Source organism: Haliotis rubra, unplaced genomic scaffold (genome assembly GCF_003918875.1).
Source record: "Haliotis rubra isolate DU_JTF1 unplaced genomic scaffold, ASM391887v1 Scf48, whole genome shotgun sequence".
Classification (NCBI taxonomy): Eukaryota; Metazoa; Mollusca; class Gastropoda; order Lepetellida; family Haliotidae; genus Haliotis; species Haliotis rubra.
In genome coordinates, this window is record NW_025767168.1 from 1,941,407 (window position 1) to 2,085,585 (window position 144,179).

At 39.4% G+C, this 144,179-nt stretch overlaps 5 protein-coding genes across 6 annotated transcripts; 2 read left to right on the plus strand and 3 right to left on the minus strand.

Annotated features, from left to right (window-relative positions):
* Positions 1–9,852: 9,852 nt before the first annotated feature.
* On the minus strand, positions 9,853–35,959 carry LOC124290974 (glycosylated lysosomal membrane protein B-like). Its single transcript, XM_046727834.1, has 7 exons — positions 35,865–35,959; positions 33,120–33,413; positions 31,135–31,365; positions 30,007–30,228; positions 29,373–29,656; positions 19,259–19,446; positions 9,853–10,699 (listed from the first exon to the last, which is right to left on the minus strand). Exons 1-7 carry the CDS (start codon positions 35,943–35,945, stop codon positions 10,644–10,646), a joined length of 1,356 nt encoding a protein of 451 aa, XP_046583790.1. The 5' UTR covers positions 35,946–35,959; the 3' UTR covers positions 9,853–10,643.
* A 3,402-nt stretch (positions 35,960–39,361) lies between these two features.
* On the plus strand, positions 39,362–45,179 carry LOC124291038 (NADH dehydrogenase [ubiquinone] 1 alpha subcomplex subunit 13-like). The gene is made up of 4 exons (XM_046727937.1): positions 39,362–39,516; positions 41,260–41,338; positions 42,396–42,467; positions 44,789–45,179. Exons 1-4 carry the CDS (start codon positions 39,426–39,428, stop codon positions 44,991–44,993), a joined length of 447 nt encoding a protein of 148 aa, XP_046583893.1. The 5' UTR covers positions 39,362–39,425; the 3' UTR covers positions 44,994–45,179.
* Positions 45,180–49,113: 3,934 nt separating this feature from the next.
* On the minus strand, positions 49,114–57,526 carry LOC124291021. Of its 2 annotated transcripts, none has more exons than XM_046727924.1 (8): positions 57,361–57,526; positions 56,360–56,926; positions 55,311–55,417; positions 54,049–54,280; positions 53,455–53,573; positions 52,251–52,449; positions 50,321–50,409; positions 49,114–49,921 (listed from the first exon to the last, which is right to left on the minus strand). In XM_046727924.1, the coding sequence occupies exons 2-8, from the start codon at positions 56,922–56,924 to the stop codon at positions 49,760–49,762; spliced, it is 1,473 nt and encodes a 490-aa protein (XP_046583880.1). In that variant the 5' UTR covers positions 56,925–56,926; positions 57,361–57,526; the 3' UTR covers positions 49,114–49,759. The 2 variants fall into 2 exon arrangements, with proteins under 2 accessions (XP_046583880.1, XP_046583881.1); XM_046727925.1 differs by having other exon boundaries at positions 56,360–56,929.
* A 52-nt stretch (positions 57,527–57,578) lies between these two features.
* LOC124291022 (vesicle transport protein USE1-like) lies at positions 57,579–63,491 on the plus strand. Its single transcript, XM_046727926.1, is given in 7 exon segments — positions 57,579–57,706; positions 58,030–58,079; positions 58,300–58,378; positions 58,796–58,943; positions 59,950–59,982; positions 59,985–60,124; positions 61,694–63,491. Coding segments are annotated over 7 exon segments (729 nt in total). The 5' UTR covers positions 57,579–57,607; the 3' UTR covers positions 61,874–63,491.
* Positions 63,492–104,950: 41,459 nt separating this feature from the next.
* On the minus strand, positions 104,951–110,818 carry LOC124290990 (protein Wnt-4-like; the record flags this gene model as incomplete). The annotated part of the gene is made up of 3 exons (XM_046727852.1): positions 104,951–106,557; positions 107,508–107,776; positions 110,542–110,818. Coding segments are annotated over 3 exons (1,008 nt in total), but the record flags the coding sequence as incomplete, so codon positions are not given.
* Between the last annotated feature and the right edge of the window lie 33,361 nt (positions 110,819–144,179).

Consider the following 144,179-nt stretch of genomic DNA (forward strand, 5'->3'; position numbering starts at 1 on the left):
AAACCAAATAACATTCTGTTGCAAATTATAATGACTTTATCATAAGTATAATTGTCTGATCATTCTGATAGAAACTTTATGTGATTATTAGTTCATAATTTGGCATGGCCGCTGGGCATATGGCCTCACCTAAGAACGACATGCACAGTGAGTCATAGAACATCGCTTCCAACTTAAAGAGTGTTGGGATTAATTATCAGAAACATGACTGGTTACATTGAATTATTAGTTTGCCAGGCAATGTTTGTTTTCCAGATGCAAAGTCTCTTGCTTGTCATCACAAAGCACAAGGGGTTTCCTATTAATACGTTTCTGTTTGCCAAAATGTGTTGTCTGGCTGTGCGTGAAAATTGCAACATACAAAAATAGACATATGACACGATGCATGGTCATCTAATCCAATATCATTCTTCATAGGGGCGTTATAGAAGCCTTGGGTTTAAAGCGTTCGCCTGTCAAAGACACGTGTTCAACTCCCTACATGGGTACAATGTGTGAAGCATATTTATGGTGCCCTGCCGTGATATAGCTGGAATTATGCTAAAAACCACACGAATCTACTCGTTAAGCAATGAACTGTCAATACATTTTCATCAGGATTCCCTAACTGAAAACGGCAAAACGGCCACAATAGGTGATCCTACGATTCCGATTGTGTCATGTGTTTATGAAATCACTATCCTGAGACAGTAGCTCAGTAGGAACGTTTGGGATTTGTTTTATCTTGCTTTGCATTTCATCGTAAACCATTTACAATGGTTATCAGTGCGTATTCTTAAAAAAGAAGACGATAGTGCGAGGCAATTATATGGTACAGATGTCAGCTATAGACAAATTATCGACGAATTTATCTGCCCGATCGGAAGGCACAAGTCAAATATTCATTGATAATCTAATGATATTATCTGCTTGATGTTTCCTATGTGTCTCCCTTGCAAGTGCATCTGTGGAAAGGTTAAAGAGCAAGAACAATGAGGCGAACAGGCTGATGCAATGCGTGTAGAAATCTGTCGGTACCAATATGTCGATGAATACGGAGTAAGTTCAATGAGTTTATAGCTTGTCACGGCGTTGAGCACTGACGAACTGGTGACATGCCCTGCGCAGTTCTAAAGCACAACATCGACCAATATTCTTCAGCATCCCATCATGAGTGATGTCTGCTGCAGTGTCTGTGTAGCACCGTGTCCTTGATGCCTGTAGAAATATGCTGCTTGGTTTAGTGTTTGGTTCTTTGGTAGCGTGAAAGCATGGACGATATATTACTTATGCATATAAACTGTTTCCGCCACCACAGTTACTAAGCTAGGGTGGGTTTTCGGCCACTGTTCAATGAGGATCATATGCTGTTACGTTGCTGAACGTGAAATGATTGTTTCAGTTTCCCGATTGTCTGTAGATACCAAGCGTCAATGCCAGAGAACTACTAGACTCGATCATGCGACGACACCGCATGTATAATAAAGAAATTATCTTATCTTATCTTATCTGCTAATATTCTCTAAGACGTACTCACGATCATGGCAGGTTGTTGTGTGTTGTGTACGAAAACCACATTACAATTACGTGGTAATGACAGGTGTCATCATGGGGCTTAGATAACATCTTTGTTTTTTTGCTTCAGTAATATGTGACGTTTACCTGTCAGTTATAGCAAGTTGATACTACTTCCTAAGCAGTTCCAAGGAAGTTGGTTACATTTAAAGAGTCGTTTCATATATCTTTGGTTGTCATTGTCATGCCTGTGTTCGTGGGAACGTCTAAATCCTTTAAGCTTTGAAATGCCCTCGTGCTCTCTCAGAACCATCCTGTAGTTGCGATAAGGATTAGTCCATTTTGGCTTATCTCCAAATTTAATCTGCCTCGACTTGCTAAAACAGAAATATTATTCCAAGGAGCGTCTAACCAATTGAAATAACTTATACATGTATTAAGCATACTAGTGATGTGTACCAATTCCCCATTTTTGTATTCAATTAAATAATAATCTCAAAACGAATAATTGTACAATTCCAAGCAAGTGCTTCAATGAAGATAATTTGCAATTTTTCATTTCCAGCAAACACACATTCTCACCTGACCGTTTTGTTGACCTTGTAAACACAGACGGACGCATTATCAGACCAGCTCTGCCGACCAGCGCCAAACATGGATCTACAGCACAAGCCACTTTACCTGAAACTAACTTTCCGCTCTGTGTTGACAAATAGGTTCCAAAATCAATCACTTATTTTCACCAGTCTGAATTCTCAATAGCGTCGGGCCAGTTGACCCAACAATTATTTACAGTTCTGTGATTTTGCATCGGCTAAAATTAGTCGTAAATTGCCATGATGAAGGATGACTAGTTGTGTGTCTTTGAAGTTCTGTGCCTGTCATAAATGCTTTGAATAGTCTTTATCATCGATCGTTCTTCAACGGTAAACATTCCGACGAGTGAGCTTAGAAACGCAGTCACACTTTCCTTCAAGTCGTTATACCATTTCTGTATCGTCTGCCAAATTCAATTTACTGCCAATCTTTGAACAACATCTTTTGATGATATTTCGTCCCACATAACGGGAGGATTCACCGTTTGTGAGAGTTATATTCAGACATGTCTCACTTAACATTAATAACCCCTTTAGTAGTTGTACAAGAGACCTTCGGATACATTGAATATAAGATATATAAGGATTATGTCATACACTTTTTAATCTATTCAAATGTTGTCATTTCTGCTTGCAGTGGCTACGATTGTTATATTCCTTATAATAATTTAACAGACGACACAATCTGAAAGAACATGGCTAACATGGCATCCTCTACACAAAGTCAATGACACCAGGAGTGGGCTTCACGCATTAATCCTGTATTTATAATCGAAACCGGAATGTGTGTGTTATGAGCCAAAACTTTAATCACAAGGCCATCAACTGCATCTATAATTAAGAACAATACAGCAAATAACGTTTTCAAACGTCACCATGTTTACAAGGGGTTCAATCCAGTTGTTACTATCCACTGGGTCCGCAAAATCCCACCAACGAAAAGGTAGGGGACACCAAGAACGTGCTCCATACATTATGCACATGTTTGGAATCGAACCCAGGCCATTTGGGCGTACACTGTAACCAGTGTAATAAATGCATGAACGACGACAGCGCCATATCCTTCTGTGCAAATTCACATTACATTCCCTAGAACGCCACGAAATATCACTTGGCAACACATATCAACACGGTCCTCTTGAACATTTACTCAGATTGTCATAAAGAATTCAAACATGCAAAGCTACGTCAAAGAGCTTCAACACTGAGCTGCCCTGCTCCAGAATCTTCTTTCATGTTCTAATTGGTGATTCGTTGCGAAGTAGAAGCTTATTAGTTTTCTACGATGATTCTCGTAACGAGTTAATGTGACCTCTGCCGAACATGTATGCCACATGAAGGACACATGATATTACATGAAGGACACAATCAAGGTGAGGTGAGGTGAAACTGGGTTTAACATCGTGCTTGAGAATATTTCGCTCATATGACGACGTGCATGCGTGCATGTGGATGTGCGGCTACTTGTACTAGCCCAGACGGAAGCTGGTTTTATAGTGCTAGACCACTGAGATACCATGCCGCAGTGAAACATGAATACCCCACTCAGACACATTATACTGACTCCGAGCCCACCAATCCTTGATGTACCCATTAATGACGAGCGCCAGGCAGGGACCAACAAGTACCATATTTTAACGTCTTTTGGTATGACGCGGTCGGGGATCGAACCCGCGACCTTCCAGGCGGACGCTCTAACCACTACACCACGGAGGAGGTCCCACACAATTAAGACACACATGGAACACAGGGAACATGTGACAGTCAACCATATAACCGCTCTTAATGTCACACGACGTGAGCTCGTCCACAAAACAGGGAAGTAAAACGCTTGTGATATGAAGAATGCCTGGGGTTGTTCGTGGAGCCTAGTACTCGTCTGTAGGTCTTTGATTGTCATCAAGTATAGCTTCCTAGTATGGCAGAAAGCATTAACTCACTTTGTTGATTTCGAGTTTCGCTATATCTTTTCGGTATTGTTTAGAATAAGAATTCAACTTGCATGAGCATCGGGAGCAAATCTGATTTGCTTAAACATTCACTTTACAGTAAATAGATAAATTCGTCGTTTTGTTGATTTCAGAATGTTCTTTGTTTGTGAAACTCACTCACACACGCACACGCTCCACCTTTTTCTCATCATATGTTTCCCTCACATAGTTTAATATGTTTTAAAGGTCATTATTGTTGAAGGCACAGACAAATTATTCTATTTCAATTGAGAGCAAACACGTGAAACCATCCTTTGAAAATTACATCCATCACATTAAACTATTGTAATCACATGAATTGAAACATTATGTGGGCATTGGATTAGTGTGTATCTTTCACCGATACACCCCTAGGATATTTGAACACACCAGCTTGGACTCGATACATGAATGCAAAAAAGAAACCACAAATTCATCGTCATTGTAATCTGATGATTCAAAGATGTTTCATAGAGTTACAGCAACAAAAACCTCGAATGCATCTTTTCATACGAGTTCTAGCATTAAAGAGTCAATGTTCGTTTCTGTGAATTATATGGGCCTGCATTAGTATTTGTTAGTTTTTTCTTGTTGGACCAGCAAAAATAACACTTGTCTATTAGAATCGGGCAGGAGTTGTTTGATATCGAATTAAGAGGACCAAAGAGGCGTCCGGAAGCCTTCCCTTGAACGTCCAGATTCATTGAATGATATCATTGGAGTCATCTTGATTTCTGGGATATGTTTTGAAGTCTGATGACTGTTTGTTGATCCTGGTCTGTTTGATGATCAACTGGGTGAAATATTACTGCTGTGTCTGCTCAACGCTTCATTACGCTTGAAGGAAGGATTGTACAATGATACTGTTCCTCTGTCATTTGTCATTACATAGTTCACTGATCAATTCCAGAAATGTTTTACATGGGTTTTCTAGGTGTGTAAATATTGACTTCCTCCTTGTGTTCTTTCATTTTCCTTTCAACACTAATTTGCATTATTCTTGATATTAATCTTGAAATGTTCGTTGCATAGAGTGCACTTTTCTGAAGCGCGAATTGTGAAAGACTCTTTTATCTAATGGAGTGTGAGAAACTAAGGAAACGGCTTTGATCTCCACAGTTTAGTTGTCAACTTTGCCAGTGTAGTTTGATGTAATACACGTGGCAATGGTCATTACTAACAGTTCATATTTTTTAGTTTAGTTTCCAAAAGAGTCCTGACTCATGCGAAAACAATACACACGATCATTGGCGATTCCCTAAATTTGACGTCTGGCTGGAATGTGTCGATATGTTGAGGTTGGTACAACATGTGGTCGCCGAGACTACCGAGTGTTTCTGATCGTCTGGGTAGTAACTTGAACTCCGACGGCTTGGCGCAAGTGAACATCGATTTCATTGGCTCGATTTTCCAAGCCTGGTTTCTGGTTAAAAGATCCGGGATTTGTGTTATTAACCTAGGGTTCTCTGTGTGGGCTGAACATTTTACTTCTGCAAAAACCTGTTTCAAAGTTTGCAAATCGGTGAGATAATTTGAACATGTTGGATAGCCCTCGCTGGGTTCAACCAGGTTGAAGCAAGGCAATAGTTCGGAAGTGTTTATCATGCTCTAGACGACATATTCCCAATCTGATAACAAATACTGCATTAAAGCAAGAGTAGAGGACTTGCGTGTTATCGTAGATAATTAAGTGTCCTTCAAGTGTCAAAATCAACAATAACCACATACCCACGTGTACGGAGGAACGCCATGGTCCACGAGCAGTGTTTCAGTTGTGTTGGGACACTGCGGTTTGGTTCTGAAACCGTTCCATCTATTCAGCCATTTCTCAAGGCTGATCTTCCTTCTGACGACCGATTACAACATTCATAGTTCATGATCCCTTACTTTATGTGGAGAGTATATCATTCCTGCACCATCCATACGTACTCTCCGCAGACTGCTTTATCGATCTCAGAAGACAGCATTTTATATTCTATAGACGTCGAGTGAGAAGTTCAAAGGCGACACTTCAGAGCTGAGTAGTCCGTATCAAGTGTCCCCAAATGATATAAAGCCATATAAAAGATATTATCTGCAGTCGCCAAACAATAAAGACAGAGTAAATATAATTTATCGATCACATTTAAGGCAATTATGAGAAGCACCAACGGGGAATATATATCAGAGATGACAATGTGCAACCGTTTAACGCCCCGCGACACCAAATATATACAGCCTTTTCATTAAATCTTCTCCGCCATGTGATATTGTGTAAAGTAACACTAACAGGAAAGGGCAATCAATTCTATTGAAGCATTTGAAAGAACGACGTGTACTGTATATTTAGTAGAATCATACAAAGCACATTGGCTTTTTAGCACAGCTCAAGTTGAAGGAAAGTGTTGGATTATAAAACACCAAAATTATGGCGATTCCACGATATTCACAAACATCATCTCTTTACTCGACAGATATAATCAAAAGAAGAATATAATATTACAAAATGACTCAGGTAATTACCGTTGCATTTGTACAAGAACACAACTTATTTGGCGATAGAAAATGAAACATAACCTAAACAAGGAGCCGTTCATTTCAGCCATCTATCGTTACAATTCCATGATTAGGGATAAGTTATACTTTTGTCAAATATTCATCGTCTCCTTTAAGGTTAGAAGAAGACTTCCCGAAGAGATTGTTGCAGATAATGGGTCATATTAAGTAGACATATGTAAAACAACCATGAATTGGTCTATTTTACTGTCTAGACTGTCATTCATATTTCAACACACATCGTCTTGTAAGATAATGTGAACCAATAGGTGATATGAATGTATGCGTTTGAGACAGAGCGAGACAGAGTCGGAGAGAGAGAGAGAGAGAGAGAGAGAGAGAGAGAGAGAGAGAGAGAGAGAGAATCCACCCTCAGAAATAACCATGGCGACCAGGTACAAGTGATTGATAAAATGAGCTACATGTCACCAAGCCTAACCAACTGATCCATTTAGTCTTCTCATTAAAGGCAGACAAAGGTGACTAGAGGCCATTTTTAACCCGGCATTCCCGTGGGTAAGCTGACATTTTAGCTCCATGTTAGGTAGTACGTATGAATTGATGCCGAACACTAGAAGTCACTCACCCGGTTGAGACAGTGGAAACATTGGTAAATCTTAAGTTATGATCAAAGAATGTTATCTCACCAACGGAACACGTTTCTATACCCGATCTGACCATTCTCTTCCCTGGTAACCCTTCCCAAACTGGCATATGTGTTTACTGCTGGCAACCGTCAGTTGTTACCTGACAAAGGTAACATTGGTGTTCTGAACACACATTCTGACGTTATTATTTATTATTACTATTAGATATTTATATAGCGCACATATCCATGCACTAGTGCATGCTCAAGGCGCTGGTATTTTGTCCCTCGAACATTGGATGTCAATCTCAACGGCACATCTTATTAGTAATCTCAGCTCCCTGGGGAACCTACAACTCTTGCCACACGGCGCACCGAGTTATTGCGGCTTTCCCATCCTTACGAGGTTCCCATTCACAGCTGGGTGGACTGGGACACATAGTCACAGTACTTTTGTCCATGTTTACTGCACGTTGCTGCACCCGGCTAGGTGTTTGCACGTATTCATGTGGCCACCATCTGGTCATATACCAACGGATTCGTGGGTTCTTTTAAGTGCACAGGGTTGTGTACTGTACACTAGGGGTTGTGACAACACTGAAAGAGTCTGCACACAAAGTTGACCCCAAGGTTTTACACCCGGTCACAGGTGGGCTCGATCCCTGCACCTCATGCTCGCTTGATCACTAGCCTGGCGCCTTAGCCAGCTAGCCCACAACGCCCCCACGTGTCACGTTATGTTCGGGGCAACATAAAAATCCAGCATCAACGCCATCGTTGAATTACAAATTTCAGCTATCTTAATCTTGTGATAAGAACGTTGGAAGGGACTATCTATAACATGTCACTTCCATACACTGTATCACATACCGCCACTGATCAAGTCACGGTACCGTGCCTGTTGAACTCTAATGCTAATACCCGGATTGGTGCAATCTACTTGATCTTGAACCCACAGGGAACAGCTCAAAGGATACCCATACAAAAGTGAAACACTTCCCATGTTAAAGGTTAAGGGAAAGTGGTTGAAAACGAGAACCAGTGTATTCTAAAACAAAAGTACTTGCAGAATGGTTTTACGTGGTGGGAAAATCCAGATTCGTTGCATCTAACAAGACGTGCTTGGTTTTGTGATGGATATTGAGTACCATTCGCCCCCACTCTGTACATTCCGTGACATACTGCTGAAACTTTCAGCGTGAAACGAGTGATGACGAATGGGAAATAACATGTGGCAATGTCTGATCCAATACGGCAGTTGCGCACAATCTGATGTCCTTAATCTATTCGCATTCAATATACTTTGCCATCTGACAAAAATCGGCCAATTAGAGTCCAAGTTGATTACAATCTTGAAGTTTGGCTTGGTGCCGATAAGGGAAATGAAAAGATTCTCTCGTGAATAAAACATTCAGATAATATCGTATTACAACGAGAATGTGTCAATTTAATCGACAAAACACAGATTTGAATTTACAAGCCTTCTTTCCGATGTGTTAATACACATCTAGATTATCAAATTTCAATTCTGTTAGTTTGTTGGTTTGTCACTCAACGCAGCCCAAAATATATTACGGTTGTCTCCTAATCAGTGGTATGATGACATGCCTTAACTACTCGAACCCGTTTGAATGGATGGATGGATGGGTGGACCCACCATGTCCATCTGCTAAGGCCACCACGCATGTACCAGCTAACACAGAGGTTCCAAGATGCAGATCAGAAAAATACATGCATTTTCATATTTTGACATTATGCATACTTGTCCCTGCTAGTTAAGGAATTTCTTTATCCCAAAACCTGGTGAAGCTTGATTGCGTGTATTGTAAGAATACTGCACTTAATTTCTCCTTTTCCTCAGTTGTCTTGAGTTTCTATTCATAATACATGATGAGTAAAGATCAAAAGGGCATGTCATTGTGACACCATGAAGTAGAGTAGATGAAGTCAGCGTACACATTGTATTCCCATTCTAAGATTTCTGATCAGATGGTATGAACTCTAGATGTTCCCCTTGCTGATAAGATGAACGATAGCATCGTTTGTACACGAGTTCACGATAAGCCCGTTTCCCAATGAGACTGGGGAATCACTGCTTCGCTGTCGGGGCGAACAACCTTAAAAGATTTCATTCGTCCCTCATCAAGTCTATCCAGCACTGGCACCCAACAATCTTTAGCTTCACTGAACATATTCAGAAGATTGAACTATCCTAGAAGGCAAGAGGAATGCAAATCAACATTGGAGATGCCCCACCACCCAGTAAGGCTGGTTATAATGAGACAGGAAACAGACTTGAGCTCCTGAAGAAGCAGGCTAAGGACTGGCCAGACGAATGCCCACCAGTACGTGGATACTGTTGATGCTGAAGAAATGAAAACTGTAGACCTATGAACTTGTTTTACGTTTTGTTAAATACATATAAATACATATCGTACATGTAGTTGGGCTTAAAGGTACTTATATGTTGTCTTTTCACCAAAACTGGAAGATACCACTCATTTGACCACAGGAACACGTAGAAAGTCGTGCACTCAGCAGTAATAAATGTTGTTTGAGTGTATCTGTGTGGACAGAACAGTTCACGGTCACAGGGCATCCAGCAGCAGCTAATGGTCACCAGCAGGCCTCTGAGGGACTGAACATATTTGTATACTCCATAGAAGTTTCATAGGTTTCTCTGTTTATTTACAAATGTGTAGACTACAAAGAATATTTTACAATCACAGCTGATTTTGCATAAAAAGGTTGAAAATCACTCTGACATAATCCACACATATATTGTATCGTAAAACGAATGTTACCTGCATGCCATGACAGCAGGCTATGCTACAATAATTGTTGACATTTCGATGAGTGATATGGTAATTCAGCCTAGATTATTTCCAGCAGTCAGTTCACCTGGGTATATTATACATTTCTCTTTGTTATACGAAGTATCTCAGAATATACACTACAGCTCCCAGACAAATATTTGAAAGTCGTGCTATACAATAATTCATGTTAAAAACTTAACACGGTAATTTAGCTAACATAATGATCAAACTGATATTGCAAATCACATAAAATCAAATATGAATTTGAGGGAAGTCAATATATTAATATGGTATTCGGAAAAACAAAAATACTACGTAAACACATCATTTCCCCTGAGACTAACTTCATGTACAATGTATTGAAGTAAACCGTATTCCCGGACATAACAATTTATAATTATAGCACATATACACATTATACCTGCATTATATACACGTTTAACGGACTAAATTATTATTGCACGTGCAACATATACACATAATACCTGCTTTACATATATTTTCCCGAACTAAATAAATATTGCACATGCACACATATACACATAATACCAGCATTATGTACATGAAATGAAAGACCAGATTCGAACCCTTGGAATGGAGACTACTGGCGGTGGTGTTAGTGTCAGTTGTTGGAACCAGTAGTATCTCACGTTGTATCCCCGCCTAGTAGTAGCTCGTCTGCTTCTATGTAGCCACGCCATTCTGAAGAACAGATGGAAATTCTATGTAACTACAGAGACACATGTAAACACAATTTGTTGACACCAGAGCATAACCAGCCATGATGTTTACAAGGATCAGATTCATAAGGAAGTAAAAGTTGTTGACACCAGAGCATAACCAGCCATGATGTTTACAAGGATCAGATTCATAAGGAAGTAAAAGTTGTTGACACCAGAGCATAACCAGCCATGATGTTTACAAGGATCAGATTCATAAGGAAGTAAAAGTTGTTGACACCAGAGCATAACCAGCCATGATGTTTACAAGGATCAGATTCATAAGGAAGTAAAAGTTGTTGACACCAGAGCATAACCAGCCATGATGTTTACAAGGATCAGATTCATAAGGAAGTAAAAGTTGTTGACACCAGAGCATAACCAGCCATGATGTTTACAAGGATCAGATTCATAAGGAAGTAAAAGGAAGCATTACAGCGTGATAACACCAGGTGTTGACTGAGGAAACGGAAGTGTGGATATAACACCAGGTGTTGACTGAGGAAACGTGTGTGGATATGAAATCGGTATGGCCCAATGGGAACGCCAAGGTATTGATGTAAACATTGTCATGTTCAAACAAGTCATGTGTGTTGTTTATTTTTGTTACATTTGCTTATTTTGACTTGACTACTTATCACATGATCAAATACATAATTTTGGCCAAACTGATGGAAAGGGGAAACGGTTGCACAGTATTTTCCACATATGAAAAAATCAGCTTCGCTCAAATATTCAATTAGACAAATACTTTTAAAAAAATCAAATTTAGCATTATAAACCCATTTCAGCTTTACCTATGCATCTAGTGGTGTTACTACTCGACATATAGTTGTTGAAATGAACAAAGTGCACGTTCACATATATGCATCTGCTAACTTTGAAAATGATATTTAATTAATTCCCTCATTTCATGCTTATCACTGGGTCATACTGTGCTCTTATCGCAACCTTGCCAAATGTTTCCACAAAACTTTGACGAGTTGGTTGAGGAGAGACCAGTTTTGCAAAACCAGTGGGTCATACTGCGAATATTTAATAGTCGATTTAGAACTGAGGACTGTTGTCCATTGTTTCGTGATTTATCACGAAGCACACAGTCCTCACAAACTTAATATGGGCGACTTAGCCCTTTCAGTAATCAGAAGAAATACACTTGACCATTAGTACGGTTCCGATAAACGCCACATTGGTCATTTGATCTGCTTTTTGGTCGCCGGTTCATATCTTAAAGGTCATAATCCGCAGACAGAAAGAGGACGTTTTCAACCTACACTGTTGATACAAGTAATGTCCGCAATGGCCATTCCAAATATAAATACAGATTAATCCTGTGCGAGACTTGTATCGTCTAGGCGGTATCCTATAACATTGTTTGTGTCATCGACACGGTTGTTCAAAAGGTCACATTGAAATGATGGGAAACATGAAATGCTGGGACAGGGTTTTACATGACGCGTGATTCTTGCGTATTTGACGCAACAATTTTGTAAAAGACTCTCAAAATATTATCATACGAGTCAAGCTTGAGGCAAGTTTTATGAGTGACACCCAGAATTCAGTTCAATAAAATTGATTTGATAAGCAAACAATGATAGTTTTCATGAGGTCTTCATTAATTTAGATATTTCTTTCCATTCATGTTTATAACTGTATTCTACAGTGAATAAATCACAAGCATGATTATCTGTTCACTTTACTGGATTTTGTTATGTCTGATTTGAACTGTGAAAAATAAACTATTTATTAACTTCCGGTAACATTTAAATGGCAATACAACACAAAACAACAAAATCTCTGCAAAACTCTTGCTTTTTGATATACACAAATAAATATTACACTAAAAATGTCATGACTCCCAAACATTGAAAATGACTCCCCAAAATAAATAGTGTGAGTCACCATGACTCTTTTTTTTCAAAGTCTGTGTAAAACCCTGTGGTAGCTCACAAACTCCAGCATTTGATTTTAAAGAATACGTAGACGTCCTTATCTGTGCCATTGGCGTGTGGAACTCTTGAAATTACATGTGAATCTTCGGAATCGGATCCTTCTACAACTGTTGTGGACTTTTTGTATGCAAGTGGTTGGTATGGCGTTTTGTTACCGATACATTTAGTTGTTACTTATTATTTAATACGTCTTGTGCTGATTCTAGAGCCTGAAAACGAACTGTGCATTCTTCAAGGTGCCCTGAAATCGCAGTCTCATAAACGCTGATCGCGCACACCATCAAATTTGCGGAACAATAATTCATTTGGTAATCTGTGCTTAACACAGTTTCTGTCAAACGCTAATCCCACTACATAGCATAATGTTTTTGGAGCATTCATAAACAGCTATCAGTGCCGAGATATACAATAATCTATGTGCTGTTATATGAAGCTGGATAAGGCATTGAGGCTGATCAATGAGGGCTTCAGTATCCTTGCAATACATGACCGTCACATAAAACACTGCATGGCCTGGACACATCATGATCTCGGTGTAACATTTATGCCTCCTGTCAAGCAATATCTGAAAAGGAATATGGGCAAACTCCCAGTATCAGGGACGACGAGAGGATGAAGTTTGTTTGTTGTTTAACGCCGCACTCAGCAATATTCCAGCTATATGGCGGCGGTCTGTAAATAATCGAGTCTGAATCTTGTGATCAGCAGCATTAGCAGCTATCAATTGGGATACGATGACGTGTCACCCGAGTCAGAGAGCCTGACTACCCGACCCCGTTAGTCGACAAGGATGGATTGCTGAAGACCACTTCTAACCCGGATCTTCAACGGTATGAGCAGGTAAAAAGTGGTGTATATGTGCTAAAGGAGCTACAGGTGGATGGGTACATGAGATGGGTGAGGTGAGGTGAAACTGGGTTGAACGTCGTGCTTGAGAATATTTCGCTCATATGACGACGTGCATGCATGTGTATGTGTAGGTGCGGCTGCTTGTACTAGCCCAGACTGAAGCTGGTTTTATAGTGCTAGCTCACGGAGATACCATGCCGCAGTGAAGCATGAATACCCCACTCAGACACAGTATACTGACTCCGAGCCGACCAGTCCTTGTTGTACCCATTAATGCCGAGCGCCAGGCAGGGACCAACAAGTACCATATTTTAACGTCTTTTGGTATGACACGGTCGGGGATCGAACATGAGATGGGTGGTAAGAGGATGGGCATATAAGAGTAAGCAGACAGGGTTGCTTCGTAACAGTGGGAAATTTAGGTCAACGTATTGAAACACGTGCTGGTTGGTACATATTGCCTAATTAGGGCTTGATCTGTATAGGATCTCTATCAGATGAGATGACAGACAAACCCCAGTTGGATCAATGATGAACTGCCCAGCGTAAGACGTCATACAACTGCTATCAGGAAAATCAAATCCAGATAGCATAATTATATTATCTCTCTCACCAATATTTTTGGTCAAATGTATGATGGTATCAAAGATGTTCATTTGAAGTGTACGGCTGTTCTGAAAAAAATGTTTTACCACAAATACTACTTTCTTTTGAAACAGAAAATGTTTGTTTCATTGGATTTCATTAATAAGTTCTGATTTATTATTTATTATTTAAGAACCAATTTTTCCCTTCAGTAAAGCATGGTAAACATGGTTCTGGGCTGCAGCTACTGGCTATTGTAACAAATACGACCTGGTCTTGAGCCTCCCAAAATGTTCTCAACATTACGCCTACCTTAGATCTATATATTAGAGTATGGAAATACAGAACAGTTATTCAGAGAAGGAAGTACAATGTGACACAGTTTGCAGATATGAACCACTGAGGTGAAATCTGATAGCATGATGTGTGACAAACCAAGAATAATAATAGCCGAGTTGGGATGCAAACGAAAATAACGAGAAACAGCTAAAGGTTCAACTACACAGCAAATACCAGGCCTGCTACCGCATTTGTCTTATTCAACATCAATAATAACAATCAGTGAAAATAACAAGTGTCCACCATACAGATATTATTATTATTATTATACGAAATTTATATAGCGCACATATCCAGGCAACTAGTGCTTGCTCAAGGCGCTGGTATTTTTTTCCCTCGAACATTGGATGTCAATCTCAACGGCACATTGTGTTGTCAATCTCAACTCCCTGGAGAGTATGCAACTCCTGCAGCCACTAGGCGCACCGAGTTATTGTGGCTTTCTCATCCTAACGAGGTACCCATTCACAGCTGGGTGGACTGGGACACATAGTCACAGTACTTTGTCCAAGTTTACTGCACGTTGCTGTACCCACAACTAGGTGTTTGCACGTATTCATGTGGCCACATCTGGTCATATACCAACGGATTCGTGTTCTTTTAAGTGCACAGGGCTGTGTACTGTACACTAGGGGTTGTGACAACACTGAAAGAGTCTGCACGCAAAGTTGACTCCAAGGTTTTTACACCCGGTCACAGGTGGGCTCGATCCCGATACCTCAACCTCGCTGGATGATGCCTTAGCCAGCTAGCCCACCGCGCCCCACAACATATAGAGATATGTTCACAGTACAGGAATACCTCAGGATATCACTGTTTGCTTCATGGTGATACATGCAGGGACTGCCGAGGAATGGAGAAAACGATGATAGATTAATAACCTTTAGGGTCATGTTTTTACTCATATCTGAATTGTACAGATTTGCGGTAATCACGTACAAAAGTACTCCACCTGTATGAATCCTAAGGGTGCAGATAATCTGTTAAAAGGTTAACGTGTGTCAAAGGTTGTAGCTGGTTCAAAATATAACACCTAAAAACTGAACATGTTAATATGCATACTGCCTACCGTGTATTAGATTTCATATTGATACATTCAGAAATTGCAGTCATGGGCAGGAATAATATTTTCAATATGGCCACCCTGGCAGCCATGTTTAAATGTCACAATACTTAGTGACACCATGTAATGTTTTCAGACCTAAGTGAGAGAGTTAATTCATTTGGTGTGAATAAATGTAACAAAACCTTTCCCTGATCACAAGAAGCCTGTCACTGTCATCTGCATGACTCAAGTGGTATCATGAATATGAATTTATGACTTGCTATCAAATAGTGATGAAACTTGGTGAGGAACAGGTCAAAATAGGGAATCACATATGCATCAAATATGAAAATGCCATAAAAGAACAAAACTCATAAAAGACTTTCCTATGCCCTTTCACATTGCAACTCTGACAAAACAGCTTCTCGCATTGCAACCTTGACAAAACAGCTTCTCAGCAGGAGCCACTGATGCTCTTTGAGATTTGTAATACTGCTCTAAATAGTTTTTGAGTTAGGTCATGACCTGTAAGCTTGTGGGAGGTCTGTGATGTGATGTTCAGAACTTTTGTGAACCCTGAACACAGGTATTGAGACTGCTGACAAGCCAAGAAACATAATCAGGTAGAAAATTCAAACCTGTGATTATAGGTTTCTGGTACTGGTAAGGGACAGAACTCTGTGCAACAAACTGTCTCATAGTGAGATGACTGGGCGACACATGGTGCCCACAATATAAAAGAAGGTGGACAAACAACAGATGTTCAGACAAACTGAAAATGTGATTGATAGATTTTCGGAATGACCTCCAAACTAAACCATGGATACACTTGTTAAAGACTAACATCCAGTGACTATTATTTCAAGAATAGTTATTGAAATCCTTCTGGGTAACTGAGCCTTACATTTTATTGAGAAATATCCATATTACATGTCACATGCCAGGAACAGCCTACCTTGACATTTGTCCTCATCCAATGCGCTTGAATGACACCATAAACAAAAGACAAAATAAGGAAAATACTTTATTTGGTCATTGACAAATCAAAGATCAGAGGTGAGTAAAATATTTCCAACATCATGGAGATCAATTTGAAACCCTATCATCCCTAAACATTTCTAAACACACACAAAACTATATATACAGAATACGAAAACTGGTAAAAATATGTAAGCATTACACTATACAGCTGTACATATTTACATGGTAAAAGGGTAAAAATGAGTATTTGAAGGACTTTTCTTTTCAGATTTTAACTCCTGTATATTTCAATAACACTGAATGATTTTGACAAAAGTTGGTTCAAATAAGCATAAAAGAACATAATGTTTTCATACGGTAAAATCTAATAAATAAAAGCTTTATGTTTGTCTTTGGGAGCTTGAGCTTGTAAGTTTATGATAAAAGGCTTTGAAACTGTTTCAAACTTGGAAAGTTGTCATCGTTTGGGATATTTACAAGAGGCTATTTTATCTGAGAAATTATTTAAATAAGAAACTGGAGCAAACCATAGCTTAATACAGTACAAAAAAAAACTAGTGACATGTGCAAGGTACAGACTGAAATCATCCTTGCAACGTAGGGCTACAAGACAGGCAAAGATACTCTGATACACTACCACATCATGCCACCTAACGTGGAAAGGAAGCACAATGTGACAGAGGCCATAGATTAACAACTTATTCTGACACCCTCTTTAGAACCCATGATGCAGCACTGCAGGAAGCAGGCCTGCGACCACATGGCCACAGTCTACCATATTACACGTAATCATGCAGTAGCAATATTCCATAATTATTATTGCAGGGCAGACTGGGTCTTCTGTGTGTCAAACAAGTGCTTTGACTACTAGGCCAAGCTGCTGGCCCAAACGAAAGTTAGAAGACTACTTACTATGATGTGCCAAAGGGTGGAAATAACTTTAAAATTGCTAGTGTACTCCGGTACAGTGGCACATGTAAAATCACTTGCCCTGATCAGTTTTCCACTATACCGGACGTTTTCTTGTTGATTTTTTAAATAAACAACATTATTAACATTGGAAAGTCAATTGGACACCGGTACAGCATGATATACAAATTTGCTTGCCCGACAGAAAAAAACACTGGACTCGGACGTCGGGCAATGGGTTATTTCCACCCCTGTGTGCATATTCTCAGAAATAAGTCCAACACTTTGACAACGCTGATCTAGTGCCAATACCTGGAAGGCGCAGTGTCACATCTGCTTTTCAGAAAGACATGTCTTTGTGATGATTGAATTGACTTCAACAGTATTACAGCCATGTAGGTATGTAAACATGAGGTAAAATATCATCCCTGAACCAATGGTCAATAGTATGAGCAACACTGAGGTAAGCAGAATCAGGATACCAATCATCCTTTTTACCATACACTCCACATTGCAACCTATTTTGAAACTATAAAGTCACATATACAAGCTTATCATGATTATTCTCTGGTGTTTTCTTAACTGCCTTAAAACACATATACAAATAGCAACTTTACATATTTAACGCCCCCATAATTATGATCCTACATTTCATAGGAATTGGAACAATATTTACAAAAAGAAGTTTATCCTGGAACATGATGAATAACACTAGTTTGTTCTGGAAATAACAAAATATATGCATCAATCAAATTAAAAAACAAATTATTTATGAAACATTTTTGTTTGTGAAAATGACTGATGAAAGCATATGTACAACTAATTTTAACCATGGATACAATCTAAACATGATAACTTTGAGGTATACACAAAGTCATGGAGCATGTTGTCACCTCACAGACATTTCTCACAGCAAAGGACTTTATCCTTGGACAGAAAGTCCCCAATGTCTATTACTGAGATAGTACTTCAAGGGAGGTAACTGCAGTGAACAAATGTATTAGATGAAGTGTAATAAAAGTAGCATCAAATAACTAGAGGACAACTCGCTGAAAACATTTATAAATATTGTCCAGATACCCTTGAGAAAACAATATTGCATGCAGCTTTACAAGTAGAAACACTGGGACAGTATATTCCTCTAATACTCTAATAATCACCAGTTCATGAAATGTAAATTACTGGAAAAGAAAATTCTTGTACAAATGTATTTGATTACATTTAATCATGGACATTCTAAGTCCTGATTTCAAGGAGCAAAATGTGCTTTAAGTGACATCAACATGATATATTCCAAATAGTGTCATTTTAACCAAAAATGATGATTTTCAAAAATATAATGGTATATAACAGTACCCAACCTCACTAAGAATGATATTGAACATATATGTCAATATACACGCATCATAATTTAACATGCATCAACATCTATCAATGAATTAACATATAAAATGACATTTTACATATGTCAATAGCACAACTGGGAAAATATATTATTCTATCAGTATGGATTATCAGGGACTTATTTAGGATATCAAATTTCAATGAAGGGCACGGTGGAACTGAATTTTATGCAATATCCATTTTTCATTTTTCCAGTTTTCAAACACAGGGAACCCTATCGCAATTGAACAACCAGTAACTGTATTGCATCAAGGCAAGTTAACATCCTACCACTGCCTCCCTCACCACTGCCTCCCTAACCACTCCCTCACTACCATTGCCTCTCCTACCACTGCCTCTGTAGCACAGCCTGACCAGCTCTGTCATACAATAAAGTGAAGCCTTGTGGCTGATGGTACAATAGTCTTGGAGATGTCCGTGTAGGGTGAACAGGGTTGACTCGTGCTTGGTGCTGGTGGCAGAGAAATTAAGAATTAACCTGTGGGTAGCTGGCGGAGACGTCTTGTAGCTGGCGATAGTTCTTCTTGCGCTGTTTTCTGATGCACATAAAGAGGCCACCAAACATGATGATGATGACCGGGATGCCAAGTCCAGCTGAGAATGACCCCAATGACCAGCAGGGAGACTTTGTCCATGGGTGGGTTGCCATAGCCTACTGAGGCTGTCCTGGAGATACAACAGGAACGCTATTACAACAGGTAGATCAGTACAACAGGCACATACATACAACAGATCCATCCACACAACAGCTACATCAGTACAACAGGCACTTCCATACAACAGGCACATCAGTACAACAGCTACATCAGTACAACAGGCACAGTCATACAACAGCTACTTCAGTACAACAGGAACAGTCATACAACAGACACATCTATACAACAGGCACATCAGTACAACAGGCACAGTCATACAACAGGCACATCAGTACAACAGCTACATCAAAACAAACTTCAGATCATATCCCTCATGGATAATTAAAATAACACCATTTTATGAGAGACTGACTGACTGAGTTTGGTTTTACGGCTTTTAGCAACATTCCAGCAACATCCACAACAGGGGATACAGAAATGGGCAACAACAGGCACATCCATGTGGGGACAACAACAGCTACATCCATACAACAGCTACAGCGCTACAACCACTAGGCTACCCCAATCCATCTTTATGAGAGCAGCAGCACAATAACAACAGCTACATCAGATACATCCATACAACAGGCACATCCATACAACAGCTACATCCATACAACAGCTACATCCATACAACAGGCACAGTCATACAACAGGCACATCCATACAACAGGCACATCCATACAAGAGCTACATCAGTACAACAGCTAAATCCATACAACAGGTACATCCATACACCAGGCACATCTATACAACAGCTACATCAGTACAACAGGTACATCAGTACAACAGGCACAAACATACAACAGGCACATCCATACAGCAGCTACATCAGTACAACAGCTACATCAGGACAACAGCTACATCCATACAACAGGCACATCCATACAACAGCTACATCAGTACAACAGGCACATCTATACAACAGGCACATCCATACAACAGGCACATCAGTACAACAGCTACATCAGTACAACAGCTACATCCATACAACAGGCACATCCACACAACAGCTACATCAGTACAACAGGCATATCTATACAACAGGCACATCCATACAACAGGCACAGTCACACAACAGGTATATCCATACAACAGGGACATCCATACAATAGGGACATCCATACAACAGGTACATCCATACAACAGGCACATCAGTACAACAGTTACATCAGTACAACAGGCTCATCAGTACAACAGGCACATCCATACAGCAGCTACATCAGTACAACAGTCTCATCAGTACAACAGGCGCATTCATACAACAGGTACATCAGTACAACAGGCACATCTATACAACAGGCACATCTATACAACAGGCACATCCATACGACAGGCACAGTCATACAACAGGTACATCCATACAACAGGGACATCCATACAACAGGGACATCCATACAACAGGCACATCCATACAACAGGCACAGTCATACAACAGGTACATCCATACAACAGGTACATCCATACAACAGGAATACAACACCAATACAGCTACATCAGTACAACAGGCAAATCTATACAACAGGCACATCCATACAACAGGCACAGTCATACAACAGGTACATCCATACAACAGGTACATTCATACAACAGGCACATCCATACAACAGCTACATCAAAACAAACTTCAGATCATATCCCTCATGGATAATTAAAATAACACCATTTTATGAGAGTGCAGCACAATAACTATTCAGTATTCAAATTTGCATGCCAGTAATTTGACATTGTGCATTTTCTGAACGATGCTAAATTATGTAATTTTTATGATAAAATAGATGTTTTATACTTATCCTGACTCGTGCTTACTGCTTATCTCCCTTCTACTTTCGACGGTTAAGTAGAAACTTGAATCCTTTTCAATTCCCTGACGCGATCATAAAATCACTCACCCAGAGTAGTCTCCCTTTTTCCGCCAAATCGGTCCCACGTGACCTGAGTCTAGATTTCGTCACTCTCTCCCGAAATTAAGCCCACATTAGGTCTTTCAGTGAAGCCCGTAATGCTGAGAGGGGACGGTTGGGAGGGCTTTAGATCATGAGTCAGGATAAGCATAAAATATCAATTTTATCATAAAAATTACATATTAATCCTTATCCTGACTCGTGCTGATTGCTTATCGAATCCGACGGAATATCTAGCGGGTCAGCCACCTGCGGGATTCACTGTGGCTGTCAGTCAAAACAGTCTGATCGCACACACCCTGGGAACTCTTCTTGCGGCCTTATAGTTGTCTACCGGTAATTGACATATCTGGGGGACCACCTTCCCTTAACTCATTAAAAGAAGTAAAGCTTATAGATTTTGTGGATTTTAGATAATCTAGTAATCTACAACGTCTAGTTATCTTAGAACGATCAATATGTTAAGGCAAGGACAGTTACCGAAACTGGAATCGCAACCCTTAAGTTAAGTAAGGACCATTACTTAACCAGGTTTGTATCACTGATGTGCTGTCTTATCTAGTAAGACAGGGGAACATGGACTCTCTGCTGGTGGCAATGGGCCAGTTGCCTAGAGTCAAGGAGTCAGCGTGATCAGAGTTTCTCAATGTCTGGCTGGAATCGTGAGCTGTTGAGCCACTATAAGTGGACCGAACTGGTGAATGCCTGATACATCCTCTGTAACAATGTCTTGTAGATAGTGGTTAGCAAATACCGCAGCCTTCCATGATGGGTGATAATGAGCAATTCCCATGTAGTGCGAGAGTCGACGCTAATGCTCTAACTTTGTGTGGGTTAGATGCTCTAGGTGGAGCTAGTCCTGCTGCTTTGCAGGCTCGTAAAATGACTACTCTGATCCAGAATGAGATTGTGGTTCACGAAACTTCAATAGTCGTAGCGGGTGATAACGGAATGAAGAGACGTTTGAACTTTCTCGTTCTTGTGGCAGTCTGTTGTACAGCACAACCAGAAATTATTGAGAATTTAAAGATTGTAATTATTTTTTTTTCACTCATTATTCACGTATTAAATGTGAATATTAGCAGAACATAACTCCAGATTCAAAGACAGGTGAACAGTTAGTATTTTGTCAAGTCACCATGGGCAGCAATGCAGGCTTCAATGCGGCGCGGCATACTACTGATCAAAGAAGTTTGAAAGTCGTGGTCCATGCTGTCCCAATATCGGACCACCTCTTCTTTCATTTCAGCAATATTTGTCAGATTTTTCTTATTGACACTTTCCTTCATAAGTCCCCAAACATTTTCTATTGGATTTAGGTCAGGGCTATAGCTTGGCCAATCTAATAATGTCATATTTTCGGTCCGAAACCAGGCCTGTGAATGCTTTGAACACGTGAGCACATGGAAGTAAATGTCCCTCGAGAATATCTGTGTACCGCTCACTGTTCATATTCCCTTCAAATACACAGAGGGGCGTTGCCCCTACCACAGGTATGCCACCCCACACGTTAAATTTCAGACTGTACTTTGGGCGCTGATACAAAGGTTTTTCAGTTTGTTTGGTCCAGAATTTCAGTGTATTAGGAAACAGCCACACACAACTTTCATCTGAGAAAATCACATTGTCCCAGTTAAAATTTCTATGCTGTAAGCACCACTTCAACCTTCGCTCCTTTTGTTCAGGTTTCATGATCGGTGATGGAATTCCTCGACTTTTCTGCCAACCCATTGCATGCAGCTCAGTTCTAATTGTCTCCTTACAGACAGCCACAGTCCCTCTATCAATCATATCCAGCCTTAAGTTTTCTAAACTCCTTCGTTTCTTTTTAGAAACAAGAATACCAAGCCGCCTCCTGTCACCGACAGTCAATTTTCTGGGCCTACCTGCGCCTCCCTGCTGCTCAATGCCATATCCATTTGCAATATTTTTCAAAACACAATAAACAGTGGACAAAGGGATGCCTGTTCTACTTGAAATCACTTTAGCTGATCTGATGTCCATGTCATAATACTCTAAAATCAACTTCCTCTTCTCTAAATCATCCATACTGAGAAACACTGAAAATGTCGTCTGCTAGCAAGTAAACAAAGGGGGATAACTCTTCACAAACTAATGAAAAAGGATTAACGGAGTTGTCTCTCTTGAATGAAACCAAGCACTTGATAGCTGGTCAAGGTTGTTTATACTAGAAATCCAATTAAACATATTCCTAAAATTCTCAAGAATTTCTAGTCATACTATAAGTAGATTTTTAAAGCTCTAACTGGGCATAGGGACAAGTCCTCTGTGTCTCGATGTCCGAGGACTGATGACAAGGCTGGTACGTGAAATTGACGATCTGGTTGACCAGGTAGTTGATTCTTAGCTATAAAGTCCCATCTTAGTCCCGGGTGGACTGCAGCATGTTCTCCTGTGTGGAATTTCGTTCATCCAAAGTCGAGAGCATGTATTTCAGACCTTGCTGCTGTAGCTAAGGCTAGGAGAAACATCGTTTCTTGAGTTAGTAGCTCAAAAGTTGTGTCTCTTAGAGATTCATAATCATCGCTAGTGAGGTGTTGCATCACTATATTGAGGTCTCATGCTAGGGCTCTAAATTTTTGCTGTTGATCCTCCAGTTTAAATGATCTCAGTAGTGCGACGAGTTCAGGAATTTCATTGAGAAAAGTGAGCTGATCGCCGCCAGATATGTTGAAAGTGTAGATCCTTTTAAGTGTCTAGGTGGTCTCAGATGGCACAGATATTCTGCTACTTGAGGATGTGTAGCTTTCACAGCTGTGAATCCTTTACGTGTAGCAAACTGATCACAGTTTTTCCATTTATCATCATAGAGGTTTCGAGTTGAACGTCTCAAGGCCAGTGTGACTGCCTTCGCAGCTCTAGTAGAATATCCTCTTTTCCTCAGATAGTGCGTAATACGATTCATGTGTGTAGCCGCAGTCCTGTTGAGTTGCTGTGAGGTAGTTTTGTTTGAGGATGGATCAGTAAGTTTGGCCAATCTGGTAGGCTCAGCGTCGGTTCTCCTATGAGTTGTATGAGTTCAGGAAACCCTGTTCTCGCTGGCCAGTAGGCCGCGACCAAAATCAGTCGTAGGTCTTTGGTCTGGGCAATCTTGCGTAACACCTGAGGTAGTAGTATCGGTGGCGGAAATGTGTAAGCATTTAGTCCTTCCCATGATATGGCTAGAGCCTAGTGCCCACACTTGAGGGTCTGGCACTGGTGAGATGAACATTGCAATTTGATGATTGAATCATGTCGCAAATAAATCTATGAGAGGACGACCTTGCTCCCTCGATATCAGTTGGAATGCTTCCTTATGCAACATCCAATCCATAGGAGATGGCCGAACTGGTCTGGACAAGTCATCTGCTAAGACGTTTTTCGCTCCTGGAATGTGACAAGTTCTATCCATAAGTTGAGATTGTCCACTAGGTTGAATAGTTGAAACGTCAGTTGTAATAGAGGCGCTGATCTTGTTGAACCATGTAGGCTTATGTAAAACACTACTGTCAAGTTGTCTGTGTGCCCAGTGTTGAATTGCCTCGATCACTGCCTTGAATTGCTAATTTATGTGCAGACTCCTTTCATTTGGTGACCAAAGTCCTGATGCGACCTCGTCATTGAAATGTGCTCCCCATCCTTGCAGGGATGCATTGACTAAGAGATGTAGACTTTACACCAGCTCTTGCAAGTAAGACCCGTCGCAAACGTTCGACTTGTTTGTCCACCAGGGTAGAAATTCCTTCAGATGTTGAGGAATGGGTATCGCCTGTAGGCTTTCTAGATGGGGTGTTAGGAAGCATTGAATTGGATGTAATTGCAACCTTCCCCTGCGAGTCAGGGACTGTGCTGACGTGTGGAAGCCCAACAGTTTCTGCCAGTCTCTTATCAGTAGAGGTCCGTTCAAAGCACTGTGTAGACAAGTTTGTATGTTTATCCACCATTCCTCTGGAACTACTATGCGATTCTTTGTGGTGAGGAACTTGATTCCGAGGAATTGAAGTTCATGTGATTGTTGTAGTTCCTATTTCATCAGATTGACCAACCATCCCAGTTGTGTTAGTAATCGGACAGTAAAGTCTAGCTGATGTCTGAGCTGTTCTTCTAGTTGATACACCTGAATGCCGTCGTTTAGGTAGAAGGCGCTGCGAAACCCTCTCTGATGTAAAAACGCCAGTATGGGTTTTGTCACACGTGTAGTAAATAGCCAGGGGGCCAAGGAAATTCCAAAGCGGAGTACCCTCCACTGGTAATGTTTTCCTTGGTATAGGAATCGTAGATATTTCCTCGAATCCGAATGTATGGGGATGTGCAGATAGGTGTCTTGAAGATCTATGCTGGCTAGATAATTGTTGGGTCTTATTAGATGTCTCAACTGTAGTAGATGGAGCATCTTGAATTTGTCTGGTTTTAGTAGATAGTCTAGGTTGAAGCGCTTCATGTTGCAAATGAGGCGGAACTTCTCCTTGGAGTTCTTTTTGGGTACTGGGAAAATTGGAGAATAAAAGCCTGGTGTGAGCTTGCCAGTAGTGATTCTATGGCTTCCATCAGTTTGTTGCGTTCGGGGTAACGAGTTGGTGTCGCCTTGAGCTGAATCTCATAGCCTTTCGCGTAACACCTGTAGAACATAGTCATCTTGTAGAATTCTCCAGCTTTCCCAGTAGTAACCTAGACGTCCCCCCAATGTTGAAGGTTACACCGGAACGACTGGGGCAGGGACAACCCAATCGGTCCGAACCAGCTTTCCCAGTAGTAACCTAGACGCCCCCCAATGTTGAAGGTTCCACCGGAACGACTGGGGCAGGGACGACCCAATCGGTCCGAACCTGATTTTCACTGATGCGAGGCGCGGAGCTTCCTGATGAGCAGCCTCTCCCAGAGCATTCTCTTCAGTTGTCGTATAAATTACGAATAGTGCTACATTTTCCTCCTCGAAAGCCTGAAGCTTTCTTATCCTTGGCCTTTTGTATGCCTGGGAATTTCGTTCGAGCGAAATTCTCCCCGATATGACGATTGCCGATTCATATTGTTCATCGTCTGCATGGATATGATCATTCTTTTGCGTAACGAGTGTAATATAATCCTCTCGGTCTCTGTTTTCGGGTTCTGGAAGTTGTTGATTAGAGCTTCATTGATAGCTCTAGATCTAGCTAACCTGAAGAACATACGCCTAGTAGTGGTATCTAGGTTCGCCAACTTCCTATCCTCTGCTTTGTAGACTTAGAGTCGCTGATGATATGAAAATCGTCATCAATCTCTGGCACTCTGAAGAATGGTTCCATACTATGTAGTGGAAATTTCCTTGCATTAAATGCCGGTGTATGTTGACCTTGATGTCTAGTAGCATTCCTTTATAGGTGGGATCGTCAGCGTGTCTAAATCCTCGTCCACTATACGATATGTTTCAGCCGAGTTCAAGTGTTGAGTTGGTGAAGATATCTGTATGCCATCCGCTACCCAAGACAATACTTCAGAGTCTGGGTATATATTTGAATCATCTGGTTTGTCGACGCTCGTATCTCAAGCTGGTGCTTCCTCATGGACAGAATCAGTGACAGATGCCATAAGTAATTGACTGTTGACTCTCCGCTGAACATTGTCGAATAGCTAAGACTACTTGACGTGTAATTTGGTTCGTCGAATTCGAGGGATTTGCAATGTATTTCACTGACGACTACGATGAGATGAAGAGCTTGGTTGTTGAGAGTTCGCAAACTCTTAAGAAGACATTAATTTTCTTTCAGTCTGTAACGCCACAGCAGACAGGTTTGCGGATCCTTTCGCGAAATGTGTGTATACAGCAGTGGAAACAAGTAGTTTGTGGTGAAGTGTGCTGATTGTCAGAAGAAGGGTTCTCGGACCCTGACGTCATAGACGACGATCTGCGGTGAGACAAATGTTTCCTTTTAGATGACGACGTCTTCGAGGAATGCTTCTGCGAACTGGGGTTCGCGCATTCTACAGGGGTACTAGTAGGGCTGGGACGATACACTATGTCACGATACGATACATATCACGATATTTTACCTGCGATACGATACGTATCACGATACATACACCTTGAAAGAATGACACGGTATCAAGATTAAAAATGATTTATTTCAAGGTATTTGTGTTTAACAATAACACTATTGTAATCAATATACAAGTAACTCCATCATACTTGCGTATTTTTCTCTTAATAAGTACTGTAACATGTTTAAGATAATACTTTTTTGAAAAAAAGTTGTGTATCGTTTTGTATCGATACACCAGTCCACGATACGATAGCTGTATCAAACTTAAATGTATCGCGATGCATCGATGCATCGGTGAATCGTCCCAGCCCCAGGTACTAGTAGACGTATTCTGGGACGTCGTCAAGATGATCTGCTGTTCTAGAACCGGTGGTAATCTGTCAAAATACGACAAGGCATTCTCGAACGATGTAGGAGTATGCAATGATCTCTGATCTAGTAGACGGTGTAGATGACATAGATCTCGCAGATGATGACTTTTTAGACAATCTAGACACTCTTTTTTTTTTCGCCAAACGTTGTAGTTCAGTCTCTTCCTTATGAGGTGACTTCCTCTTAGAAGTAGATTGTGTGGCTGTCTCTGTAAGAGCGACCGAGACAAGAGGGGATTTCTCCATAGTGCACTGTGACATCTCACTCTCCGTTGCCTGAGAATCACCCCACACAGCCCCTGCCTTGCTGATACGTTTTTGTATATCTGAGACCTTGCATAAACGTGCTAGCAAACATTTATTAAACAAATCTGTTCATAAATGATCACAATATTTACAACGTGCTATAAATGAGCACGAATGAAGACAACAAGAGGGGCAAACAGGGTGAGGATCAGCTGCAGATTAAATCTGCCCTGTTGACATGCCACCATTGGCAAAACCCACCTGCAGCACAGTGTAAATACACAGAATTTAGTGGAAATTTACATGGTATAATACATAGTGACAGGGGTGGAAATAACCCATTGTTCGACGTTCGAGTCCAGTGTTGTATTGTCGGGCAAGCTAATTTGTATATCACGTTGTACTGGTGTCCAGCTGACTTTGCAATGTTAATTATGTTGTATATTTAAAAGATCAACAAGAAAATCAGTCGGTATAGTGGAAAAATTATCAGGGCAAGTGATTTTACTTGTGCCACTGTACCAGAGTACACTAGCAATTTTAAAGTTATTTCCACCCTTGAGTGATGAATCTAAAATGTATCTAAATACAATTCACGGCCACTAATTTAATTTATAAGGCTATATAAGGCACTATATATGTGCCGCAAAGAGGACCCATAAGTCCGCCCGACCTTCAGCTAGGGCGATGAAGGAGAGAGTGATGAGAGCTAGACTCAGGTCACATGGGACGAATTTGGTGGGAAAAGGGAGGCTACTCTGGGCGAGTGATTTTAAGATTGCTTCAGGGAATTGAAAAGGATTCAAGTTTCCACTTAACCATCGAAAGGAGAAGGGAGATAAGCAATAAGCATGAGTCAGGATGAGTGAAATCATTGATACAATGGTCATTTGTGATGGGTCTGTGGGTTACTACTGCATACTACCTATACATAGCGTGACCTGTCAAAATATAGGTTCTCCCATTCCTGTGGATTATAGTCAATGACAGCATTGCAAACTCTATCAGGCCCATGAGCTTCTATTGACACTCTAAAACCATAAACTTTCGACACATACATAGTTGAATTTGACCCAAGCGTGAAAATTTATCAACTAATTACAATCAGGAATGTAACGCATCATAAATTAGGCAAGCTAAATACGTGGAATACATTTGATCTCAAAAGTTTGATACCAGTTAGCTCGAATAGGAATGTCACCCATGATTGTGTGAAATCACAAATTCAGGCAAATAATAGGTGAGAATGTATGGATGTCTTTATGATGAGGAACACAATGAAGGAGTAAGAATATACTCTGAAACATCATGTTCCTCATTATATAGAAGTTGACATCCATAAACTCTCACTTACCATGTGTTTCCCTTCAAGATATCATTTGAAGACTTCATAACTTGTGGCTCCTGTATACCACTTACCATGACGTGTAGTTAGTCTTGGTGTAACAGCCATCCTTAGACAGTCCAAATGATATATTGGTGGTAATGGCGTTCATGGAATCCGTAAACAAGGCATCGCTAAAGTAAGCATAGGCCAAACTGGTCTTGAGCAAAGAGGTGACATTCTTGGTGTCCCCCAGCTCATAGTTCTTCACACTGGTGGCCACGGAACGGGATCGAGGAGAGTCCTGGTAACTGACCGGCTTCCATTGAACAAACACTCCATCAACTGGGTCTTTAGGTCTGGCCATCAAATTGGTAATCTGAAATTGATATAAAGATATACATATGTTTGGCTTTTCCTGTCAAATAACAAGTCCATATAATTGGAATAAATACAATACTTTCATGAGTTACACAAGTATGTGTGAGATGTGTGTGTGAACGTGTGAGACGTGGGTGTGTGATGTGTGACGTGTGTGTGAAGTGTGTCTGTGAGATGTGCAAGATTTGTGAGATGTGGGTGTGTGATGTGGGTGAGATGCCACTCAACTAAAGCATGTTAATTTATAAAGATTATGCTGAGACGAAACTCTTTGAGTCTACCCTTCACCAAAGACTACCTTCCCCCAGCTTTGACAGTGGAACTGAATAATGCTGAAGCCTCACTTACTCTGAATATACCTGGCGTGTACTCATCATCAATAGACTTGGTCTCTGCAATAGACATGTCTTCCTTGTGACTGTCACTGATGACTGCAAGCTCTACTGCAAACCTGGACATGGAGAAGGCCGGCTTGAAGTTGTCAAGGGTGAAGTCAAACTGAGTACCGTTTTCGTTGTACTGAAGATGTGGCAGGTGTGTTTCACGGGATTGGTCAGCATATACCCGGAACTAAGAGGGAAAGGATTTATAAGAAAAAATCATAGCCACATCCACAAAATATTACCTTAAATACAATTTTTTGCTAAGCTACAAAATTAATAAATAAAACCATGAATAATAAATGTTTTATTTTGCAAAATAGCATCAATACAGTTTCAAATATTATATTAAAAAATACATCTCAATTTTGTACCCCCATATTTCTTAATGACACCATATTGCCAGAATGATGTCAAAATAGCCTAACTGTTTTGTGACACTGAAAGGAATAAGCAATGCTACAACAAAACAATGTTTAACTACAGACTTACTCAATGCCCCAGTGTCAGTTAGCGTCAAGTGTCAACACAGTGATAATGTGTTCAAATGTAAGTGTAACTATGTAAGGATCCCTTTCCTAACCCACATATAAATCAAAGTGTTAGGGACAACTTCTTAGACCCCTGGACCCCCATACGTGTTATGGGTCGTAGGATAGGCCCACATGACCACTGTGGTGTGAATATCACTATTACCAGTAGACATCCTGAGAGGGGTGAGGTGACTGATTATTGTTCTGTTTACAGATTGATGGACATGATAAACAGCACAACTGAAATTCATATTTAAATGCCACGTCCGTTTGTGGTACCCATCTTTCATGAAGACCCAGAATTGGAGTCACCCAGCACATGAACTACATGAGTTATCTCCCTTGCGATGCATCATCTTTTTGCAAGGTGTCAGAGCTAATATCGTTTAATCTAAAGGGCAACTTTGCCAAAATGATTATTTATTGGTTGTTTATGTGAGGTATAATATGCTGTATATCTTAGTTCTTGTGTTGGTTGTTCATGATACCTGCATTAAAGATTTATGGCATTATTTGTGTATTGTGATATGTGCTTGGAGTGACAGAGGTTTGAGGAAACTCACAGTAAAGGACAGCGATGGAGTGTAGTTGCGTGGAGCATCTTGACCCAACATGTTATCGGTTGAGTTGGTCCACCTAGTTGAATTAAAAACAAAAGCATTTTCCTCTCCACTGACTGCTGACGCTTCCATCCATTCAAATTCATTGAAGTCTCTCACAACCCGCTCCGTACTGTTCCACATCGGGTAGGAGCTGAGACTTGCGGCATCGGACGTGTCATTGTACTCGTGCAGCTGTAGAAATTAGGAACAGTAAACATGTCTGTCACATAGCTGTGAAAACAGTGAAAATAATGAGTAGCTCACCCGAATATGTAGTCAAAGGTTTAAAATGTCAAAAATGCCATCTAAGTAACCTTGCGGTCAAGAGTCATTACTGAAATCGGGCCGGTGGGATAGCTTAGTGGTTAAAGTGTTGGCTCATCACGCCGAAGACCCCGGTTCTATTACCCACTAGTGTTGGGAATTGGTTGGAATCTCACAATTGATGATTGCTTTATTACCAACAGACAATCATCGAAATAAATTGGTTAGCGTCATTTTTCAGATTTTCTTATCCAGGTTGTTACTGCAGAAAAGTATAACATGTTGCAACTTGCTACATTAAAGTGATGACTAATATATCATGAACATAAACTTCCTGGAGTCTTAGAGAAATATTCAGTCATGACTTTCCAGTTAGTGAAGTGAGTTTTCTAAGAAATAAACATGTTTTCAGGCCCTGACAACTTCTAAGATATGTTCCATTGTCAAGTATTTCAAAGACTAAAACAGTAGTTCCAAAATCGTTTATGTTTTTATGAGAAAATGTGATCGATTGCTTGGTCGTTTGGTCACTGCGACCAATCTTCGATTATTTCAATTAATCGGAACACCATTATTACCCACATGGGCACATTTTGTGAAGCCCATTTCTGGTGTCCCCCATCGTGACATTGCTGGAATATTGCTAAAAGCGGCATCAAACTAAACTCACTCACTTACTCAACATTCAAATATATTCTTATTTAGGACTGAAAACTAGCACAGTCATGGAACATGGCAGAAAAAAAAATCAAAAGTTTTGTCCTCACTCTGGTGATTTCAGATGCTAATATTTTACAGAGCCATATATCAGCTGATATATACATTTGAAAGTTAAGAAAGAAATTGAAGTTAAGAGCATGAGTTCACCACCACTACAACCTCAACACATGTTACATTTTGTTTTATTTTAAATAAACACAAGGCAGAATAGAGGCCTAAAATAGGTTTACGAACATTACTGTCATGACAGTTATGTTGAAAATCTGATTCACTCCTCTTGACTGACTGACTGACTGACTGAGTTTGGTTTTACGCCGCTTTTAGCAATATTCCAGCAACATCACGGCGGGGGACACCAGAAATGGGCTTCACACATTGTACCCATGTGGGGATTCGAACCCGGGTCTTCGGCGTGACGAGCCAACGCTTTAACCACTAGGCTACCCCACCGCCCCACTCCTCTTGAACCATATTTAGTGATAGAAATCGTGCTTAGAGGTGTGCAAAACCTGCTAACTTGTGTTAAATTCATACTGTTGAACCAAATACCTATCAAATAAAGAATTTTAAATGGTATTTTGCCACTTCTCTGAATATCTTGTGACACCTATTGTTAAACATTTTGATACCTTGGATGCTATGGGATACACTCTTTTATCATATTACTATTATGACTGTAGGACTATTATTGTTTCCATAATATTTAAAAAAATTAATTAACACAATCAAAATCTTCATTAAGTCCAACAGATTTCCACTTTTCTAAAAGTCTCAATGGCTTAGTAGGTTAGATTGCTGATGATCAAATGGTGATGAGGTGCCACACTCTGGTAGTGTGGGTTTGAATGCCAGATGGGACTAAATCAAAACAATTCCTGAACATCTTGTGATGTTCCTGATAGGAAGGTTGACAACTCTGAACTAGAAACTGTTTAAATATTTATTTCTTCAGTTGATCTTACCTTTGTAAAAACCACAGCATAGCTGTAGACAACTTTACTGGAATCACTGACTGAAATAGAGTCATTATTAAATTCCTCTTCAGTCATAAGTTTTTCCCAGTTAACACTCAGTTGACTATTTGCATCTCCTCGTGTGTGAATCACAAGCATTGTTGGAATGTGTATCGTGCTGATAGCATAATGCACGACATCACTTTTTTCTTGTGCTCGAACGTACACAAGATTGGCAAAACTGCCATTGTAGCCAGTCTGGCATTCTGGGACATCACAGTTGTAGTTAATTTTAGTGGTAACCTGCAACAGAAAACACAATCATTACACAATAACTACATTCTTCTATTGAATTACGAGACAGTGTATTTTAAGTTATACTGCGGTGTTTTAACTTTATCATTTAGCGTGGACCTTGTCTGAACTGTTATACTGATTTTAAGGGGAGACTTAGTTTTAACCCTCATTTTAACATTGTATTCCGTACACCATGGGCCTGAAAGACCCAGTCATACCATACTTCTGGGAAGTGAAATTTCTAGTGTTCTTTATATAATATAGCGTCATGCACTCGCGCTTTGGCAACATAATCATGGAGCGTCTTAAACAAAAGGTTGTGTCCAAAGGGTATTAAACAATGACTACATTCTTTTATTGAGTTACGAGACAATGAGCGAGTTGGGCTGACCACTGCACTGGGGTGTATTTTTAGTTACACTGCTGTTTTAACTTAATCATTTAGTGTGGACCCTGATGATGACTTGATGACTTGTTTAAAGGAATTGGTGCTCTAGTATCAATCACTGGAGTGACTGGTTGAGACGTGACAATTTACAGGCTGAAGGAAAACCAAGTTCTATGGATAGTCAACTTGGTTTTCCTTCATCTATACAACTTCTAAAATGCCTCTCAAAGAAATTTACAGGCTGCTGTCCTATAGCTGAAAATTTATGGGTGCTCTGTAAAACAGTAAACTAAACTAAAACTGACTGACTGACTGAGTTTAGTTTTACGCCGCTTTTAGCAATATTCCAGCAATATCACGGCGGGGGACACCAGAAATGGGCTTAACACATTGTGCCCATGTGGGGAATCGAACCCGGGTCTTCGGCGTGACGAGCCAAACGCTTTAACCACTAGGCTACCCCACCGCCCCTACTAAACTAAAAAGTGACGATTTTGGTTCACCCCCAAAACCATCAGACATACATGTAACATACACTTGGATCGAGGCAAATTATGTGGCTACAACCTCTAAGCTACCCACTCATCCCTGAAAATAAACAGGGAGAGACAAGACACCTAGGCTGCTCACACATTGGAAAATTTGGAAAGATCTCTCCCATCACTTTGTAATCAGATGTCTTTATCATTAACATGGCTAAGTACTAGCAACGGTTTTACACTTATCTGCATAAACCATATTCGGTGATTCAATACTTTGTGTTAACATAGCATTAAGTTTCAGAAAAAAGTACAACAGTGCAGATTTTGGAAAACAAAAAAACTGCCCCCTCTAAAGCACTGCTGGTTGCTGTCTTTGATCTTGAATCCTTCGTCAAAGTTAACTGATGGTGAAATATAGTACATTGTATATGTATTTAGAGGTAAGTGACTACATTCAAAATGGAATAATGCCAAAATGGAAAATACAATTTGGCTATACTGACATTACAGGTGAGGTCAAAAGGAACGAGTGAATTATCTGTAATGTTTGTTACTAGACAGGAAGCTGATTGACAACATCATACAATGTAATTGCTGTTAGACTCAGACTTGCAGCGTGCAAATAGGTGCCATTATTCCCTAATTCCAGAATGAGGCTCCTTGTTATTGGTCATGTGACCATAGACACATAAGCTAACAATACTATGTATTAAGATCATTACAATATCAATATATTCATATATTTTTCACTGAAAGTGACATAACTTCACGTATCCACAACGACATGAACATGCATGGCGCCCCCAACTGGCCCAGACTTCCATTCTTGCAGTAAGGGGTAAAATCTGATACTTAGTTATGTTATGTCATATTTAAGATCATCTTTGTTTTCAATGTGATATTTCACTGGTAGTGGTATTCTTTGACTTGAACTGTTATATTTTAAACTGTTGTGTAGTCGGTTTTGGCGCTGGTCCATTTTCACTGGCACTCTACCTATACAATGTACAGCAACCCAAACCTGAAACTATTAGCAGATTAGCATGTAGACCACTAGACAACCAGTGGACTACATGGATTCACCAATTGCCTTCAGTGTTTATACCTGTTAAAGAAGAGGTATTTCACTGCAACACGGTTGTCTAGCTCTGCGAGTGCGTATAAGCTCCGCTCACTGGTGTTTCATCTCTACAAGCTATGTCATTGCATAAGCCCAACTATGTTGAGAGTTTCCAGTAGTTGTATACCGGCGGATGAGCAATTTTTTGCAATATAAAGAGAGAAAAGAACCCATCATGCTAAAGAAGATGTACAATCATGATGATCTCGTTTAGAGAACAGTCTACACTTACAAGAATGTATTTTACTACTGTTAAAAGATGGCGATGGAGTAAGAGCATTCACGATATATATACGACAACGAATGGTTCAAAGTGTATACGATCAGCTGATAGTGAATGACAACGGTTCACTGTGACAGATACTGGCCTCAGGGCAATTTCTCCCACCAAAAGAATAGCATCTCACTTATCAGCGCAATTTCACGCTATAGTCAAATGCAATCATGGTAATACGAAAATGTCTTACCGTCCGTTTACAACTGGCGGTAGCAATAAGGACAAGCAAACAAGTTGCCACTAACGCCATGGCTTCCCTGTGTGCCGCCATATTGCTCAAGTCACATGATCACATGACTAATGTAGTCACATGATAAGGAACTCCCACAATACAGTCGTTTCTCACATGTTTCAGATCATGTGCAAAAGTCTACTGCGAAGACCAAATCCAACGATTGACGAGGTCACAGGTTCGGGACTAGACTAAGGCTTAGTCTCTGAATATATATAATTTTGATAGTAACAAAAAAGCCCATTTATATTGAAAAGGAGCCCAAGGGAGCCCAGAGATTCAGAACCTGAACCTGAGGAAATCTAGACTTGCTTTATTTACGTTTTTAGCACTGCAGAGAGGGCTTGGCAGTAGGGAAATTAATGTGGTTCAGGGACTGTGAGACAGACTAATTCGGGACTGACGCCAAACATTCATACGGAACAGATAATCTATAATTCAAAATTTGGCGTAAATTATTCTACATATTACTCGTTAGCGATTTTAGAGAGAAAAAATCGCAGGGATTGTTAACCCTACGGATTCATATTGGGGAAGTCGATTATTCAGATAGCGTCAGTTTGTGACGTCATATAATGGGTGGCATCATAAGTAAGGATGGGGGGTATATGGACGAACAGATTAGTGTACCCGTATACAAGTTATTAGACTGTGTGGTTGAGGGACATTTATACAAGACCAGGGAGAATCTGACAAGATTCTATGAGGAAGGTTTTACTCCACAATTACTGAAGCAGCGTGACATTATATATGGCCTCACGTGACCAATCAGCATTTAGCATCGATTAGTATGCACGTGCAAATATCGGAAAGTTATTAAACACCACAGTTCAAGTGATATTTCTTTATTGCTAACGTCTGTGTATGATAGAGAATCTAACTCGACTAGCTGTTTTACTGGTTCAAACAGTTTAAAAGTTACTACACATATTACAATTTGTCGAAAATATTTTGGCATTTATCAACTAATCATGAAATATTAACTTTTGAAAACACAAGGATTAATGTTCCATACATGTGTACTTTTCAGTTGCAAGAGATTCACATTATCAAGGTCTGGAAGATCTGTTTACCCGAGTTGTATCATCGTAAGATGCTTGAAAGAGGCTGGTCTGTAACATAAATTGTAAATATATTTGAGTATAACAGCGTAGCATACACATGCAACCAGATCTAGACTGTATAACTAATTACTTGTTCACAAAATTTGGTGTGAGGGTTTTATCAGCAAGTTTTATCAAGGGTGTTGAAGGACACAAACGTTATTTTAACTTTGGGTGACACGTACTTCATATATTCCGCCAGTAGCTAAAGTGGAGAACAGGACAATTCATACACACTGAGATTCGAACACATACTTTTTCTTCTTTTTTTCGCAGACTCAAATGTTGATGAAACCCTGAAGAAGTTGGTAGGGTCGTCCTGTATCCGCTAAAGTGATGACTCCTGGGCTATATATCACAGGAAGCTTAGGGTCGTCCTGTATCCGCTAAAGTGATGACTCCTGGGCTATATATCACAGGAAGCTTAGGGTCGTCCTGTATCCGCTAAAGTGATGACTCCTGGGCTATATATCACAGGAAGCTTAGGGTCGTCCTGTATCCGCTAAAGTGATGACTCCTGGGCTATATATCACAGGAAGCTTAGGTTCGTCCTGTATCCGCTAAAGTGATGTCTCCTGGGCTATATGTCACAGGAAGCTTAGGGTTGTCCCCATGGTCCCCGGCGAGGTTGATGTCAGACTTTAACCCGTGTTTTAAACAGTTGCAAATGATGTTATTATGTGTAAATATGCACGACAATTTGCTGTGAAAATATGACCAGAGACCACATAATAAGTATAGGCGGATCCAGGTGTGTCACAGTGTGTGCGTGTGTGCGTGCAGGGAAGCGCACCCTCCCACTTCCTTTGTCCTGAAAGTTTATTAATTGACCATTGAAACACTCGTGAAAACGGGTAAAAATTAAGTGCACAACCTCCACCCCTTTCTGTAAAAGCTGTATCCGACCCTGTAATAGTTGTGTTATATAGCCCCTGATATGACGTAGTATTTAGGATGCGCATGCCTATGTACAAGCTTGGTTTCGTCGACACATATGACTGAAGTAACACTTGTGGTGCGACGTTAAATATTAACTCTCCCACCCATCCAAATCACTCCTGTAACCGTTTCTGTTTGGCAATATCCGGTGTCTTCGTTGCGTTGTAGTTGAGCTATACTGAATTAAGTGGCAGAGAGCTGAGTGATGTCATTTGATTGTCACGTCATGGTAATGCCATCCATGAGTCGTTATCACGCCAGAACTGGTGGATTGTGTCTCGTTAACTGGGGAACTCCCTTCATTTTTATTCAGGGAAGAGCTTTAACCCAACGTACCTGGTTTGTTGTTACAGCAATGTCATATGAGACGACATACGAAATAATTGTAACATGAGAAGAAACACACTGAGTTTCAAGACAAAGGTGGTTGGCTTTAGATGTTTACGTTCTCTTCATCGTTGTTCAAATGAGACATATATGAGAAATAACATTCACCATTCCATTCAAGAACCCGTAATATATAATAAAAAATCCTTGAAGTAATTGATCGTCCAGTTGTGAAAATGTTTTTATTGTTTACAGATCGTTTCTCACAAATATTTTTTAATCTTTGGATTATAAGCTAACACGTGTTGATTACTTCAACCAGGGAAAATCTACAGTCTTCTATTCTCCCTGCTTCAACTGTACTTATTTAACTATTATTAATTATTCTGAAATGACAACGCAATTGTTGATATCGACATTTTGACCGACAGTAATGACTTTCTGGATTAACTTAGTAAAGATACATGTGTCAGATAACAGACCTGTATAAGGTGAGTGAGTGAGTTTAGTTTTACGACGCACTCGGCAATGTTCCAGCTGTATGGCGGCGGTCTGTAAATAATCGAATCTGGACCAGACATCCTGTGTAAGGAGCTAAGACAATAGACCTGTCATTTATGACTGACTGATATTAACTGCTGCACGTTCTGGAACATTATTGATAACTATATTTATGTGCGTGAAAGATCGTTTTACTCTTTTCACTGGGTTGATCTAATCCTTTTCATCGGTTTGAGCGGTTTTGGCTTGCGAAATGCACAGCTACAATTTACAACTTCTTTGAGTGGCATTTTAGAAGTTGGGAAGTACAATAAAGAACAAACTTTATGGATAACAACTTCTTTTTATTCGTGAGTGCGACGTTTCGATACACATGGCCATGAAAGAATTATTAGATTGTTAGTCTATCATTCTAGTTGGAACTAAATTAAGAAAGTGTTTTTTCTTAGGCTGAAAGAAATAGAGTTACAAATAACCCGAAACAAATAATTGTTTTCATTTTGAGTTATTTAATGAAAATATCAGTTATCAATATTACTCTAAAGCAGCGCATGCGTCCAACTTTATTCTTTGATGTTAGGAGTTTCGAGAGACCAAAAGAGTTGTCTCCCCTAGCTGCAGCGCTGCCTGGCGGCTTCTAAACACTAAGATGCCGAGTGGACATGCCCAAGATATGCCCCCTCAAGGGGGCTACAGCAACATAGAATGGGCAAAGAAGTTCCCAAAAAGCCGATTTAGTGGTAGGCAACGACGTACAGCTGTATGCCACACGGTTTTTATTTTTATGCTGTCATTTATTGCATCGATAAACAAGTCGTCAATATGTCCTATTGCCCTTGGATTTTGGAAGTTTTGTTTGGTTCAGATTGGAGAAAAGATGGACTCATTCTGTGTCATTTTTGTATTGCATCGTAATTAGGGTGCATGTGTGAAACTGTGGCATGATTTCTGTATGACTGAGTTAAACAGATAAGATCATTGGAGACAAAGATTACAGTGACGATGAGTGAGTGAAAAGAAATTTGCAACGGCGAACTTGCTCCTGAATAGGAATAGCTACTGGAGACGGATGTTTGTAGGTTGTGAATGTTGATGTTAAGAACTAAGCAACAACATGCAAAATAGTAGTAAGGCATATAATTATAAGTCTGTTGCAATCAGATGAAAATCAAGATATATGCTACTCTACGCTATTGTTTCAGTAGGAGATACATTATCCTAATGTGTTTCTCAGGAATTCAAAGGCATGTAAACTGTACTTTATTCAACAATAAAGCACACTTTGTCACTTTTGTTATAATGCTCAAACACCATGTCACTGTTCATCCGTGTTGTAATATATCCATGGTAATATTGTTCTGTCATTATTTTCAATCATTATAGTGTGTCCACATAAGTTACTGATTGGTGAATTCAGAGGCCATATAATAGATATGGTCTCTGGTGAATTATACTAGTAATTGAGTTTTATTCCATGGGAATAACCATAGCTAGATGCTGGCAACCACCTCTCATGCACTTATTCAAACCATGGTATCCAGGCCACACTGGTCACAGTCCGTGTGGATATTGCTGCCCTGACCTCGGAATTATGATTGCACAATCCTTTCATAAAGTTCCACAGATACTCCTTTTGCTTAGTGTAGGGATTTTAGTGACTTTCTGCAAAGACACAATGCCATTTGGAAAGTGTGTGCTGACGATTAGGTGCCTGACTCTGAGGGTGTGGGGTCGAGTCCCGGATGCAACTGAACCCAACAAAAGTACTAGAATCTGTACTTTACTGAGAAAGTGTAATCCCAAATATAGCACATGTTACATTTCTGCAGTCAAACCAAATGACTGCTGTTTATTTTCCTCAGGCATGTTAGCCATGCACCAGGGTGCCATTGTGCAAAGCAACCTTAGTACTAAGACAGTAGTAAGTCTATGTTATGGTAGGGGAATTATGATCACCTTAACAGTAGGATCATGCTGTACTACAGCAACCAGGCCATTAGTTCTTATCGGTATCAATATCATGTTGTGTAACCAAGATGGTCAGCAGTCTGTTTCATGGCTCGCATTTCCTGCAGTCTTCTAAATAAGTGATGGGAGATATAGTTGGACAGAAAACACCTGAATAAATAAAACCAATAGAAGTGAAAATCGGCTATGTTGTCTTAGTTCAGCCCCACAGTGCACTGGTGGAAAGTTTCGAGTCATGTTATTAAACTGAAGCAAATTAATGTAAAAACTTCAGCTTAAATCATACGTATTGCTGATTATGGATGATGAGACACTGAACAATTAATACATAATACATCCATTAATCTAAGTTTGGAAAGTGATAAAGTTTGCTCAACCCCTATGTGTAACAAATTAAAATTATACTTTTCCCTGTTAACTATTAAAAAATAAAACAATCATTGGCTTAGAAATATTCTGAATCCTATACTGTTTATTGACCATTACACTTACTATGAAATGATGTATGATTCCAGGTTACACACAGTTTGGTATGTTCATTGGATTTACAGCAGCAGCGTGGATAGCATTTTACTTTCAGCGAAGAAGAAAGGAGTAAGTGTCTCTTTGTTGTCATTGTACTTTATACAAGGCTGATTTCAGAATTCATTTTTACTTTTAAAAATGTATAGTTACAGATAACCAGGGGGCAGTTGTCCAGGGGGCAGTTAGCCTGATACCAGTTACACCATGTTTATTTCATGTATATACTGTAAGGTAGCTTCTTTGGTTACTTGTCACAAAAATACATGAGAATGCCAACCTCTTCCCAGTTGGACCAGCATAAACTGGAACACAAATGCATTTTCTATTTAAGATTTAGCAAAAGCTTGAATGATTTGAATTTCTCAATCATGTCAAGAGTTTAATGTGTTGTAAGCAGTATTTAAAGAATCTGGGATTTATGTAGACCTGCTGTAAAGCTGATTATTGGCCCCAAGCCTTTTTCAAATGTCAAATACTAATAATTCCTATTTTAGAACTAAAAGTTTCGCAGCTATGACTAATCACTGATTGTTTGCCTTTGTAGAGGCAACTTGTATTTCACTGAAAACAAGATCAGTGAGTTATTAGGGCTTTATCGCTTTGTTTATATTGTTGTGTTAAATGCAATCTCAAAACACCCCTAAATTTAATAAAATATGAACTGTTATAAAATCACTATTTTGAAGTAATTGACTTTTGGTCCAAATTTCCCTACCAGGAGCACTTAGATAAGGATACTAAATAAATCCTTTCAAGATGTGCACAAATTCTGGATCGCTTTGAAAATATGAACAAAATGAATTAATGAATATAGTTTTATGAAAATGAAAGCTTTGAATGTTAACAAGGGACGTGTCTTGACTGCTGCCCAGAGCTTAGCAGATTTCTGCACTAGAAGCAATAACCAGCTCACACAACTTACTTATTATTCTGTCAACAAATTGTCCATCATCCACAAACATTCTACATTTTTTTCCTAGTGTTTTTTGATGCCTGAATAACAATAGTATTGTTCTCAATTGGCATGATTAGATTACAAGTATGAGTGATATTCACTGACAATACTCATCACTACAGTTGATTCATGTAACAATGTTACCCATTCATGTGTTGTATTTTATTACAGACAGCTTTCACTTGAAATGAGAGAAGCACGGCTAGCCATTGTACCCCTCCTGCTAGCAGAACAGCAAAGACTGTAAGTACTTGTTGTATTGTGATCTTACTGACCAAGACTGTTTCCTGTATCAGTGTTTGTTAAAGTTTAACAAGAAGACAAAGTCATCAATATCCCCCGCAATGGCAAAATACTCTTCAGGAATATGTCTACGAGTTATGATTATGTCATATGTTTTGGTTTATGTCAACTTGTTGCCATGGAAACGCCAAAAATGTTTTATTCAGAATTCCAAAACTACCAAACGGCACCAGTACACCACCAGATCTATCTATGTACCAAGTTTGGTGAAGAAATATTTAACGGTTTTAGAGTTCTGCTCCGGAAAAGACACATGTGCCCGGACGGACGGACGCACGGATGGAGTCCATTTTAATACCCCCCACAAAACGTGCTGCGGGGGATAACAAGGGATGGTGGGGTAGCCTAGTGCTTAAAGCAATCACTGGTCACATAGAAGGCCTGAGTTCGATTCCCCTGCCGTGATGTTGTTGGATTACTGCTAAACGTGGCATATCACTCACTTACTCACTATAGTGTTATAATTCAAACAAATTGTTTTTAAGATGGATTTTGCTGAAAAATATTTTTGATTTTTAAGAAAATGATAAAAATAATTTAGTGCAGACATTTGTTTAAACAGTGCTAAAAGTCAGATGTCTGTAAAAATATGCAATATAATATTTCCTCCCTTGGGTCCAGTCTATTGGTTTGTCTTAAACTAATGAGTGAACATTCTTTTGGACTTAATTCTGTTTAAAACTCTGTTTTTCCAATTTGCAATACACCAGCAATACTTGTCTCAAGATAATGTTCTTTTTATTAGTCACAGCACTAAAGTTCATGTACATGTATTTGGTTTTGTCCTACTTTTACATGTTTAAGGTGCCATGCTATGATATACACAGAAATGTACATTAAACTCACTGCTATCATTTGTAAGTAAGTTATAATTGCAGATATCTTGACTTCAGTCATTTGCAAGAAATAGTCCATTCCAATAGTTTTGATAAATGTATCATATGTGCCCAATATGGGTATTCCTTGGGACCTCTTGGAGTTACAATTTGTTTTCAGAATAGTTTCCAGTACTTCTGGCTTGTTGTTAGTGACCTTATGCCAATATGCTGCTACAATGTGGACTGTTTATTGGCTGTTATGACAGTTATACTCAGACTGATGAATTGTTTCTATTGCTCAGTTAGCATATGATCATGATGATAAGATATTACCTAAGTAACTCTCACCATGTTGAAATACGTACAGTCGATCTAAAAAAGCTCAAGTAAATCAACTTAAAAATCTACCATGAAATTGAAAATGCTTGATTCTGATTGGTTGAAAAGGTTTTTTTTTTTACATACTTAAAGCACTATTAAATATGTTCAGACTTAAAGCACTTGGTTCCAAATTGGAGAAAGAGGTATGGGACTACATCAAATTTCAAAACACAGTAGGTTTGTCTCCTAAGTGCTAACTGTAGGAAGTTTGATTATCTAATGCTATTGCTAAACAATTTTAGGTCTTACACTTAAGATGTTGAAGTTTGTCGTACTTGACTATTTGGTGCCAACAACCTGGCTCATCTCTGAAATAGTAATATGAAAATAAATGCTGATATTGTCTGCTCTCTACTTTATTACTTCCAGTACAATTACACTAAAACAGTGATAGACATGGACACTACTCTGTTACTGTTAGTCAGAGACGAGTAATAAACTAGACAGACTGTTTGTTTTATTCCCAAATCAAATTATTCCACATATCCACTAGTCTGAATGAGCTGGATTTGACCAATAGAGTCTGTCTCTGTTACACATACTGGCCAGGTTGAAAAATTGCTTATGATAATGTTTCATTGGACTGATGCCCCAGAGTCATCCCTAGTGTCTTCTGTTAAGCTGAAAATATGAGGCACATACCCTCTCACCTAACAATGCTGAAATCATATGGTTCACTTTAATGAGTAATAATGATCTACAGTCCAATACCATTCTGTTCAGTATAAATCTAAATGATATTATCAGAACCTAATGTGAAAACTTCTCACTAGCAAAGGCTATTAAACTGTGCTCAGGACAAGTGTCAGTCAGATTATGGTAGTCCTCATTGACTAGTAGTTGTACACAGTTAGAACTGACAGAAAACATTAGCATTGTAAAACAATATAATCTCATTCAGCAGAACCAGCAACACTAGTAATCTGAACAGGTCAGAATCACGCATGCACGCACGCACGCACCTATGCACACACTTTCTGAGGCTGATGTGAGGTACATGTATTATACACTGGGTAGTTGAGTAAGTTCCTGCTCTGAATAATATGTCCCAAACTGTTCCAGGTACCTAATGCAATTGCGAGCTAACCGAGATGAGGAGAATGAGCTGATGAAGGATGTACCCAACTGGAAGACAGGCACTCTGTGGGGGGAGCCAGTGTACCACAACATCGCAAACCGATTCATTATGCCATCCTCAGAGGAGTTCTTTGCTCATTGCTCCTACAGACAAAAGTATTTAGCTGTCAATGAGAAGTTCAAGCATTGATGAGTGACTTTAGGATTTTGATATTCTTGAAATGAAAAACTGCATTGTTCTGTGCTGCATTATGAGAAACAAGTGCTTCGTTTAAAGCAGAGGTGCACATTTTGTTATCATCTGTGAGATGTTTCGATGTTTGGAACTTTGTGCACTTGTGAGAAATAGCGTGTTTGAATAAACCCTGTAGATAAATCAGTCTTTTGTTGTATATAAATTGAGTTGGAAAAGGTTTTTGCTAAATTCACAGGTTTCAAATATATTTCTTCAAGCCAAGGGCAACATGTGGTAATGGATGGCGGTCACCTCATGTGAAGTCATGATGGACTGAGGTATTTCCCATGCAGGTTTATATGTTTTACTGATTTGAGTGTGTGGCCTACTTTTCAGACTGTAGATATTAATGGGATTTGCTCAACCTTTGAAGTATAGATGAATAACCTTCTCCATGTGATCAAGTTTTATTCATGTAAAAATATTCAACTTGCCTGTTGATATTTGGCCATTAGAGTTATCCCCAACAGGATTGTTTTGAAAAGTTGACACAAAAACGAAAGAAGTATTTTGATTGATAATATTACATTCTGCAAAATGTAAAATGTATATATATATAGAGCAAGTAAGTCTTACAAGTTAAGAATTTTATCAAAACATTCCAAAAATGTATCTGCTCCATGAGGTGACTAACAAGATCTTGCAGTTAGGTTTGCTAACTTTGTCGAGTAGAGTACAGCATCTGAGTAGAGTAGACTGGTGCTCATGTTATCAATCACTGGATTGTCAGGTCCTGACTCTTTTATTATAAGATCACTGTCATATAACTTTAAGCAGTGATAAACAAGAAAAGAAACAAATAAAATTAATATACATCTCATACTGATGAGCATTTCTGGTATTTATGATTATTAAAGGCACTATATCACACCACACCACACTTTACTAAAAATAAATAATGCCTTTCTCTCAATAATACTAACAATCAGCCTTCTGGGAAGGTACCATGTAATTTATTCGTAAAAAAATTATGTCTTAAGATTACAATATTAAATTAAAAAGTTAGAATGAATTAATGCAACGTTGCATTAAATGGACTCTCGCACCCTCTATCGGCTGAACATTATTTCAAGCCAACCCCAAATAGTTATGTTCCTTGGAGCACTCTTTACGAATATCATACACACTACTTGTGATTGAAACCAGTTCGGCAAACGCTGACAACACCGCGTGCGACAATTTTCGTTGTAATGAGCAATTGTTTACATATCATATATGGCAAGTGTTCTCTGTTTGGAAGCTGTTCGCCTCAAAGTTTCAATTATTGATTACAGGCATCGAAAATGTGTGACATTGTGCCTTTAAGATCAACTTTCTATCACTATAGTGACACCACAGGAAATGTTCCTTCCTGACAGTTTTTGAGTTTGGAGAATTAAAAACAAATGCTCATATTGCAGAGAAATATCTTTATTTGCAACTGATAAATATTTTCCAAACACAACACGCTGTAAAAATATTCGGTCATCAGTACTTCAGTGTAAAATGAATAATGTAAAGGTGTAATACTGACATGTATAGAGACACTTTATATATAAATGATATAACTTACCTTGATCACATTCTCATATAACTGACTAGAAAATATTACTGGCATCATCATAACATGTAAATTAAAGACTAAATTCTTGTAGGCTTATTCTTAAATTATTATAATTTTGGTAAGAGCTTTGTGACAGAACAGATGTTGCTGGTTTTTAGCAATAATTAATTATTGTTCTGCATAAGTCATGGCAATTAAAGCACTTGTGACCATCACAACATATTAGCTGCATTGGCGTAATATATGTTCAAGGATTTAGTTCCACATCGTATGAAACAGTCCCACGAAGACGTAATCCATTTAAAATATTATAAATTTATTCTGTCTGAAGAATAAAACATATTGCAGAATTTATTCAATGAACCAATACAGTTAAGGTTGACAAGATAGAAAAGGAATTGCAACCAGGGATAAAAAAATTACAGTCAGTATTATAATTATAAAGACAACAATATTTTTTATATTTTCAGCATCTGTCAGTATCATGTCCTTCAAATATGATTTATCTGATTTAAATTTGATGAAATTCTTTTCAACAGAAAAATATATATAGATCCTTAGTTTAAGGCCTTTCAAAAAATTACTTTCTTGAGTGGAAATGTGACTTGGTTTTGCCAACTTTACCTCGAAATGGAGCAAAATCTGAAACTGCTTCCCTCGTGGATTCTAAACCACTCATTCTGACTGCTATATTTCTCATGAACATATACATTAAGAAGAGAAATAAATGAACCCATCCCAGGTGGAAGGCAATGAAGAAGCCCTGTTGTGTATTTGTTCAAAATGTCAACTAATTTCTTTTACATGATGGGGCTAAGTTTAGTCACATGATATCAGGAGATTATTAACATGGTATTGACATTATATTGAATAATGTAGCAATTCACTTTCTCAGTGTTTTACTAATACACAAATTCTCTCCAGGAACATTAACCTGTATGCAGATTACCAATACAGTATGAGAGACACAACAGAGAAATGGTCGATAGGCAAAATCTGATAGTTCAAATACACATGAATTTAAACTGAAAAACATTCATCACAACACACGCTGAGATGTTTACATCAAATATAAAATGTAAATACAGTCTTTCTAAATATATATAAATATATCTTGAGCAAATCGCACAGCAGCAAAAACACCAGAACACTTAAAGTTTAAATACTGGTTGGTTGAGCAAACTTGGATATAAAAATAACATGTACCGGTATACTAATATTAGAAAATAATGGAATTTTGCAGCTTATTCTTATTGTATGAGAACACTCCAGAACAATTCTGATTGGTTGAATAACACATGGAATTGTGACAATTATTTTCATTGGATGTTAACATACTGCATGGACATGTTCTGTAAGGAAACTGTTTGACAAACAAACTAACTATTCCAAATACTAAGTAACATTCTGTGAGCAAACATTAAACAGAAAAGGGAAACATGCTTAATAAGAACTTCTCTGGGAACCTGGAAAGTAAGAAAAACATATCTGGTAAAACCTATAGACACGAATACTGATATATAAATGATACATCAAAGAGCTGATATCCCATCTGGTCTAAAGTAAAGGGGAAATGGTAGATGAGCTAAAAGTCATGAATATGTATGTCAACAAGCAGTCCATGGAAGAGCTTAGGTAGACAATATTGCTTGGTCAGGAAAGCACAGCTAAATATTTGACTATGGATGTTGAGCACTTGGGCATGCAGGGAGATGCCTTTGATACAGTGTTACAAAGAAATAATGTCTTGTAGGCAGCTAAGTTGATATACTTTGTATTTAGTGAGACTTTAATTACAGCTGGAAGTGTCATGGATTACTGTAGGTATTTAACCTTTAATAACTGATAGTAAAAGTTTGAGAATGAATGAGGATTATGACTTGTTTGTACATCTGGACACGCTACCCATGTTGGGTCTTTTTGATCCATGTCAAAGTTGGCCTTTTCATGCACAACGAAAACTATCAGAAAACTGTGCATAAAAAGCCACCATAACAGTCCAGATATATATATTTCCAAGGAAGACAAGTTTCCTTTCCATTGCTTTTGAAACAAAACATTTGGTGTCATTACTTGACATCTCACCACAGAAATCATTACATAAATTTGGTTTACTGTCACCCTTGAGGAGTGTTTGGATCTTTGACAATACATCTATTAAAGATTGGAAATGTCATCAAGGAAGCCAAGTATATATACTACTCACACTTTGCTAATGATCACAAATATTCCCAACTTTTCTTAAAGATAGATTTATAATTTGAAATTGTATCCATTTAAAACTAGATAAATAATGATATGGTAACCCCTCTTTAGGCAGACAGCCACTTTAATCTAACCTTATGCACTTGATATGTGAGAACCATAAAAATGGTTTTTATGGCACCAATTAACCATTTTGCAAATCATGGAACGAGTCATTGACAAGTACACAACACCTGTGAATAGCAGGTATGGGATCCACAAGATGCAGTGATATACTGAAACCTAGGATTCATGCTTACCGGTACAATAAGCTTAGATATTTAAACGAAATTATACCCCACATCATAGTTTTCCGTTGAATCAATGGTTTGATCCTTAGCTAAGTGTGAATAGTATATTTCTGTACACACAATGTTCTCGGTATATACTACTCACCAGAAGGTAAACAACTGATTCTTTCATATTATAATTTGTCATGACAGGCACTGTCACTCTCTGATGTTTGTTTGCAGTATAATAATATGGTAAAGGATGTATACTTTAACTTTCTCAGACTATCAGGAAAGTATTAATGTGGGCATACACTTTGAAATAAGAATAATTTCTTCAATGTTATGACCAAATCGTTTTTACCATGTAGAATGCATATACAATAAACTGACAGATATAATGAACTGATTATTTTGGTCCCAACCACTTTGCCGATTTGCGCATTATGAACTACACTTAAAGCGAACTAACATTAGTGGTCCCTTTGTGGTCATTATATACGTAGTTTACTCTACTGTACTGTTAGTATTTTAAATTTATATTTTATAGATTTATCAACAAACATTCGTCTTGACTTCAAACATGATTGGAAATCAATGCACTGTACAATGTGGGCACAAAAAGAAGCATATGTGTACTTCACTTAATGATATTTCTAAATGAATTTCAACTAAGTTAGTGGCTGGAAGCAGTATCTCAAACATTAGCTGACATCTGCATGGTGCCAAGGGGGGACGGAACTCTTCTGTAGTCTCCCTGAGTCATAGGTGTACTTCTCTGATGTCTTTGGTGTGAAAAGGTCACCATGAGTTGTGTGGAAAAACATGGTTTCTCTCAGTGGAGGGAAGATGTGAGACTTCCTCAACTGTTGTTAAAAAATACAAAAGTAATTATGCATTTTTGAGACATTGCAAATTGCTTTCAAACAAAACTTGCTGTTATGTCCATATGTCTGAAACGAGTTCTTTTTACGATGTATAATGCATGGACCATGTCTGACATGATGACAAAATTGGAAATGGTGGTTCAGAAGCCTTAAATATTCACCTAAAGTCAGCTAGCATGTGATTACTAAATAGTGCTGAGAACAGGTGAAAGTCCAATGGTGTTTGTCCACATTGACTTTTGGTATCTGAAGCCACAATTCTGAACCAGTTCTGGGACTAGAGACATGAGGTTTACCAGGCCTGTTGACCCATCTCCAAAAAACAAAATTCTGAGGTGTTGGTTTGCTTCGATTATGATTAACCCCAGGAAGACTTACATTGTCAAGAGCCTCTTCCTTTGGCACTGTCTTGCCTTGCTTGGGGTCCTGGTAGTCACTCACAGTTGTCGGCTCAGGTTCCCAGCTGCCTGTTGAGACAAAACATCAAATTGTCATTCATATCACTAATGTTATTAAGGGGGCAGTGGGGTAGCCTAGTGGTTAAAGCATTCGCTTGTCATGCCTGGGTTAGATTCCCCACATGGGTACAATGTGTGAAGCCCATTTCTGGTGTCCCCCGTCGTGATATTGCTGGAATATTGCTAAAAGCGACGTAAAACTCACTCACTCCGCTCCACTCCACCCACTCAATCGCTCCGCTCCACTCCACTCACTCAATCACTCACTCATCCTGTTATGAAATTGATGGACAACTTACTGAATCCTGTAGTTTAGTTTACTATTTAAGAAATACAGTTCGCTCTACCACCATGTATAGTGTAATAAAGCACACTTTCGCCCTGAACTATTATAGTTAAAGCACAAGGACGCTTGCAGCGTCTGAGTGCTTTAACGTTATAATAGTTCAGGGCGAAAGTGTGCTTTATTACACTATACATGGTGGTAGAGCGAACTGTATTTCTTTTCTAAGATGCCAAATTTAATACTTGCTAAGGATAATTATGATTAATCTAAGACAGAAAACAAACAACGGTGTCAGTGACCTAAATTAAGAATCCTCGCACAGGGCTAACTGGCGCGCTGTTCTATTGATGTGTCTGCCCCATACGTTAAGACAAACGTTACCAGAAAATACAAATGATAAACAGTTTGATGACGGTTTACGTTCAGATTAAATATCTTCTCTAAATTATTTTTTATTACATCTGTGATTGCACGTAAACCATATGAGGCAATATGAATGTCGCATTCCTACTACCAAAGTAAGTTTAGATCAGTACATTCAGATGAAGCTGAGTAGTCAAGTGACATTCTACGATTGCATTGTGGGAATGTAAACATTGCAAACGTTACCGTGTCACTGAAAACATGTGAGTCGAAATGAAACATTTAAAACGTCGGAAAACATAAACGTAATGTTTCCACCAGTGACGTTAGCTGCGTGAAGCAACTGCAAACCAAGAAACGGGATGCAACAGAGTAGTTTACTGTAGGAGGCTGTACAAGGCGATGGCAACTGACATGCATCGTGACGTCACTTACATTGTGACGTAATGCAAAATTGTTCGACTACGAGGGGGCAGACTAGTATGGAATTACATTGTGACGTAATGCAAAAAGTGCACATTATCGTCTCATAAAGTACTGTCGGTGCCTTTGATCTTTCACTGAAGCATCTTAGAACATGGAATAATTATTCATACAAAATTCATTATTAATTATAACCACAACAAGCAATATATTAGGATTCAGATATTAGTAAAATATAAATATTGAATACTAGTTTCATCATGTATCAGTAATAGCTTAGAGAAAGACTCCAGGCAAAAGTAGTAAAACTCATCTCACACTCAGACATACTATTGAAAAAGATATAAGTTACAGCTGCACAATTTCACAGATGTGCAAGATAAATCCTAGCCTAAGGTATCAAGGACTCATCTGTTAGACAAACCTTCAGTAAGACAAAAGTTATGTCTAGACAGTTTGATAAACTGTTTTGATAGAGTAAACATGTCATTACCTATATTACAATAACAATAAGCAAACACCAATTTAGGGTCATTAAGACATGGCCCAGAGTAAGTGCATCTATTTCTTTGATCATCTAACATGTGTTATCCAGCCCAAATTGTCCTCATTCCAGCAACCACAGTTTCTTCTGAGCCAGATCTTATGCACAAGCCATCTTGATAAAGCTGTTATATTGGAGGACTATGTATCAACGAATAATTGCTCACTAGTCCAAGTTGTTTGTTCTCAGAGAACTGTCTTGGAGCTGTCAGAATATGTAATAGCATCTACTCACTGTAATACTTGACTGGTATGGCACTTGGCACGTAGAACTTGGTGCGATCATAGGTGTAGGGTGTTGTTTTAGGTTTGAAGACATCATCAGTTGATGTTGTGTAGGACTTCTCTCCCAGTACGGGGTCTCCGAACCACACGTTGCTCCGGGTTCGGAGGTTGGCGCCAGACACAATCTGATTGTGGAGACCTCTTGGAGGCTGTGATGACACACAGTATTGCAACGTTTACACAAATGGTGTCATACAATCCAGGATTTGGGAAATGTTTTCATTAATGAGTGAGTGATGTTTAATTCGACAGGAAGCAATATTTCAGCTATACATATAGTCAATCAGACATGTGGGAAATGTCTCACGCTGTTTGGATAGAACTATTACCTCTTTATCAAATCCCAGAGCCCGACCAGCTGATATGTTCATATCATATGGCTCACATTTTGGTAAACCCACCCTGGATCCATCCCTCAAGGTTCTTCATGTCTGTTAAAGTCCTGACATGAACTTGTCTCCCCAGCACATTTCTGTTTTCCTTATCTCAATGTTTGATTGGTCGATTAAATGTTGATGACAATCAAGGTTGGGTGATATAAGATCAGGAGAACCTTGGGAATGTATTCAGTGTTTCTTGTAGGTTCGCCAAAATACGAGCAGTGGTGATGTAGCGGATGAGTAATCCTGGGGATTCAGGAAATTAATTTTTGCCTGCTTGTTGTTTAACGCCATACGAAGCAATATTCCAGCTATATGACACTTGCTGAAGATATAAAATTCAGCCCAGATCTTCACAGGTCTTTAGAAAATGAAAACTTATCATAAATCTCAATGAAAAGGGAGGGTCAAATTTGACCAGCTGCGAAGCTACATTAACTAAAGGGAATCTAAAGTCTTGCGGGTGCTGGCACATCTTAACTCCAAAGGGTCTACAAAACATCTTGAAGAGATCTCTTGGGCACCCTTTAAAGAAAAACTACATCCCTGACCTTTTATTTTGATGGAAGAAAAAACAATGACTTGCTACATTCCCTTATTTCCCCTTCAGTTCCAAACCAAAATATACATTAGAAAAGGTTAAAAACATTCAGGATACTTTGCTCATCTTACACATCAGTTATGAAAAGCCCAAACTCTTAAACCATACCCTTGTCATGTCATATTACTAGGTTACAATCAAACAACACATAAGTTCTGTACTGTCAAACTCACGTTGCCATGGTAAAACTTGTTAGTTGTTGTGCTGACTCTTTCCACATCTCTATCAGGCTGCCGGTCACCCTCAGGGAAATCGCTATGGTTACGGTGCTGCTTTGGCACCATCTTCACAACTGAAGTCAACATTGCTTAGAACATCAAACTTTGTTAAACAATAACATGTATTTCTTTCATTGGTTCATGTGTATCTCATATAATTATTTTGAAAAAAACAACCAAAACCTGAATTCTGACTTTAATGAATATGTGTCTCACACAGCACACTTAGATACATATTCAGAAAATCTGTTGAAAAATAATATGAAATTCTGGCATTGATACAGTCACACTTGATAAGCCTCAACATATAAGAAAAGTAAAGAAAATATTTTAACATAAAGAAAATAAAAATCATATTTTCTTTTTCTGCTTGTTTTTTTTAAATGAGTAAGCAATCATGTCAAATATTAGGCACAGAAATGGTTTTCTCTTCACATGCCAAACTGTAAATTCCACACACAAAGATCTTGTTCCTTCTTCATGGCCTATTATTACATTCCTAAATCTCTTCATTGACTAATACACTTGTAAGTGTCCACTCTGACTTACAATTAGACCCTTTAGGCTTGAAGCAGGTGCTGGCGGTACTTGCATAGTCATTCCAGGTGCCGAAACCATCATGCTCTTTGAGATTTGTCTGGAACAGCACCTTACTCACATCCTCTCTGCTGTATGGCTTGAAGCTGCTGGCATCACCACGGTAAGGGAAGGATGTTCCTGTGGTGGTCTCCCTCATCACTATCTTCAGTGTATCACCATCAGGTACGCTGGTACCTGTAGGCTGAATCAAGCAAGTTCATTCTCATCTTAGACATTTCCAATCACAAAAGTACTTTCAAACCCTTACAAAGTTAAAGGCACAATGTCACACCACATTTCTCTAAAAATACATAATGCATTTCTCTCAATAAACTGTCAGCCCTCAGGGAAGCTAGTAACCACATAATGTATTCCAAAACAAAATTACGTATTTAGATTACAATATCAAATTAAAGTTCGAATTAATTAATGCAACGTCGGATTAAATCGACTCTCCCGCCCTCTACCGACCGAACATTATTTCAAGCAAACCCCACAGAGTTATGTCTCTTGGAAGGCTCTTTACAATTATCCTATAACGCAACCTGTGATTGAGGCCAGTCCGGCAAACACCGACAGTTTTCAATATATGGTAAGTGTTATCTGTTTGGAAGCTGTTCGCCTCGAAGTTTCAATTATCAATTTCAGGCAAGTCTTAAGAGATAATAAGTCTTTTATTGCATCAATAGGAAGTTAAAGTGAGTGTATATACCCCCAATATATAAAATATAGGCCAAAATATTGTGGAAAATGTGTGACATTGTGCCATTAAACACTTTTGGCAGCTGATGTAAATATAATGTTATCAACCAGAACCACTTGTAGTGAGTGAGTTTAGTTGTACACTGCTTTTAGCAATATTTCAGGAATATCACAGCAGGGGACACCAGAAATGGGCTTCACACATTGTACCCGGGTCTTCAGCATGATGAGCGAACACTTTGACCATTACTCTACCACACTTGTAATTCAAGCTACTATAAGTTATTTAAAAATAAAATAAAAATATTTTGTTATTGTGTTATCCTTATAATGTCTGTGAGACACTATCTGTGAGACAATGACAAAGTTGAAAATATGAGTTCAGAATGAGTAATTGATTGATAAACAGTAGTGTAGGGATGCTAAGGAACTGGTATATATTGGGGGTTTCAAACAAGTGAAACCTGAAGTGATCTTTTGGATAAGGGAAATGTTGAGTGCAGTGTTACATGTTAAGGGGGACAACTCACAGCTGGGAAGGGCTTCACTCTGGGTTGCCACTTTCCAGGAAACTGGTCACCAGTGGATGTGTCAAAATGTGTCATTCTTGGATCACCTTTAATTGTTGGGGGTCCTCCTGGAATTTCAATATAACATATGTCTTGTCAATCAAATTTATTGTTTACTGAACAGAATGGATTTTTTAAGATATAAAGCTTATCATTAAAATTCCATAACAGGTAACATACTAGGAAAAAACAAATTTATTACATTTGGAACAACTTTTGCATCCATATGATGAGATATAAGGAGAAAAAGGTAATAAAAGCTTTAATGCATTTATGCAACGATTAAAATTTCCATTTTGTACTCACCGAAAGAAAAACACATAAAGGTTTTATAAGCTATTGCTTAATACTCTAGTTATCACATATAGTTTTGCACACACAAACAAATATTTGAATATTTTTATATTCAATATAAATAGAAAATGTCAAATTTATATTTATATATTAACATCAACAAATTATGATGGAAGCCTAAGCAAGAACATACAGGTCAACATTGAGCTCCCTCAGTCTTGAAATTTCAGAGAAGAAGAATTTAACAGAAGTAAAATTATGCATGTATATTTATGAGAATGGTCAAAAGAATGTGAAAAAAAAGAAAAACAAAACATGCTTTGAATTGTACAACAAAGTGAACAAATTGCAAAACATTAACAAACATGGCTGACTAATGGCCATAAGTATTTTTTCCACCACAGATACTTTGGCATTGCAACATAATAGGTTGGAACCAACGAGTGAAGTTTCAAACCTCTGTCCTTTAACGTTTGGAGAAGAAGATCTTTGCTACCTGGTGGCTATACTAAACTTTCACATGAAGATAACTTGATCAAACCTGAACCAACTTACAGAGACAAATACTCAAATATAATTTCAGCTGAATTCAGTCTGCAATTTTGGAAAATATTAAAAAAGTACAATGGTTTTTTTAATATTAATGGTCAGATGATATGACCTTTCAGGCCAAGGTGAGCCAACAACTATTTGTTGTATGCACTTGCTCATATTACCTTGATGCATTGGTGGAGCTTTCTCCACTCTGTGTTGTCGGGTGTCATGACCCAGGAAGTGGCCCCTGTAGTCTGATACTGAGGCTTCTGTCTTCTCCATGTCCCCCTTGGGAATATGTGTAACTGTGGTGTTAAGCATTGGTTTAGCTCTCTCATAACTCTCATCCATTTGAGGAGTGAAATAGTTATCATGGGTTGTTTTGAAACATTTAAATTTATTTGTGTCCCGATCCATTTTAAAATTTGTCCGACTGAGCTTTGAATGGACATTCAAAAGGACAGGTTTCTTCAAGTAGCGATATTCAAAACACTTGGAAGTTTCTGACTCGTTCTGACTGAAGTATCGATCATCCTGGTGCATGACATCTCCAAGTTTTGGTGGTCTGGCTTGCTCACACCTTCCATAATGTGGATGTGATGGGTAGTCATTCTTGAAAACACTGCACATTGATGAGTTGATTTCTCCTGGGTCTTGACAGAAAGTGAAGTTACTTGGGCCAAGATGGGTCTGTGTTGGTGGAAATGTCCCAGGCTCTGCATGAATGTTCACTGCTGGAGGTGCCATGACTGCTTGAATAGAATGAAACAGAAACCATATTTCATATCACTTTTTTTAACCTCAGTCCTGATTTAACGTCCATAGCTGAAAATGTATTCATATGAAAATATCGTTTTCTACTTTCAAAAAGACAATAAAAAAAATCTGGATCTAAATCTTTGTTAAGTAAAATACATATGTTATTTGCAAATATAAAATAATGACCAATAAAACCAATTAACTTTTTCATTACTTTTTTCTTTTTTGTGGTAATCATCATTCCATGTATTAGATTATAACTTTCAGCATAATATAAAAATAAATATCACAAATAGTAGAAATCTAATGAACATAAGAAAAAAACAGACAAAAAAAATTACATTTCAGAAAGTCTCATTTGTAGTGGTTAAGATATTTAAAAAAATTCCCCGCACACCTTGCTTTCAAACGCCCACGTGTTTACCTGTTTACAAAGTAGACTGTGATCCTACTGGTGATACTACTGTCTATTGATCTACTTGCAATCCAATTGAGATCGGTTGTCAGCCAATGAACGCTTGAGTTGTACCTGTCATTCTCCCGTGGTAAGGACCAGCAGTGTTGACTTTCACTCCCTTTGTTTATGGTTACTAGAGGAACCATTAACCCGGAAGCGAATAAACCGGAAGTAGAACTCTTCACAACGAAGGTAAGGTTGTAAGATTGCCAACATGGCGGCTACCAGGTTGGAAATAAACTTCAACAGGTTGTTAAACCGATGTGAAGCCGTGGCAAGCGATAAATCGCTAAAAGATTGGCGACTCGAAAAGGTATTCAAAGAATTTTAATCTTTTCCAATTAATAATTGTATTAAAACTCAAGAAGTATTGGATTGTCAAAGTAAATCCGAACACTTTCGTCAGCTGTTGCCCGAAATATGATTTCCAGTAATCTGTTATTCTTGTAATTATTTATCAGTAATGGAGATGATGTATGAAACTTTTGTGACAGGATGGGGGTAACTGAACACACTGGGTTTTCAGTAGCCTAGAGATTTGATGCGGTCCGGTACATTCAAGACATGACTCTGCATCCTCAACTGTCGGCTAGGTTTTCAGAGCATCGTGCTATCAGTTATTTTCGTTCATTCCAGTACATAGGAGCTTTACAGAATCAGTTGTCCGAGTTGAAGAAAGCGCAAAGGTAGGTCCCCCAAATGTAGTTACCGGGTCTGTGTTACACACCTGGGATTAAAATTTTGTAAATCAATTTGTAAACATGGTATACATGATAAGTTTGTAAAAACTTACCATGTGGACTTTTTCACATTTCATTTTGTGCCATGTGGAGGATTAAAGCCAGCTTAAAGCTAACACAGGCATATTCTGTGTGAATGTTGATTGCATTTTATTGTTACTTTCAGTAAACCTTGTGATGAAATTCTTGGTGGTTACACGAAAAAGGTAGAATTATTGAAAGGTCTCATAGAGGCAGAGAAGATGGTGAGTTATTAACTATATCCTGCTTAATATAAAAATGTAAAAATCTTTGTGTTTTTGGTGTAAATCTGTTATCCTGCTTCTTGACACAACAAGTAGGATTATATCATGACATATAGCAGGCAAACCTTGGTAATATCATCAGTGTTTGAGGTTTTAGCATCCATCCTAGCTAACATAATATCTGATACTTAAGTCCACCAATTGGTGTAATGTTAATTTTAGGCTAAAATACTCCTGTATCATCTCAAAATCCTAAATCTCACTTTTGACATTCAAATAAACGAGAATGAAGATTGATTTATTTAATTGTTAGCATTCATGATTTGATTAATTTTTGTCTCCGATATTCATGCTGTTCATGATTCAGTGTTCCTGTACTATCTGTGTTGTCATCTATAAACTGTTCCCCTAATACAGCCCACTGCCTCTGAGAAGGCCCATGCTACCGATCTCCTGTCTGTTCCTCGGACAACATCATCAATATCAGGAAAGCAGCTGCACATGCAGGCCAAAGTGATGTACCAGCAGGAGATGAGAGATGAACTCCTGGGGTCAGGACAAACAGGTTAATATACCCTTTAGTGGGTTTAATTGACATTTACTTCAGGCTGGCAAGAGCACTGTATACAACAGAAACAAAGTAATCTGTGATTATGATAATAGTTACTTTAGACAAGACCCGTGAAGGTCCGGGTTAGAATATTGATCTTCAGTAACCCATGCTTGTCGTAAGAGGCACCTAACAGGATAGGGTGGTCAGGCTCGCTGACTTGGTTGACACATGTCATCGGTTCCCAATTGCGCAGATCGATGCTCATGCTGTTGATCACTGGATTGTCTGGTCCAGCCTTGATTATTTACAGACCACGGAATATAGCTGGAATATTGCTGAGTGTGTCGGAAAACTAAACTCACTTACTCACTCACTACTTTAGACAATTAATTGGGTGGATACCATGGTTGGTGATGATGACCCATAATCAGCTGATAATTAGGGCTTGATCATGCTAATTGCATGGATCTAATCTGCATGGATTCCAGGCTGGAATGTGAATTGATGGTTGCAGTTTAGATTAAAGTTTTCTTGGGCAACTATGCTATGTGGTTAGGTTCATTAACTTGCACAGGTTCATTAACTTGCATGCTTCTTGTGTAGATTTCGATTCAAATTGGTCTCCACCAACCAATAATGGTTGTAAGAGGTGGCTCAATAAGTCAGGTGGTGAGGCCTAGTGACTTGGTTGTGGGAATTTGGATTGCTGCTCATCATTTACACCTCTTATTTGTCTGGTATAGACTCTCTTCTTACCATGCCACCATCATAGAGCTGTATGTTATATGAGTCACGAAACAACACACGCACACAGAGAGTTGTAAATTATCTCCCTTGAAGAATGGTGTGCGTTCACTTTGGTGTGTGGTGTGGCTAGACTTACCAGTAGAAAAATGCTATACATTTCAACATTATTGTATTTTTCACAAGTTTTGCCAGTAAAACAGTCAGTTCAATTTTTAACCATGGCACTCATTTCCAAGCATGCACAAATGTTTAGTCTGTTTTCTGTTGATAGATGATGAAGATGTTGGTTTACGTCAGCGACAAAGACCAAGGACCAGGACATTGACACTGTACTGCAGCATCATCATCAGATGCAGGAGAAACTTGCTGAGGAGATGCTGGTCATTGCGCAGGGCTTGAAGCATAATGTCACTGTGTCTGGCAAGATTGTTCAGGATGACATCAAGGTAAAAATACTTTTTACATTTGTAAAGTTTCCTTCTGGCAGTATTTGACATTTTGAATACTTTTTACCCTAAACATGATGGTTTAATAATTTTATAACATAATTAGCATTACTGTAAAGAAAATACTGGACAAATACAGATTTTTGTACAGAGTCAGGTCCATTTATGTGAAATGTTGACTCCTGGATCTGGACTGCTTTGAAAAGCAAGTACTGCCTGCATAAAATCTGCTCTGTTACTGATCAAAGCCATTGCTACTTTCTGTAAGCCAATGAACAGGTCACTTGTTATGACAAACAGCGTCAGGTACATACACATATATCATCAAGGCTATCAATTGATTAAAAGATTGAAAATGTACAATAGGTAAGCATTGCTGTCATTGTGATATCTGATAATAATTGTTATTGCTTTAACTCTGAAATGCAATAGCTGGTCAAAATACCTATGTCAAGGGACACAACTCTAAATTTGTTGATCTTGTTGATTCCATTTGACCATTAACAGAGTTTTGGTAATTCGTGCTAGTTATCAGAACTACCATCCATTCTAGACATGTTAGATATGTAAAGTGTTGAATTCAGTGTGTGGCTCTGTCCCAATAATTGTATGTATTTGAATGAAAGGTGCAGCAAAACTTATCTAGATAGAAAGGGGAGGTAACTCTGATTGGTTTATCAAAAGTGCAAGGTGGGGACTCATTTGAAACTAAACACTCTTGCAGAAAATATGTAATCAGGTATTTAGGAACTGCTATTTTGTCAGCATACACTAAGTGTCCTGACTTTGATTGGAATTTACAAATCAGCACACACAATTGCAAATCTCATGTGCAAAGCATGTGGCTTGATAATATTCGCCACTGACTTCTTTTCTGCAGCAAGTTCCCAGAAATGTTTTGGTCATTGGTCCTTGGTTTGTCTATGTCCAAATTCCGTTCAGGTTTTGACAAGAAAATTCTGTTTATATGGCACAGGACTACCTTGTGGGTCTGTATCTAGAAAGACCATCTGAGTGTGCACTGCATGAGTTTTGGTGTTTCGGTGGTTAGGGATAAAATTGTTGGTAAATTATGTATGTGCAGGTTAACTGAGTGAACATGTCAGAAAGTCCATCAACTCATACCAACAAACCGTCTTTCAAAACACTACCAAAGAGGCATAGTGTTTCCAAGGCAGCCAATTTTAATGAAAATACCATTAGTCTAGTCTCTTGTCATTCAGGCTTCATGTAACATTGACAATGGATCAAAAGTGTTCTGTATGTTTTCAGTTAAATTCAGTTCTAGCAAAATTGAAGCATTGAAAACTGGTTCTAAGTTATAACCTAAATTTCTACTTGTTAGAGTGGGCTATTATTGAAGGCTAATGAAGAGTTCTGTTGCCTGAGCTGAATCCATTGATGAACGGTTATAAGCATGAAAGTGCTCATAGATTTCATCAAAGTCACTGGTGAGCTTTTTATCCACAGTAAGCATACTTGCTGTGACGTGACACCATTCAAAGTACTTTCATATGTTGTGTTTGGGTTGATGCCCTATAATTGGTCATGGAAATATTTTTGTTGCAGAAAGTGACAGATAGCACAAGACTGGCCGACACCAACCTGGGTAAGCTGAAGACGGAGAGTGAGCGACTACAGGCTCACACCAAGACGTGTTCATGGTGGATCTGGGTGATGCTGGTGGTCGTCATCATCACGTTCTGCTGGATGGTGCTGCTCATGAGACTCTTCCCCAAAAAGTCATGATACGATCAGGAGTCAGGATAGAATCATGACAGCTTGTATGGGTCAGCCGCCAGCTTCTTGTTCCTACCTGTGAGAGTGTCCACAATGCATCACGCCTTTTATGAGATCTATCAGATGAGGATTAAGGAAATGGTTATTTTCACCACTGTATGCAAGGACAATCAGCCATTTACAGACGTGATGAGGTACTCCTAGCCAGACTTCCTCGTGATCAACCTCATATCTTTGCCAAAGGCCAGTGACAATCAGAGATGATTTGTCACAGAGTCCATTCAGCAAACTACATATTTAATTCATGTTGTTCAGTGTAACATAGGGGTGGTGGGGTTGCGTAGTTGTTAAAGTGTTTGCTTATCTGTGAAGATCCAGGTTAGAATTGGTCATCATTAAACAATAAACTAACCAAGCAAGTGTTTGGTCATTACACTGAAGACCCGGGTTTGAATCCCAGCATGGGTTCAATGTGTGAAGCCCATTCCCTGTGTCCCTTACCATGATAGTGCATATTGTTGAAAGCAGCTGTAAAAACATACTTACTCATTGAGAGTATAATGTGAAAGGTGACAATCTAAAACTGTGTCTTTTATGTGAATATGTGACTAATACATGAACAATGTGGTGCTACTGCTACTAGTCTTTGTCCAAACAATACTGTGGCAATTTCCATGGCAGTTGTTCTGTAGAGTACTGTTAACTACTTACTTGAAGACATCAAAGCTGGCAATGATGTATCACCACACACTTCACTCTCAGAGTTGAGATGGCATATTTTTACAATCATCTGAAAGGCTTCCATTAGGCTGGATTTCTCTAATTGAAAAATAAGCACCTTTGTTGACAAACAAGAGAACAGGAGAAAAGTCCCCCATGCAGATTAGCATGTGGCAGTTGTGTGATGTCATGTCATCTTTGCTCTGAACTGTGGATCTCAGCCTGAAAACCATAGTGGCTGACTGGGAGTAGTTACTTCACTCAAACAATAATGTGAAGATATGTATTGTTTCATCACTGATGCATAGTGTGTGTGTTTTCTTGATTGTCCCACTAGGTTTCCATACATTGGGCCACAGAATTTCTTGACAATTGTTCGCTTGTCACGCCAAAGACCTGGGTTGGTGTCCCCCGCCGTTTTATTGCTGGAATATTGCTAAAAGCGGCGTAAAACTATACTCACTCACTCACTCACTTGACAATTGTCTGTACACAGCAACTGATGTTATTTATGATCTGGCCATGTTTACCTCTTGATTATTGATATCTGATGCTTTCATATAGATAAGGAACAGATCCAGTAAACATGGGTCAACATTCAGTGATAAGTACATTAAATGACACAAAGCGCTCTTAGCACAACATGGGTTGATAGAATGTGTTATGGATATATATTTGTCTACTTTCGATAGGGATATTAGTATCTTTCAATGATATACAAGAAATATTATCAGAATGTTTCAAGAGAATTTAATATATAATAACATATCTGATTATCCCTTGCAAAAGCTGAGCAGTATATTGTGAAATGAGACTGTATATATCGAAATATAAGGCAGTGAGGAAATAAATTGTATGATGTGTACAGATAAAATTAAATTGATGTAAATATACATCCCAATGCTTATCGTTTCTTGGTGTCTTTGTATCAAATCTTTGAAGGTGTTCAGATTTCTGTTTGTTAATAAATGGTTAGTGCTGAAATTTCATTTGGAACCTTAAAAAATATGATATTCATGTCTGAATTCTGAATACTTTGTTTATCCTCAGTCATCAGTGGGATGTGTTAGGGAACTGCGTGCTGTATGTCTGTCTGCACATCCATCCTTATGTCTCAGTTTGTTTCCACAGCATTCATTACTCAAAGAACTTTCTGTATTTCTCAACTGAAACAGCAAACATCTCAGTCTAGCCAATGATTTGGGCATTTTGATGTTTAGGAAGTTTGGTAAGCATCAACAACAGTTGAGATAAATGAAGATCTATTTCATTTCTGGAGCTAAAATCATGAACAATCGTTACAACCTTTGAAATTCTTTTAATGTAAAACTAGTCCAGAAGACTACTGTAAACCTTATTTCACTCATCGTCAGAGTTTGTAGTTAGTCCTGCAAGAACGAGACCAAAATCTTTATTACATTACATTACTTTACTATATATTTTCTGATAGTATTACTCAGGGTCAGTTTAAGCAAAATAGGAAAATGAAATAATGAAAATGAAATGTAGTCCTGAGGTACAAGTCTCAAAGTCTCAATGATGGCTACTTTTGTGGTCAGGGGCCTGAGTCCCATTGGGTATAACATACATTGTTGGGGAATATGAGCATTCTGTTATTGTTAAGATTTGGGAAGATACCCAAAATATGAATGTGGCAATGGGGGTAGCCTTGTACCTATAGCATTTGCTCATCACACTGGTATTCGATTCCCTTACATAGGTACAATGTGTGAAGCCCAGTTCTGGTGTACCCAGTGTTGATATTCTGCTATGTTGCTAAAAGTGGTTGAGTCCTTACTCACTCATGCTCTGAACTGTGTTTCAACCAAGCAGATAACCACAGTTGGTCACTTGTTGCACTATGTTCCTACAGTGTTTCCAGAAGCCTTTGAACTTTCATAAGGTTCAGATGTCACAGTTTTTAAAGCTCTTTTGATTTTATAGCTTTCCTGAAAGCTTCCATAGACTCACAGTGCAGTGAGGTGTTGAGACTCTCATGACACGGAACCCAGAGGAAAGGATATGCTGTGTTACCCAGACATCTGTATCCTGACTTCAGTGAGTGAAGTGGCTGATGTTCCTTTCATTCCCCAATGGCATGGAACTTTCTCTCAGGCTGCCAATTTCAGGATTGCCTGGCCCAGAATCGATAATTCACAGGCTGTCAAGAAATTGTTGGAATAGTGCCTCCTCCCTAACAGTCCCTCTGTCAGTCACTCCCTCCCCTCGCTCACTCACTCACTCACTCACTCAGGCCATTTAAGACTGTAGGCTACTGTTTACAAGTTCAGCACTGACAGATAAATCTGACAGAATGAAAAAAGTCTATACAATTCAAGCTAGCAATCTGTGATGAAATAGGTCAGAGACCAAGTTATATTCTGAAGAAAACACAAGGTGTTGATTTTAATCTTATGTTTTGTCATCACCAACGTTTGCTTCTTTAGACAAAGCAATCATCGATTTCAATGTTATGCAGTCATACAGTTGATCCAGGCATCAGAACAGACTGTCAGTGTAAATAAACATACTGTTGATTTATTGAGGGGAGACCACTCTTGTGACTCTCTGCTACACAAACTGATAAAATTCACTTGGTTCAATCATACATATTGATGGTTCACATTGTTCATTAACAATGTCTCAAGTCCATCCTTCTTATATTTATATAAATGTTTGTTTCAAATTTAACTCAGTTGAAGACGTTTTTTTAAATTTCTCTACTTTGTTTCAATGTGATGATATGTCAGATGTCCACTGTTGGAGCTCCTGTGTAGCATGCCTGGTGTGGTTGTGCACTACCATGGGGTTGAAAAGACTGTCTGGCTGCAGAGTGTTGGTAGTCTTAGTGTCAATAATCTGTGTTGTTTCTTGCTACTTGGTATCTCACAGGGTGAAAACTGTGAATACAGAGTTATCTCGCATGATAAGAGGTGTTAAAACCTAGTTATCTCTCAGGAGATACGGTGTAAATAACGAGTTAGATAACAGGATATGAGGTGTGAATACTTAGTTATTTCACAGGGTGTAATAACACCCTGTTATTTCACAGGATGTAAGATGTGACTACCGAATTATCTCAAGATAAAAGTGTGAATAGCGAGTTATCTCACAGGATATACGGTGTGAATAGCCAGTTATGTCACAGGATAAAAGGTGTGAATACCTAGTTATGTCACAGAGTATAAGGTGTGAATAGCAAGTTATCTCAGGATATAAGGTGTGAATACCGAGTTATCTCACAGGATATAAGGTGTGAATACCGACTTATCTCACAGGATATAAGGTGTGAATACCGAGATATCTCACAGGATATAAGGTGTGAATACCGAGATATCTCACAGGATATACGGTGTGGGTACCAGTATGTCGCACAGAGTATAAGATGTGAATATAGAGGATACTAAACGACCTTCCGTGTAATACCATTTTTATTAAACGAGTTAATGATTTGGTATCAAACGAGAGATTTGATACTAAATCTTTCACGAGGTTTATATACAGTATTCCACGGAAACGAGTTTAGTATTCTGTTTATTACTTTCCAACATAAATTCATAGAAACTGTCTACAGTGTGATATCTTACAAGTTATAAATGTTTAAATTTTTTATTTGCCTTCATGTTTAGGATCTCTTCATTTCAACTCTCAAATGACAGATAATAATAAGTGAGGTTTCACATGGCCATATGTATGGCACCAGTATATCTCACAGTGTATAAGATGTGAAGACGTTGATCAGTTGGACACGTGATGCTCGATACACACGTGACGTCCTTCAATCGGACGCATGATGTGTAATACACCGGCGTGTGTGAGGATAGGTGATGTGTGCGAACTTAAATCAGTTTGACGCATGATATTTGATGTGTGCGAATTCAATGAGTTGGACGCATGATGTGGGATATATGCGAATTCGGTCAGTTGGACGGACGCATGATGTGGGATATATGCGAATCCAAGCAGTCATTTTACTGACCCAAATAGACGATGCATGGCATATGCCCACGTCAGGCAGCCGAGCGTAAACCAGTACGAACTGTTTAATGAAACTGACCACTGGATCCTGGCAAGCGGATCCTGGCTCCTAAGGGACGCAACTTTACACACGTTCCTTTGTCTTAGACCTCTTTGGCAACCTACCTCAACAGGTGCATTGACTAAGCACTATTTGCGGCGAACAGTTTTAAATTTGTTTTTGAGCTCAAACTAAATTCTAGCCTGTATTTCTTTCATTCCTGTCTAAGAAGTCTTGAAGTATTCCAAAAGGTATCGTTACAACTCACAAGTGTCACAAGTTCTGATAGCTGCGTAATTTCTCAATGGGTGGTCGAGTTGAAATTGTTGAGAAGAATGCCATGAAACCTTTCTTTTTCGAAGTAAACAAATGCTGTCTTTCACGAGAGGCATCATATTTGCCCGGTTGTGACTGACACCACTGGTATTTTGCTGATAATAATGTAAATTCTTATGTCATAACAGGATAATAGAGTGTTTGAAATACCTCGGCGGTGTAACAGAACGGCTGCACGTGTTGTTGTGACTACCCCATTACAGACTGTTCAACACAGCAGTGTAAAGGATGAAACTGAACCCTCTCCAACGTGAAGGGATATTTCAAGAAACGTTTCACTTTGGCTATAACGTTGTCTGTTTATCACTAGAATATATCTTACCACACAGTCGTTACATATTAAGGGCGTTGTTAGTGTCATATTGCTGTGTCCTGGGTTCTAATCCTTTACAATATCTTTGATCTCGTGTTCGTCTCATCATGTATAGAATGGTTATAGGAACATTATTAGAACTATACGTAGAAGGGGGGGCGGTGGGGTAGTCTAGTGGTTAAAGCGTTGGCTCGTCACGCCGAAGACCCGGGTTCGAATCCCCACATGGGTACAATGAGTGAGGCCCATTTCTGGTGTCCCCCGCCGTGATATTGCTGGAATATTGCTAAAAGCGGCGTAAAACCATACTCAGTCAGTCAGTATACGTAGAAGGATGATTAATTTAATGTTTACCTGGGTCTTTCTCGATAAAGGTTGATTTAATTGTTTTAAATATAAAAATGATCAAAGGTAAATTGTTGTAGCAGATTATAATATACATAGTGTTTCCGGAGCTCTTGAGGACAAGACACTTTTTGAAAATATTTAGTACTTAATTTGATACAGTATTGCCAGTTGTCACTGAAGCTAAGGTGAATTAGGCGTCTTCCAATAACGACAACATCTGAAATCATTCACGTGTTAGAATATATAGAAGTTAGGTCTCTTCCAATTGTAAATCAGTTGAAATGTTGGTTCAAGATGATGTAAACTGACAAACAACTCACCATTTCTAAACCATATGGGAGCGTGTAAACAGAGAAACATCCCAGATTAGTTCTAATTAGCCCACCTGTTTATGATGACGTCATTGTGAATGGACTCGCATATGACAGACAGTGTAGGTGAGGTCTCGTATACCGATATGTATGTGGCGTCTTACTCTACCCCAGTATCTTCTTTATTTCTGAACTGTAGGACAGATGCCCGTTGTACACTTAAAACAGTTATAATGGGAGAGTGGTACAAGCGCGTTTGCGTTTTAACAGTGCATGGTGTATAAACATGGCAATATTCTGAAGTAGCTGTACATTTTCGGTTGACATTAGTATACAGAATTTGTAAAATGTGGGACAGGACGTATACTTAGATGGTATATAATACTTTCTTAGGTCTTCATACTGTGGACAAATTAGAAGGACATGGTATTCATCTTCAGTAATATCTCTGTCACACATTTTGCAGGATTGGTTCTCAGTAGCATGACATATTCTTTTAAAATACATTAAATCATAGTAACCACATCGAAACTGCGATAACGACACTCTTTTCCTTATATTTACAACTGTTAAATACTTTTCACACATAAAATGTTGTTTAAACAAAGAATACGAATATGAACATTTTCCAGTTTGGATATTTCTGGTCCACTCTTGCTGAAAGCAATCCTTACATCGTTGTTGGACAATGGATACAAAAAGTTGTAGCATCCCGAACTCCCTGTCCGACCCATGCATATCCAAGACCAAGTTGGAACAATGTATTTTTAATTAACATAGCCCAGTTATGTTTATTTCTAGCCTCACTTGCATTTTCAACCAAATACAGTAACATCTTTTAGGCTTTTAAGGGATAGCGGTGAGGACGCATTGAGATGACTTTCAACCAATATAAAATAGAACATTTCAGTGCCAAGATATAGATTGGGTATCTACCGCATTCACCTAATACAATAACACTAGTTGTAGACCGGCAATGCCCAGAAAACGTTTACATGCTTGAAACTGTAATTTTTCAATGCTTTTAAACCTTTGACTACCCCATACCTCAGAACCATACAATAGAATTGGCATTATTTTAGTGTCAAAGATTTTAATATATAGTTCATATGAGAGATTTTCAAACTTAAACAAACTACGCTGAACAGTTATGAGAGCCTTCTTAGCTTTAAGAGTCCGAGTGTTTATAGATACCTGCCATGTGAGATTTCTAGTAAATAGCATACCAATGTAATTGTATGTAGATCCACTTTTCCGTTCTAGAAAGTCTGCCCCTATTTTTAAATACAACAATACTTGTCTTGTTTAAATTTACTTGGAGACTCCATGTTTCGCAGTAATTCTCTAAAATATCAGTACAAATGCGCCGATATGAAGAATTAAGCGAGTGAGCGAGTGTAGTTTTACGCCGCACTCAGCAATATTCCAGCTATATGGCCACGGTGTGTAAATAATCGAGTCTGGACCAGACAATCCAAAGATCAACAGCATGAGCATCGATCTGCGCAATTGGGATGCGATGACATGTGTCAACCAAGTCAGCGAGTCTGTCCACCCGCTCCCGTTAGCCGACTCTTACGACATGATGGAGGTGCAAAGCATCGCGATATTTATGAAGCGTCTCAACCCAAGTACGAATGGTCGCCTGATGCAGAAAGTTTCCTGATGGAAGACCACCTAGACCGAACACCAGGGTCCAACGCTTGCCCTTCCGCACTCCAATGGATCTTGCTGCAATGTCTCCAAGGAACCTGATGTTCATTCCAATGCCTATAAATCTCCATGAAGCTGACTGATTCCACCACACCAAACCTAGGCCCTGTGGAAACAGTTATGATCTAAGTAGAATAGACATACCAACTGAAGGCAGTCCGTCAGGTTCCATAATTGGAATGGTTGAATGTTGTTTTACTCATTATTACGTACATTTAAACTTTAAATACCCAAGCTTGGACCAGGCATGCAAGCATGATTGGTTGGTTGTTTAACGCCGTACTCAGCAATATTCCAACTATATGACCGCGGTCTGTAAATAATCAAGTCTGGACCACACAATCCAGTGATCAACAGCTTGAGCATCGACCTACGCAATTGGGATACGATGACATTTGTCAACCAATTCAGCGAGCCTTACTTCCCGATCTCGTTAGTCGCCTCTTACGACAAGCATAGGTTGCTGAAGATCAAATCTAAGCCGGATCTTCACAGGTCCCGCATATTTATTTGACACTCAGTCATTCATTCTGAATGGCGATTAGATATTTTTCAGCTACAGCTGCAAATCACTATACCTTTTTATTTAAAAAAACGTGACTCTCGTTAAAAAAGGTGAAAGAAGTAACTTCCGTGTCATTTTTCATATTTCATCTTTTTTCATGACTGAAGCATACTTATTTTCAAAGAATTGTCTAGGACAATATATTCCCCTTGACAAAAGTCAAGTCAAAAATACATATGTTGTAATTGGCCTCTCGTATTCCCTTGGAGGGGCTGGTTGGACAATACACGATATCCATGGTTTTGTCCTCCTCACGACAAGGATCATGTCTGATAAAAAAGATCATAGATAGTTGTTTTCATCACCATAGACAGCTAATTACAACTGGAGGTCGCGCTTTGATATACATGTATCATGGAAACTCTTTATGATAGACCGTTAGAGAATAATTTTGCAAATATATTTCTGTTGGGAAGATCCTCTGGTGAAGTATGTCGAGACGTATGATGTCAAAAGAACATGTGGAACAACCTTATCAGTGGATGTCCTGCCTTGGTGACGAGATGATGGCATGCATGTTCTTCGCCATTCTATCGTCGTCCATTCGGGGACTTTTCCACAGTGTGAAGGGTGGTGGGATAGCCTTGTGGTTAAACCGTTCGCTCGTCACGCTGAACACCCCGGTCCGATTCCCCACGGGGGCACAATATATGAAGCCCATTTTTCGTGTCCCCCGCAGTGATATTGCTGGAATATTGCGTAAAACTAAACTCACTCAGTCCATCTTCAGGGAAAGTGGAAAAAAATAAGTATTCAAAATTAACAGGAATAGACAGCCCGGAAAGATTTTTTGCTAATAAACATGATCTTACCATTTTGATACAGCCAATGAAATATTTTATGCAACTGGATGTTTTGTGTCCGTTGACTGCAACGTGATAGGCAAGATTCGGGAAAAGCATGATATCTATGTGGACCTCCATTTTCAAATGGATCGCTTGCATCCAGAGTATGAAACGGGCAGTGTTAAAACAACAGATGGATTACAGTATAGTCTGTATCGGGCTAGCGGGCACTGATATAAAGTATAGTCTACTTAACTCTTAAGTCATAAACTACATACTTCATTCATAAACTAGTATGTAACTGGCATTAACTCAGCAAGACATAAATGTGATAAGTTTGAAATAATAATTTCTTAACATACAAGTGATATGCATATTAAGAAACATCAGTATGAGTAACACCAATAACATGTCATATACATGGGGATATACGGAAGGAAGTTTGCTGCTTCATCACGGGAACGTAGATCTGAGAAGAAATTAAACAAGCATAAGTAAGAATGATAAATAATTTTAGTATGTAAATGGAATATTACTTTGACTGGTGATTTTATATTTTTTCCCTCGTGACTTTAGGTTTTCTGAGGACAAAAATCAATAAAACAAGAAATAAAATTGGTCTGGCCTAAGTGAAATATTGCTAACATGTTCTGAAATGTGTTCACCAATTTATTCAGACTTGTGGTCACGGTGTCACCAGACTTACCTTGAAACAAACTATAACTAATCCCCCTATTGTTATACGGGTGACTGCATTTTGTTGTTTTAAGAAAAGTGGGCACATTGGGGGTACACCGTCCCCGGTTTGGCACCTCATGGCCCCTTGGCGCAGATCAGACTGCTGTGTTAGGGAGTCTTCACATGCTTCAAAGGTGCCTTCGAAAGAGTTTCTGGGAGCAGTAATGGCACTGAGCTGATGACAACCCCAGCCAGCCTAAGTGTGCCAGGACGTGGGCAGTGGGTCCTGTGAGCAATGCCTTTAGCTGTCTGGGCTGCGAGTAGAACCGGCAAGCAGGACCTCCAGAACTTATTTTGTGTGTAATAATAATAAACATAAAAAATAATATTAGAACGAAGACCTAGTTGTTAACGTTTTATCAACGTTGAATGACGTCATAAGCTACTGATATCGCAGCCTATTCTTGTCTAAGTTAACTTTTTGAGAGACTACCGAGCGATTAATACAGAAAGCTTTTCACTTATTTGCATTACACTTCCTCTTAGAATCTCACATACGAATTTATTGTATTTCCTTTCAGGAGACAGAGCAGCTATGTGCCTGTCATTTCGCCGCAAGTCAAGTAGCGCTAAGCATCCAATCTCCAGAACGCTCGAGTGGGTTTTTGATGGGTCCACCTCCTCCAGGGAGGCTTTGCCCTACCCTAGGTGGCGTGTTGGTTAAGCGGTGGAGCACACGTGCTGTGTCAGTTGCGACTGGTCACGCGTTGATATAGGTGTTGTTTTAACTGGACTGAGGCTACTTCCAGTTGGGTTGAACTGACATATATCCAGTTGGAGTAACGTTGGAGAACAGAGCACTCTGTTTCGATAGTTATATTGAAGCGTGTTCTGGGAAAAGTGAGCTTTTGTTCTGTCATTTTTAATGTGTACCTTTCGTGTTATCTATACAGTTGTTTTCTTCCACATCGATTATGTAAAACCGATATAATAAATTATCGATACATCAAATATAGTTTTTGTTTGTGAAAAATGTAGGTAATTAAAGAGCGCGTTGTCATCAGTATTTAAATGAAATTGAAGGCGAATATCACTTTCTTCTCATCTATCCATCGTTTAATTCAATACGGTGTAAATATATTAAAAGGTATTACTAAATCCATCCAAGTATCATAAAATTCTCTACTCTTATAAGCAGTAAAAAAAAACAAAAATGTATTATACCTTGCCATGTTCATTCACAATGCAATGTTGTATAGAACAAATGTTTTGTCAGTGTAATGTAAATATATTCATTCATGTAATTCCCCATCATATATCTTCATGTATATGTACTATAGGCCTGTGGCCTCTTCAGTACAATATAAAGATTAAAGATTACATTAGTGTTTCTAATTACTACCGTAAATAATCTCCGAAAACAACATTGTCCACAATAAATATCTGAATATCAAAACGTCTTGTTTTAGTTCCGGCGATCTCACCAGAGCACCTCTATCTGTCAGAACGATTAGCATCTCTTGTTAGTGACGTACCATGTACACAGAACGATTAGCATCTCTTGTTAGTGACGTACCATGTACACAGAACGATCAGCATCCCTTGTTAGTGACGTACCATGTACACAGAACGATTAGCATCTCTTGTTAGTGACGTACCATGTACACAGAACGATTAGCATCCCTTCTTGTTAGTGACGTACCATGTACACAGAACGATTAGCATCTCTTGTTAGTGACGTACCATGTACACAGAACGATTAGCATCCCTTGTTAGTGACGTACCATGTACACAGAACGATTAGCATCTCTTGTTAGTGACGTACCATGTACACAGAACGATTAGCATCCCTTGTTAGTGACGTACCATGTACACAGAACGATTAGCATCTCTTGTTAGTGACGTACCATGTACACAGAACGATTAGCATCCCTTGTTAGTGACGTACCATGTACACAGAACGATTAGCATCTCTTGTTAGTGACGTACCATGTACACAGAACGATTAGCATCTCTTGTTAGTGACGTACCATGTACACAGAACGATTAGCATCTCTTGTTAGTGACGTACCATGTACACAGAACGATTAGCATCTCTTGTTAGTGACGTACCATGTACACAGAACGATTAGCATCAGTGACGTACCATGTACACAGAACGATTAGCATCTCTTGTACACAGAACGATTAGCAGCATCCCTTAGTTAGTGTGACGTACCATGTACACAGAACGATTAGCATCTCTTGTTAGTGACGTACCATGTACACAGAACGATTAGCATCTCTTGTTAGTGACGTACCATGTACACAGAACGATCAGCATCCCTTGTTAGTGACGTACCATGTACACAGAACGATTAGCATCTCTTGTTAGTGACGTACCATGTACACATCTCTTGAACGATGTAGCATCATCTTTGTTAGTGACGTACCATGTACACAGAACGATTAGCATCTCTTGTTAGTGACGTACCATGTACACAGAACGTTAGCATCTCTTGTTAGTGACGTACCATGTACAGAATGATCTCTCTTGTTAGTGACGTACCATGTACACAGAACGATTAGCATCTCTTGTTAGTGACGTACCATGTACACAGAACGATTAGCATCTCTTGTTAGTGACGTACCATGTACACAGAACGATTAGCATCTCTTGTTAGTGACGTACCATGTACACAGAATTGGGAATTGGCATTTACTTTCATTTTTTACAAAATGACTGGAATTTGTAACTACATGAACAACTGTGGTTCCCGCGTTTGATAAAAGTTCCCCTTCTGGTCAGGGAATGAAATTGCCCTTTTAGTTTCCCATGATGGTGGTGGTACAAAGATGGAAAATCGAATGCTTTTACAGAATTGAATTTGATTCTTTTCCCAGACAAAAAGGCAAAAGGTCAAGCAAATCCCGTGACATTTTGAGAAATCACATGGTATTAATTCCACTTTTCTCACATACCTTCTTTCACTATAAATAAAGCTCTTCCTTCCTTGGAATCCTGTTAATCTTTTGAGATAAGGAATTTGTGGAACATTTCGTTATACATTTTTATTTGTACTGGTTTGTATGGACTTTATGGTATATCAATACAAAACTGCAATGGACATGTGTACACAAGTTGTTACTATTGACTAATGCCTAGTTTTGACATATATCTTCCTCACTAAATATGCTGCCCATACATGTGGCATTATTTGAGCTGTCACAATTATACCAAACTCTTTGCTTCACCGGGGCTATAAATGGGCCTAGTTGTGTATGTAGTCTGTCTCACAGTCCCTGAACCACATTATTTTCCCACTGCCAAGCCCTCTCTGCAGTGCTAAAGCCCTAAATAAAGCAAGTCTAGATTTCCCCAGGTTCTGAATCTCTGGGCCTAGATTTTCGAAGCTCTCTTAGCGCTAAGATAGTCGTAAATTAATGTTAATGTATGGCACTTACGACTATCTTAGCGCTAAGAGAGCTTCGAAAATCTGGGCCCTGGTCTCCCTGGGGCTCCTTTTCAATTTAAATGGGCTTGTTTGTTACTATCAAAATTATATATATTCATAGACTAAGCTTAGTCTATTGTCTATGGTGCCGCGGTTCGTTGTGCAAAATAGGGCACGCATGAAAATTAGACACTGAGTTGGAACCCGTAAGGCCCAGACTATGCTTCTAGCTTTGGCAGTCCCACACCCGTGTTCCCTGCTGACGGAGACCATATAATATAATAATTGCAGGAGTCAAAATAAGGACTTACGTGACCGCCACAGACATATAAATGTCACTAAACAAATCTTTATTTTATCTGCTTTTATTACACCCCGGTAACGAAGGATTTGTATTGAGAATTAGTAGCCGTTATTGAAAATCAAAACCGGGACTTTCGCCGATTTTACACCTCCGCCATGGTTCTCACAGAACAACGAGCACACATGACAGTATTCCTCAAATACAAAGACAAATATATGCTTTAGCACCCTAATAAACCTCAGATGCACTGTTGCAAAAATAAGTGTATACATAAATGAATTTTTTAGGGCATTCGACCCCCCCTTTGAAAATGACTTAAGATCACATTGAAGAATTTTCTTTTGCCAATGGGGGGTTCGAACCCCATGAACCCCCTCCTTTCAAAATTCCTGGATCCGCCCATGATGGTGATGTTACTGGAGACCTTATCTGTGGGAACAACAATAAGATTCCTATTAGGGCATCCAGACTATGGGTGACAGGTACCTTTGACAGGAAGTGTTTATTCCAATTCGGTTTCCTCTGTTTCCGTTTGTGCATTCTACTAACGACAGCCATTACGCACTGACTTAATGAAACCTGAACGACATTCAACAGGTTCCTCTTTTCATCTGGCCCATGTTTGGTATATGTCTCGACAGTATTCGCAATGAATTTTAAGTTGTGATCCTGATGGCGTTTAGGGGGATGTTCACGACATTGTTTTCCATATTTGACTAACTATTTGTTTTTGTAATAAGAGAGAATTCACCTATGATTATATGACCAAACAATCTGGTATCAGTGTGATGAGTTTTGGAAACCACAAACTGTTGAATTCTACAACCTGAGCGACAAGTCCACTTTCTGCAACAGGTACCTATAATTCAACAGCTTAGATCAAAGAGTATTTAGCATTTTCTGTATGAAAATGGTTTTTAAGCTTTAGGCATGAATCTGCAAATTTCAAATTCAAGCACAAGCAGTCTATTTCTGATTTGCTAGCGTTAAACGTTTGAGCTGTACCAAGAACTATTTTCTCCAGTCAATACTGTAGGTTCTTACGGTTTGTAGACCAATCCATCAGTAAAGGTTGCTGAAGTTGTTGATTTCTTTCAAGAGCAGAGAGTATACTCTCGTTCTAACTTTGTGCAGTCCAAATGGTCCCTGAAGGAGAGGCAACAAATCTTCCAAATGAATCTCACTTATCACTAACTTGGCACAGAAATTCTCATGGCTCATGAACTTAAAATTGACAATCAATCAAAATGCCTCTTCTGAACGTGTGCTCGGCATTGGCCTATGTTCAAATGGCATCACCCTAAGCGGCATAAGTTTGGACTTCTCGACTGTGCACCTGACACACTAGGATATAACTGATAACCGTTGAAAACGTCCATTCGGGCTTTCCTCCATCGTACAACAGACACGCCTTGAGAGATGCAATAGGTGCAATACTACTAAAGCGAAGTTAACCTATTCCATTCCGCTCTTCCGTCCTCTCCCCTTTAAGATATGCTTGTCAAGAGGTATAGTGTGTGTTCTCCACATGCTGTTTATTCTGACGCCTGCTGATGAGATGATGAACCCTGAAAGACCAAATGAAGTCAGGAAAAGTCCCGTGTTTTATATCTTCCACGTAGATGATGAACATCTTGTATAGACTGTGGCACTAATACGCTTCTATAATAACGAGATTTTATAGTGAGCAAAATGTTAGGGTGGTGACGTTCTGATGGGATATTTGGCACTTGCATTGATTAGGAGTTTTCTGAGGAGTAAATTGTCACTTTCTTCAGAGATGTTGAAATGTGTAACTGTGTTACATGATCGATTCCTCCAAACAGATGTTCATAGAACGTCATATAATGCTTTAGGTCAGAATTGTTATCAGTAGTAGGTTAACTATTCCGTGTGTGTGTTCTGATAAACACGTGTTAGGGTGTTGACATTGTGAGGGCTGACGTCCAGTAGCTTTCTGAAGTTAATAGCCATCTCACGTCATTATTTCAACGTATGTTCGGGAATGTTTATTGAATGAGAATGTCTTCGTACTTGTATGGGATACTATGATTCCATTCACCACAGGTAATTCGATGTGTGGCGAACCCTCTTTGATAAGTTAATAAGATCGTCTATAGGGGGTAAATTACTGGATATGACGAGTGCCTAGTCTGTCTTGTAATCTAAATTACTGTCCATAGCTACATTCGCACTAATACCAACATGTCCTGATGATACTTATGTGTTTACCTTGTCGAAAGAGGTGATTTGCACAGTACATGTCCAACGAAGACAATACATTCTGATGTTATGACTGATAGCAAAAAACTAAATCATCAAATTCTGTCCATTGTACTTTAAAACATATATTTTTGTCTTACTTATGACAACTATTCATAGCTAATAACCCCTAACATCACACATATCCTCACTCTTGGGCAATAATGATAATAATAATATGATTGCTGTCTATATACGTTTCTCGCCATGTGCACAGGCGAATATTCAATTTATCTATGTTGTATTGGTCTTTGACTTAATAAAAATCTTGTCTTGTCCTAATAATCATTCCTAATATCTCTTCAGTTTTAACTTAGTTAAAGGGTAATTGGCAGTATGAATTATTAAAGATTGAAACTATTCAACCGATTCTTGAATACTAAAATAAAATTATGTTTCACGATTTGATCAATCTAACAGTGCAAACAACATACCACATGTTGAGATAGATAAGGAGTACTAGCTGCCATACTGGGTCAAAAAGAAACTCACTATATACACTTTCCGCCCCTTTCTGGCATTTCACCATGACTTGAGTAAACATCACTAAAATTGCATTTATTCAGACCATAATGTTGGGAAAGGCTTTTGATTCTTTATTTAGATAAATAAGGAACCAGTTTGTTTTAGTGAGTTATAAGCTTCTATTAAGATCATATTAAGTATTCCTTGCTTGTATTGACTAATGATGCATGATCTATTCAAATGTACACTTGACACATCTGGAATGTATATTGTGTTTCTTGGGAAGTCAAAACCATAGCATAGGCTGTAATAAGCTGACATCACATAAACAACACATCACAAGTAAAACGTAAATTTTTGTTAATACAAGACAAGAACTCGTAAAAACGAAGCAGTAAACCAGGTTATATGGAGTCAGTGACAGAATACAGTACAGGATTTCCTCATCTAATGCTGTAACCCTCGTTACAGCAAGAACGTACTCAACAGCAAAACGCAATCAGCGAATATCGGCGTGGTATTTCGTAGCCTATAACTGTGTCACCAAGCAATGGCAAAACAATTTTTATTTGAGAGATGGAACAAAAGATTTACGACTCGATGGTGAGGAGTGAATGGGGTTGTATGTAAAAACTGAAATCTAATACGAATACGAAAAACATGACATGTATGAACCCATTACATGTTTCTTTTGAGATATTTTTCCAGCGAAAAGTGTAGATGTCAATGACTTAAACTCCAAACCCTCTCATGCATCATCTTTTTTACAGCTAGAATTCGGCTGTTCCATGTGCATATTTCCTCTTGGGAAAGAAGTGAAAGTCAGATATTCCGGATACCTGTCTCGTTTTGTAATGATAAATGACTGCTTAAGTGCAGGTTCCAGACGCTTTGAAGCCTACACCAGACTTCATATTGTATTACGATAAACGTATTCGTATGATAAATGACACAGAACACATGAAGATTGTGTGACAGTTCTATTTAATATGGGAGCCAAGATGCTCAAGCAAATCACACAGCATATGAAAATGATCAGTTATTTTGAACTATGTGCATCTATTTTGAATATATATTTTGCAATGTCTCTTGAATCTGCTTGTAAGTTGCAAATAACTAAGGACTTTAGAAATTGAATGTGAAATGCAAGCGTCAGTCCCTAAGTATTTTCGTCTGTAAACACGAAGATTTACTGCGCAAAACCCGCGTGATGTCATTATGAGCTATTGAGAACAACAGGTACTGGCCCATTCATCTTCCAGCCCGCTTTTCCCCAAGACCACCTGCGGTTTGCCTGCTTTCATTCGCCTATTGTGTTTCTTTGGACATGCGGCTCCACAGAACTCATCTTAGTCAACGCTGAAAGATAACTCCTAAAATAATCAAAATGATCTAGTTTGAGCCTGAGTGAAGCTTCCGTGAGGAACACTCTATCACATTGCTATATCGAAATCGAAATTTGAACAACGTCCAACTTCAACACGTAGAAGCATTCGAAAACCTTTCACCAGGTTCCAACCCTGACGCGGCATCTTTAAAGATTACGCGCGCCGCAGTTAAATTGGTTTTACCCCCTGCTGAAAAATGTAAAATTCCTGCCTGTTCTTGTATCTTCTTCAAATCAGCGATCAAAAAATGTCTAATTTGCCCGAGTGTCGACACTGATAGTTTACCTAGGCATCTAACAGGTTATTCAATCTCAGATAAAAGATACCTACACCATGTGCTTCGAACTTAGATGGCTAATATTCCTCGGTTAGGTGTTTATTTACTTTATCATAAAGGACAAACTTGGTCGCTAATTGGACATGGGAGAAGGAACCACAGCTGGCTTGAAATCGTTCAAAGTGAGGAATTGATCATGCAGGGTTAAAATCTACCAAATTGCAAGCCATCATTTCTGTATTAGCCCCCTATCAAGACAGCGTGAGCAAGAAAAACAACTTTCACAAAATGAAAATAAAAAGATACACATTTGTCTGACTATAACACTCAAGAAAATGAAAACCAGATTATTAGAACTCTTATTTCTTCACGGCCGTCGTTTATCTAGGAGATTTTTTTGTAAACATGTTTATCCGCACGACGGTGAGCGCTGCCGTTACCAGAGAATGATGGCTTGAACGTCAGCAGCGCTTCTTGAGTTTGTCTTCTAATCATTAGCTCCAAGTCAGCCATATGACAAGAGTATATTAAAGCAGTCGCAATTCCTCATTACCTTGTCACTCGCTTGATAACACATGTCGTTCTGGAGTGTTTTATGGGACTCCCTTAATTCAAGAAATGTCATCGGAAATTATGTATTAGTTAATATTTGACAAAATGGCAAGGGTAGGCTACTTTGCAATATAACACATTTTCCCCTGGGCAAATTGTGAGTTGTTCTATCTCAGTGTTATGAGTATTCCCTAATTGATCTTTAGATCATGCTTTTTCTATTTTTTTGAAAACAAAGTACAACGTGGTTGCTCTGTAAGAGGAGTATGTTATTTGTTTGTTTTGGTTTTTTGGTTGTTATTGTCCTATTTCAAACCACTTATGTTTGTGACCTGAAATATACCATCATCCGAGATGCTGTAATATTTTTTCGCAGCCATACAGGTATGGTTTGTTTCCCCGGTGAAATGTGTTGTTGGTTGAGGTACCGTTACCTTACTACGTTTTCGCCAAGATACCAGAAACAATGGTCAGACACCAAAGCATCCCTACACACTGCAGCGATCTATGGAAACGTATTTTGGTCATAGAGAATATGCTTTTCAAATGTAAACATATTATCAACACAGCATCAAGATAATCTTGACATTTGGAAAATTCAGCTTAGTATCTTGAAAATTCAACTCCTTATTGACAGGTTTACATAGCTACGCGAATATATAACTTAGTTAAGTGAACATTCGGATACACAGAAGTTACATGTTTGAACGTTTGAAGCTAATGCATATCAACGCAGTTTGACATTTTACATACATGCTTTCAGTGGCATTGCCTCCATCTCTGACGGTTATCGAAGAATACAGTTGGAGATAAACAGAATCAACTGAAAAGACGTACGGATGAAACTCAAACGTCTTGTAAATTCATCATGTCAGAAAAGAATATGTCTACCACTCACGTAAGTGCCCACATGAGTAAAACATGCAAACACAGTCTAAGGGTACGACAGTAAAGTTTACTGGAGATTCGAATCACTTTCATTAAGAATTACTTAAATAAAAAACATCAAGTTCATATGAAAACTCTTTTTGAAAGATTCCCCAAGGCCTCAATGTTGTAACCTTATGAGCTGTATGACGTCCTATATATAATCCGGTATAAAGGCATGCTCTATTGTATCTGAATAGCTATCAAATTTGGACACAGAAGGCTGGAGATGCTGGAATATTGTTCAATACAATTAGAGCATTGTATTTCTAGATGTAAAATTGTTTGTTTTTTAATGGAATAGACAAAAGCGTTTCCATTTAAAGTATAACTATTAATGAGATGTGTCGAAGATCGTTTGCACACGTGTATCGTCATATTCTTTTAACGTAGATGTATAATGACGTCACAAGAGAACTGTCCATTTACGTTTCTTATGGGCGTTTCGTATTACCATTGACAAAAGTTAAACTTGAAAATGAATAACTATTTACTTGAGAGTATTCGGAATTAATTCACTGATCTCTCAATCGCAACGACTTGCCGATCCATGCCGTCCACGTAACTTCTCTCGCAAGTGGACTAGTTGCTCTAATTCAACTTAAATTAAAAATACCACTTTTTAATATGCGAGAGTGATGCGCCCGACAGATGCTACATCATATACAGAATAATGACTTTATTCAAAGCCTCATCAATTATAGCTCCACCGTGCACTGGTTTACCGAGCTAAGTTTCAAACACCTGTCTTCAAACACCGTCACTCCCACACACACCTAGCACTTCAAAGCTGAACAGATAGGCGAGCATCGTGGTAATTATCATGCAAAACAAATATTTTGTGTTATTTCTCGTCTATGTTTGTTGTATTGCACGTAGTTTCCATGGGTGTGTGAACACATACAAACCAACACTGTTCCCGCTTTGTTATTGACAAAGGCCGTGGTATTCTCTCAGGATCTAATCAGGCTGACTTTGATACCATGGTAAAGAACACTGTTTCTTTACAGTCAGAACGTCGATATGCATCTAACCAGCAGTGTTTCTTTACTGTCGGAGCTGCTTGTTTTATTTCTCCTCCAAAATGCAAGTGCGGAAGTGAGTGAAAGAATCTAGGTGGATATTCAATATGGCGGCTCGCCTTCCGAGACCTATCGTCTGTGAACATGGCAAGCCAAGATCCACACTGGGGATAGAAGTCGCCACAAACTCCACTGAAGAAACCTTCGCCAGACAGACTGGAAGACAAACTGAAACATTTTCTGGGGATGTTTCTGTGTAGGGATTCATTACAGAGTGAAAATATTTTCTCGAAGGCAGTTGGGAGAAAACCTGAAACAGTGTAAGTAATACGGATCAGGTTAAACAACGCGTGCACTTCTTGCTGGGGTCGGATGTTGAAAGATACAGAAGAGGTAAAGAAAAGGTGACTTCTGGAAAAAAGCTGGTGGTTTCTTGTTGCATATCGCGAACATCAGTTTGTACGTTTAAGTCTAAAGGGGAAGGTGACTCGTTTGACTCGAGTGTTTAAAATCTCAGATTCGTTATTGTGTATATCTGCCTAGGCACAGAAGAACGTCACACATGACATAATTGCTCCGCCTAGAACTATGGGATATAACAAGCACTCGCCTCGGAGTCGGCATGATGTGTCAGAGAGGGAGTCGGCATGGTGTGTCAGAGAGGGAGTCGGCATGGTGTGTCAGAGAGGGAGTCGGCATGGTGTGTCAGAGAGGGAGTCGGCATGGTGTGTCAGAGAGGGAGTCGGCATGGTGTGTCAGAGAGGGAGTCGGCATGGTGTGTCAGAGAGGAGTCGGCATGGTGTGAGGAGTCGGCATGGTGTGTCAGAGAGGAGTCGGCATGGTGTGTCAGAGAGGAGTCGGCATGGTGTGTCAGAGGAGAGTCGGCATGGTGTGTCAGAGAGAGAGTCGGCATGGTGTGTCAGAGAGGGAGTCGGCATGGTGTGTCAGAGAGGAGTCGGCATGGTGTGTCAGAGGGGAGTCGGCATGGTGTGAGTCGGCATGGTGTGTCAGAGAGGAGTCGGCATGGAGTGTCAGAGAGGGAGTCGGCATGGAGTGTCAGAGAGGGAGTCGGCATGGTGTGTCAGAGAGGGAGTCGGCATGGTGTGAGGGAGTCGGCATGGTGTGTCAGAGAGGGAGTCGGCATGGTGTGTCAGAGAGGGAGTCGGCATGGTGTGTCAGAGAGGGAGTCGGCATGGTGTGTCAGAGGGAGTCGGCATGGTGTGTCACAGGGGAGTCGGCATAGTGTGAGGGAGTCGGCATGGTGTGTCAGAAAGGGAGACGGCATGGTGTGTCAGAGAGGGAGTCGGCATAGTGTGTGTCAGAGAGGGAGTCGGCATGGTGTGTCAGAGAGGGAGTCGGCATAGTGTGAGGGAGTCGGTATGGTGTGCCAGAGAGGGAGTCGGCATGGTGTGTCAGAGAGGGAGTCGGCATGGTGTGTCAGACAGAGAGGGAGTAGGCATGGTGTGTCAGAGAGGGAGTCGGCATGGTGTGTCAGAGAGGGAGTCGGCATGGTGTGTCAGAGAGGGAGTCGGCATGGTGTGTCAGAGAGAGAGTCGGCATGGTGTGTCAGAGAGGGAGTCGGCATGGTGTGTCAGATAGGGAGTCGGCATGGTGTGTCAGAGAGGGTGTCTGCATGGTGTGTCAGATAGGGAGTCGGCATGGTGTGTCAGAGAGGGATTTCCATGTCATTACAGGGAGGACAATATGCGAGAATAAGTTAAGCTTGGCGTTAAATCCCGAAGTAAAAATGATTCAAGTATACATGCATTTTAATATTCCTATTTAAATAATAGCATCTTTTGAATATGTACATGACGTCTATTCACTGTCTCTGACATAATTTCTTTCCTGTAAGTTCAAAGTGACACGGATCATCAACGTTTACACTCTCAGGCATTCAACAACAGTGAGCGGCTCTTGGCCAAGCACTCAACTATTCCGTGTATCCCAATACTAAACCGGGTACCCCTGTTGAAGGAACCATAAATATGGTTTCTGGCACTCGCTGGGTACTTCATGACCAACGATAACCCGAACGGTATACCACACATACTTTTATCAAAGACCCATCGTGTGCATGCATGCATGGGTCATTAGAGATCATGTCTTTGCACAATGACGAATCACAGAGAATTTGAACTCACGGACTGACATAACAAAGGTATGTTTAGGGAACTAGTGGCATTATGGTCACCAACTGGCGTCTATTCGCCTCAGTTCGTTTTACCGGGGTCCCTTTATTATTGAGTCCAAAGTCAGTTTCGCTACTTTTCTGTCCCATAGATCTGGGTTAGAAACGGTGTGAAGCAGCCCATGTTTGTCGTAGGAAGCAACGAAAGGATCTTGTGGTCACATTCTATGCAAACATGACCGAACAATTAAACAGCATGATCTATTTCATATTTAGCTTTGTGCATAAATATGTTTAATATAGCCGGAATCGTACAGTGAACTCGTTGTAGGGAAGATTTCTTATGATTATGGAAAACACTTGATGGTTTTTGTGTTTCTGTTTACTGAAGAAATAAACGTGTGCGACTTACAACCACTTTAGACCATCCTGACGCATTAAGCTGACACGCCGTTGGAGAACTGAAATACAAGATAAGCTAAAACCACCTGCACAAAGGATGGGAACCATTTATGACATTCTTATGTTTATAGTATCGTTAAGTGGTTGTAATGCATACATCATATGAAGGATTTCTGTTGCTCTTTTGTAATACAAACGTATCACAACATTGATAAACTTCAATACACGTGTAAGGGATTCAGAGAGGAAGGGTTGGTGAACGCGCAAGTCAACAATATTCAAGCTATATCTCTTTGAACTGAAATGAGTGGGTGAAAGCAAGAAATCCGCGTCACGATGGTCACGATGGTTGGCATCCAGCTATACCATCGTGTGGTTGGTATCCATGCAGCTATACAAGCGTGTGGTTGGCATCCATCTATACCATCTTGTGGTTGGCATCCAGCTATACCATCGTGTGGTTGGTATCCATGCAGCTATACAAACGTGTGGTTGGCATCCAGCTATACCATCGTGTGGTTGGTATCCATGCAGCTATACAAGCGTGTGGTTGGCATCCAGCTATACCATCGTGTTGTTGGTTTCCATGCAGCTATACAAGCGTGTGGTTGGTATCCAGCTATACCATCGTGTGGTTGGTATCCATGCAGCTATACAAGCGTGTGGTTGGCATCCAGCTATACCATCGTGTGGTTGGTATCCATGCAGCTATACAAGCGTGTGGTTGGCATCCAGCTATACCATTGTGTGGTTGGTATCCATGCAGCTATACCAGCGTGTGGCTGTCATCCAGCTATACCATTGTGTGGTTGGTACCAGCTATACCATCGTGTGGTTTGTACCCAGCTATACAATCATGTGGTTTGTACCCAGCTATACCATCATGTGGTTGGTACCAGCTATACCATCGTGTGGTTGGTACCCAGCTATACCATCATGTGGTTGGTATCCAGCTATACCATCATGTGGTTGGTACCCAGCTATACCATCATGTGGTTGGTACCCAGCTATACCACCGTGTGGTTGGCATCCAGCTATACCATCATGTTGTTAGTATTCAGCTATACCATCGTGTGGTTGGTATCCATGCAGCTATACGAGTGTGTGGTTGGTATCCAGCTATACCATCGTGTGGTTGGCATCCACCTATACCATTGTGTGGTTGATACCAAGCTGTACCATCGAGAGGTTGGTATCCATGCAGCTATACCAGCGTGTGGTTGGCATCCAGCTATACCATCATGTTGTTAGTATCCAGCTATACCATCGTGTGGTTGGTATCCATGCAGCTATACGAGTGTGTGGTTGGTATCCAACTATACCATCGTGTGGTTGGTATCCACCTATACCATCGTGTGGTTGGTATCCATGCAGCTATACGAGTGTGTGGTTGGTATCCATCTATACCATCGTGTGGTTGGTATCCAACTATACCATCCAGTGGTTGGTATCCAGTTATACCATCATGTGGTTAGTATCCATGCAGCTATACCATCATGTTGTTAGTATCCAGCTATACCATCGTGTGGTTGGCATCCAGCTATACCATCGTGTGGTTGGTACCCAGCTATACCATGATGTGGGTGGCATCCAGCTATACCAGTGTGTGGTTGGCATCCAGCTATACCATTGTGTCGTTGGTATAAAGACTATACCATCATGTTGTTAGTATCCAGCTATACCATCGTGTGGTTGATCCCAGCTATATCATCGTGTGGTTGGTATCCATCCAGCTATACCATCGTGTGGTTGGTATCCATCCAGCTATACCATCGTGTGGTTGGTATCCATCCAGCTATACCATCGTGTGGTTGAACCCAGCTATACCATCGTGTGGTTGGTATCCATGCAGTTATACGAGTGTGTGGTTGGTATCCAGCTATACCATTGTGTGGTTGGTATCCAACTATACCATCGTGTGGTTGGCATCCAGCTATACCATCGTGTGGTTGGTATCCATGCAGCTATACCATCATGTTGTTAGTATCCAGCTATACCATCGCGTGGTTGAACCCAGCTATACCATCGTCTGGTTTGTACCCAAGTATACCATCATGTGGTTGGCATCCAGCTATACCAGCGTGTGGTTGGTACCCAGCTATACCATCGTGTGGTTGGTATCCATGCAGCTATACCAGCGTGTGGTTGGTATCCAGCTATACCGTAGTGTGGTTGATACCCAGCTATACCATCGTGTGGTTGTTACTCAGCTATACCAGTGTGTGGTTAATACCCAGCGTTACCAGTGTGATGTTGATACCAAACTATACCGCCGTGTGGTTGGTATCCATGCAGCTATACCAGCGTGTGATTGGTACCCAGGTATACCATTGTGTGGTTGGTACCCAGCTATACCGTCGTGTGTTGGTATCCCAGCTATACCATCGTGTGGTTGGTATCCAGCGCTATACCAGTGTGTGGTTGGTATCCAAGCTATACCATCGTGTGGTTGGTATCCGTTGTGTATGCAGCTATACCAGCGTGTTGGTATCCAGTTATACCGTTGTGTAGTTGATACCCAGCTATACCATTGTGTGGTTGATACCCAGCGTTACCAGTGTGATGTTGATACCAAGCTATACCGTCGTGTGGTTGGTATCCATGCAGCTATACCATCGTTTGGTTGGCATCCAGTAATACCAGCGTGTGGTTGGTACCACGCTATACCATTGTGTGGTTGATACCAAGCTATACCATCGTGTGGTTGGTATCCATCCAGCTATACCAGCGTGTGGTTGGTATCCAGCTATACCATCGTGTGGTTGAACCCAGCTATACCATCGTGTGGTTGGTATCCATGCAGCTATACCATCGTGTGGTTGGCATCCAGCTATGCCAATGTGTGGTTGGTACCCAGCTATACCATAGTGTGGTTGATACCAAGCTATACCATAGTGTGGTTGGTATCCATGCAGCTATACCATCGTGTGGTTGGTATCCAGCTATACCGTAGTGTGGTTGATGCCCAGCTATAATAGTGTGTGGTTGATACCAAGCTATACCATCGTGTGGTTGGTATCCAGCTATACCATCGTGTGGTTGGTATCCAGCTATACCGTAGTGTGGTTGGTACTCCAGCTATACCATCGTGTGGTTGATATTCAGCGTTACCAGTGTGATGTTGATACCCAGCTATACCATCGTGTGGTTGGTACCCAGCTATACCCTAGTGTGTTAGTACCCAGCTATAACATCGTGTGGTTGATACCCAGCAATGCCATCGTGTTAGTACCCAGCTATACCATCGTGTGGTTGATACCCAGCAATACCATCGTGTGGTTGATACCCAGCTATACCATCGCGTGGTTGATACCCAGCAATACCATCGTGTGGTTGATACCCAGCTATTCCAACGTGTGTATATTACAGAGTCATATCGACGTGTGTTTAGTGCCTATATATACCATCATGTAGTTGGTACCTAACTATAACAATGTGTGGTTAGTTCTCACTATGTCCACCTATGGTGTTGACTATCTACACACAGATCACCCTATACCCAGGTGTAGATCAGAACAGCTACAACTACGTGTGATTCAGACCTTCCATACCCGCGTGTGTTCAGACAAGCTTTACCCGCCTGTAGTTCAGACAAGCTTTACCCGCCTGTAGTTCAGACAAGCTTTACCCGCCTGTAGTTCAGACAAGCTTTACCCGGCTGTAGTTCAGACAAGCTTTACCCGGCTGTAGTTCAGACCCTCCCATTTCCAATGGTGCGATTCACCCCCAACTGGTAGTTGCGTTACCATTTTGCCCTTCGGCTGATGAAACATGCACCAATACACCTTAACAGAAATGTGAACTCTACATACCAGATTTAATCCTGGGCGTGGATTTGTACACCCCCTGCGTGGCAGATTCAAGATCTTGGAAAGGTTAAAGATGGGAGGTCAAATCAGTGGATTTGTGAGGAGGTGGCGTGTTCGATTAGAACATCCACCTGGTAACAGAGAGATTTAGAATGTTGTCTCTTGTTTACCCTACTTTAAGATTAACGTGTAATCTCTCAAGAGCGCGTCCAACCACATGAATGACATATATTTGTGTCAGTTTCTGTCTGTTAGGGTCAAAGGTCAGGTCACACGCAGCGAGTGCATTTTGTTTGTTCTATGAGCAGATAACTCTTGCTCTCTTAACGACGATGCTTTGTTGTCACAGTATATGTTCTAGTCCCTACCTGCGTCTATGGAGAGTGACTGAGTTTAGTTTTACGCCGCACTCAGCAATATTCCAGCTATATGGCGGCGGTCTGTAAATAATCAAGTCTGGACAACACAGTCCAGTGATCAACAGCATGAGCATCGATCTACGCCATTGGGATACGATGACATGTGTCAACCAAGTCAGCGATCCTGACCACCCGATCCCGTTAGTCGCCTCTTACGACAAGCATGGGTTACTGGCCCGGTACTTCACGGGTACGTCTACGGATATCGGTCGGGAGTGAGTATGCTAGTTTGATGTTCGCCGATGTTTTGCATGTTTCCAGCAATATCACGAGGGACACAAAACGTGATACTTTGTATACATTTGTGGAATCGAACATGGGTCTTCAGCGTAACGAGCCAACGCTGTTTTGGAACGTTTTTATTCGTGGGTGTCCCCGCCATCGTACCGTATTCTTACAGACATTCAACCACAGCCTGACCATTGGGACCAATTGGGTCCCATGCTACAACCAGTGGTATTTAGGGAGACATTGTAATCCTGAATCCCAACCAAACTGCTTATAACACATGTTATAGCAATGGAATTTGTCATAATATCATACAATTAACACATTTGTTTACAATGACAACAGACAATTCCTGACCGTGTCGTAAAATTCAGTACGTAATATTCTTTTGATCCTGAAAGTTATCGCCCCGAAGGAAAAGTTAACTGAATTTTCTTTAACCGCATTGACGTCAGTGGTGCTGTCTGTTCAATGTATAATCCTTGATGCGTGATAGAAGAGGTTCGTCAAGTATGACCACCCCACATTCTCTCCAACCCTTACCCTGAAGAGAGAGAAATCACTGTGGATTATGTTAACATACAGTTATCCAATTTATTTAGAAAAGTGGAATGTGTGCAGGCACCATCGGATAATTAGAAAGTTCCGTTCCCATTAAGGCCACCCTTTGAAAGATACATATCTGTAAATTAAGTGTGTCAAGAAAGTTTAAGATATTACAGTTTCAGAGAGCAGAACGATACACTTAACTGTGCACTGAGTAGAATCCGTTAATCAAAGTAATCCACAGACCGTCAACTTTGTTTAAATGGATATATATCTTGGCAAAATGTTATTTGGTATACCATGACAGATTTGCAATTGAGGAAAGAATCGGGTGACATATTGAGTATTAAACATTAATAAATATATATACGATATTAATTCCATGGCCGTGTTGACTTTATACGAATAAATGTGTTTATATGGTTTGGTTTTGTGGGTTTTTTTTAGCTTTTGTGTCTTGTTAGGTTTTTGTTTTGTTTGTATTGTTTTTATGCATGTTTTCTGTTTTATATGTCAGTATTATTTTGATGTATTTTTTGTGCCGTGGTTGTTTGGAGATGTAGGGTGGGGGTAGGGGAGTCATTTACACAGCTTTTAGTTACATTAAAGTGTTTTGATATGATCGTCAGACAAGGTCATTTATTCACCATGGCGAGGTTTAACTTTATCGGAATACAATTCATCACAATATCACGATCATTTACTTAACCCTCCTTGTCTTGATCGGAACACAAAGACAATGCATTCTTTATATTTGATTTAATAGACCTGTTTATATGAATATGATGCGAGGTAATCTATAAACTATTGAATAACCAATATTTGCTTGTGTAATTTCTAACCACTATCAATTATTGGTGTATACTTTCCATTATTCAGTACCAACATATTATTTCCATGCAGTATATTTATACACATTTACCTATATAGATGGATGACAGTACAGGACTCACAGGGGCGGTGGGGTAGCCTAATGGTTTAACGTCCGCTCGTCACGCCAAGGACCCGGGTTCGATTCCCCACCTGGGTACAGTGTGTGAAGCCCATATCTGGTGTCACCCGCCGTGACATTGCTGGAATATTGCTAAACGCGGTGTAAAACCATACCTACTCTCAGGATCCACAGACATATGTTTTAACATGGGTATTAGTACTGGGGTTATGTAACAAGTATCATTTATAGGTCAGAGGGAAAATGACAACGTTCTGCGATGTCACAACGTTGATGCGTGTTGCTCAACACAGACATCTCTCCGAACGTCTAATAGGGACACAATGGCTCCATCTGGCGGTAACAACCTAGTTAGACTGGGCCCCACACCGTTACGGCTTCTATCACACAAACAATCGTACAATCCACATAAAAAAGAAATCAAGCATTCTTTTCTCACCATATCCCACTTACCCAACAGAAAAAGGTTCCCTTGTGTTATCAAAGCTTGACTTTTCTTACTGCGTAGTCCAAGCTTAATTCGATAGGTCTCTGTTAGGTTTCCAAATACTTGACTTCTTTACGCAGATCTTATGTGAACGCGCGGCGTTAGATAACCGTGAAGCATAAAAACAGTCAAACTTTACCTGCAGTGTCTCTGGGTGGAGGTATGCCGGGCCGACAGAAGGAGAGCATCTCAATAAATGACATGTGCATTTAAACAATACAATCGACAACGGGTAGTTGTATAGATATAGCTGGCGTGTATGTCACTCTTGCGAATGTAGCACGTGTTGAAATAGAACGGAGCCAGCAGTCAATGACTGCCATTAGAAAACGTAGGCGGTGCTGCCAAGTTTTGGAACTGCCATGACCTTGTAGGACAAACTGGTTTCTCGTGTTCACATGAAAATGATTAAAACGTTGATCATGGTTATTATAATTTTATTCATGACCGGTAATAATTTTATACACTTTTATGCTTTGTCGACGTAATGCAAACAGTATTAATGTCGAAATGGCGTCATAGTAGATGGTAACGTCACACTATCATTGACATAATTCAATCAGTGCAGATATTACGTCACATCATTGTCGTGAGGACGTCATAGTATTTGGTAACGTTATATATCGTTATGTCATTGACAGCGTCATGGCGTCATGTTAGATGATAACGTCACATCCTAACAAAGATCACGTGATGTTTTCGTATATTGTTAATAATATGAAATTATTCAATTAAACTCGAAATTAGTGAACTCACAGGCGGGAACGTTTGGACTGGGTGAATGCCAATTGGAGCTACAAGGACTAATGAGTGAGTGAGTTTAGTTTTACGCCGCTTTTAGGGAATATTCCAGCACTTTAACGCGGGGGACACCAGAAATGGGCTTCACACAATGTAACCATGTGGGGAATCGAAACAGGGTCTTTGGCGCGACGAGCGAACGTTTTAACCACTAGGCTACCCCACCGGCCCGACAAGGACTAGGATCCAGTACTTTTCACTGATGAACTGAGATACAGTCCAGACTTCACGTATCGTCGTGCCCGAGTGTGGCGTAGGCAAGGAGAAACACTTTGGGATTCTGATGTAGCCGAAAATGACCACATCTTAAGGGTGGTGGTATCATGATTCAGGGGACCTGGAAGAACGCAACCTACGGAGATAGATAACACGTGTATGGTAAATGGATGCCATTCACGGTGGCTATATACTTTAGCAAGTCAATCGGACTTCATTGCCAAGAGTGATGACCCACGAACTCATCGTACCAGGGTCATTGATGCCTACTTTGATCAGGAACCATCGTCTGTATGGAGTGGTAAGCCTGGTAACTAGACTCCAAACCTACTAAATACAAGTAAAACGAGCTGTAGATCGCCCTCTCACAACGACTGACTGACTGACTGAGTTTAGTTTTACGCCGCTTTTAGCAATATTCCAGCAACATCACGGCGGGGGACACCAGAAATGGGCTTAACACATTGTACCCATGTGGGGATTCGAACCCGGGTCTTCGGCGTGACGAGCCAACGCTTTAACCACTAGGCTTCCCCACCGCCCCCTCTCACAACGACTTCAGGAACTCGGCAATGCTGTCACTGAAGAGTTGAACAATCTTCCCTTGATAGCAATCCAGACATTTATGGGAGCATGAAAACGCTGTACAAGACTGTGATTGCATTATGTAGAGCACATGCGTGCCATTGTCAATGAATGTTTTTCATAATTTTGTTTTTGAGTTTCAGTTCTCATTTTGACGGGACGGTTTATCTGACTGCTTTTTAGCCACATTGTTGGTATCATGTGAGGTGAGGTGAAATTGGGTTTAACGTCGTGCTTGATAATATTTCGCTCATATGACGACGTGCATGCGTGTGTATGTGTAGGTGCAGCTGCTTGTACTAGCCCAGACTGAAGCTGGTTTTATAGTGCTAGCCCACTGAGATACCATGCCGCAGTGAAGCATGAATACCCCACTCAGACACATTATACTGACTCCGAGCCGACCAGTCCTTTTTGTACCCATTTATGCCGAGCGCCAGGCAGGGACCAACAAGTACCATATTTTAACGTCTTTTGGTATGACGCGGTCGGGGATCGAACCCTCGACCTTCCGTTCTCCGGGCAGACGCTCTAACCACTACACCACGTAGGCGGTCTGGTATCATTTGGTACATGTACATGTATAAGTGGACGTCTGTTCACTAAGCTTGTTTTCAAGCAATATTGCCTTTGGCCGTTTCAACAGATGCACACAATTAGACTTCTACCTTATAAAGTGGTCATCCTCAGCAAACTGTTCCAGTGTACCGATGTAGAAAAGAGGTATTGAACAACTGGAACGGAAGCTGATAGAAGTTCCAAGTGAACTTTTAAACTTATTATTATATGCTATGAATGGTACTAACAATGATAACTCCGAGCCATGTGATAATGACTGTGTTTCCAGTTTATGATCCAGTGCATGTGGGACAGAGTACATCAAACGAGTTCTCTGTTTTCAGCTTCTTTCATTGCGCTCTAAATGGAGATTATTACCTCAGTAAAGGAACACCTCTGACAAAGCGGTATGAGGTTTCACACCTCGCTATTCAGAGTTGCTTCCCTTTTATGACCGGATCCACTGCTTGTTGGTTCGAATATCGTATTCATAATCACGTTTGTCATAATAGACTTTTACCCCAACTGGTTATTGTCTACTACCTACATGACCTCGGGTTTCTCTAAACACAGAGGGAAAACAGTTAAAATAGACGTTAAACCACATACCATTCAATCCCTGAGCCCTTGAGCTTCCCGCTCTCCTATTTCTACCATAAGGTACATATTTGTACGTGTACAGTGTAAACAACGTGTTTTCCATGTTAACGAAATGTCTTTGAAAACCCTTGTTTCTTTAGGATAAATATAATACAGCAAAGGAAAGTTATTAAATCGTTAGCGGAACAGGACTTGTAAGGGAAACGTATAGTTATTTCTGTTGTATCAATATTTGATTCAGCTAGTGTGATGGATTAGCGTCTTGACTGGCCACTGATTCGCATTGCTTGTAGATGCAAACACCTGAAGAGACAATGTAACAGAGGATGATATTGGTTTTGAGTGAGTGAGTGAGTGAGTGAGTGAGTGAGTGAAATAAACGCCACATGTGATAGGTTTCTTCTTTTTAATAACGGGATGTCAGCTTGTGGGGGTGTATCAGACGTTTACCATTTTGGTAAAACCCACGTTGACGGGTATGGTGATCACAACTGGAAACAACTAGAACGAACCGGAATTCGAACCTACAATCATAGGATTCTGGTATGTCAAAGGGACGTAACCCTACACTACGAATCCGACACCTTAGAAGTATAGACCATCCGTGCCTCTGACAACTATCGTTATAATATATGCTTTCGGACGTCATACGCTTTCCGGCGGCAATGTTACTTTCCCTATAACGAAGCGTGTTGCGTCACACAAACATTGTAAATACTCAGATGATGGCTTGAGTTTAGGATAAGGTTATCAATATGTTAGTGATATGTTTTACAATTGTTCATGGGATAATAGACAAAAACAATGGTTGTGTTCTTAAGCGTCCGAAATCACTAAAATTTCAGTTTCCATAACGTACAAATTAAGGTTGCCATATTCTGTTTCTTTCAGTCAATTGGCTGACCGGTGTTATAGTATGACCAGAAATTATTGAGAATTTTAGGAATATGTTTAATTGGATTTCTAGTATATACAACCTTGACCAGCTATCAAGTGCTTGGTTTCATTCAAGAAAGACAACTCCGTTAATCCTTTTTCATTAGTTTGTAAAGAGTTATCGCCCTTTGTTTACGTGCTAGCAGACGATATTTTCAGTGATCCTCAGTATGGATGATTTAGAGAAGGGGGAAGTTGATTTTAGAGTATTATAACAAGTGCATTTTTTTAGAGAGTCGTTTTATTTACGTTTTTCTAGGCATCAGATCAGCTAAAGTGATTTCAAGTAGAACAGGCATCCCTTTGTCCACTGTTTATCGTGTTTTGAAAAATATTGCAAATGGATATGGCATTGAGCAGCAGGGAGGCGCAGGTAGGCCCAGAAAATTGACTGTCGGTGACAGGAGGCGGCTTGGTATTCTTGTTTCTAAAAACAAACGAAGGAGTTTAGAAAACTTAAGGCTGGATATGATTTATAGAGGAACTGTGGCTGTCTGTAAGGAGACAATTAGAACTGAGCTGCATGCAATGGGTTGGCAGAAAAGTCGAGGAATTCCATCACCGATCATGAAACCTGAACAAAAGGAGCGAAGGTTGAACTGGTGCTTACAGCATAGAAATTTTAACTGGGACAATGTGATTTTCTCAGATGAAAGTCCTGTGTGGCTGTTTCCTAATACCCTGAAATTCTGGACCAAACAAACTGAAAAACCTTTGTATCAGCGCCCAAAGTACAGTCCGAAATTTAACGTGTGGGGTGGCATATCTGTGTTAGGGGAAACGCCCCTCTGTGTATTTGAAGGGAATATGAACAGTGAGCGGTACACAGATATTCTCGAGGGACATTTACTTCCATCTGCTCACGTGTTCTATGGAAATTTTTGGACTTTCCAGTAGGACAACGACCCAAAACATCGTTCAAAGCATTCACAGGCCTGGTTTCGGACCCAAAATATGGGATTATTAGATTGGCCAATCTATAGCCCTGACCTAAATTCAATAGAAAATGTTTGGGGACTTATGAAGGAAAGTGTCAATAAGAAAAATCTGACAAATATTGCTGAAATGAAAGAAGAGGTGGTCCGGTATTGGGACAGCATGGACCACGACTTTCTAACTTCTTTGATCAGTAGTATGCCCCGGCGCATTGAAGCCTGCAATGCTGCCCATGGTGACTTGACAAAATACTAACTATTCAACTGTCTTTGAATCTGGAGTTATGTTCTGCTAATATTCACATTTAATACGTGACTAATGAGTGAAAAAAAAATTACAATCTTAAATTCTCAATAATTTCTGGTTGTATATCATCAACCAAGAATATCTGTGGTCATGTGAATAGAGCGACAGAGAAACGTCAGCCGTTCGATCAAGAGGCGTGTCTTACGAATGACGTCAAAAGATGTTACTTTTTGTTACCCTGCCTGGAGTGAGGCATAGATGGTATACAACAACGACTGGTCAGTTGGGTGTCAGTATATTTTGTCTGAATAGGACATAAATGTTCAACATGGTAACACTTTGAGTCATCGGCAGTATTAAACTGGCAACAACTGGCATAGCGAGTACATGTAGGCACTCACCACCCTTCTTTCTTTACTTCATTAATATATCTCCTGTCCTGTAGTTACCTTGTTTATTAAAACGAAATGTAGGTAGACGACGTTCCATGTCAAGAAAGCAACGCTTCTGACAGTCAATGATATAAATCATACAAAAGATCTTATATGTTTGGTATATGCAACATCCATATCTTCATCACTGAACCTCATAGGTCATACAAGTTCTGATTCAACTGGCAGTATTAGTGTGCAAAGTGATCAGATGATCGTCGTTACAATGTATCTTGTTGGTGGAGTGTTTGAAGAAAAGTCAGAAATTGACACTGTAATGGGAAGAATATGTATGATCCAATGTGGAATCCCATTAATCCAAAAACCTTGTATGCCCGGATGATCAATGGTGAACGAAATTTTGTTTGTATTTATAGTATTGTATTTATCTATTTAACTCCAGCTTTTTTTAAACTGAAATTAATCTGAAACATTATTAAACATTATGGTTAGTAGTATTGTACATCATTGACAGGAAGATTCCAGAAATTATATGTACCCAAGTAATGAATCGAATCAGGAACGGAAGGCTATATGAGACCCCCTCACTTACCACAAAAGGTTTTCACATAAGTTGAAGAAGTAGAAGTGAAAACAGCAGCAACAACAGTCCCAATAGTATCAGTACTAGCAGTAGTAATAGTATTAGCAGTATCGACAGTAGAATTAGTAACACAAGCAGGAGTAAGTGTAATTAGTAGGAGGAAGAGGAGTAGAAGCAGACGTAGCAGAAGTAGTGGTAGTAGCCGCAGCAGCAGCAGCAACAGAAGTAGTAGTAGTAATAGCAGTAGTATTACTACTAGTAGTAGTAGTAATAGTAGTAGTAGAAGTAGTAGCAATAGTAGTAGCAATAGTAGTAGTAGTAGTAATAGTAGTAGTAATAGTAGTAGTAATAGCAGTAGTAGTAGCAGTAATTCTTGGAGGAGTAGCAGGAGTAACAGTATCCCTGGCAGGTGTACAGCTATGGTACCGATGGTACCAATGGCAGGAGAAATAACAGTAGCACTGGTCACCCAGTCTATGAACCATATCCTTTCCCTTCCGCCCAGCCCTTACCGTCACGCGAAATAAGGCAACTGTAGACTGTTGACAGGTTCAGAGTCTCAAATGCAGATGTCTTAATTCTCAGAATGTCCCATCTTACCGGGGTTTCTTTAAAATATAAATGTAGTTTTTTATTTATTTGAACAGAATAAGCGCCAAGAGTAGTAGTAGTAGTAGTAGTAGTAGTAGTAGTAGTAGTAGTAGTAGTAGTAGTAGTAGTAGTAGTAGTAGTAGTAGTAGTAGTAGTAGTAGTAGTGATGGTAGCAGCAGCAGAAACAGGAATCGTCAGAAGTAAGAACAGTTGCAGTAGAAGTAAGATTAGTAGCGGTAGAAGTACTATTGATACTTGTACTGCGGTAAGTGTCGTTAGTTTTCTGTTAGTTTTGGTAATTTTTTCATCGCAGCACTACGCAATATTCAAGCTGTATTACGGCAGTCTGTAAGTAAACGAGTCTGAACCAGATAATCAAATGATGAGCAAAGATCTGCACAATGGGGTCAACCAAATTAGCGAGCTTGACCACGTGATCCCTAGACTAATGCTTAAGGCCTGTTCGATTATTGCGAAACTGGTTTTGGTTTCTGAAACTGGTTTCTCTTGTTATAAACGAGTGTCCAGTTTCGGATACATGGTTTCAAAGTGAAACTAGTTTCTAGTTTTATAAACGAGTGGATGGTTTCACCATCCGGTTTCAAAATGGATACCACAAAATGTCTCAGCTACTATATATGTGGAAGGAATTGGATGACAGCATTGCCGAAGGTAATATTGTTTGTCATTTTATCAGGGAATGAACAAATAATAAAGAGATGAGATGCTTTTAGAGGTAAATATTTGCGTATATGTCATTATACTGTAACAAGCAACTATATGTATACAAGTTACATAAAATAGTCATGTTCAATAGACTGGGGTTTTAAATAATATTTTCCTTGTTCTCAGTTGATTTTTAGCATTGTTTTGGTTACAGAAACTGCTGCTCTATTTTGCCACCAAGATCAGCTGAACTTCGTTTCCGCCATATTTGTTGTGAGGGAACGCGAAACCGAACCTGCGAAACCTGCCTCGGAGATGGTTTCGAAGTTTCAGAACCCAGTTTTAGGTTTCGAGATAATCGAGTGCATGGCTTTCCAGAAACCAAAACCGGTTTAGCATAATCGAATAGGCCCTTAGTCTCTGAATATATATAATTTTGATAGTAACAAACAAGCCCATTTAAATTGAAAAGGAGCCCCAGGGAGACCAGGGATTCAGACCTGAGGAAATCTAGACTTGCTTTATTTAGGGCTTTAGCACTGCAGAGAGGGAAATTAATGTGGTTCAGGGACTGTGAGACAGACTACGTGATCCCGTAAAAGGGTTCTTACCATAACCGGTATTTGCTGGCTACTCTAACCCGAAAAAGAAGGAAACGTTTAGTACCAGGTAGTTCTGGAAAAAACGTAAGGTACAAAACAGCATCAGCGATAATATGCGTCCAGAATGCGGCATTTCCAAATAACGGGGTCCGCATTACCGAGGTTTCATTATCGAACCAGGCAGTATTTGAACATGGATAGATGACCCAAGGCATTATTAAAAATGGCATATGAACATGATACTTGGGTAATCAGACCTACACATTCTTTGTAAAGTCACAGATAATATTACACATTAAAGAACCCAATCACACTTTCATATTTACGCTGACTTCCGCTAATGATAAATAACACGAGAGGGACCTCACCATGAGACAGATTTCCTCCCCCAATTACTGGCGTGTCTCTCTGTGTAAAAACCTATCCAAGAAACATTCCCACCTTCTTGATAGCACGTGCCTCGGTGCCATTGGCACCGTCACCACAAAGGTCACGACCTCCCTAGTCACGCCCTCTTCAGGGCAGTCGTGGTGTGACAGCATAGCTGAGGATTATCTCCCTTCTTTGTCTTCTTCCGAGTGATTTTTCTTTCTAATGACCTCACATATTACTGTCCCTCTGAATGCATTTCTCTTTACAAATATCACGTTTACTGATCTAAATAATTGCGGGGATATTAACTAGAAGGTTATCTAGTTAAACCCATCTCATCAACCTTAGTCGGCTAGAATAGCAAAGTATGCTTTCATCTTTTAATTGCTTCCACAGCTAATACAGAGACGCATTTTAGCCTTGCTTGAACAAATATCTTCTTTCTGGATGAGGAATCGCCCCTTAAGACATTACTCCTGTACATCAAAGAGTGCAATATGCAAAACTGAAGAGAAAACTATCAATTAGGCTAATTCATAATACGGAGACGATGCAGTTTGAGACGTACGAGGGTCGAATTACGCTCTATGTTTATCCTTCACGTCCCTTGAGAATAACAATTTGGGTGAATTAGACATCGTTATGCCGCGCAAAGATATCCACTTCACAAATCTTTTAATGCTGTTTTATGTTTAAATTTATAGCTGATAATTACGCCTCCAAAACTCAACGCCGTGCTATCTCAGAATGTAGTTGTGTAATACGTGTATTTACGAATTACATAAACTAATGTCACTAGTCCTGCGATGATGAATGCTTACCAGAGTATACTGTCTGATGTTTGGAATAAAGACTCGGTCTTCCAGACATTTATCATAGATGAATGTCTATCACTTTTATAGACTGGTGAACCACGTTGACATTTAATACAGATTTACATTTAAGAGCATGTGCAATGATCACAACCAATTGTCAACTACACAGGTAAAGTGGCATAATTTGAGTTTGTTTTCTCTCCAAGCACGTTTCTCTGAAGCAGCTGTTCTGGTCCATCGCTTTTTCTATGATTTCGGACACGCCTATAGCTCGTTCCGGACAAGCTGGACAATACATCTTAGAGAGAAATGCCGTTTCTTTGAGAGTGGCATTAGGCATATGTGAGAAATGTGAGTGAGGACGTTTTTACAGTTGGTTACTTGGGCTTTAACAATATTCCAGCAGTTTTGTATCACCGCGGGGGACACCAGAAATGGGCTTCACACATTGTGCTCAAAAGGGGAATCAAACCCGGGCGTTCGGTGTGACGAGCGAACGCCTTAACCACTTGGCTACCACTATGCTCCTTGAGGGTAAGGGCAATACAAAGATACGGCAGCTTCTTGATGATTTGGACAACAGAGACATTTGATAATAATGAATGGGCCTTTGTTATAAAGTAAATACATCAAGCTGCTAATTCAAAAAACGTAATTAAAATAAAAGCGCCAATAACATTTCTAAAATATTCCGCAATCCGACTATATCAGAAGGATGTACCTGTGGGTCACTACCAAATAGCGATGATACGAGGTATCTAAGAAAGGTTGAACATATCCCACCCACCGGTTGCACCCGGCATAAACACATGCAAAGGCAAGCCAATGGTCCATCTAAAAATACATAGAACATATGGTGCAAGTCAAAATAGATAATTGCATTCGGACATTATATTTATGTGCTATTTATGTCACTGATGCGTGAAATGTTTTAGTGCAAACCTTTGATATAACACGGGTGCTTGAGCATTAAAAACGTTAATTGCAGTATAACACGAATTGTAGTGAATCAGGACTGTTTTAACCATGTAAAGGGTTTGGGGCATAATACGTTTGAGGCGATTATTTGAGTATAATGTCATTGTTTACAGCTTCCATTATGTTTAGTTGTGTAATACGTGTATTTACGAATATCATATATATTAGTCCCTCTTTTCTTAATACACCTTACTATTTTTATCATATGTTTGATTTTCATTTGAAAATATATTAAGTTAATGAATGATATTAAATCCAATAACATGAACTGCTATCGCTTAGTCATAATTCCAAGAATTCTTCGAAATTTATTATTTTAATAACATTAAATTTGATTGAAGACAAAATCGCAAAGAAGAATCCGAGTAGGCAACTGTTATTATTAGATATCTTATCTGTGAAATGCACGTGGTTCAAAATTCATATCTTACCCAAGTATTCATATTTTACCCATTCACATTTTAGAAATTGTTGTAGGCATGAGTGGTGCTTAAACTGACATAATTTGATAACAGTTCTCTCAAATTTAACAACAGTTCTTTCAATTTTCAATAAAATATAAACGTACTCGGTGTGTTTTCTGTAGCCCCTCTGTTTTTATAGCGCCATAATGTTATAAGTAAATAGCTGAAGTACATATTTTACCAATTTTAAATTTCTTGTGCAACAATATCCCTGAGTGTTGGGTCATGATTTATTACAACACATTATAGACAAGATAAAAAATAACATATACGTCTCAAAAGAAGTTAAGGATCACACGATTCTTTCATATATCATGACATGACATTTTACTAGAGTAATAGGAAACAATCAAGGGTCCTTAGTTCATAAACTTGCATCTGTGCATGTACAACACTCGTGAGTGAGACGAAAATATAACTATAAGCTTAACTCTCTGTGTGAGTGTTTCTCATTTATAGTATCTGATTACCAAGGCGATGAAATTACACAATACATGTATGTCTCTTAGTAATCTTCTATTAAGTCAGTTAATCTTCTATCCGTCTTTCCTATTAATTTCTATTGATTACTTTAAACTTTTAAATGGGTATATGAAGATAGTAGAAAGATCATGCACTGAGACGGTTTTACCCATCTAGTAACGTGTCTTCCTGTTTAAAATAACTTCCTAAAATATTCTCACCGTCGCGTAAACACGTGCTTCGACGCCATGACCTTTCTGGGCCCACCCTCTTTAACCCAGTCATGGTGTTGTGATTAATATGGTGAAAAGAAGAAGGATAATAACATTTTTTAGAGAATTGCTTACGAGCACAAGGAATTCCGATTATATGTCTCCAGTGAATTGTTTTTTTCGTACCTCGATGATGGATTTTAGGCAATGGGGGAGATAACCCGCCATCACGAGATACGAGTAAGTTATTGTATATTTTACTCATATTCTGTATGTGAAATGAAACAAAATAGAGGAGTGTTGAACTATGAATGACGTCGATGTCAGCAAGTTGCTGAAAGTAGTTTATAACGTACAAATACTTGGGCGATGTTGTTTTCTCAAAAACATACTTTCTGGAGTATCATTCCTCTATAATGTAACATCGTGATATATTTCTGTGTCAAACAGATTCATATACGCTACGATGCCGGCTGGTATATCAATTTGGAAAATACTTATAAATAAATAAATAATTATGTTTAGTTATATATAATCATGTTCAACATAAATAACTATGTTGAACTTAAATCGCTTGAAACATCCCAGACTCAAATTGTGTACAAATAATCTCCACACATATAAACATGATTCTGGAAAAATGAATAACGCAATGTATGGAAAGTAAACAACATAACGAATACTTAAGATATTAATGTTTTAATTACAGTATTAAATTGGGAGAAAGCATACTGGTTTTCTCATAATAGTTGCGATATAAGTTAAAAACAAGATTTCTTCATAATAAGTCGTAAGAAAAGTTAAAACAGATTAACTTTAACAACATTGACCAGTTGACAAACTGAATATCCACATAGCTGATGAAACAATGTATCCTTCATTTCCAACAAAATCCATTACAGTATTCAGTATTTAAGTAAACACAATAAAATATGTCCGTACGCATACGTACAATGACAACTTATATTGTTATCTGTAAAAGTGATTCATGTGTTGCGGTAACTGTAGTCACAATAAAATATGCTTGTACTGATACGTACAATGACAAGTTACGCAGTTATCTTTAGAAGTCATTCATTTACAATGTGGCGTTAACTGTAGTAACAGTAAACCTGTGAACAATTAGCTACATGGTACGAATATAACTACTGATAAGCACAATATACACTAAAGTTCCATTCTTGACCAAATTTATACAGTGATTCAGATATGTACAAAATCATGACTTCATTTATCAGGTATGTCCAATCAAAGAAATAAATTCCTAAATCACAACAGTAAGTATGTTTTACCGCTTTTAGCAATAATTCGGCAATATCATTGCAGGCGATGCCCGACATGGGCTTCACGCATTGTTACCATATGAGGAATCAAACCAGGTTTTCGGCGTGACGAGCGAACGCTTAATCCACTGAGCTACTCCACCGCCCCATTAATCATAAAATGAGTGATACATACATGATTGTCCTCTTAGCACTAAGACTTGTGTTCCTCATAACAAATACACAGAATCACTCTGTACATGTAAGATCAGAATGGACATCCCTATTGCCAGGCTTAGGTGAGTGAGGACAATATTTACCTAAACGGTACTAAATGGTGTTAAGCTTAGTTTCCTCTGGACAATATTTAACTAAACGGCACTAAATTGTGTTAAGCTTATATTCCTTTTGACAATAGTTACCTTAACGGTACTAAATTGTGTTAATTAAGCTTGTGTTCCTCTGGACAATGGCTACCTAAACGGTACTCAATGGTGTTAAGCTTATGCTCCTCTTGGCAATGGGTACCTAGAACGGTACTAATGCTTCAATTCCTCTGCACAGTAGTTACCTAAACGATGCTTAATTGTGTTAGGCTTAGAATTCTTACAAAGAGTTATCTTAACGGTAAAACGAGTACATAGCATCGCTATACGCTACTGAAAAATATTTTCAATGTAACAGCCTTTTTCATGAATGCTAACCCTTACATTTGTAAAATGATATCTAGGTCATTCAAAAATACAATCAGCTTTTGGGGGCTCTGTATAAATGTATTAGTGGTTTAGTTCAGGTTTCTGTGACACAAGGTCACTGGATCAGATAACAGACAGCTGTGGCCATCATGTCAATTACGTTAACGTGTTCCAATTCATATAATTTACGAGATCCATGTCATCCAATAGGCTATATCATTGTACCTGCGCATTACAATCGCACTTTGATTTAGTCATTGACCCAGTCATATATACATACATCGTATATTCTTGCTTCTTTTAGTCACGGAACAACACGACATTAAGTTCTACATTCTATTACAATGTACATGATAGTTACATTAAATTATGCATCATTCACAATTATTCAGTAGAGTATGGATGCTTAGTTGTTCATACTTCATCATATTCACAGCCTTCTTGTAATAAGTTGGCTAAACACTGAAAGTGTTAAAAATAAAACGTATAGGAAAAATTATAAATATTTCAATCTTTTGTCTAACATCAAAAAGAATCACAATAACAAATTTGGAAATCCAATGATCGTACACTTTCTATAATATTAAATAGCTAATATATTATAATTGCCATACATTCGTTGTCAGTTAAGTCCAGTGGAGTGTGACGTGAAAGTGTGCAAGGAGACAGCAACATTTAGAAAAGGTACAGGATACAATGCATCCATCCCTTAATTAACATTTAAGGTTTTACAAAAAGAACTCTAACTTTATTTTTCAGTGTTTTTTTCTGTTGTTCAAGTTAAGAAATTAGTACATGTCCAAACTACTGGGAGAGCCTCAACAAGTGGTATCATTGTGCAGCTTTTACAGGTTACATGAGAACTATTATTACATACATATTGATCACTGATGTATTGCATGTATATATAATCTGAAGTATTTACGTCATATATAGATAATCATCAGTTAAAAAATATTCTAATAAACTTGAGAGATTGACTAACTAGTAAAATCATTTTTACTTTTTACTTCGATTAATCCTGTAATACAACATCCAATACACATGGATATACGCCGATTTTCTCAAATATCATCTAATTTCTACTTCGAGGTGTTATGGTGTATAGATAAGAGTGTCAGTAATAGTATCATGTCCATAACGATTTACAGCATGCGGAGAACATAAACTTCGTTATTTCATTTTCGTTCGACAAAGCGACACTTTAGGCATGAACATTCTCTGAACCAGGTTCCACTGCAGTAACTGTGGTGACAGTTGATGATATAAAATATACCGAGCACCAGAATCATCAGCTATTACTTTAACTAAATGCAGCGGAGACTGTTACTTGAGTCATCCTATAGAAACGTGATCAAACTGGCCATCATACATCATGAAGTCTGGGAACCTTCTCGGACCTTTCAGAGGAAGGGACTTGGTGTTATCCTTAGCCATAGTGTCGCTCCACGTAGGATCACCTGGTCAACAGTAACCGAACAATGCCAAGGTGGTCAGAATTGACAGAACCAGGAGATGATGAAGACCAGGAGAGCGATCAAGTCTCCTTCGAAGTGATTAAGGAAAACAAACAACCATCATTTCTGGAAAATGATTCTTGAAAACGTTCTCGTTGCTTGAAATGTCCTAGCTCTGTTCAACTGTTTCGCTGAACTAACAAAATCCACAGCTGTTCGCCAGTTGGCAACTGTGGTCCTCATATTGAAGGTAGATCTACAACTACAATGCAACCATTGGCAACGTCGACATCAGTTACAGTAACGTTTTCCACCGTAACAATCGGGTGTGACCAACAGCAATATCGCTGTCAGTTACAGTAATGCATTTTGACAGTTACAATAAGGTCCAGTGATTTGTAACATCGCTGTCAGTTACAGTAATGCATTTCAACAGTTCGTGTACACTTCTTACATACTACTCTGCAACACCAGTAAAATTTGCAGTCACAATCATCCCTCTCCTCCTTCACCAGTGTATAATACCCGCGCCCACAACACATCAAACTGCAACCATCAAGAGCGATGCTTGTCTTGTTGCACTTTCTGCCTCGAGTTCCTAAAGACCCGGATGTAGGATTAAAGTTACAGAAATCCGGAGACTCTTCTAAATATACAAGATCTCTCTTTGTAGGCCGTTTTTGGTTTTTACTGAGTCGTTTTAATTTCAGTCTGTTTCTGTCCACTCTAACTATACTTGCGCCATCAAAGCGTGCCTTGAGGGCTGAGCCTATTTTTCGAAAAGCCTTCATCTTTCTCCAACAGATTTTAACAGAGCAGGATCCGGAGACGCCATGGCACTTGCAGATAAATTCCATGTTGTCCTTGATGGTCTGGAAAGGAAACAAAATATTTTGAAAGAAGTGTTTACGTGTTGTTGTGATGGACATCACACATTATTATTTAGAAAAAGGGTTCACACATATATGTGACAACTATCCTTGGAAAAAGGGTTCACACATATATGTGAAAACTATCCTTGGAAAAAGGGTTCACACATATATGTGAAAACTATCCTTGGAAAAAGGGTTCACACATATATGTGACAACTATATATCCTTGGAAAAAGGGCTCACACATATATGTGAAAACTGTCCTTGGAAAAGGGTCCACACATATATGTGAAAACTATCCTTGGAAAAAGGGCACACATATATGTGAAAACTATCCTTGCTCGGTGTTTTCAGTTCTACTAAAATGGCTGTGTCAGTGACCTTTGCAAAACTAAAATCCTAAGCAGTTTCGTTGGACGGCCATTTTGTTTACCGGATTGTATACCGGATTATTTTATCTGGAGTCATTATTCTGACCTCATCCTAACAAAATGTACATTATATATTTGGACGTACGTCGTCAAACAGTGATACATGAACATAAAAGCGAAATCCAAACAAAAATGTTGAAGAGAGATTTGGGCCCTGCATCGCCTCACCAAGAGGCCCTCAGCGGCATTAAACCCTACCCAGTCACTCACTCTGTGAAGTCGCCTCTTAACCTAGAGGGGCAGTGGGGTAAAGTGTTCGCTCGTCACGTCGCAGACCCAGGTTCGATTCCCCACATAGGTACACTGTGTGAGGCCCATTTCTGGTGTCCCCCGCCGTGATATTGCTGCAATACTGCTATAAGCGGCGTAAAACTAAACTTAACCTAGCTGAAGAATAAGATGAGAAGGTATTCGCAAACATGTTGAGCGAAACTGTCTTCTCAAACGCGAACGTACGGGTCCAACGGGATCGTTGTCGAGGTGAAGTTTGATCTGACTGGTATTGGGCGTTATTCCTACCTTTCTCCCGGCACCGTTGTTCCAGACGTTCATCAGTCCAAAATCATTCCTTTTCATTTCGTTAGAGTCCACAAACTCCTTCGAGAACCTCTGTCCATATCTGATGTTGTCGGAACATCCTCCCCACTCGAAGTTCCCGTCTGTGACCAGCTGACGGGTTTCCGTGTCACACCCACATTGGTCAAGCTGGCCCCGTGCGCATGCGCGAGTGACGCTGTACATGACCCCGGCCGAAGATATGGCGTAGATGTACGCTGTCTCGCGACTCTCTGAAACAAACATCGCAAAAATGTTAATACATTGCAGAATAATGAATAACTATAAAATCTTCGTGAAACAATGCCTCACGTTGAAACAAGGTGCCACTTTATGACATTTCTAAGAAGGGCGTAAAACCAATCTCTTTAAATCAGCCTACACTCACTAGCATTTGTGACTCTCTCTTTGAAATGTTAGAGTGTTTAAGTTTCTGCATCATTCAAAATCAGAATTAGTTTTCATATTAATCTTTAAGCTCGGTCTCATTACACATGTAACATATTTGGAAATAATTCGGATGCAGTTTATCCTAGAAATTGTAGAGGTCCTAACACAATGGGTCCAGCCCAGTGAAATGATACTAATATCTGTATTGTGCGACTCCATATATACTGTTGCGTTTCACATGTCCTTTCAAGAGGAAAATGTTAAAATCATGAATATGCCCTATTTCCACTTGTGACGAAAATCTATTGTAAAGAGTTAATCAGAAAAAACGCCCCTTGAAGGAAAGTCGAAAAATATTTCACAACGCTGGGCCAATACGAGGAACCCGACCGCGTTGCCAACCATTGCCAACGTTGGACCAACGTCGGAATGCTATCTCGGAACTATAACTGTAAACTGTATTCCAACATTCATCGGGAATGATTAACCTTTCGTCATAATATAAGCTGAAAGGAAAAACACGATTAAAGTCTATTACAAGAAATGGGCAAATGAATCGAGGGAGATATATTTGTGATTGTGAAGACCCCACAACCCTCAGTGCCCATCCTATATCACCCCGCACCTGCACCCGACCACAGGTACAAGAATGTTCACTGTCGCCTCCACATCCAATCACCCTCTTTACATAATTCTCCTCGTGTTTGACCCTTGCTACGGCTTTAACCGCTTGACTTAACTCAAACATGTGCATATTTTCCTTTCCCAGTGAGAATGAACGCTCAACTTAATTCACCTTTCCACCCAACTAACTCGAATGCTAGCATACAGCTGTCCAAACAAACTGTGTTAATAAATCATGTTTGATGTTAAGAGACGCTACGGCTGTCTATCAGAGATAATTAAACTGTCAAAACACCCAGATCAGCCCAACTCGTCTTGTCCACTCCAGCCGATGTTTCTCGAGATGAAAAGCAGTTGTTGGGAAGATAGGTTATAAATGGCTGTTGTAAGCTACTGTTGTGGCGAAAACTGGATCAACATCTTCGGCAGTTCCCAGAGATTTACCTCAAAATGTAAAATACCTTTTGAAATTGATCATTATTTTATTATTTCATATCTTTACTTGTCGTCCATGAGACACAGGGCTTTATCAAGCAACATAGAACTTTATCGGTTCATAAATGCCGTGAATGTGTATTAACAAATTAGGATGAAACGTATCCTGAATACATTTCCATCATAATATATATTGATATATTGTCAAACAGGGCCTATGTTTACGATTTATTTTATTGTGATCATGTGGAATGTACTTATGCTGAAACAAGTTGATGTCCTTAAAGACCAAAAGTAAGTGCATTCACCCCTCCCGCCCCACCCCCGTACATCGTCACTGTCACTGTTCAACAAATCTAATAAAGTGAAAAAATAATCGATTCGATAATTCGATCCTGAGCTGTTGAAAATACCGTTCTTTTTCCTGTTTCATATCACGGTGGAACAAATTGATGTTAACTTAACGAAAAAGTACCAGTCAATTTTCAACTTGACAGCAATAAAGATTATACTTTTGTCGAGAACGGCACTCGATAAATCAATGGAAGTTAAACCCATACTGGCTATTGTCAAGCGCGACCGCCATTCAAACATCTACGCAGAGCGTGCCACATAACACAATTAGCTCTCGGTTTCCAAGTCAAACTTCATCTCATAACGAAGAGCAATGTCAAAACTTGGCACATCGTTGTTAGATATTGACAGGAACGAAAATTGTTTGCGCGACGTTATCGCGACGATCGCAACAACGCGGGGCGAAAGCTTACGTGGTTTCCTCGACGTTCGCAGGAAGCAACACTTCTCCCCGCCCCTTGGCCCGACCCCTTCCCCTTCCTTGGCACTTTTATGTGGGGATACGAGGAGATAAGACAATAGACAGATCCCTTGCCACTCGCCTAGCCTTGATTTCTAAACATGCAGAATAGTGTTATCTTCTGACATTTCTTCTCAGAAGTATGACTTTCAGAGAGCTACGAGAGCACTTTGAATAACAATAAACATTTCTCTTTCTAGTCCTGGAAACTCCGAGTTGAATGGGCAATATATCGTTTCTGTTTCTGTTTTAAATGAATCAATTAACACTTAATGCATATGATGGCCCACAGATAAATGGATCCAAGTAAATACGTTACTCGTATTGTGCCGTGTTGTCACAACACTTACAGAAGATGAGATTGTGCTTTCAAAACGATAACGTTAGAGTGTTTAAAGTGAAATGGGGCATATATCAGTATTATAAGTGGTTGGAATAAACACAAACATGTAATGATGATGAAAATAGTGTAGGGAGTGACTGTGATGGAGCAGGTGGGATTTGTTCACTCACAACAGACATCTGGATGTAGATACAGAGAAAATATGCTGACATGGCATGTGTTGCCTTAACCCACTCTAGTAATTGTCTAAATCGGTACTCCACCAGTTTAAAACTGGTGGAAACGTATATTTGGTAAGGATATTGCTGTGGACGTTTCTATGCAAGGGGGACTACTCTCACCTAACAGGCAGACTAACTTGTGGGGATTTTAACAGTTTTCGGTCAACTTACTTGTGCTCAGAACTTGCCCAAAGACGTTGGTGGTGTTGAAGGTGGAACAGTTCCAACGACGATCTTTAAACTGAAATTGACATTCTTCAATGCCAACATTGGCTCCCTCGTGTATGACGTCAATAAGTTTCTCTTCCTGGTCGCAGAGTTTTTGCTGCTTCGGTGCCAAGAACTGCAGGTTGGCACATCTCTTCCTGACTGGCACCTCTTGTAGTTCCTCAAGCAGGGTCTGGTAAGAACTCGTCATGCCAAGATACCTGGAATACAGAGTTCCACAGTGAAGCCAGCGATACGGTAGGGTTTTTCAGGGCTCTGAGCCTCTATAGAGGTTCACGTTTGCAGGTATGGTTGTAACAATGAGCTCAGTCTGTCATTCAGCTAGATTACGGCGTGTCAACCTAATGAGAAGGTCCGCAGTCAGACAGTTTACTTCTTTGGTGAAATTCAAAATCAACAACCATGGTTAGTTCCGAGTATGTTAAGATAGCTGGAACCATTCACAAATAATAGTCTCTTACATGTTTTGCATGACAGACATAGTCCTTTATAAGAATTACACTTCCTCAACTGTTAATCCTTTTCTTATCTAAATATATTCACCAAACCCCTTGTCTAGAAGTGATTACAGTCCCCTGGCAAAAGCTCCATCGTCCACTGTCGACTCCGACCACTGCTATCATGAGCATACACTTATGTATCTCTGTCAAATAGTGATGATGCCAGTTGTTTGCGACAAGGAACTTATTTCTGACCAACCGGGCGTATTCGTCACAAATACACGCAAAGGCAAGTCAATTGTTCACCAGAAAAAAAATCTAGAAGATATCGTATCAGTGAAAAATAAGGGTATTGGACTGACATATTTTGGGATATACGGATGAGGCAAATCAGGAAGTGCCCTCCACATGTACTGAGGCATCTAATGGTGTCACCTTGGTGAAACTCAATTTGACGCTAGCAGTAAGAACACTGGAACATGCACCATTCGGATTATTCTAGGTATACAGTACCGAGTAAACAGCTACGGGTCCTGAATGTCGCAAGTTTTATCACGTCCATTTTTGTATGTGTACTAACTTATGTGTGTATTACATAGCAAGATGCATTTCATGTTATTATATGTTGCTAATTATATTAAACGATTAGACAAATACTAGGTTTAATTGTTATGCATTTTTGTGTTCATGGAACAGATATATTCAACAGCTTAAACGCACGTAGAGACTTCCAAAAGACATTCCCAAACCCTAGGAATCCACGAGGCTCGATGAGTTTATGAAGTCAACTCAGTGTCTTTACTGCTTTTAATCAGAAGCATGTGTGTGAAAATAGCAAACGTGAAATATATCTCTCCCAAACTATTCCTAATATGGCGGAAATGCCAAATGGTATTACTAACGCGTTCATATGTACGTCTCCGAGATGTTATCAGCATATTTAATAACATGACCTGCTGTAAACCTAATTAATGTCACAGTGTTATCAGTAATAACGTGTTTATCCTGTTTTCGTCACTTCCACAGATATATCTGTTTGGTAGTTACACACTGAAATACGTCATCACCTCGCATTGCGCCTACCTCCTTGCTTCTAGCATGCCCATCCTGCACTTGGAGATATGTCATGTGTGCTTCATTCCAGTACACGTGAACAGATTATATATCGGTACGTAATAGGAAGGTGGCATATTTACGGCTTTTGACATTCCCTCAAGTCACACGCTCAATGTACATCCGAAGCTTGTCTTGGCAATTTTATTGGTGAACATGACCAGTAACAACGACCGTGTGATTAATTTCCAACCACCATGGAAATGATGAAAACTCGCACATGACGATTGTCACTGTGAATCCACAGCAATATTCCCGAGACAGGTTGTGTTACAATACAGTGCTCAGAAACTATGATCTCTATGTGCCCTAAACATAGAAACATTCTTCCGTGGGCAACATATTTGATGGTGCTCCCGTGAACCAGATTAGCGAGCAACGATGGTTTTGACCTTGTGTGACCTTGTGTATTCCTAAGGATATCGTTTTAAATACACATTGAACAGGTTTTGATTTTGTTTTGTGTGCTGATCGAGCGATAGTGGGAATCATCCTAACAATCCTGAACATTTCATTTGCAGAGAAAGTCTTATCTTTGTCGGGGTCTGACGGCTGACCTGAGATGTTTAAGGTGTAGAAGCTTCTCAAAGGTTAAGAGGATGTTAATGCAAGCAGAGATAAAGACACCTGAACCGAGATATCCACCAATGCTGAAGACATGTCATGAAGTTATCACATGGATATATTTCTAACAGGTTCGTTCGGATAACAAATAAGTAATAGCAAGGTTTGATTGTGCAGATTACTCCGCAACAGAGCCCTTCTACAGGCCGCATTCCTTCCCCGGTATTGACCAGAGGTTGATGCGACCAGACAATGTAATCCCAGTAAATCCTGCCTTGCGGAGCACAGCACCTTTGATGTGAGGCTCGAGAGATATAATTTCACTTTCTCCTCGCCTAATCCAATTTGTTTAAGACAACAGTATGCTCTCTGGAGTCCGTCACCAGAGCAATTCCATTGCAGCGAACATACCCGCAGCACTGTTTCCACATTATGATACTTACCTCGAAACGCATCTGTGCAGTACGTTTAAATTGTTTCTTGCACTTCTTTGAGTTCAATTAAATATGTTAAAAAATACGAAAAAAACATAATTAAAAGCATTTCTGGTTTGTCTTTCCAAGGTGAAATGGAAAAAACTTCGAGATTCTAAATAAGATAGATCGCTGCCGTTAATTTGACTTTAGTTGACGGGACAAAACTGTCTAGTTATAAGTATTTGTTATTTTTATGTTGCTTTTCATTTTCAGGCTACCTTTTGTGACACAAGGAAATTAAAACACCGACAGTTCAATGCGAGAACATCATACAAAAATGTGACCGCATTTTGTGCAAAAAAACTGAAAGGTATTCTGAGATCGGTGCAGAAAACATTCCGATGTATCCCAAAGTGCCTGGGTGCAGTTGTATCGCCTTGTTTTCTGTGTTAAAGTATATGTAGCCATATATGGTATAAACCTGACGTCTTTCATGATCCAGCGGGCCCAGTGTGCATCTCATCTTATGCCTCTTCTACCTGGTGGGAAGATTAACGCCCTATAATCCTCACTTGACAGTTCGCTACAGCATATCACACTAGGAAGTCTCTAGTCGCCACTATCAGACAAGAAATCGAGGACCTATATGACTCTCGTCTCATCCCCTTCTTCAGCGTCTTGTGATGATGGATGGGGACTTGTCCATGGACCACGGCATGATTGATAGCAGGTGTGATGGGGCTTGACGTGGGTATTATAAACAGGTTTTAACTTTTTATGCAAATGCTTCTTGTGGGGACTTGACAAGTGTAAGGTAATACCTGTAGTCGTTTAACCGAAAGGGGTGAGATGTGTCAAAAAATAGCCGCTTGGGTGATTCGTGACGACAGCAGCCGAGATGTAGATGACATGATAGCCCCTGGATAGGTTATGACTACAGTGTCATAATTACACAGATAACATCAAAATCATAACACGTGAATTACCATACCCCACAAGCTCGATACAATGTTATCACATACCACTAAAGCTATATCTTTGATGTGAAGCTTTGTGGTTGGATATGAGAAATAAGTTGAAGGATTCCAGTGTTAGTTTTCATGGGTGGCGTAGTAATCAGTGAAACATCACAACGAACTGTGTTTGATTCATCTGGAAAATAATCTTCCACAAAAAATGTCCATACGACGAAAAATGGACACTGAAACGTCAGTCAGCTAGACCACATACCGTCATCCGGGTTATATTCCCCGGATGTCTCAACTTTCGAAAATGACATGCGCAGTGCTATCTGAGCATCGTCTTTACCTGCCCAGATGCTGAAGATACCGAGATACGTTAATGATAGTATTCCATCTTACAACAACGCAGGCATAATGATTACCTAGGGGAGTCTTCTAGTTTTTTCTGGCATATTGACAACCCCAGATGGTGTCATTTTTCAGCCCTGTTCATCCCAGCTGTCATACCAGGAGATATAATCACATGCTTCATAATTGCAGTTGGACGATGGATTTCAGTGCCGAAACTCTGGAGACAAAAAACATGGGACTATGACACCCCATGTTTTTCACACTTGTCTTGTCGCAAACTCTCTCATTAATCACGCGTTTCATTTAAAGTTATCGCCCGTAGAAGCATGTGTCTTGCCATAGTTTATGTCGCTTCCGGAGGAACATATGTTAGAAATGCATCATCCAGCTTAATGAGAAATAGTCGTATTGGTGTACTATACAAAACGTCTGATCACGCTTTTTGCCTCTGTTTTGCCTTTTGCGGCCTTGTTAATCTGCTTCAGCTGACGACCAAGGCTGGCTATTGAATATGTATTATCATATGGTTATGGAAAGGGTTTTGTTGCTTTCTATACAAAATATATAATGCAGAGTTAATCGTGTTGGATTTCTAGGTTATATAAAATATTCACTATTCGCTCACTGTGAATAAAGGAGTGTGAAGTAAGTGACATAAGCCTAAACACAATGGGCTGGTGTGTCTCATCCACAGAAAAACAACAGTTCTAAAGTATAGATGCTTCTGTGCAGAACAGGTCGGAAAGAAGCTGCTGCGTATCTTGGGATATAACCCACTGATGAAATCAGATAATCTGACACCGACTTAACATGAGAAATGTTACCACGACGGTAACTATAAACCCATCTCTCTGCATATCTTAAAAATGAAACAATTCGAGACCACCGACGATGCGTAACATGGATTATTGAGAACACCTGACAACTGTTTTTACACGAACACAACACTGACACCACAATACCACCCTGACACTCTCATCAAAAGCATTCTTTTATTAAACTGCTAAGTCGATTGGCCTTGCTCTACACCAAGGTCTGTTAAGTTAAGCGAGAGGGTATATTGAATTACCATAGATGAGCATTCTAAAACGTGAAAGAATCCTTGGGTAAGTATTGAAGTTAAGTTCTGGCAAATTTAGTCGTTTCTAAGACTCTGGTATTTGGTTCTGGCTTAACATGTGAACTTTGGTAGCACCAATGGTTCTGAGCCTGTCTGCTAGAAGTCTGTAAATAACTCCAGAGAGTCTGTAGACACGCTCGATACAGCCGTGACAATGCACACTGACTGCCTATTTACACACGGAAAAATAGTCCCCAGGGCACGATTTCTAAAACGGATTGATGATTAAAGGAAATGTGGGTGTTAATGAAATTAATGCAAGTCCTCTGGTTTATGTAATTCACGAAGGGGAATATCTGCTTGAAGCACGCAGCCAAGCGTCTTTGACTGTGAACAAATGCACGAGTACAATCTGACTGATTAATGGGACGTTCCACGTGTGGAACCGCCATGTTTTCACGCCATTACAATGTAACACTATTTAACGCTTGGTCTGTTTCTATTTATTCTGACGGCGGGAGACAGACTTGTCAGCGCAAGGACGTGATTTGCCTAGATGGTCGTCATAAAATACCAATTAATTACAGTTCTACCAGCCACTGTATCATGAATACGTTTCCCGATTCGAACAACCGCACCCGTTGTCTAGTAGATCCAGTGATAATCCGTCCTCCTCCTCGTTTGAGTCTTACAGGGTTTCCGTAAATGATGGATAAATTAATAAATAAATAATATATAGATTAAATGGATAAAAGGATGTTTGATGGACAGATTGGTCGGTGGATGGATGGACAGATTGGTAGATGGATGGATGGATTGACGGAATGGTAGATGATGGATGCACAGTTATTTAGATGGATGGATGGACGGATTCATACATGGACGCATGGATTGGCAGATGGATGGATGACTGATTGCTGGATGGCGGATTGGTTGATGGATGGATGACAGATTGGTAGATGGATAGATGGAAATAGAGTTGATAGAAGTTTGAAAGGTATTATCCCATGATCACGACGTGGACTCAAGAACTGCCTTCGACGTCTCAATCGAGCGTTAGCCTAACTGGGATAACTTATTTCGGATTTATAGACGGGGAATAGTGAGGGGGGAAGGAGGAGATATGCCTCTAGAAAAAGGTATATATTTCTTCTTTACTTTCACACTCTATATTTTGGTTGAACATCGACATCCTATTGCGGTGACAATCTGACACAACAATGCAACTTTCACATGCACTTCCAGACACGTAAATGACATCCGTCGTTATCCTGGCACCTGCAACTCAACACTCCCATTTGAAACATGATTTCTCAGCACAGAAACAAGAGGCTTTCATATCATGACCCGTGACCCCTCACGTGCACCTTATCCCAGCATGCGTCTTACAGAATGGCAGTGTGATTGGCGGGAGAATCCGAAGGCATGGACACAATACTTCATAATAAGCTTGTGGGAAGAAGACGACACCACAGCAGATGAAGGCCCCAGTGTGCGGATAGATTTACCGTCTTGATCAACTTGCCAAGGCGTGAACAGCGTTCATGAGAGAGGACGGGGTGAACACCCCCTACAAGATTGATTGCCTCAACATCCAGATGAGGCAGTGTTTGTCTGGCTCTCTACGAGCTTGTAAACATCTTTGTGGTAAACTGTGCCGAGATTACAGCATACCGGAGCAGTTATAATTCAATCCTGACACCACTTCTGATTGTAGTGCAGTTTGTTGTACCAGGTATCTACAAATTTGTAAAAGCGACTGAACACTTTCCATTTTCATAAATAGTGCTGAGCAGATTTCATTTTACGAATTTTTTTAATGAATCACTATCACATAGTGACGATATCAGGTGTATATGAGCATAAATTAACCCACCTATGTCAGCCGTCACAAACACATGCAAAGGCTAATAAATTGTATAACTGGAAATACACATTTTAATCGCTAATTAGGAAATACTGGTCGGTTGGCTGATTTGTTGTTTACGCCGCACTCAGCAATATTCCAGCTATATGGCGGCGGTCTGTACATAATCGAGTCTGGACCAGACAATCCAGTGATCAGCATCATAAGCATCTATCTACGCAATTGGGATACGATGACATGTGTCAACCAAGTCAGCGAGCCTGATCACCCGATCGCCTGTTACGAAAAATTAGGAAATGTCCAACGGGTACTTGTTGTAACCTTGATTTAAAACCTTTTGAGCAAGCGTCACATAACGCTCTTTGATATTTTCTAAGAAAACCTCCAAAGTTCTGACATGCAGACCGCCATATAGCTGGACTATTGCTGAGTGTGGCGTAAAACTAAACTCACTCACTCACTCTGACGTGTAGACAACAAAAGCTGGAACTCCTGGAATATTACCAGACATGGTGGGAATGTAGAGTTTCGGAAAGACTGCGTTTTCGTTAAGCGGTGATGTGGACAGCTTGCCACTCTAAATCCGAATGTTTACTTCCGGTGTTTCCAGTTCAGCTGGGAAATCAGTGATAAGAAATTGGCTATTTGATCAATCTATCCATGTCTGCCTGTATAGTTGTACAGGGTTTCATGGAATATTGAATCCAATACGAAAGAAGAATGGACGGGTCCTTCCGTTGAGTGCGGGGTGTTGGGGATTATATTTCCCAGTTAAGATACTGGACTTACATGTGTCATTTTCGGATATGTCATTTCAACCAGACCGGCAGCTGTATTGGTCCCAAGGGAGCACAAAAGAAACCATTAAACTCATCTCAAGCTGTTTTAACAAATAATGCTGTCAGGGGCGTCATGATATGATTTGAACTGAACACTTTCGTGTGTCATTTGTGAAACTGGGACATTCCCTCTGCGTCGGTGGGTAAGACTATCATTGCATGAACGATTTGAGACCAGATTCATGAGACTGCCAGTTGCCCCTGGTCTAGTACCCTGTAGACACATACTCACATGAATGAATCGACCTTACTCATATCGTAGAACAGCACTCCCGTATTCACTACGTCGCCATGAATGTACGTATGTAGTGTACTACAACAATAGACATGCAATTGAACCTTTAAAGCCATATTGCTTTAAATCCTCATTTATCTCACGTAAATTGTTATAAGAGAAGCGAATGGTTACCGTACACGACAGTGTTCTGCTAACATGATAGATCGGCGAGAGTAGCATGTCTGGCGCGACGGGGACAGCAAGGTAGGATATCCACAGATAGGGGTCGTGCAAGGAGAGCATCTGATCCCTAACCTCGCTACCTGATCTCTCGTAATTCACTAGGTCCCTGAATCACAACACTAAAGTTACGACTGCGTCTACACAAAGCACCATAGGGGTATCGTGAGTAGGATGGGTTGAACGCCAAATTATTTCAGTAATTACATGGCGCTACGTTGATGTGTGAGGGGCGGCTCGGACATATTGGGATAAATACAGCGACATAAATATATTGAGATGAATATAAAGCGACAAATATTTCATAGGCCATAGGAATCTACTTAAGGCAGAGTCCATTGAACGATACAGATTTATATCATAAGCATGAATTGCAATATATCAAAATTCATTTTACTTTCAAATGCGCAACATTCGCAAACACTTGGTTAACACGGCATAAATGGTATCAATAGTCTCAATACGACAGTTCATCTAAAAGAAACATTCTATCAGCTCTAACTGAATAGATTTATTATGTGATGACATTATTACCACATGGCCATTGTGTTATTTCTTATTACAATGTCCAATATGGTATAGGCATTTCCTGTCGAATTTCAAAGAACTGCGTCTTCAACAGATTCGTTTTGCACATCCCTTACACCTAAATGTTAATGCTGAAGAAATGAGATCTAACAGCGCAATGGTAACTTCAGCTGAATGACCATAGCTTTAACATCTTTATAACCTATTACAGGGAAAGAATAAAAATAATCCACACATCAAGTGGGGCTTGTTAAATCCCCACAGACCTTTTAGATCAACTGATTGGCAATCTTCCATGATTCATGGACTGTGTACAGGTCGTCCAAGCCTGGAGATTACCCTACAATTAGCTAGGAATGTGGATGTACCGGGTAGGGCAACCGGCAGCGTAAGATCCCCACGCCACAACGTTGTAGTAAGCTTAGATCTGTAGATGTGGCCAACCTAATAACACCTTCCGAATCAACTGCCCGGAAACGTACAAAGAATACAGTAAATTGAGATGGGTACTAGAGTATTACAGATACTTTATGGAGTGCTGGTATTCGGAATACTACAAGAGCATTGAGACAAGGTTTTAAGAGCCTCATTGAGAATAAAGGTTGGGGTATTGGGTTCCTGGTGTAGTCATATAGGTCTTACAAGCACAACGTGGGTTACAGGTGTCACGATAACACACCAGGTGGGAACTGTCTCTGGGATACACTTTAAGAATTACAGCTTTTGTAAATCTAATTGGACGTGTTATGCTAACAATCCCGACTGGCATCTTGACCAACTATTACTGCTCTAACGTATATTCAGATAACTCGGGTTGTCAAGACATACAGTAGAGAAACAAGCGCTGAGAGGGCAAGGTCGTTAGTATGTCAACAGTTAAGATGTGTAAATTGATACTGAAGGGTCTTACTTTCGTGTCCTAGTGGGTATAGTGACTTATTCAAGGCTGTTTGTAGTCGACTGTAATTCTAAGGTCACATGCTCATTAATTCTAATCTCGGTGGGTTTCTAAAACACTTGTCTACACATATTACAACACAACGCTGAATATACCCTCCAAAATGTTTGATGCGTCCGATGACAGAATATAGTTCAGCAGCCTGTATTCACTGATGATGTCATAATCAGTGTGACTGTCGCATAACGTCATAATAATGGTTGAGAATTGACACTGTGCTTTGTGTTCAATGTTAAATCCTGATAATATTAATATCAATCATAATGCAAATATTTACTGAACGATATTATGTGTGGAAAAGGCTAAGTTTTTCATAGTTGCAAGGATGTTCCAGCACACTGTCTGAACCATTATTACCCTTCCACCCAGCCCTATCTGTAATGCAAATATCCTAAATGAACCACTGAATCTCCCACCTTATTGTGTCTCCTCTCCAATTTAAATGGAGTTGTGTGTCTATGAAAAGTATATATTTCCAGAAACTAAGCAACAGTCTAATGTTCCAGATTTATGCCACCTAGTCTGTCGTACAGACCCTGAAGCAAATATATCCAAGATAGCCCACGCAAGTCTAGAAAATGTGGCAAGTCTAGATTTCCTCAGCTTCTGAAAATGAAAAAAGTCTCAGGGCTCCTTTTCATTATATATTTTCTTTTTTACTATGAACTTTTTTTCAGTAAAATATGTTCATTTCAGAGACTAGTTGTTAGTCTACATGCCACCCTATGCCGTAGTTTATCCTTACTATGCTACTGAGGTTTCAGCTAAAGATCTGACTATCCTGTCCTACAGTTATGATACGTTGTTCAAAGTGACTGTAATCTCAGCTCACTCACTAACTGTTAGATTGCTACATAAGCACTCGGGCATATGACCTACAGGACGTGTCATCATAGTCCAAGAAGGTCATTCTGCAACAATTGTCTGCAATCCATTACCATCCATCGAACAGTTTTAATGATGCTCTCACTCACGCATGCTCTAAAGTACGGCGCGTCAATAGAACATACTTTTCAGTGTCATTAGGCTTATCTGTAATTGTCCTAATTATATTCTAACCACACCACGAAATGCACGCATCCCATAAACCCAAGTCCCATAACGATCTAAAACATCAAAACAGATAGACAGGGCTAATTAATCAACTGTAAATCTACTAACGGTAGTAAAACACTGTGTTAAAATTCAGTATTACCAATTAAATCATCATTGACTCCCGAACGGCGTAGAGCGTAAAACTATAGGTGAGCTAATTGGCTAGGAGGGTCGTTATGGTAACTGCAGGTGTAGGCAAGCAGGAAGATAACACGGCGATGAGAGACCGCTGTAATTGAAGGCTAGACAATTTGGCGAAATGGTCTGTGTTTCGTTCTGACATAATCACGAAGATCTAATCACTGCGGCAAGGACGGCGGTGTTACAGTTTCATTGTGACATTAAGACGCATTCCTCATACCAGAATCCTATAAACCTAAGCTCTACAATATACTCAATGGCATGCATTTGAAAACTTTTATGACGGGCTTTTGCAAAAGATCACTCGGAGAATATCGGATGTCACGCATGCAGAAATTCGATATGAAAGTTCCGATTGCCCATGCTTGAAGAAAACAGTGCCGTTGGAGTGTCTCTGCGCAGTATGCGCCACACAATTAATTACAAGGTACCTCTGGTAAGGGTAATAATGAAAGGGCAGATAACAGGACGAGAATAGGTGAAGGCATTATCAGGGGAAGAAGTTTGTCAGCCTGTATACAACCGACTAAACGTACCTAATCACGTCATACCTCTCAAAACACATAACACATCAGCGACATCCAGCGATAATTAACAACCATTAAAACCCCCACAGGGACACCAAACTACAAAGCAGATTATGCATTTGGATAAAATATACCAATGGTTCATCGTCACGGCATAAGTAATGTATAATATTTAATCTTATTTTGTTTTGGCTATATTTATATACAAGAAAATGAAGTTAAATACCATATCTTGCTACAATTTCGTTGACATAAATAAAAGAATGCGATGTTCGTGTATCCTAGAGCACTAACAGAGACCAACCACAGTGCATGCATGACATACAGAATGGTTACAGAAGTACATACCCAAGGTATATTGTGGAAGTTAGTTTAAGGTCACCAATACTGCAAATATCACGGCGGGGGTAAAGTGAGTGGGTGTTGTTTTATGCCATATTTAGCAATTCAAGTCATATAACAAAGGGAGACTGAAGATATGGGCATCACACTGTAATACTGTGGGGAATCGGACCTGGGCCCCGTTCCTCAAAGCGATCGTTGCTCTAAGATGACCGTACTTTAACATAGACTTATGACAGTCGTAGCTCTACGACCGCTTTGAGGAACGGGGCCCTTGTTCTTCAGTGTGACGAACGAATGCTTTGACCACAAGGCTACCGTTTCGGCCGCTAGTTCAGTCTTTCATATTTTGTTCGTGAATGAGTATGATTTTACGTCGCTATGTCACAATATGACTGAGTGTCAGCTCAAGATGGGATTGTGGATACCATGTACCATCATGAAGTAACCCATGAGCACAGACATGGGGAGACGGAAATGAATATTACATGAATGGAAAATTCGGTATTGGAGCCAACGTTCAGCGGATCTGAACACCGGTCAGAATCGACTCTCTCAAAGGCGACCATAAGCCACTGAGCCACCTATGCTTCCCATAATTCATGACGAACATTCATAGATACACATCGTTCAGCACAGCTACAATAAAAATTAAACATTCATGTCAAAACCACACTTCTTCCTAACTCATAAAACATTACTGTTACAACGTTCGGCTGAAAACATGTTAGAGATGTCTTAATTGCGTCAAGTTGATTAAAACACACCGATGCTGCCATGTGTAATTTGGTTAAGAATCTTTGAACTGCTAACGAAACACTATAAGGGAACAATCTTAACACCTCGAAGATCGTTACCCAGTCACGTCACGTGACTTGAACGTCTGGGTTTACGTCATGGGTATTGCGTTTTCATCTGTTGTCAAATTAGTGTCAAAATCATTTAGAGTTATCTCCCGTGAGGTACTCTCCTTTCACGTTGGCACGTTGAGGTGATAAATTGCTTCTGCTATCTTTCCGTACAGCGAATTCTAGTTCAAGTTCATTTTCCATTCCGGTTCGTAACGGCATTGTTTTACGGCGGATTTCTCTCACTGTGTGGCACTCCGCCATTGTTCCACTCGCCACATGAACCAGGAGCCATATTGTATCGCCTGTGTGCCGAATTAACACTGTTTCGTTATTGCCATACCGCGGATTCTAACACCTGCCAAACATACTTGTTTCCAATTCCACATATCCTAAGCATAGACCTACTGATGAGAGTTCCGCATGGTGGACATATCATGTCGTCGTGTCAGATACAGAGACAAGGCCTTGCATATCTTCATAACTATATAATTGGCCTGTACCTATTCTCGTAAAACAGAACCTTGTTTATTTTTTTGCAGTCTAATGCTAATTAACAACAAATCGTGTTTCCAAGTTCGGAAGCCACGCGTCTTTTCTCCTTCGACACATGTCCTCGACACATGTCCAGGACGTTAGGAAGAGAGTTTTTATGGATGTCAGTTTGTGTAGGAGCACAACGTTTCGGAGTACATGGGCGGATCCAGGAATTTTGAAAAGGGGGGGTTCAGTGGGTTCGAACCCCCTGAACCCCCCATTTGGCTCCGCCAACGCAAAAAATCTTCAATGTGGTCTTAAGTCATTTTTTTCAGAGGGGGGTCGAACCCTGACCCCCACCCCACCCCACCCCACCCATCTGGATCCGCCAATGGAGTATATACTTACTCCTTCATCATTCACCGGATGAAGGAGTAAAGCTATACTCAGAGACGTTGTGCTCCTCATGATAAAGAAATTGACATCCATAAAAACTCTCATCCTTATGGGTATCACTTGTAAATGCCATTCAAAGACATGCCCACGACGGTAAAGCTTATACATTGCTCTGTATAAAACACATATAAAATGTACTGTCTCTTTACAAACAAACGAGCATCCCGATAAATGTCACACATAACAGTCTCTGTATGAACTGAAATATTTGTAAAAGAGAAATTCCTGTCTGTTTTCACTGCCCATATAGAGATTTATATGTGATCTGAGTACGGAATCCGTAATTGCTCATTTCTCACCTTGGCTTCAGGTTGGCACGCTGCGCTACATACACATGCACAGTGCTAGGATATCTCAACTCACACTCCAAACATCCAATTCATGCATTGTTAAAGACAGTAATTAGATTTTCGCTGATGGAAGTTTCGTACAGCAAAATATTTTCAGTTCTTTAGGAAATGTATTCGTATATTATTTGCATATGGTAATTATATATATTATTTGGTTTAGGGTTACTCAAATGGTTCAGTACAAGCTGTAAAACACCACAACAAACTTGAGCCGGTGGAGGTATTTCAAGGCAGTCTCCAACTGTGGTATTCAAGTTTCAAACAGTGTACATACACAAGGGTTTGAGTGACGGCTCTGTCAAATTAACCCATACGGATATTACTTGCAGGATGGTATTGTGAAGTGAAAATTGCTGATTGTTCCGTAAATCCTCTGCAAGCAAAAAGGCAAGAAGGGCAATGCATGTGCGATTATGTACAAACATCAGTTTCGACCTTACAATGCACCTCTAACAGGGTGTTTGTGAATGAAAAACAGGAAAATATATGATATATTGATACTGGGGAATGAGCAATTCTGGAGTTTGGTGATAATAGGAAAGCATTTCACTATAATCCACCGACGGGATGTACAAAGTATATTTACCTTGCGTCTCTGTGTACGCCCGACGATGTAACGCCCGATTTTGTACGTATTAGCATGTAATTGAATTCTTTCTCTCCATCTGTGGGGGTATTGTGTATGGGGGCAGGGGCCGCGCTGTACAGAATTGTAGGGTATGGATGTTTAGATAGTATGAACCCAATATTCCCAGTCTTTCAAAATTCACAAGAACGTAAGCGATAGAGCTGGTGGTATTTGACACCGTGGGGAAGGCAAGTTTTCAATCTATTCTGGCTGGTTAAAGTGTAAAGACTATGTCCAGGGAACAATAGCCGCTCCCCCAGACACCTGCTGTGACGTCCGGGAAAGTTGTCCCTACCCTGAGGTATGACAAGGGGGAGATCTCAAAATCATTCCTGTCGATCATGCCATACCAACAGTTACTAACATAACACAGCCTTCTCAAGATTGCTGTTGTGATATCCCTAATGCTTGGCCTGAACTACGAAAGTCCACGTTTTCTAAGGAGTCACAAATTACTTGCAGATTTTCGTTCCTTAGTACTTAAGATCCTAGGCTAAAGCCTAGTCCCTGAATATATATAATATTGATAGTAACAAATAAACCCATTTAAATTGAAAAGGACCCCCAGTGATTCGGAGTTTCAGGCTGGGGAATTCTAGACTTGCTTCATTTGGGGCTTTAGCATTGCAGGAAGGGCTTGGCAGCAGGTTTAGGGACTACGAGACAGACTATTAAGACCTCGGAACCCCGATTAGGGTCCTGGTTGTACAAAGTCGTACCCCAAAGTCATAGTCACCAACGACCTGTCGTACATTAAGCTGAAATACCACTCACAGCGGCATTAAACCGAGCTCACTGACGTCTCTGTCTATCTTTGGTTCTTTATTGTATCAAAGACTGAATAATTCCAAATAGTGGTTTTGAAACGACCCGAAAGCTGAAGATCACTTACTAGTCAGTTGAGTGGACAAAGACGTTAGCCTGGTTTCAATGGTTCCATGGTTGACGTCAAGCACAGCCACAGCTGAAGAGCACTCAAGCCAATATCAAGAGGCACTCATTTTGATAGGCACTGTTAAGCCAGGATACATTTACATTCCGATAGCCATATCAAACCTACCTGTTAATCACTGTCCATAATCTGATGTCATGTTCATTATCATTATTATAACAATTATTATTTTTGGTATAATTTATAATGTCTAATGTGTGAATAGTCATTGACTGTCTTCTAAATACCACCCAAACTAAACCGACATAAAAACATTTTCTAGAATCACTGTTTGATCTAGTTGCTGCGCCTGTGACACTATTCATAAACCGAGCTGCCATTTATAAAACGTACCACGACATTGGGTTCAAACTAATCAAATGCAGTTGCTAGAATTACTCTCAAATTATCTATTTCAACCAGATGTTCACACAAACCTCGTCGAAAAACTTAATTCTTTTAAGAGGTTTAATATTTGCAATTTAAACAAACGCTTATGAGTAATTACGGTTATCAGAGGTTTTGCACACTCTTCAGCGCCGAGCGCACTTAATGAAGTTGAGAGTGTATATAGCCGCTGTGGGGTGTATATACAAGCTCCCAACAGTGACCACATTGACCCACACTGCCTGAGAGTGTTTACATCGATATCTAGGAGTATTTACCCCCGATAAACTAAACAGATAGCATGGCGAATGAAAATAGAAAGATGAACATCACCATGGCAGACATTTCATTTCTATTCATGAACAACGAAGACATATCTGCATTTGTTATAGAAATAGCTTGGTGTATTTTTATTCCAGTGATTGTACATGTTTGTAAGTTATATTTGGATAGCTGCTGAATTTGTAGGCAAATTCCTTGCGATCGCTGTGTTACGGCAAACAGGAAAATGGATGCACAGCATGTATAAATATATGGAAATTGTAATCATGTTTCCCATCAAATACACGTATTTCTGTTTGGGTGCAAAATCAAGACTGGTTATTCTCTAGTGTTGACTTTTTAAGACTATTTTTAATACATTTTAAGATAATCACTAGGACATGTCCATCTGTACACGTATACATCTACATGTCTTTAATAACTGACACTATGAAAACATTGGTTTACATTGTAAAACCTATTCAGCATTTACGCAAATGGTAGGAAATGTGCACATCTATCATGTAAAATGTACTGTTTCTTAAGCAAAGTACATTGACTGAATTATTACACTAACTAACATGTAATAACAATATTTCAACAAAGCTAAGACACATAACACAGTTGTTAGCAACATTATAGCAACATCATACGTGTCTAAGACTTAAACATTTCCTGATATGTACCATTTTACACATCTACTGACTTTCAATATCAAGCTATCCTACACTACACTAAGCAATATGTTATTCAGTGATTCATTCATATAATTTCCACAACTAGTTCGCCCTTTACGCCCAACTGATTCTTTTTCGATGGAAAATCGTGACTGTTCATTCTCTGGCACTGACTTCTTACTTTTAAGAACGTTTAATTTACAATTCAAAAATAGTTTTTCTGACTCTTTAAGGCACTTTTTGTCATACTTATCATATTCAACTACACCTTATGCGGCCAATAAGTAATGATTACTCCAGCTGGCTCGTATAGTCATGTGGAGTGATTCATGATATTGTAGCCTTTGTCATGACGTCATGGGGTGATCTCGGGTGACGGTAGGCCTAAACGAAGGCATGTTAAGACAGTGATCAAAGCCCCGACACCCTAGGCTTAACCTTTCAACACTGGGGTCACACGGCACTCCATAGCCTATAAAGCACGAATGACCTACGTTCCTGCCTATACGTAACAGCATGAAACATGAAAAATGTGAGATTAATAAATACTTGTTTAATACAAATACCCCAAAATGTAATAACGTATTGAAATACTTCACAAACACGTGTCACATGAAGTACATACAAGTGTTCGCGTGGAAACAACTGGAGTTTAATGCACAAAATTAAACAAATATATCCTATGGTAACAAGAGTATTTGAGGTCACGTGCCATACTCTCTGACCAGTGGCTATGGCCTGTTTATTAACTGATAATAACAGTTAAGGCATATCTCATTCAAGTGCTGGGACACTTCATCGTTCAGCACCCTACTTATAGATAACTGCCACCGGGGATTTACCTTGAACCGTAAAAGACAAACAAGAACTCTCTTTTGCAATGTAAATATGGGTCTGCTCTGACATCTCTTAAATCTAGTTACTCCCTGTGCACCCACGGAGTTTTCTTAATGAAGATTTATGCTTTTTTGTGCGTTGCTATTGGAAAGAAGTAGCCACCCAAGTCAATACAATACGTTTATACAGAGAGTAGTATACGCGCAGTTGTCAATCGTAAGAGCAGAATATGTTCAAGTTGTTAAATAATTTCATTGTAAACATAGAGACTTTTCTGGGTTTCATCTTCTTTTCATTGCTTGGTACAACGTTTCAGGGCTTGTTCTGGCCCCATCATCAGGTAGAACTGATGATGTAAATATGGGTCCATGCAAAAGACCTTACTGAATAATAATAATAAACATAATGTGATGTAGTTTATGAAGATCTACCTGATGATGGGACCAGAACAAGCCCTGAAACGTTGTACCAAACAATAAAAAGATGAAACCCAGAAAAGTCTCTATGTTCATCAAATAGCATCTTCTAAAAATGCCAATCAAACATCTAATTTCATAATACCCAGTTGGTCACTTTTTGCAATGACTACCACTTACTACTTACTATTACCATCAATACACAATAAGTGGTTCTGCATCATAAACGGCTACAGCAACTGCTGCATGAACAACTACTAACACAGCTACTTCTATTGACTAACATCTAGTCTCTGAAATGAACATATTTTGCAGAAACAAACTGTCTTAAAAAATAATAATAAAATATATAATGAAAAGAAGCCCAGAGACTTTCTTCATTTTCTGAAACTGTGGAAATCTAGGCTTGCCACGTATTCTAGACTTGTATGGTCCGTCTTGGATATATCTGTTTCAGGGTCTGTATGACAGACTACTACTTTTAGTGTTGCGTCTAATATTGCTGCTGCTGCATGTACAACGACTACTACGAGGACACTATATACCATTGTCCTGATACATAATGGGAAGTGTCTTCTACTTCATTGCTGTAACTACAGCAGGAACTAAAACGAGACTATCATTTTGACAGGTGTAGTTCTCCAATTACAATATCTGCCACTTCCAGTCACTTGATAATTCTTCAGCCACAGAAATGATTAAAAATAACTATAAAAAGCAGTAAAGCAAAGTATATTTTAGTTTTCGATTGCTTGCTCGCAGGCGGATATCATGACACTCACGAAAGAAGAAAAACACCTCACAGTTTTGTTGTCGATTAACACGATCATAGCTCTCGATGTTCAAAAGGTTACATCGCCTAGGGGAGCCACCATTAATCCTTGCCACATGGTTGCTAATAGGGTTCCTTTTATTTTTATTTTAGTTACCCTGCGGTAACACATAGAGCAATAAAAATGGCCAACTGTACACACAGAAAGACTGACTTGATGTCTGTGGACAGTTTTTATCAGACCTATTTCATGTTTATGGGTCTTTTGACGTTGTGACCGCTGGTGAAGTCCCGGAACGGCCATATATGTCATGCTTTACACGTCTTAGGACATCCTCAGATCCTCACTTTGTCAGACAGGCAAATATACATGTCGGCATGTAGCCATGAACATAGAATTCCCGAGAATATGCATATGTGTCCATCATGTGCCCATGTATGACGGTTATGGAAATATAGTTACCCAAATATAACGTTCAAACTAAATGCACTCTATGATATTGAGTATACTTTAAGTGAAGTAGTTTTTAGTGAAACGTTCATCATCATCATCATCATCATCATCATCATCATCATCATCATCATCATCAGTACTTTCATCCCCATTACCCTCTCCAGCTCCTCCTCCTCCACATCATCATCTTAATTACCATCACCTTTAACATCCCAACCATCACAGCACTATAACAATTAAATAATTCTTACAACAATCGAACATCAAAAATGTAAAGTGTATCCTTTAACGGAAATACGTGGACGTCAAAAATAATTTCTGACGAGGATGCAGTCAACATCGTGGGTGACTGTTGTTGTTTGATTACAAATAAACTCTTTGTTTGTATTAGTCAAAATGTGTGGTGACTATAGTCGTTTACATTGATACTTCCATAACGCCAATCGTGTCATCCGTCGAGACAAGAGAAGTGTGATTTCAATCACGCACAGATGATTCTGGTTGGATTTATCCAGTTATAAGTGTTCCATGTGCGAAGAAGTAAACGTAATCGAGACATTCAGGTGAAATTTCAGACTCGAATACAAACATAACAACCAGAAGAAGACAGAAATAAAATTATCCACACATCAGTCACACAACACAGTTGATCAACAATCATCTCTTCCGTTTCCCATCTCGACCTATACCTCAAAGGGCATGCAGCAGCATGGAGCCATATCTTCTGCAGGAAGTGTTGTTTAGACAGCATATGCAACATGGCGTCCGTAAATACTGATGCACTGTTACAGGGATGTTTAACCAGGAAATGTCGGATCTCAAATCTGGCATGACGCGTTGTCTGTACAGATGTCTTTTCCTCCGGTTGTAGACGATGTTGCAATGACAGCAGGATGCACTGCTTCAGCAACACGTGCCATAAGAAGTGATGGCGTTCTTTCTCATATAAGAGGTTATAAACGAATCAGGCAAAATACCATAATGACTTCAGTCCTCTTGATGTTCTTAAACAATTTCAGTATTCACATAAAACTTGGCTTGTGGTTTATCATAAGTGTTGCCGAAACCCTTATCAGCGTGTGTGTAAATACAAACAGTGTGGGTGTCATGAATCGGAAATAATAGCTTTAGACAGTAGCTGCATTGTGCAACACCAGTGTGTTTCACAGGACCTGAGTAATGTTTTGCATGAGAAAGAAGTGATATTAGAGTTTGACACGGCAAACTATATTAATTTATGTTTTATCTTGACATCAGAATAAATTACTTACAATAACAGTAAAGGAAGCTAACATCGTCAGTTATCGCACGTTGTGAATAAGAAATTAAGGTTTTGAGAATTAGATTCCCTTCCTATTAAGCACTAATATGTGTAGTATATGTCATAGGCTATCACACTACGTATTCTAAACCCAGTTTAGAAAGATCTTCTCATGTGTATGATAAAGGACCTTTCCAGACAACAAAGGATGGAGATAAAATGCTGTAGAAGGAAATGCCAACATATACAAAACAGATATTTTTACTTTAACTGACAGATGTTCATAATATATATTGGAAAGCGTACAGGCTATAAAACATTTAATAAAGACGAGCAAGTGCTTTGAAAGAGTCCCTGTTGAAAATCTCAATCATGCAGCTTTTGTACCATCCGGACATGACAGATGGCCGAGAATGAACAATGATCCAGAAAGAGATCCCCATCACCGGGATCACCGACACTAAACCACCTCAAAGCAGGTGTGACGCAATCCATAATTGAAGAAATTGTACCATCCACAGGTAGGTACTAATTGCATGATTATTTTCCAAACAGGTACATAAGACGCATTACGTTATCCTGCCTAAGGCAAGATGTCTGTCCCACTGAAATATCAGATCATTGTTGCCCAATAGTAAGACCTTCGTATCTCACAGATATTCTGTAATCTTGGATAAGTGTATGTCTGTTTTGTTTGTTGGCTGCAAGACTCACTGAAGGAACGAACACCTGTGTTGGGAACACAACAGCATACCAAGCAGGATGTTGGGCGGAGGAAATATACCTCCCCCTATCATCAGCTCATCTGCCTAATACTACTTCTAAGCTCAGGATTTTCCAGCAAAAAGGAAATGTCACTCAGTAGTCTTGCATCAGATGATTCAACCAACACAAGTCCAAATCCATAAAGTTGTAAAAATTATCAGAGTCTTTGTAAGAATGGGTAGATGGGAACACGATACCATCCAGCAGTATTAACACTAAGGAACAAACCAATTTAAGTGTCTCCCTTAGGCAGAGAACAAACGAAACTGGGAAACCCCGCTACCCTAACTTCTGGAAATGTCAAAAACAGATTTATGTGTTTTGGTGTTGGAGTCTACAAGATACTATCTTTATTACCGGGGAGTTACGAAAATTGGACAAACGGTAAATTCACTTTATTCGCAAGAGGAAGACGGGCATACAGGTTTCAAATGACGGGTTGTTAGAAGTTTGTAGAGCATTCGTAAACAGTATGGTGAACGAACGGTAAAATTCTGAAACGAATTTGGCATCGCTATCCAGCCATCTCGCAAGATCAATAAACTAGATGCCGTTTGCATGCTCACTTTCAACTATATCAGCTCATCTCCCAGCTGTTTGATGTCGTTTTTATAAACATGCATCGAGATAGCAGTAGAATTATCCCCTAATTGAAATCAGTGTTAGTCTCAGGATGAAGTGCTGCTCTCTTGATCTGCTTTCATTGCACATCGGTAGAGGAGCACTTTATGTTGAACTGAGAGTGGCTGCAACATGCACTCAGTTATTATTTGTACATAGAAGTGTACATCAGATAGTCTCTGCTTGACTTTAAGTTTGTTTTTAAAAACACTGGGGTAAACTTAAAATTAGATTTAACTACGTCTCTTTTTGTGAAAAATGTGACCAAACAGACACTATTTTGCAGTGATGTAAATTATGGCAAGGTGACAAATGTGAAAGCATACATTATAGAATGATACGACAATTAAATCAACTGGACACACTACAAAAACACAAAAATGGTGAGGCAAACGTGACAAGAGCCATTTCAATTTGGTAACATCCCATGACCTTTCTCGACACGTGGAATCAGTGACTAACCTTTTCATTTCAAGCACATTTGAAAGGTTTAGATCGAGTTCAAAACCGATATTTGGCTGGTTATTTGAAGTACAAATATGCCTGGGAGCCAGGGAAATGGGAGCCTTTGATGGGGCCTTTAAAGTTGTTTTTCCTGGAGCAAAACTCCCTCCAGGAAACACAGTGTTAAAGTGTTGTTTTGGAGTTTCAGGGAGAGCAACTAAAGACAATTCCTTTTGACATGTGGAATGTTCAAACGTGCTATGCGTATAACGCTAGGGCACAGAGTTCGATCAGATGCGGCGGAAAAACGAGAGTTTCTCTGATAAAAGGCGCAAATTTATCCTCTGAAAGTTAGGTCACAGTTAAAGCGTCTAAACACTTGCGTTGAAAGAACCCTATCGAAACAAACCATCAGCTTCCTTCGTCGTTTGCCTACCGTGTGAAAACCTTAATCACGTGCGTACAATATGAGCAATGGTCAATACTAAAAGCGTTGGTTTGGATGGGCAACCTAAGAAAGGCATATCTTTACTTAACTTTCTTAATGAGATTTTCTGGACATTTATACAAGGGAATTGGCCGCGTCACGCCTCACGGTCGACGTTGATGTTTGTAGATTCACAGATATAGGGATATGGTGTGGTGTATCGAAGGATAGGGCTTTCTGATTGGAATTCAGACATCAAATCCTTTCTTTGGGAGAACTTTCTCACCAGAGGGACGGCAAAAGTCAACACAAGTGAACATGATCCAGAGAATAATGGCACTTCAATATGAATCACACAAAATCATTAACACAATTTGTCGTTTAAAACTTGAATTCCAGGATCATGTCATTTAATCCCCTTCTCCCTGAGAGTATCACGAAACGAGATGAATGGGAATTGCCAATAAGCCCAGCAACCTTCCGTTCATGGCTTTGTCTTCTCGTGCCAACATCATGGATAATTCAGATTTAATAACCCATTGCCGTATCACTCTTGAAATGTGTGAAATAGATGTCGCTTGTGTTTATTTGTACGACATATCACGATCTGGAAGCAATAATAAATATTTGTCCTCTCTCACTGACAGCAAGCTACGACGAAATGCTGGTGATAAGATGGTGTGTTTTTCAGGCAAACCTCTATCGCGGTTTTCCTTTTTCTTATGCGTGAATAGGATGAATTGGGTTACACCCTGTATTCCGCACGTACACTATACATGGAAACCCTGAACGACTGTAATTTGTTTATTTATATATACGTAATTCACACTATCGCTTTCATGATGTAGTTTTTAAGCGGCATCTGGTATGTTTGGTATGGTTCAATCAACACTTTATTTTTTCGAATGAATGTCTGATCTCTGTTTTTCTTTGAATGGTATGTAATTTATAACCATTAGTAGTAGTAGTAGTAGTAGTAGTAGTAGTAGTAGTAGTAGTAGTAGTAGTAGAAGAAGAAGATGCAGATGCAGCACCAGTGGTACTAGCAACAGCAGTAGTAGTATTCTTCTTAACATGATCATAATTTTGTCCTAAGTTCCATAAGTAATACTATAATTCTCAGGTAAGTTTGTCTATGCTATATTATACTACATTCACTACATTCACAGTTACCATATACACATATAGGTAGATGTATAGCACGACTGAAACTGTCGACGTGTACCTTTTAAAATTAGCATTAAAAAACTACTCAAAGTAATAACTACCTGACAGAGGATGCACATTATGGATAACAACTTACAGTAAATGAAACAAGGCTTGTGACAGGAAACATTTATAATACCCCTTGTCGCGTGAAACATTAGAGTTTAATATGTCAATATTTTAGACTCTGCCAACAGGAAGAGCCGTGTCCCAGTGTTGCTCACACCAGCCGCTATCATCGTCCGAGGTGTGTGAGAAAGGTGTCTGTGTGCTTCTTAAAAAGTAATTTACCTCGCAATATTTGCTCGAATTCCTGGGTTCATCTTAAGTCACACAAAACATTTTAATTGCTCATACTGAGAACCCCTTACAAAAACCTATCTAGATATCAGTCTATTTTACAGAACCTTAATGTTATTGAGAAATGTCGTTGAAAATAGAATGTATGTAGTTCATAGACCGTGGGAGTATAAAGATGAAATGATTAGATCATACCTTGAACCATCATAATAGTCAACATTGTCCTATAAGATCCAGTGTTGTTCCATTATAACTAAGAGGTCCGAGGGTACCATGGGGGTTTTCATATTGCTGTGTCCACGCCACGTTAAATTATCGTCCTATGATGCTTACAGAATAGCATAATTATTTTGCATATTGTAACTCATCGTTCTGTTTAACATATACATCTTAAATACAAATTAGTTTAATGGAATCTAAATGAAACATTCTTGCAACACAATTTCATTTTCTTTTTGTTAAATAAAAGCAACATGGATCTTTCAATATTCATAAGTAATCTTTGGTCCATAGTACGATTCTGACGATAACATATATGTAATTATTGAAATTCAACTCACACAAAGTAAATTTTCTTTTTAACTTTTACAATTGGGCGATTTTGCGTTGTGTTACACAAGGAGAAGTATTTTCTACTTTCTGGTGTATAGAGAGAAAATAATTGAATGAAATTTCAGCCCGGTGTTGTTAGGCGTCAGTGTTGTGCAAGTAGGTATGCATGCATGCAGGCATGCATTCACTTCTTTTCCGGATAATGCAATAACACTGACACCCATTTAACAGGTTCTAAACATGGACAGAGATAGCTCAAGCCTACATGTACACATGTTCGGGTCGAACTGTACCCTCAGCGTTACACAATTAAAAAGCAAGAAGACCTCCCATTGCATGAAACGTCTGTGGTGTTTTTAAACAAACTGATAATTTTCATGTTTGCCATTTCTTTACGTCCTTTTACATTTTCTTCAAGAAATAGTTCATTACATACTGTGAAATAAACATTGCTGATTTATATAGAATATTTAAAATATTATTTCTCACTGAAAAATTCACTTTAACAATGATATAATTTATACACCAAACCACCATGTACCATTAGGCGATATTTTGAAGGATATTGGAGTATAAACATATTCTTTCAGAAAATGACATACATATTTAATGTAACTCATAAACTTTAGTACACTTTAAAAAGACATGTGCTAATTCTAAAGGGGTCGTCGAAATATATATGATCAAGTGCTTTTAATTCCTACTGATAATTACAGACACAAACAGACAAAAAGGAAATGTTAAGTGGACGAGTAACATGCTCGAGCGGTTTCTGATTTTTGGATTCACCGCCGGATAAAATTCGAGAGTCGTGACACGGACTAAATCAAGACGCTTTGCTAGCTAGTGCTGAGTGAAAATGCCAGTAAAGGCCCATGTCAACAGCTATTGACAAAGCATCAACTTGGTTCTAATCTCTTAATCTTCTAATCACAAAGGTGAACGGAAATATGATGAGAAAGAAGATTAATGTCTCGTCGATTTAACAAATATCGTCATCGAGTGTATATAACATATGACACGTAAAAGCTGTGCCATGGCAAGAAAAGCATATGTATCTCCCACACACCGATAATATTTTCCTGCATGTCAAATATGAGCTCAAGAGTCAACATTCCTATGTAACGCAAAACCGCGCACCTACTTCAAACTGAAAGGGAACCACAAAGCAAGTTAAACTTGCCCATACCCCAGTGCAAGTTGCTGTATATTTGAATCGGAGTCCACAAACCCTTGAATCGGGATTCGAGGCCCGTGTTCCCGACCCAAGACAGAGACAAATTAGATGCCATATTTCATCCCGTTTCCCTGTTGTACGCGCTCTTAACAATGCTCCCGAGATCTGTTCCTCTTCGCTACATTAAACCGTCTTCGGTTCGCTGTTGACTAAATATACTCAGGGCTATCTAAAAGTCAGACAATATCGAGTGTGTCTTAAAAACAGCTAAAACTGGTCATAAATTTACAATTTGTGGGCAAAGGCCCTACGGTGGTGTCGGCTAGGAGTCGCACACGAGTCCTTGAGGACGGCAAGGATCACTCTCTACAAGTCATAACCTTTGATCATGGTAAAATATTCGAATAACATACACAGAGAAGTCGTTATGATGCCAAACAATAAAATAGAACAAATATGGTACTTACCACCAGGAAGCGTGAACTATCTGAAGCACGAACACGATGATGAATGTGTACACTATGTAACACGGCATTGTTCAACACTCATACGATATATATATCCAAATATGATAGAGTTTAGCACATCATGAAGCTTGTCTGCTCTGAGGTAGGGGCCGGTCCGATCTGACTGCTGAGACAATTGTGAGCGATTGCTACAGGCTACTGTACGCTGTGTAGTCGATCTCACGTGAACGGCTCTCGTGGTGGAGGTACCTATTTAACTGGCTATACACGCGTTTCTTACCACCGCTTGGATGGCTCGCGCTTATCGCACAGGGCTAAAGTTCCACGAGAAGCACTTGTCAAATCTTTCACCGTGAGCCTGCTGGTCAAATTCACCCAAAATTCGATTACATAAGCCAGGAAGATACTCGATGGTCCAAGTTCCAATTTTCCGCTGGTTAACTTCAGAGGACACCCAGGAACGTGTAATTCCCGTTGTATTGTTTCTAAGTAGAGGTTTCCACGGTATCGTGTGATTGGCGTTGGGTCCTGCGGACTATAATCACGTCGCGAGAGTTTGTGAATAAATTAGGTAAACAAGCCCGGCCTACGGCGCTACCTCCACACGAAGAGGGACGGGCTCCGATCAACACGCGACGGCTTCTCAAACTGATGAATTCAAACACGATGTTCTTGCAAGTATCTCTCTGAAACGCCTGGGGCTGTTCCCCTTCTGTTCTCACACCTGCACTGGACCACGTGGCTGAACTTCATCCAATAAAAGCACCGGACACTGGCACAATAGATACTGACCATACAACCTGCAAAATCAAAACGAAACGTCATGATATCTTCAGTATCCAAATGGCATAAATTCCGTATTTGACATGTTAATCGGCTTTATCCCAAACCTTTCACTTCAACAGCCCTCCCGCTAGTGTCACCCATTCTCTATCAATTGGGAACGTGTTGGGTGTTGTGTCCCATCAATTCCCGTATTCAGTGGTTTAATCTCTTAAAACAATTACCATCACACCACACAATATGGCATGTATTGGTGGAAGAGTCATATCGTGTTTCTTAATCCAATCTTATTAAGCTCTTCTGCCTGAATGGGTAGGACAATTAGCTTCACTGACTCCTTGTCAAAACACTGTCGTTACCTGTTGGAGTAACCTTTTCAGAGATCTAATCCGACATTAACTGACACCGTCTATTAACACCTGGTAAAGGATATTCATTTAAATTAATCCGATCACACATAATTAACTGGCATCTGTATGCTTTTCGATGTTTAAACGGAAAGGTGGTTCATGCATATTTCTTTACTATTTCTTTCGGCCACACTGTATCATTTTAGGCCAAAATTCCATATTGGGTTTTTGTAAGAAAAATTCAATAATAGTCTCTCACAGAAAAGGAGATTTAATCATGAATAAACTACCCAGAAAAGGCGTCCACTTTTTGATCCCTTAACTTCCGATCAGACAAGAAACTGAAGAGTCAATATTTCAATAATGAACATTTTAGATTTCAGTAAATGAATAAATTGCATGACACACAAATCATTGTTTGCGAATAAATATATTTAATATATGTACTATAGATATACATTCTTTCGCAGTAATGGGATTAATAATTTTCTCATCGTACACAGGATTTCCAATTTTTCATGTTGAAATTGTTATTTTATTAAAAGCCTTGAATGGTTTTGATATTGCGTTGAATGACATAATCTACATTTTGTAGGAGAGTTTTTTTATTTGTACTTGGATCAAAGTACATATTTTGATTGATGCCGGTTTGAAATAATTTGTTTATTACAATTTAGTGTTTGTGTAGTTTACGGGGTAAACAGGGTGTCATGATAATACCTTATATCCGTATTTTCCAAATATAATGGAAACGTGTCAACATATGGTGGTGACTGTTCCGTACTGATGCCACTAGTTATAGTCGAACTGCACGTTCTATTTCCCCTACTACTTATATTACTGCCGGTAATGGCGACGAATTAAAGATCTGATCAGTCTTCTTTAATGAGAGGCAAATTTGACAGAATTGTGTATGTCGTTTTGCATTGCGTAATAGTATCCCTCAAACAGAGCACTGTTTTCTCTTTAGACTAATTATACGATATAAACAACTACATTATTGAATCCCAAAATGAGCTGTTCAGTTCACAATATTAGGAAAACAAATACAAACTTTCCACTAACATATAATTGACCAATCATAGTACCAGTCTGGCAATAATCTACCAAGCGTCGAAATATTTAATTTCAATAAACATTCTCTTCCTGAGAAATAGAAATTGTTTCACCAAGACAGTTTACTTTCGCTCACATGATGTAAATAACACGTAGGTATACTGACTAGCGCATCCTACTGTGCTTTGATATATCTATGTTTTGAAAGGGAAGCAAAGAAGCAAAGTGGATGTATTAAAAGTGAAAAAGATAATAGTATATCTTTGTAAGATTTATTGTCACATTTTTACCGATTTTTCAGGTTTTCTTTGTAAATGTCTTACCATACTGTAACATACATCGCTCTACTGTAAAAGTGTCACGTCCATTATGGTTTGTTAAATAATGAGTCTGAAGGCATCTCATAAACAACAACCCCTAAAGAATTTTACCTGGTATCAAACTATCAACACGTCATCAATTTAAGCGAGATTTATGGTTTAATGAAGGTTAAAATTGTAGCATGAGAACAGACATACGGGGTAGTCAAGTATCCTGCACTTTGCACATATTTAATTATTCTTTCTGGATTCCTGGGAAAAATGATCATAGATACGGAAAAGAATTAACATGACGATACTGTCGCAACCTACAAAATGCATTTTAGAATGCGGCTTTGATGTGGAAGGAGAATGGGAATAAACTATTCTCAATGAATAATAACTAACTTAAATAACTTGTGTATACGTTTACTATATTAAACAGGACATTTCCTTGTGATACAATTCATTCTAGAATTTAAGATTTCAAAAGGCATCAATATCAGATAATAGTTACTAACAACATCAAGCAGGATAGAATACTCTTGTACTACTACAATCAGTGAAATTGTGTGTTGAAAAATACATCTGAGCACAGTAAAGGAGTTATTTGTGTTCAAAACAATAAAAGGTCGATGATATCTACTACTACTACTACTGCTGCTGCTGCTGCTACTACTTCTACCACCACCACCACCACCACCGCTACTACGTCTGCTACAGCTATTACTACTACTATGAAAATAACTATATATAATATGAATTTTCAGTTGAAATTCCTCCCAAATTGGAGAAATTTAAAAAGTTGAAAATGCAATTCTGTGTATGGTTTTCAAAAACTGATGATAGATACTCCAGGCCATATTTAGTTGTCAAATATGTATTTTCGTTATTATTGTAAATCAAAACACATTATTTCCAACAAAGCGTACAGTTCTATACATGTAGTTAATTTATGACACCCTTAGTATACACAGGCAGGTCTGCGTGAATATAATATATTTGTTAATTAAGAAAAATATAAATTTATTTAAATTCAAATTTGTTAATACAGACTCAGTAGCAGAGTGTAGACTCTGCTATTTAACCCTTGAAGAAAGGATAAGGTGTATTGTGTCTTGTCATTATGTCCCTTTTGTCAATGGTTGTTGAACGGAACAGTCTGTTCAGAAGGTATTCGCTTTGTTGTTGTGTTTCACTATTGAAATAAACATGGTACCGAGCAGAATATGACATACAACCTGATAAAACTGTGCCTTTATAATATGCATATCCCCAGCCTTCATATCGATAACTAACACATAACGATAGAGTACATGTCAACGACAGAGAATAACCAGTCTCGATTTTCTGCAGAAACACATTACATTGGGCGTAAAAGGTAAAGTGAGGTTAAATATAACATGTATGGATCTCTGAAAACCAATTACTTGTATAGAATATGTACAGGTAGCATTAAATAACATAACAAATGTAAGACATTTGTGTTACTAGTTTTGTTGCAATTCATACAACGTTCTTTAGAGTTGAACGGAATATATAAACCTAAGTAAAAGTAGATGGTAAAATGTAACCTTGGTGAAAATAATGTTCAACTGAAGAGACAGCGATGAGAACACATTCGTCAAAGCTGATGCTTACATATTTAGCGAATGTTGCCACAATGTCACAATAGACGTGTTGCTCAAAGCATTGGTGTATCCAGTCCTTAACGTAGCGTTTAAATTTTAGCTTTAAACCGGTTGAATAATCCACATGGATCCGATATACCCTTTTCTTCTGTTTCAAGGCATCTACATTTTAATAAGTTGCTTCTGTATAGGGATAGATTTCCACAAACACGCACATAATACTGTCGGTAATCCGTGGAAGAAATGATGTTCAAATGCGATGATATTATGCTCGAAATCTCTCCATATCGTATGAACTTTGCCACACTTCACACCCCCAAACAATGTGAGATGCTTGACAATGCCCTGGCCTCTTCATACCCTTGACAGTAAAGCCTTCCCATACACAATGTTGCCATTTCCAGGAATTAGAGTTATACCGTAACATGCCTTTACTAAATGTGCGAAAGAAGAACTTTGAGGCCTCATCCTCATCCAAAGTGAAACACTATTACGCCAATCTTCTTTTAAACCAAAACTAAGAATGTTCTGTCATCCTTCTTCCATGTCTTATACCTACGTCCTAAGGATGCTGATTCGATGCCTCATGACTGGCGCCCCTTGTTTGTGCCTCGTTGTCCGACATACAACCTAGATGTATCGCATATGTCGAGATAGTTTCACGCCCATTAGCCACTCCGATCCATCTCCTGGTCTAAGTGGTCACAGAGCTGACCAGCAAGTGATAATCGGTTTGTTGTGCATGCCAAACAAGATGGTGTCCATGTTGTATCACACGTCTCCTTGTGTTAACGTTGGATGGATTAACAGTGAACACCAGAGGGGCTTGATATTCTCATTCTTGAGTTTTGAACTTCCAGCTTGAGATAAATGATGCTCTGTGTGCATCTTATCACATACATCAGATTTATTTATGATCAAAATAATCCGTTATTGTACTAGTTTTACTTATCTGATAGTTTCATATAATGATTTTACGATACACTGAAGACGTTTCTCCTGACAGTTTGACTTTGAGAACAAGGTATGTTTCGATGTGATTCACTGTTGTCAGACAATAACAGATTATTGGAAATGGTTGGAAAGGACAAGGTGTGATGAGGACTATTCTTTGCCCAATGGACATGTCCAATTATAAAATTACTTTCAACATGGTTTTAATTAGTAATGATGTGAGACGTATAAAACATATTTCAAAGCACATCACCAACCGTTTCAAAACTTTCCTGAAATCTGCAAGATTGAACTATTAAATCATTCATGTCCAACCAATAGGGCTTAAATGAGGGAACGCCTTCAAGAGTAAATTTTACAATATACAAGACTGATGTATTTGTGTACTTCTGCCATGAAATAATCGAGTTCAGATATTTGATGCAAGTTTCTCAAAAACGTCTAAATCAGGGGGATGTTAGCCAAACTTTATTAGACGACGTTATTTGTAACATTATGTCCTCTGGGGGCTAACTAGTCCTAGTATCCTACTGATGCAAAAGATTTCCTCTTGGCGGTGAAAAGGTATCCATCACAGAAATTATGCCATTTTCATTAATTAATCTTACTTCACGTTTTGGAAGAGGTGGACATCAGACGGTGCCAAGTCTGGTGAATAGGGGGCATTCAAAGCCACAGTCATGCAACGTAACCATGGTGACAGACTTGTGCGATGGAACAACATACCCACAGCGTTTAGCCTTAAAAGTCACATGCAGTCAGACACGCCATTTTGCACCCCCTTGTCCATTACTTGTTTGACCTTCAGGGAGGTGGTCCTCCAGCACGATTCCCTGGAATCCCAGAAAACGGAAACCATCACCTTTCCTGCTGCTGGAACAAACTTTGCCTTCTTCAGAAAAGGTTATGCTAGATGTTTCCATTGACAGTGATTAGTCTCTGGCTGAGACTGGTCAATCAAATACCATGATTGCAATTCTCCGACGTGGGACTGTTTCAAAACGACTTCTGTTCTCACGAGTGACTACGATATACTTATACTCCTTAGAACTCAATTGCCCTAATTGCTTCTACACTTTCCATGACTATTTATACAGTAGTAGTTGCTCAACAGAAAGACTTCGAGTATCAGTAGAATTTCCAGACTACTTATGGAAATAATCAATAATGAACGATCCTATCCAGGTAGAAACATTGGTTTATCAATATAGCATATACGTCATGGTAAAGTACACCTTTGTACCTGTATACAGACTGCAAATTGCTACTGATATATACAGTTACCTAAAGAAAATATTTGTTTGAAATAAGTTCCAGTAACTGTATCTACCGTAGCTGTGGCGTCACAAACTATATATAATGGCACCAACGCTTCAATGGGCTGGTTCCATACCCTTTATAATGGTGTTTTGTTCTTTTCACTATTCGTATCGCAAGAGGATCCAACACGCTTGTCCATCATCCATCAGCAACATAGCTATCAATCAGGCCCCGTACCATCATCGAGGAACACACCTTTCATACATCCAAGGTTTCTGATCATACTCTATTTCAAATCGGTGTCATATAAAATATATTTTAGTTTGTTATCAACTTCTCATAAGACGACGCTCTCATAACACTCTCTGTTAAAATAACATGCCAGTCCTGGGGTGGGGTATTCTCACTCATTTCTAATGGCATCTCTGACATTGCTGTGATTCATGGTATAATTATGGCTTATGGCACTGCCACTCTAACTGCCAGTAGTGTTGAAAAGGTGTTTTTAACCCTCTTGATTTATTCAAGTTAAAACTGTTACGTACTTATTTGTCACTGTAAACAAACGGTATGAGGGATGTTAAATGGACATGGAATGGATATAGCTGAATCTCAGTTACCTTGATCTGGGATGGTATGATTTGTAACGTATACTGATCATATTTCGCTTTTATATGAAGGAATATTTAAGTAACCGTGTGGATTAAAAGGAGTTAGTGTCATGGTTCACTCACATACTATTTTCTATACAACTTATAATCATAACGAAGAACACTGTCACCATTTGGCTGAAATATTGTCGATGAGACGTCACACTTTAACTCGCTCACTCTAAATACTCAAACAAGAACATTTCCAAAAATTATATATTTTT

Excerpts from the sequence above, each read along its gene's own strand:
- LOC124290974 (XM_046727834.1), bottom strand. The coding sequence starts at position 35,945 with ATGGCGGCACACAGGGAAGCCATGGCGTTAGTGGCAACTTGTTTGCTT. Across the intron at positions 33,414-35,864 it reads CCGCCAGTTGTAAACGGACG|GTTACCACTAAAATTAACTA; the intron begins GTAAGACATTTT and ends TTTCTGTTGCAG. Across the intron at positions 19,447-29,372 it reads AAGACTAACTACACGTCATG|GACAGCCTCAGTAGGCTATG; the intron begins GTAAGTGGTATA and ends TTGTATCTCCAG.
- LOC124291038 (XM_046727937.1), top strand. The coding sequence starts at position 39,426 with ATGCCGAGTGGACATGCCCAAGATATGCCCCCTCAAGGGGGCTACAGC. Across the intron at positions 41,339-42,395 it reads TTTCAGCGAAGAAGAAAGGA|ACAGCTTTCACTTGAAATGA; the intron begins GTAAGTGTCTCT and ends ATTTTATTACAG. Across the intron at positions 42,468-44,788 it reads CTAGCAGAACAGCAAAGACT|GTACCTAATGCAATTGCGAG; the intron begins GTAAGTACTTGT and ends AAACTGTTCCAG.
- LOC124291021 (XM_046727924.1), bottom strand. The coding sequence starts at position 56,924 with ATGGCACCTCCAGCAGTGAACATTCATGCAGAGCCTGGGACATTTCCA. Across the intron at positions 55,418-56,359 it reads AGCTCCACCAATGCATCAAG|GAGGACCCCCAACAATTAAA; the intron begins GTAATATGAGCA and ends TTGAAATTCCAG. Across the intron at positions 52,450-53,454 it reads ACAAGTTTTACCATGGCAAC|CCTCCAAGAGGTCTCCACAA; the intron begins GTGAGTTTGACA and ends GTGTCATCACAG.